Genomic DNA, 118,669 nt, shown 5'->3' on the forward strand with positions numbered 1-118,669 from the left:
TCCCAAACTAGGTTAATGTTATATAGGGTCCATCTGAGAAATCTTCTTGTATAATGTGTACACCATCAGAGAGACACTGAGCTGGTCTGAATAGGAGATTATATACCATCAAATCAGTTCAGTGTTAACATATGTCTTACATTTGTATGTATCATAATTATATCAGGTCAGGAAGTTCTCTGACAGACTGCAAGAGCCAAAGTCCCCAGAATTTCTTTTTCTTGCTTTAGAACTGTTGAGAACAGAAGGGGAAGAAACCTCAGGTCATGAACAATTTTTGGAAACTAAAATTGGTCTTTTTAAAAAAATTTTAAAGAAGGTGTGGCTTAAATCAACAACAAAGCATGCAAGTCATAAGAATAATGAAATTCAGTACATTAAAACTAATCACAAAGGTGAGAGAATGAAAACAAAATTAACAGAGCCTATGAGCAAGCACAACCAAGAAAAAATTACTACCCAGAATATACAGTGGGGAAAGGACAGTAACGGTCTTGGGAAAACTGGACCACTTCCTTATACCACACACAAAAATGAACTCAAAATGGATTAAAGACTTGGAGGTAAGACATGAAACCATGTAACTCCTAGAAGAAAACATCCAGTAAGCTCCTTGACAAAGGTCATGGTGACGATTTTTTAAAAACCTGATACCAGCCTTGATCGGTTGGCTCAGCTGGTTGGGCATCATCCCACAAAGCAAAAGGTCGCCAGTTCAATTCCCAGTCAGGGTACTTGCCTGGTTGCAGGTTCCATCCTCAGTCGGGGCACGTACAAGAGGCAACCAAGCTGTTTCTCTCCTTCCTTCTCCCTCCCTCCCCCTCTGTCTAAAAATGAATGAATGAATGAATGAATGAATGAAATCTTTAAAAAAACCCAGAAACTTTAAGAATATTAAAAAATCTGACACCAAAAACAAAAGCAAAAATAAACAAGAGGGACTACACAAGACTAAAATGATTCTGCATCCATCAGTAAAATGAAAAGGCAACCTACTGGATGGGAGGAAAGACTTGCCATCCTATCTGATTACGGGGCGAATACCCAAAACATACAAAACAAATTCACACAACTAAATGGCAAACCAACCTGATGCAGAAATGGGCATTGCCCTGACTGCTCTAGCTCAGTGGGTGGGGCACATCATCCCACAAACCAGAAGAAAAGGGCTACAGGTACACAAACAGATGCTCTATGTCATTAATGACCAGGGAAAGGACAAGAAAAACTACTTCACACCTGTCAGAATGGCTATCATCCAAACACAGAAAATAACAGGTGTTGGTGAGAATGCGGAGAAAAGAACAGGGTTGGAAGGAATGTAATTTGGTGCGGCTGCTGTGGCAAACAGTGGAGGGGCCTCAAAAAGCTGAAGACAGAAGCACCATATTGTCCAGCAGTTCCACTTCTGGGTGTTTATCAGGAAAGAAAACAGTAACTCAGGCAGCTGCGCTCCCAAGACCACCGCAGCACTGTTTACGACAGCCCAGACGCGGAACCAGCCTAAGTCCGTCAGCACATGAACACACAGGCAGGTGTGCCTGTACCGTGGGAAATTCTTAGCCATAAAACAGAAAAGGAAGAAGTCTCGCCATTTCCAACAACACGGATGGACCTCAAGGACATTATGCCAGGTGAAGTAACTCAGAGAAAGACCAATACTATATAATCTTTTAACACATGGAATCTAAAAAAAAGTTAAAAAAATAAGCTCACAGATACACACTGATGGTTCAGGGAGGGGGGAAATAACGGGCGAACTGTTTCTGGCCTCTTTTTTCATTTCAAGAAAATGAATTTTAAAATCTGATATACACAGGTGCTTCAGGGCATAAAAGTATTAACTCCTCCTCCCTCACTTGAATGGGCATTACTATGGAATGTTTCACCACGTGGAGACCTTCCAAGTGTTACAGAATGTAGAGTCCTTGAAGATGATCCCAGAATTCTGACATCACATCTACAGTGATTGGAAGATAAATTTCATCTACTTTACTGTGTTTCTACTAACAGGAACAAGTGCAACTATCGAATAAACGAGGTGGTAAAGAACCAAACTATTAAAATAGAAGAAAATGCCCATAAATTTGCCCATATACACTTTCCATATATAATACAATATATGAGAACTTTGTGTATAAACTCAACTCTAACTTTGCCTTCACCATCTCTGAGTTCACTGAATGGTCCAATAACTTCACTTAATCTCTACAGATTTCCAAAATAGGACTCTTTTTTCACTGAGGTCTTTGACAACCTGTTATTCCTAACATCCTAAGACCTTTTTTTTTTTTAACGTAGCATTAAAACTTAAGAAAAGAATGCCATCAGTCTGAAACTTCTGCAACTTTAGCTGGATAAAGAACTAAAATTACTAACACTGGTCGAAGTCTACCTTTTAACGCTTAGCCAACCCAGCAGAAAAGAGAAGCATGACAATGTGTGTGATGGTATCATCTCATCTTCTCCACCATCTTAAAAATGCCCCACCTCAGAAGAGGAGTATCACACTTCACCAAGAATGATTTCTGCGAAAAGGCGCGCGTCTCTGTCTCCAGCGTAATATTTGAAAGGCTCTCACTTCTTATTGTTTCAGCTCAACTCATGTTTGCAAATGGCATCACAGTCACTTCTAACATTAAACACTGCAAACTAATGATCCCAGGATTACAATATTTAATTAGTCATGTAGGCTCTTTTTATATGAAAATGCCAAGCAACACAAAAGATCGAGAAGGTGAAAAGGAAAGAAAAAGATTCTTCATTTGGGATGTATGGGGAGGAGCCAAAGCCAACCCTATATTTGAAATTTCTTGCTATGTGCAAGATTAAAGGGAACTCCATAAAGGTTAATGTTAAATACTGTCTTAAGATTCCTAATTTTGAACATAAACATGCAGGGGAAGTAAACATTTGAAGTTACATTTATTAATGTTTTATTATACATACTGTATTCTATTAGGACTGAGGAAGAGGAATGCCCCACTCAAGTAACAAACTTGCCATCTTTTACAAAATTTAATTAGTAACTGACAATATTAGAGTTAGGACTTAATTCCTGAGAATCTGAACATGATTAAGTTTCCCGTGAATTTGCAACAAATGCTCACACTAATTTTAAATTACGGTATGTCTGAAAAGATGAAAATATTAACATTTACATGTTAGGAAGGAAAACCGTCATCCACATGCGTGTGTTCACTTGGGTGTGAAACACTCAGCCCTGTTTCTCAGCACTTTGATAACAGTTAATTATGCTTCATCTTTTCAGAGATTTCAAGTACGTGAACTTACTATAATTTATCCAGACTACAGTGACATTATTTTGAACTAAAGGCAAAAAAATAACCTATCAGTTTCTTCTCATTGTAGGTATCCATGCAGTCAGCACGAGAACCCTAGCTAATATCGACTGAAAAATAAATGACATGTGGGGATAAGGAACAGACATCTATCTGATTCCCTTCTACTGACATTTTCTATTCCTTTTAAAGGAGATGACCGTAGGGAAGTTAGAGAAAACAGAAAAGCAGTACTTTGCTATGAAATGGTGACATTTGATATAACCTAATGCAAGATCATTAATATAAACACAAATAATGAAAACATAAATTATTAATTATGCAGCATGCTTTAGGGCCATTTCTACAGTTAGAATGAATTACAAATATTAAATGCCTTTAATTCATCATTTTCCATAATTTGGCAGGTCATGTTTACATAATTAAAAAAAAAAGTTTCCTACCTATTCCGTTTCTTCTGACTTTTAACAATGAAAGCATTTGTGTTGGGCTAGGAAAATGACCCTGATTGTAACCAATGAACACAGTCAGGGCATTGTATACCTGTTTCAAAATGTGGAAATCAAACAACATTGTTACAATTACTTTCAGGATCTACCAAAGAGATGTTTAATAGGCAAGTGCAATGGAAAATTAAATATTTTCCAAAATACTGTTAGTATTACATGTAAGGTTTTAAACTTTCTTGTTTTCACTGTAAAGGTATCATTGTGTTATATTAAAAGATTATAGGCCACAATGAACCATTTAACTATTAAGAAACATAAAGCTTTACAAAAATAAATCTAGTGCCTTGCTGGGAGCTAAATGTACTCAAAATCTTTCTATACTTTTTAAAGCAGTAAATGATTTACTTTATTAAAACTTTATTGTCTCACAGTGGTAATTTTTTAAGAACCTGCACAGTGTTTTTAATCTGATGTCTTAGATTATACTTGGTCTAAAGAAAAAGTTTGCCCAAACCATCACCAAGATTTCAATTCAACTTAATGAAGAAGAAACCTGAGTTTGGACGTAAAAATCAGAATTCATTCAATTTTCTCTGACATCATACATAGTGTCTTCAACCAAAAGTGAAGCTTCAAGCAGGACTCTATGGCTTATCTGAATTTTATTCCATTTTGTGTATTAAGTAAATTTTAAATTTAAAGCCGATGCAGAGGTCCAATGTTCTCCAAGCAATATAAACTGGTTACAAAACGTCACCAAAGACACCAGCAGCTCGAGAGTCACATGAAGTCAACGATGAATCAGCTTATACTGGGCGGAAAGAGTACGTAACACATTTGTGCCTCATCTCTAGTATCAAAACATCCTCATATATTCCTTTTATAAGAATATTGATGTGCATGATTCATGAATTTCGGGCTAAATTCCTTTTGTTTAAACATGTATTTACTGGCTGTACACAGTATATGCATTGAATGTGCAGTGACTGGACAAATACGGGTCAAAGACCCATGCAAATAAAATTCTAAATATTCACGTAGATGACAAGAAATCTGAGGTGGCAGTTGAGGAATTTGAATTGGCCCTTTTAGAACTTCACTTCCTAGGCACATGTTAGTCTGAAGTCCAGGCAAAAATCCAACTTTAAAATCTCATTCTCAACCTTTGGAAAAGTGGAGCCTCTGGAAGAAGAACGGACTCATCTTTAGAGCATCGCCTTACAGAGTTCCAGCAGTCAGACACTCCCCAGAGAAGCGGCCCGGGAAACACTTCGCGAGCTCACTAACATCCGTGTCACCAGCAGCAGTCAAGCCTCATTCTGGGGGCTGCACGCGGGCACCGCGCACCGGCGGGATCACTTGACAATACGATCTGTGGACACGGTGCCGTTGGACAGGTCTCCATTGCTCATTTTAGTCTCTTCTGCAAGTGCAAGTGAAAATAACAATGGACAGATTTATGTTTATTTTTAAAACCTGAAGTAAATTAAAATTGAGAAGAGCTGCATGGCTAAATTTCAAACTAAATATTGCAAATGTTACAGTTCGAACTGGCTCTCAGAGGGATGCAGGCTTGTGAGAGATCAGAACAGCATCTGGGGGAGAGGCCCCGTTCACCAGGCCCGTCTGAAGGCAAGTTCCCCGCAGCCAAAGGAGGAACCCCTATCACAGTGTGGGGCACTACGGAGAGGAACACGCTACAAATCCACATAGAAAGTTGTCCAGAATGAGTAACTTTTCATTTGAATCTATACTTTATATTTAAAAGCAACTTATGATGATTGTGATGAAATGAATTCCTGACTTTTGTGCAAAATGTCACATGCATGTATTTCTTTGTAATAGAGAAAACTATTTGACTAACATATTCAGCAAACTTTGCCTTCGTTCCTGAGCAACCTTTAGCTAAAATAAGAGTCCTAAAACAGAGGGATAATCCAGGCATATGAGTGATGTACATCAACCAGAAAGAACCCTAGAGTTCCTTAAAAACAAGTCCAGCCCTGACTGGTATGACTCAGTGGACAGAATGCCAGCCTGTGAACCAAGAGGTTGCTAGTTTGATTCCCAGTCAGGGCACATGCCTGGGTTGCAAGCCAGGTCCCCAGTTGGGAGCACACGAGAGGCAACCAACTGATTGTATCTCTCACATGTTTCTCTCCCTCTCTTTCTCCTTTCCTTCCCCTCTCTCTAAAAATAACAACAAATAAAACCAGCCCAAATCACACTGTTCCACTGAGAATGAAAGGTTTGTTTGTTTTGTGTTAATGCTTTAAGTGGGCCTTCAAATAAATTAAGGACTGGAGACAAGGTTCTGGCATTACAAAAAGCCTGAACAGAACCTATGCAATAACTGCGTTATTTCATAATGTAGATTAAACTGACTAAATCCTTCCAAATGGCTTTGCCAAACATTACCTTAGCTCTGAAAATGAAGCGAAACATAGTATCAACATATTTTTATTTAAAAATACCGAGTATCTTCTAGGTAACAGCCTGAAGTGATTTTTCAAGCACACAATTATTATTTACCCAATCTGGACTCAAAAATGTCTGTATATGCTCCTTACCAGTTAGTAATAGTCAATTTATGGGAGTAAGTTGTTGATAAAAGTGGTCTATCCAATTAAATCACCTCTCCAATGTAAAAAATTTGACAAAATTAATAAGTCACTTATGAAATATAAGTTTTGTTTTGATTTTTGAAATACAAGATAAAACGAAAAAGAGCACACACAAAAACTTTCAACTCAGTTGCTACACCTATTTTTGTGCTTCCGAGCAAAGAGGAAAACCTAAGTTACATCATGTCCACAACAGAAAAAAAGAAACATCCATTTCTGAGGGAAGACAGCTGTCACTACACGTGACACCTGAGAGAAATGCATCATGGCAGAGTCTGTAAGTACGACACACTGAGCAATGTTCTTGAACATTAAGAAATACATGAATACCTTCCCTCCATCCCACACATAACACAGTGGACAGAATCCTCTCCTAACTGACTCGTTCGCTGACAGCACTGCCGGCCACTCTGGCTGCATGACACGCTACCTGTCCAAGGCCTGGCCACAGAGGAGAGAGGGAGGCTGCTCCTGCGTCACTAAGTGGCTCCCGCTATTTTACGTCTTCTTAATCACCTGTCCATCTCATTCGGTCAATGTCTAGTCTGCAGCAGCTCTGAATTAAGCAATATTTAGTGTTCCTCCTCTAAACAGTCCATTTTCGTATGATACAGGGTGAGGGGTGAAAAAAACCCCACTGAGCTTGTTACTTTATTTAAATTTAAGAGAAGACGGATGAAACTGAATAATGAGTTACCCCAGAATGAACTATATATACTATGCCACTTTCTTTTCAGTTTCACAAATAATCCACGTAGGCTTTATTTTGTTAAAAGACATGTCTAGTCTATTCTTTTTCAAAAGGACAGGGAGGCTGGAAGTCTGACCAGACAGAACGGGGAACTAGTGTCTACCACTAAGGAAGACTTACTGGTCTCTCCAAACTTTAGCCATTCACTGACCTTCCTTCTCTTTCTTTTCTTGGTTTTCTTCAGCTGCAGTCTTGTCAGCTCTGAAGAAGATTCTTGCACTGCTCAGTGAGAAGTACAGCAATTCGAATTCCTAAGTGAATAAAAAATATTTAAAATAAAAGCTGAAAATACTTATATCAAAATACAATTATATTTAATGTCTTTTTTCATAATTTCTAAAAAGCTCCAGTGGAAATCATAAGTACAGAAACTGAAGGAAGTAACCCATGCAGTTTTTGTTTTGTTTTAAAGGTGAGATTTTCTTCTTTATTTTTAGAGAGAGGGGGAAGGGAGAGAGAAAGAGAGAAACACCAATGTGTACTTGACTCCCATGTGCCCCCCACTGCGGACCCAGCATGCAACCCAGGCAGATGCCCTGACTGGAAGTGAACTGATGACCCTTTGCTTTGAAGGCCCACACCCAACCCACTGAGCTGCACCAGCCACGGCCCTGTCCAGTTTTAAAGATCTGATCAAATGGTTTCCAAATACCATTCATTTTAAAATATACTCTAATCACCTCTACTCATCTTGTTAAAATGGGAGTTTTCATGAGATTTCAGATATCAGAAAGTTTATTAACGATATTAAGTATAACAGGATATTAAGAAGTAATGGACAACCTAGGTGCCCGTCAGTAAATGAATGGATCAAAAAATTATGGTACATATACACAATGGAATTCTATGCAGCAGAGAGAAAGAAGGAGCTCCTACCCTTTGCAACAGCTTGGATGGAACTGGAAAGCATTATGCTGAGTGAAATAAACCAGGCGGTGAAAGACAAGTATCATATGATCTCACCTTTAACAGGAAGCTAAACAACAAAACAAACAAGCAAGCAAAATAAAAACAATGACACTGAAACAGAGAACAGGGAGACAGTGACCAGAGGGGAGAGGGGAGGGAATTTCAGGGGAAAAAGGGGAAGGATTTACAGGAACTAGTATAAAGGACACATGGACAACTAAGGGAGGTAGAAATGGGAGGGAGGTGGGGGCACAGGGGTGTGGGCTGGGATGGGAGCAAAAGACAGAATACTGTAGTTGAAAAATAATTAAATTTTAAAAAATTTTTCTAAAAAGAATCTCTCACACACAAAAAAAGAAGTAATGGATATCAAAAAGTCAAAGCAGATTTAACTATGACTCTCTAACCTGTAGATAGACATCCAATCGCTTCTGGGTAAGATTCATGGTTTGCAGTAGTTTTTCATCTTGACTAGCTGACTGCACATTCTGTTGCTTAGCAACTGCTCTTATCTCCTTCAGGTACTTCTCTCTAACAGACTGGAACCAGTGAAGAGAGTCAAATTCCTGGTACTGATCCAAAAGCTTTAGAATGTAGGCCACACCTGCAGTCATTAGCAGAACCAAAGCAAAATGAAGTGAGTATGTAAGTTGTATTCTACTCCACCTGTAACTCCTAGCTAGTCATTTTGAATTAGTTCTCTTTTAAATTACATCTTATAGCATAAATAAGTGTAATGGTGTGACTTAATTACACCTTAAAAAAAACAACGATGTGAAAGTATAAAGAATGAGAAGTCAAGAAAGAAGAAGAAACGGCATGGCTGTGAACGTCGCCTGGAGATAACAGGGCTGTGAGGGCGGGGCAAAGTGCCACAGCTGCCCAGAGAACAAGGAAGGGAGCCACAGGGGACCAGGAAAACTGAGTACAAGATGCTAAGACTGGGAAACAAAGCCTGTTAGGTCCAGCATCACTAAGTGATTAGCAATACTAAGGGGGCATGAATGACAGCTACAAATTAGGAAAGACAAGTATCACTCAGATAACCCAGCAAAAAAAAAAAAAGTAAACACTTTTTTTTGCTCATGAAAAACAAATCAACACAGAACACTCTCTCTCTCTAAAATTCCATTATAAGGTGAATGTAAAACTAATGGAAAAACAATTCCATTAAGCTTACCCATGGCGAAGCCATCATCAGTAAAAGCGGCTCCGATTTTATTTTTTTTATTCAATTTCTCCTTGCAACTAATGGAATGCTCTACAAAGTTGAGGGTCTAAAAAGATATAACAATGTATTAGAGAAACCATGCTAACTAATCTTCAGAACTTAGTTCCTAAAACAGAGATTATGATAATTATAACCAGGACCTCTTCCAGGCTCCTGTCCTTTTGGTCTGAAACAGTTGCTTCACATAAAGAGATTCTTGGAGAGGTCACAACCTGCACAAGTGTTTCTCTGAGTGACTCTTTTCCCCACGTTCCTACATAGGAGCCCTCCCCACCTCAATCATTACTTATCCCAAGACCAGTGCCTTTACAGTCATAAAATACCAAGCACATTTTACACCTGAGGACTATGAGGCTTAGGTGTGGATAACTTGCCCAAACTCAGACTCTATCTAAGTGAAAGTTGGATTCAAAAAAGCAGGCCTGCCTACCTCGAAGTGCAAGCACTTTAAAGCATGGCAATCCTTACTTTCACCTACCCAATTCATTCTAAAATACCATTATCACATTCTTGGTTAAAAAGTATTAGTAGTCATTTGCATAAATGAACGCCCCCAAAAGCACTCCCTTAAAGTTCAGCTCCTCCAATACCTTCTCTAATCACATTATTTATTCAGCAAAGAGTTACTGATGCTTACTATTTTAAGTAATTATGGTAAAAAAAGATAAATACCATCAGAGAGTTCACATCTACAACAACACTCTCGGCAGTGACAAACATGCTACACGCCTGCACTGTCCAGTGCCATAAGTCACTAGCCACACAGGACCAAAGAGCACTTGAAATGTGCACAACTGAGGAACTGGCTTTTTTACTTCATAAAATTTCAATTAATTTAAATGTAAGTAGCCACTGGTACCTACATACAGTAGCACAGCTCTAAAGGGGTAGAGACTTGTTTAAAACTTAATGAGCCCTGACTGGTATAGCTCAGTTCGCTGGACATCATCCTGTAAAGCAGAACGTCACCAGTGCAATTCCCGGTGGGGAAACTGAGCCCATGCCTGGGTTGCAGCTTCAGCCCCTGGTCAGGGTGCATATGAAAGGGTTAGAAACTATCTATGTTTCCTTCTCACAGGGATGATTCTCTCCCTCTCCTTCTTCCTCCCTCTCCTCTCTCTAAAAATAAATAAAATCTTTATAAAAAATTTTTTAAAAAGCAACTTCACATAGAAACCTTTAGGGAAAAATTACTCTGTTAGTACACAGAAGGTCCCGCGCAAATGACGCCCCTTTTTTCTTCCAAAATCCTTCACCACAAAGTCATAAGCATGTAATTCTGTGACATAACAATATCACACTCAAGCACACCATGTGACATGTCAGGTGAAAAGTCCAAATTAAAACTATAAATTATTATGTCCATATTATTACCCTACGAACCACACTCAAGCAGGTGTTACTCCGGCCAGGCCCTGTACTTCCCTAATCTCTTAACTCCATTTTCTCCACTGTAACAATTATTTTTATAATGTAACTTTGGGTAACGAGTTATTCTGGAAGGAAACTACAGAATTAGAGCAGAATACCTGCTATACTAGAATGAGGAAGCACTGAAAATTAGCCAGTTGTATTTCCTACTGAATGGAGAAGTTGTCCTCTAACACAACACTCTGAAGAGATGTGTTAGAAACCACTTCATGATGCGATGAAAGTTAGTCTACATTAATCACTTAAAATGATTATGTGGTACACTTCAGCCCCAAAATGATATCCATATAACAGTGTACACTCAAAGAATTTAAATCACACTAGGTTTCTGTGCAGTTATTAACAAATAAGAGCCTATCTTAACTACAAGTTTCATTCTGCATAGCTAATAAGTGAGAAGTTCTAGGCCAAATTCATTGAGCTCACATTCAATTTTATCTCCAACCAGAAAGCAGTAATACAGTCCGTGTGCATTCCCTACTGCAGAGAAACTGGGTCTATTTATTAACACTTTTAAAAATTCATTTTGGATACTAAAAATACTCACCAGAGGGGGAACAATGATGTAGAAATTTCGGAGATGTATATTCTTTGGCCTTCGAAATTCTGGTGCAAAAACATCTACGAGCATCTTGAAATACTCTGTGCCTTCAGCAGAATTTCGTGTGTGATCACTGAGGACTGAATCCAAATGCCTACAATGCAAAAACTTATTTACTTGCTATGCAAAAGTGTGAAACGTTGTAAGACATTTCTGAGTAAACTTTATTGGAGTTCAGAATAAACTGATTTTCTTACTGACAGAAGCTGAGCAGCACTGTTTAATTAAACTTACCCCCTAAATATAGTATGTGGGTCATCTTGGCACTTAAAATAGTGTTTTGAGATTTGTATTTCTTCTTCCCACAAGAAGTCCTGCAGAATTCCATTTCATTTCAATAGAGTCCTCCTCACCTGAACTCTTTTCACTAATGCTTGTCTACACCTCCTTCCCTCAACTGAAACCTTGTTCTTTTTCAAGACCTTAACCCCATTCGGCCTCCGCAAATATCGGCTGCTTGTTTTCCTGCATCCCCTCTCCCTCATGTAGAGCTACCACCACTTTCTATCATTCCCCAACCACCAGAAGGTAGAGCTCTCCTTTGAGACTCACATTAACCCAACTGTGCCCAACTACTTAACAACTTCCTCCTGCAGGCAGGCATCTACTAACCTGTTAACCACTGCCCTACATTAATTCGCCTCGGACTGTGAACCTGCTCCAGTCCTCGTCCTTCTGAAGAGCTCTCTCTCCATTCAGATCAATTCGTTATTATAAACCCACCAGCCCTTGACCTCGCATGCTGTGAACTTTCCTGCACATGATGTTAGTCAGCCATTCCACCCAAATCTGGAGAGCTTAAAAAGTAATATCCTACTCTCTGCTGAACTGCTTCAAAATATTTTTAAAAGGTCATTAATTTTGAAATGAATGATATCACTTAGTAAGGGGTAAAATGGTCTGATTTTCTTTTTTGATATGCAAGTCACAAATTTGTTCAATCATTTTAGGGCATGTGACTTCAAACAGCTTATTAACTGTCCATGGCTTCTTTAATCTGGCAAAGAAGTAAGCTTCACAACACAGTATTTGTGTTGGGGCTTCATTCTCATAAAAATGCCTAGATGCATTTTCTAGAATATTTTCTTTTTGTATTCAAAAAAATTTTGAGCCTATCAAAAAGTTAAAATATAGTATAATGAACACTTGCATGCCTTTCAACTAGCTCACCATACATTTATTTCCTTTTATTCCTGAAATAAAAGTTGCTCAGCCCATAAACAGCTTAGCATGAATTTATTAAGAACTAAGACATTGGGGCGGGGGCACGTGGAGGGGAGCTGGGATGGGAGTAAAAGACATAAAACTGTACTTGAACAATTAAAAAAATTTTTTAAAAACTAAAACACTCTCCTATAAAGCTATAATACATTATTACACCTAAAAAATACAGTAATACGTACATGTTCAAATTTTCCCAATCATCCCTCAAATGTCCTTCCTACTGTCCTTGCTCTTTTTTTCCTCATCTAGGATGTGACTAGGGTCACCCACTGTATTTGGTCATCAGGTCTCTGTAGTCTCTGATCTAAAATAGTCTCCTTGCCTTTTTTGCCTTTCATGACATGTGACATTTCTAAAGAGTTGAGACCAGGTGTTCATTCAGTAGAATGACCAACATTCTAAATGTCTCCAATGGTTTCCTCACATAAGTTCAGAAAAAACACTTCTGGCAAGAACGTAACTCAGGTACTTGCTATCACACATCAAAGGCCACAGGATGTCGGCACGTCCTGTTACTGGTGATGTTACGTTTGATCACTTAGTTAAGGTGAACTATACCAATCTCTCCACTGTAAGCATAGTTTTCCTTTACTATTAGTAAGCAATGTACGTGATAATTTTTTGATGAAATACTCTATTCTCCAAAAATATTCTAGAATTCATCAATGACTTTTGTCTGATTTCAAGTATGATAGTCATGACCGCAAAACAGTAATGTTTCCCCCTGAAATTTTCTCATCCCTCCCTTATTCAGCAGCTACTGTCCTTCTGTACAAAAGGAAATTTTCCCTCTGCTCCTCCAACCTTTATCATCACTATGATTCATGGTTTCATTTTTTTCAATGTATTACTATATTTTATAAATGCATTATGATCGATCTCTACCATTATCCTTTCTGAAATTCAAACGGTTTCCACTTTGTCCGGAGGTGCCCTTTCATGTCTGACTCAATAAACTGTTACATCACTTATAAAACTCAGTTTCCTAAAGTATTTCTCAATTCTGCAAGCCTCTCTCAAGTTTTAAATTGTGTTCCAAAGTCAATACTGACTCAAGTCTATCCATCTGCAAAGTCCAGTAAGATGCCATTAGCTATGTAAATTTAAATGAAATACAACGTAAAACTCAGTTCCCTCATAGACTTAGCCCTCGTTCAACGGCGACCCTCGGCAGTCCCAGACGGTGCTGCTCTAGGTCACCCGAAATGAGTACCGGTGTTCTAGAGCCGTGTTAGCAAACAGAAATAGCAAAAAAGTAAAAAGGGGCAGGTGAGATGAATTTTACTGATGAGATACCTGGCATTTACTTTCCACTAAAGCCCCAAGACTAGTTATGTGCTTCACATTTTAGCGTATTTCAGCTTGGACGAGCTACATTTCAGGAGTTTAACAGCCTCGTGCTGCTACTGGCTATCACATTAAACATCATGTTATGAAAGATCTTTTTAGTAAAGTTGGAAAGATCTCAGAATACTGTAGTCTTAAAAATATGTATTTCACAAACTGAGACCATAACTTGTATAATAAAAACAGTGACACGGAAGTTTATATATTACCCTCTAGTCAATTTTTTAAATTTTATTTTTTAAATTTTCAAATACTTCTTTTTTACTGTTGTTCAAGTACAGTTGTCTCCATTTTCCCTCCACCAGTCCCCCTGCCCCAGCCATCCCCCCTCCCTCCCCTGGTTCTACCCCCACTTTGGTTTTGTCCACGTGTCTTTTATAGTTGTGTCTGAAATCCCTTCCTTCTTTTCCCATTATCCCCTCCCACTTCCTCTCTGGTTACTATCAGTTTGTTTTTAATTTCAATGTCTCTGGTTTTATATAAACATATACTTCATAAATCTCCAAATTGAGATTATTCTAAAATTAAATTACCTTGCTGCTTTTAATGTTTCTTCTCCAAGACCTTCTTCTTTTACTAGTTCTTCAAAATTTATAATATCTTCAAGATCAGGCACAAACCTACATAAAATTCAGGAAGGAATTTATTATGGCAAAATAAATATGTGCAACTAAAAATAAATACATATATGTACATAAAAATGGTACTACGGGACTCTAAATTTTTCAACTACATATTGAAAATGTTGCATTTCAGTTTTATTACTAATATAACCACTTCAGATCCAAAATTAAATTTTATATATGAATAATCAAATTTTAATCCTTAAAATCATATAATCTTTAGAACCATTTGCAAACTGTACTGATAAAATAAATTAACTATAACTTTAGAAGAAAAAAAGACTTTCAAGTCTGTCATATTTTAAGAAAAAATTTTAACTAGTAGAATTAATATTTTCTTCCATTTTTATATCAAAATGCAATACATCAACAAGGGAAAAAACCTCTACAATCTTAGAATACATTCACATGACATAAACATTTTAAATGGAGTAAACAGAGCAAATGAAGTTTGCATCCATACCTAATGGCATTGCTGCTACAGTGAAGGCCACCAGATCTTATCATTCGGACATAGCCCATAGCATTACCTTAAAAAATCACACACACAAAATCAGGTACTTATAGAAATAACTCTGAACTCTAATAATCAGGAATGTAGTTATATGTAGCAATTACAAGGTGTCCACTCCTTAGAACCAGAAGATTCTGCTGTATTTTATTTCAGTTCTCGCTCCAAAAAAAACCCCATATATTTGTGCCCTTAAAAGATAATTTATATACTTATATATGTATACATTAAACTATTTAAAATAACTGTAACTCACTTGATAAGCCAAATTAAATACTAGCAATAAAATTTTTTACTATATCAGTAATTTCGTCACTCTCATATCGAGACTCAGTGTCTTTCTGTCTCTCTCTCTCTCTCTCTCTCTCTCTCACACACACACACACACACACACACACCTGAAAGTACTACCAGAAAACCTTATTTGATGCTTCCCAAATTTATGTTTCTATCATCAACTGCTCCTCTAAGCTTTTTAATCCAATGCCTATACCTCACACGGCTAAGAAGAATTTTTAAGTTAACATGTTCATGTCAAACTCAAGATCTTCACCCCCTAATTACATTTTGTTTCCCAGAAACTGACAATTCCATCCTTCCAGTTTCTCATACCAAATATCCTTCAGTCATTCTTGATGCCTTTCTTCTTCTTACATTTTATACCTAATCAATGGGCAAATTATTCGGCTCTGCCTTCAAAATGTAGCTGGTACCCAACCACCTTCCACCACCTGCACAGCTACCACCCCATCCCAAACCACCGCCACTCCTGCCTAGACCGCCACAGTGTGCCAGTGGCCTTGTGACCTCCCTACTACCACTGTCAGCAATGTCACTCCCCACCCCCACCAATCTTTTATTTACATACCAGTAAGTGGTTCTTTTAAAACTAAGTTGGAGCACGATGCTTTTCTGAAAACTCTACAGTGGCTTCCCATCTCACAATAAAATCCAAAGTGACATCCTAATATAGCCTTCTATGACCTTGACCCTTGATACTGTTCTGCTATCATGGTCCACCACTCACTAACTCCATTCCAGCTCCTATTTCCCAAAAATACTGAACAGTCTCAGGGCTTTTGCACGTCCTGTCATCTCTGTCTGGTACTCTTTCCCTCCATGTGCATACAGCTTATTCCTTTGAGTTATTTAAGTCCCTGTTCAAATGTCACCTCCTTAGAGCCTTCCCTGAACATCGCCAAACAGCACCCCCAGGCCCCACCACACCTCATTACCCAGCACTTGTCACTGACACCTCTTTGTTTGTGCCTCCCCAACCAGAATCAAATGCAAGTGCAAATCCATGACACAGCTTTTGTTTTCACTGTTCCGACCCGAGAGCCAACACGCCCTAACACGTAGTAGGAATTCAATATATAAAGCACAACTGAATTTAAATTACTCAGGAGAAAGAACAGAGAAAAAGGTAAGAAGTAAAAATTTCACAGTCGCTGTGATATGTGCTTTACACACACTAAATCATCTTCAAAATACATTATCACTAAACCTACTTTAAGGCCTATTCCAATATGAGAGATGACTCTAAATTGTTTCAATATACATCTTAGAAAAATCAAATATCTGGTTTTTGTTTTCCTCCAAATTGTCAGACAAATATCTAGCTGATCAAAATGTGCTAATGAGAGGCAAGTAAGTATTGAATAGTGGTTAAGAGCACATCTCAGAAGCCATACTACTTCGGTTCAAATCAGGATTCTGCCACTTTTTAGACATAAGACCTCGGTCAAGTTATAAACCTTGTATGTCAGGCTCCTCATCTGTTAAATTAAGGAAGCAGAGATTTTATTGTTATATATATATCACCAACACTTAGAAACATTTCTTGTCCTCAGTACATATCTATGGAGTAAATTAACAGAAATAATACTTCATAGCACTGAGTTCTATATTAGAACGCATAAGCACTCAGAACAAACTGGCACAAAGGAAATGCTCAATAAATGTTAGTGATGGCTGTTATTTCAGGAGTCAGGATATTAGATAAAGAACTTCCCCTTTTGCTCCCAGCTTTGAGATTCCTTACTCCTTTTCTCAAGATACTAAAAAGAATCAAAACACATTACAGTGTTTTAAGCACAGGTAAAGAATTTGTATTTTTTTAAGAAAATAAATAAAATGCAGGAATAAAATGAAAAGTATAATTAATATTCCCCAACCATGGAGTGCATCTTGGTGACAACTGAGGTGACACTGACATTATTATTTTTTGTTTATTAGGAGGAAAATGACTAGCATACTAACCTCATGAGTTAATCATTTCATAGGAGAAAAATTACATTTAAAAAAACATGAAAACATGAGAGTAAATAACAGTACAGGCAATAATCACATGGGAAAAACACTCTGGCATTGGTATGTGAATAACTGAAATTTTCTGCAACAGTGATCTAGAAAAAAAGCCCATAATCTGAGGCCCATGGACCACCTTAAAATACCTGAGCTGCGGTGTATTACATGCAAGACTGTGCGTGCATATGGCATTGTTCTGGGGGAATAAATCCAGAATTTTCACCAGACTCTCAAAAAGGGTTACAACTATTGTTCCGTAAGTTTATATAATATATGTGAAAAACTCAAATAAGTATGAAATTTTATCGGCCCATGGTTAGTTCTAAACGCAGTTCTTGTTTCCAAATATAATGTAACACATTTCAGAAGACAAGTCTTACAGGTAAGGCAAAAAGACAATTCAAGAAATCATAAGTAAATGTGAAATGGTGTGGCACAGAAGAATTACAACACTTAACATTCATCTTTAAATTCATATGCACCTCCTACTGGTTAACTTTTCACATATTCTCTATCTTTGTATTTAGGCTGTGACCTCTCTTAGAATCCTGAATGATGCCTTACACAGAGTAGGCACACAATGAACAGTGATCAGTTGACTACTGTCATGAGTGTGGTCTTTGAGATGAGTTAGATATTGTAATACATATGTTTATTTTGTGTCCTCACCCAAGGACGTGCTTATTGATTTTAAATAGAGAAGGGAGGGAGGGAGAAAGAGGGAAAGAAACGTTGACGTGAGAGAGAAACATCTGTTGGTTGCCTTTTGTACACGCCCCAACCAGAGACTAAACCCACAAACAAGGTATGTACCCTGACCAGGAATGGAACCCACAACCCTTTAGTCTATGGGATGACACTCCAACCAACTGAGCCACACTGGCTAGAGCTAAATATATTTTTAATGGAAGGATTTTATTTAACATATTATTAGTCCACAATCTATCAATTATTTCTGCACCAATAGTGTAATCACACTTGAAAAACTTTTGGTAAGAAAAGTTCTCTAGCAGAATAAAACTGAACTCAGACACTCACATATTAAGTTATTTGTATGAGATATTTAATATATGAGCTAGATTCTTGAGATCTGTACTTTATTTCCCAACAGTTTGATAATAACTTACCAATCTGGCTGATGAGTTGCCTAAACTGATCAAGGTAGCTTTGTCCTTCTGGGGTTATTCCAAGTTTTCTGATGCCTCGATTAAATTTTTCTGCTCTTTCAAAAGGATACTAGAGAGATAATTTAAAGACTACCTTTATTAATAGAGACCCCTAGCGTATAAAATGCCTACCAAATCAACCATACTAATACCACTCTCCTTTCAAATTTTGCATTTCCATTGCGCTTAAGGAAAAAAAAACCACTCAAATCTAATAATAAAAAATGCAAAATAGAAACTACCAATATTTAAGGTCAGTATAAAATTTTAAATTTTTTGAGAATAATGATCAATGCCACCAAACTTAAGTTTCCCACCACCATTATCAGTCTCCCAACACCCAACCCTCTATGGGACAGATAAAAGAAACCAATTCCTCCTGGAAACATTTGTTCAGAGATATGTGACCACATTTCTGTGGGCTGAATAGGTATTAGGAGCTTATATAAATATACTTCTTCCCAAATAACACACATTGGTTAAACTAAAATTTCTAGTAACCATCACCAATAAAATTTTTCAAGTCTTAGGTCATTAAAAGACTCAGGATATGACTCATTTTTATAAATAATAACAGCATGGTTGTCCTGGCTGGTGTAGCTAGCTCAGTGGACTCAGCATGGGCTCTGAACCAAAGGGTCGCCAGTTCGACTTCTAGTGAGGACACATGCCTGGGTTGCAGGCCAGGTCCCCAGTAGGGGGTGCACAAGAGGCAACCACACATTGATGTTTCCCTCTTTCTCCCTCCCTTCCCCTCTCTCTAAAAAGAAATAAAATCTTTTAAAAAAACCAAAGCAATAGCATGGTTAATTTATTTCTCTGAACACTAGTAATTTCTGTTCCAATAAAAGAGACAGTTAATACAATTCTCTACTGATAACTATAATCTGTAATTTTATTATTTTACCAAAAAGCAGTATTTTTCTGCTCTGACACTGGAGAAAACTACCAACTAGTATAAAAGAGAGTTGAAACTAAGTGATGCTTAAGAGTAATTAAAATAGTTCTGGGTGTAGCAAACCAAACATATCACCTATTTAAGGCTGCTGGTTCTCTATCCAAGTGGCTAAATGCCTCTACACTGTTACCAATTACTGTACAATTCTTCACCTCACTACGAGAAAACTCAGCCTGGAGGGTGAAAACAAAACAGCATTTCTATAAATTAAATTACAGGATGGGATGTTAAGTGGTACATTATATATATTTTTAAGATTTTTATTTATTTATTATTTTTAGAGAGGGGAAGGCAGGGAGAACAAGAGGGAAGAAACATCAATGTGTGGTTGCCTCTTAAGTATCTCCTACTGGACACCTGACCTGCAACCCAGGTGTGTGCCCTGATGGGGAATCAAACCTGTGACCCTTTGGTTCACAGGTCGGCACTCAATCCACTGAGCCCCACCAGCCAGGGCTGGTACAGTACTTTAGAGTGCTTGGAAATACATTTCAGAATTTTAAATACTTATATTGTTTGCCCTAAAAATTTCTCTTCAAGGAACCTGTCTTTCAAAAATAGTCTCCAAATACACAGAGATAAATGTATAAGGATATTACTATAGCACTGGTTATAACAATGAAAAAATCAGGAAAAAAACCCTAATATTCATCAGGAGGAGAAAGTTACATAAGTTTCGGTATACATCTTTACATCAACTCTTAAAAAGAGTAAGGTGGATTTCTATGTACTGACATGTAGTAAACACACTGCCAAACAGTAGGTATAGTACTACTCTACTTTTGTTAACCACTGCTATACACAGGAGTTAAACTGAACTACCTTAAAAATATTATGTAAAATACCTTATGATCATTTTGGTCCTTGATTTCCCTGAAAAACCGAATATCTTTAATCAATCTGGATTTGATATGTTCATCATACATAAACTGGCTAAATATATAGAACTTCTTTTTCAAGAACTGGTAGGTGAAATTAACCTATAAAATTGGAAAAAAATATAAAAATTAGTCAATATTACTTAATAATATTATAAAGTCTGGTTTATATGAAACTTTATAAACTCTAGTATTTATAAAGTCTAATTCACATTGGACCTGAAATATTTAGATAAATGAAATTTTTTATTGCCCAACTCTACAGAACTTTCTATAAACTCCCCTTAAATACTTTTACTATGAAAGGGAAAGAAAAACAGAAAATACTTTCATAGTAGGACTAAGAACTGTAGTAAGAATCACAAAACCAGATTCAACACTCTAGTCTTTAAGTTATATACCATAGTCAGAAGTTTCTACATTTCTCCATCTATAAGATGGAGAAATGACTAGTATCCATGTCCAGAACGATACTAAAGTAAGAAATGCAGTGCTCTATTCACTCTCCTTAAGGAAGACTGGTAAGCATTCAACTATTTATCGATAAATATTCTGAGGACCTGGTACCTGCAAGGCAATGTGCCTGCCCTCATGCTAGACATTGTCCTCATCATGAAGTTGAGAGTCTAACAGGAGTGGCATTTTAAACAAGTATGTTAAAGAAGTTAGTAAATCTCAATTGCAGTAATTTCTAAACTGAGATGTGTGGGTGCTTTGAGAATGAATAACAAAAGGCCCCAATATTGAGTAAAAAACTATAAAAAAGTATGATTTAAGCTAAGATTAAAGTCAAAATGTTATGATTAATTCTTACCTACGGATGGAAGCCCTGTACTAAATTCCATTCCCACCATTCTCAAATACTACCAATTGTTTCAGCAAATGTAAGCCATTTTTAACAGTCTTCATTTACCCAATTATAGAAAAACAGGTGCTTTTTCAGAACTTCTCCTGTGGCTAAAACGCTGCCTTTTTCTTGATCACGTCAGTAGTAGCGGTCTTAGTAGAAGCAGTCTCTTCTCTATCCTTCACACCCTTAGCGATGGTCACTGTGCCAGCCCCTGATCTTACTCTTCTATGCTAACTCAATCATCATCAGACTTCATTTTCATTAATGCAGTTAAGTGATTAACAACTGCATCTCCTGCCAGACTATGATTATGAGAGTAGGAACTGTCTGTTTTTCTCACCCCAAACCCAGCACAGAGCCTTACATATAAAACAGGTGCAAATAAATAAATAAATAAAACAGGTGCATATGCATTTGTTACATAAATATTTGCTAGATAAGGCAGAGTTTATTTATCCTTAAACTTTCAGACATGACCTTTACATGGATGACTCAATTTAAATTTGAATCTCTTTTCTGTCTCATTTCCATATTGGTAACCACTAACACGGAGCTCTGACTGCATCACTTATGAACTCAAATACTTCAATGGCTCCCCCACTGTACACGACAAAGGTTCCTATGTAACTGTGCAGTTACATGACTTCTCCCCATTCCCTTACTCTCAAATGTGCTTCATAACATTCTACCGTCTAAGCACTCCCATTCTTTTTCCCTCAAGGAGAAATTAAGTATGCCCTGAAAACCAGGGAAATTCAAAGAGCTCTCTTCTTCCACAGAAGGAAAAACAGCATACAAGTTAAAGTGATTTCTTCAAGTGATTGATGCTGAAATCTAAGATTCAAAATACTTTTAGTACACTGCTGTTTATATGGATTTCAAATAATTATTAAGCCCCCCCAAAAGAGCCTGAGTGATGCTAAATAAACTGTTACCAATGATTCATTTTCAAAAGGAACTTTCAGAGACTATGAAACAATCCATACAGATATATATGTGTATTTATGCTGATGCTCTCAACTGTCTATGCCGTTTTTATAACGATGGCCCTGAAACAGTAAGATATCTGAAAGTGCCTTTTGTATCACAGAGCTTCCCTCACAACCAACATGATTTTTGTGCCAGACATTTTAACTATACCAACCAGAAAAATGGAAATTCCAATATAAAATAAAGATACTGGCATATATTGACCAGAATATTCATGACAAAACTACTTTCCAAAATACCAAATTAAACAGGGGTCCATTACCCACCCAAACCCCTAAAAAAGATTCTTACTGTTGTATTCATGATTCCTGTGCCATGTGTTCGAATTGAATTAGCAATATGCCGAATATTAATAGTATTCAAATGTTTGTTATTGCTGGTTCGTTCAATAAAAATCTGCAATGAAACAAATTTATGCTTAAATAACAACATAATCTAACACAATCACTGATCAGTTATCCAAAGAATTTTAGAATCTATTTCATTAATAATAATTAGAAAGTCATTTAAGAAGATAATACAATTAAAAAATAAGGTATCTTTAAACAATTTTTTTCTTTGTTTTACCAATTTTAACTATTGAGATCAGTGCTTGCCCTGGCTGGTGTGGCTCAGTGGACAGAGCACCAGCCTGAGAACCAAAGTGTCACTGGTTCAATTCCCAATGAGGTCATATTCCTGGGTTGTGGGCCAGGTCCCCAGTAGGGGACGCACAAGAGGCAACCATACATTAAGGTTTCTCTCCCTCTTTCTCCCTCCCTTTCCCTATCTCTAAAAAAGTAAACTCTTTTAAAAAAAGAATCAATTCTTTACCCCTCAGCCTTCCTACTATATAGCCACCCACATCATAAAAATAAAATTTCTAAAACCCACTCACCTGATTGTTCAGATTATAGAGGTATCGAGACACAAATATATGAATATTTCTCATGATTTCCAAAACATCCAGACCCTGCAAAACAATCCACATAGCTCTTTCATTTAAGGTAGTTAGACTTGTACCAGTATAGTGACTTACTGTTTACATTATGCTTCCTAATATTTATTTTAAAAAACAGCTACAGGAGAATCCTGACCAAATGTTAAAAGAGGCTTCTAACATGTGCAATCATGGGCTGCTAGTTATCTTACCTCTTTTGTAAACACAGAAACAGGTAAGTTTAAATATTCAAAGGTCTATGACACATAATCAGCTCCCTACCATTCTTGAGAATAGCTCTGTCTTCCCGGGGATTTTCTTTATATTTTTCATAAAGTAAACTAATGGCCCAATTCTGAAAGATAGGGTATGTGGTAATATTTATAAAATACACACTATTTTTCAGGCACTGTACAAGGTTCATTATAAGTAATTCTCAAAAAGTAAGATATTATTCTAAATTTTACATCTGAAGAAAACAAAGCTAAGGAGTTCTCCAGAAACTAGAAAGAGACAGAAGCCAGGGGTCAGAAGCCAGGTCAAACAGCTGGGGAGAGGCAGAAGCCTGGGATTTCTGAAAGTCTAATTCCAAATCCTTATACTTCTTTTAATTATACTAGGCCGTGTTTAATGACTCCTTCATTAACAATGATGAAGGACCTGCCCTGGCTGGTGTGGTTCAGTGGACTAAGTGCTGGCCTGTGAACCAAAAGGTCACCAGTTTGATTCATAGTCAGGGCACATGCCCAGGTTGCAGGCTACGTCTCCAGTTGGGGGCATCAGAGAGGGAACTAGTTAATGTAAGTATCTCTTACTCTTTCTCCCTCCCTCTCTCTAAAAATAAATACTTAAAAAAAAAGAATGATGAAGAATCTGTCAGTCTTCGGTTATTACTGTAATACCTAGTGATATCACATAAACCGTTCTACTGCCCATTTGATAAAATTTTCATTATAACTCTTCTCATATTCCAAGTTAAAACTTGGTTTACTCGTTCTTTCCCATTAGTCTGTACACTCACAAGCTGAGACTGTTTCTATTTATTTTTGTAACCCTAAACATAATTCAGTGCCTACCAGGTTTTCAGTAAACATTATTTTGTAACCCTAAACATAATTCAGTGCCTACCAGGTTTTCAGTAAATATTATTTTGTAACCCTAAACATAATTCAGTGCCTACCAGGTTTTCAGTAAATATTAAACACATAAATAAATGAATGAAAAAATATACATGCTAATCCCAGAAATAGTTCCTATATATAGTAGGATGAGGGGAAAACTGTGATTTTTAAATTCTGGAACTGAATGTTCTGCTTTGTTTTACTGATAAATATTATCTGGATTATCTTAGAAAGAATTACAGGCAAATTAACTGAAAACAAACTTCTGTACTCATGAGATAGTACCACACTGTCAAACAGCTCACTGAATTAGCGAAGTTAAATGCTTCTCTACACTTCTCATTCAAAACAAATACATTTAGAAGTACATAAATCTAAGCATTTTCCCTGAGATATTGAAGTTTATATATTATGTCCAGGTTTAAAACCCTTAACTGTGTGATCTTTATTAAACATGTTACAATTCTGCAGAAATCACCTGGCTACCCTAATGTTCCTGAAAAGCTGTATAAAAACCTATGTGTACAGGCACACCTCGTTTTACTGCACTTTGTACATACTGTGTATTTTACAAACTAAAGTTTGCGGCAACCTTGCATCAACCAAGTCTACCAGCGCCATTTTTCCAACAAGCTCATATAAGAGTTAGCATATATTAGCAATATTTTTAAAGTAAGGTATGTACATTGCTTTGTCAACATGTTATTGCATACTTAGTAAATTACTGTGCAGTATACACATAAGGTTTTTTTAATTTATTGATTTTAGAGGGGGTGGGGAGAAAGACATCAATTTGCTACTCCACTTAATGACACACTCATTGGTTGATTCTTGTTATGTCCTGACTGGGGATCAAATCTGCAACCTTGGCATATCAGGAGGATGCTCTGATCAACTGAGCTACCTGGCCAGGACACAACTTTTATATGCACTGGGAAACCAAAAAATCTTGCTTTATTTCGATATTCACTTTTATTGCAATGGTCCGGAACCAAATCTGCGTATCTCCAAGATTTGCCTGTAATTCAACTATTCAACAAAAGATGAAGCATAAAAACAGGAAGCCTGTGATAATTTCTTTCATAAAGCAAATTAGGGCTCTAGTCAGGTAGCTCAGCTGGTTACAGCATCATCTCAATACGCCAAGGCTGAAGGTTTGATCCCTGGTCAAGGTGCATACAAGAATGAACCAATGAAAGCATAAATAAGTAGGACAAATCAGTTTCTCTTTCTCTCCCCCTCTCTTGCTCTGGTTCCCTTCCTCTCTCTCTAAAATCAATACACTAAAAAAAATTTTTTTAAAGAAAGCAAATTCACACCATATAATTTTTTGTTCTTGTCTAGTATGAGATCTTAAAAAATAAACATGTAATAATAAAGTTTAAAAAAAGACTTCTGAAAGAAATACTGTTATTATGCTACAAATGGACTAAGCTGGAAATGCTTCGTACCATACCTGTTCCAAGGTCTGACTAGGAAGATGGGCCTCTGTCATAACCAATCCATAACGCTGAGTAGCTAAATTTCTCATTTCACTGTAAGTGGCCCAGTCATGAAGAGCTACTGTTGTAAGATTGTAGAAAGTCTTGTCTAGGTAGTGAGTTACATAAGCTAAAAGAAAAGTAAATTAAAAACTGTCTGAGTTAGGAAAAGACAGAAAAGAGAAATAAGACTAAAAAGGCAGCAACTTTGAATATTACACTTTTTTCTAAATAATGTACTAGGAAAATACAAGTAAATAAACAAAAAGGAGTCAAAGAATAAATGGACTGAAAAAGGGATTGTGGCAGAAAGGCTCTTCCTTCCCACCTGGCAGCAGCCAGCAGGTAAGCCAAGATGGGCACCTACAAGTACATCCTGGAGCTACGGAGAAAAAATCAGTTCGATGCGACGTGCTTCTTTCTCAGGGTGCGCTGCTGGCAGCACCACGGGCTCTCCGCCCCCACTGGCCTATGAAGCACGCAGACCGGGATACAAGGCCAAGCAAGGTTATGACATATATCGGATTCATGTGTGCTGTGGTGGCTGCAAACGCCCTGTTCCTAAGGGTGTGACCTACCACAAACCTGGCCATCATGGTATCAACAAGCTCAAGTTTGCCCAAAGCCTTCAGTCTGTTGTTGAGGAGCGAGCTGGATGCCACCCCTGTGGTCAAAATTCCACGTACAAATCCCTTGAGGTTATCCTCATTGACCCATTCCATAAGGCTATCAGAAGGAAGCCTGACACCCAATGAATCACCAAGCCAGTCCACAAGCACAGGGAGATGCGAGGGCTGACACCTGCAGGCAGCAAGAGCCGTGGCCTTGAAAAGGGTCACAGTCCCACCACACAGTTGGTGGCTCTCACCGCACAGCTTGGAGAAGGCACAATGTTCTCCAGCTCCACTGTTACTGTTAATATAAGTAATGTTTGTAAAATTCTTCCGTAATAAATACTTTAGGTAAATTAAAAAAATAATAAATGGGCTAAAAGTAAAAAGGATAAGCTCAAAGTTTCATTTTTGTTATTTGTTCTTTTATAGTTAGTAGGACAAAAAGATATATGACTTTCAGAAGAAAAGCAGAACACTCACCTCGAATGTCAATGAAACGATTGAAAAACCGAATTGGGTTCAGAGAGAAAAACAGGGCCAGGTCTTTCATGCCAACTTTGAAAGGGTTCCTGTCGTCCAGCTTCAAGTGAGTGTGCACAGAAAGTCGCAGATCCTTCTCTATTTCTTTGCACAACTTGTCCAGCAAATGCTATTCACAAAAGAATACCGTAATTTTTCCAAATGATATTTCAATTGTACTGCTCCGCTAGGGGTCAGTGCTTTAACCATTAGTTTTATAATCCATGAAATGATGAAAAATTTATCAAGTTGGTTTAAGAGTCTAAATACTCAGGTAAAATATTATTTTTATTGGGAAACTGATTATTACTTTGCTCCCCATTTTAAACCAATGATTTTTCTGACCAGGAAGAGTTAGATTTAACTCAAAGCTTTTTTCATTAATACTTTAACACTCTTGAGAGAAAATTAAAAGCTAATGCCTGATGGCTTTAATACATGAAATACAAATATATACTAAAAAGCACAAAATTTATGGGAACAAGCAACATGCAAGAGAGGAAATGTTTTAAAAGCTTCCTTGTAAAAATCACTGAAGTCACAAAATTCATTAGCTAAAGGTAATGAAGTTCTTCATCTTTTCTGGTCTACCATGGAGTTATAAACACTGGCAAGACATGTATTTAATCTTCTAAATGAGAATATTTTATATAAAAATTATATTAAAATTTCCATAATTTTATCAAACCCAAATAAGGTTTATATTGAGGTTGAGTCATTTTTAATTCCTCCCTCTAAATAAAAATATCATTAGGTAGAAATTTAATTTTAAAGATATCAATGTTTATAATACTTTATTCAAACGAGGAGATGTACTATATAGTATCTGAATTATTGCTGTTACACAAGTAAATCTTTCAAAAATATAATTGCCTCCTCTTAGTCAGTAGCTCTCCAAATGAATTTAGTAAAATAATGGTAGTTGTCTTAACCGTATTATTATTGGTAGCATTCAATATTCCAACCAATTTTGCATTTGTATTCTTCTAAGAAACAAAAACTTAAATCTAAATATACTGTTTACTAAAGTAAAATAAAATTCCAAATTCCTACTCTGGATTTTTACATAAAAAATTAGGGACTAAAGACCAACTTAACACAATAGTGATACTATAACTAAAAATCATCTCTTTCTTCTAGACAGCAGTTTATTAAAAATTTTAAATATGTAAAAGCCTACTTCAATCAAAAGTTTTTCCAGCCCTGGCTGGGTGGCTCAGTTGGTTGGAGCACTGTCCCATGCACCAAAAAGGCTGCAGGTTCAATTCCCAGTCAGGGCACATACCTTGGTTGCAAGAAAAATCCCCAGTCAGGAAGCAACTGATTGATGTTTCTGTCTCATATCAATATTTCTTTCTCTCTCTCTTAAAAAAAAATCAATAAACATATCCTTGTGTGAGGATTAAAAAGTAAATAATAGCTCTGACTGGTGTGGCTCACTGGACTGAGTGCCAGCCTGTGAACCAAAGGGTCGCTGGTTCAATTCCCAGTCAGGGTATATGCCTGGATTGCAGGCCAGTTCCCCAGTAGTGGGTGTGCGAGAGGCAACCACAAATTGAGGTTTTTCTTCCTTTATCCCTTCCCTCCCCTCTCTCTAAAAATAAAATCTTAAAAAGTTTTCCCAAATACTGCATTTGAAATACATGTTTTAAGTTTTTCAGTCTCAAATGGGGTATTACCTCATTTAAAATTTCCATGATCTCCTTGTCGTAGCAATCCAGAAGTATTTCGTAGGACTCTAAGTGTCTTGCATGCATCATAGCAGGTACACAGTCACGCAGAGCACTGAACATATACTAAGAAAAACATCAGAATGTACACGAATTTATAAAAACCAGATTTCTAGTGTAAATTAATATCAGAGTTTAATTATCTGTCTTGAAAGACATCAATCTGAAAGCCATTTTTTTTTTACATATAACTGTCTTCCTTTCCTAAATAAGAGTAGTTGGGTTTTCTAATGGACATATTTTAACACACACACATGAAATCAAATTTAGTTATTCTTTCCTATGTTGAGCATTTGACTGCACTCACTTCTATATAGAAAGATCTGAATACTACACACCTCACTGACAAGTGAGACAACTGTGACGTACACTGAAATCAAGGAAATGAGAGTGATAAGGAGTCAGAGGGAAAGAGTTAAATGTATTAATATTCACTATTAGTCTATGCTGTATTATTGAGTATGTATAGCATTGTGTAAACCAGCATTAGCAGTTAAATAATCTATCTTAAAATTAGTTTGGACAGTGATTCAAAGAATGATGGGCTTATTCTTTACTTACATGTAATCTGGCTGCATCAACGGCATTTTCATATACATCATCTAAATAAATTGGGAAGACAGCTCGATGCCAGTATAAAAAACAGCAGTTACATTGTGCTTGAACTCTACAATGTAAAGGAGTAATCAGTGGTATCAAAATTGAAGTATCTCTCCCCCACCCAAAAAATAATCTCTTACTCATTTTTGCATTCCTGACATCACTTAACCCAAAATTAGTATGGAAAAGCCACAAAATAAATATTTCAAATTGAACAAAGGCAACAAAATATTCTAATATCTGATATTTTCAAAATTCTGCACGTGTGCTTTACTTTTAAAGCACACACAAAAAACTAACTTTTAAACAGAGGAATTTAAAATAAGTTTAGTTCAGTATCACCTGATATGTCTACACTTACAATACCTGCATCGCATGCACACTTCTACCTGTCTCGAAACTGAAAAGCAAAGTCTTTTAAAATATTGTGACAAAAAAGTTACACTTAATCTGTCTACTCTTTGCCAAGTGACTATTTCATACCTTACAGCGTAACAAATTGATCATTAAATATCTCTTAAAGAAGACCATTTAACTATTTCTCCCAAGGACAGAATGTTAAATGCCACTAACTACAAGATATCTCAGCTTCTCAGAACAAAAACATTGTTGTAAATATGAGCATTAAATGGAAACTGTGCTGTAACCTTAATTTGGCTAGGAATTAAAATTCAGAAGATTCATTTTTCCATTAAGAAACTTGCTGCTTACTCTTTAATTAAAAAATAGATAGCGCCGGCTGGTGCGGCTCAGTGCATTGAGCACTGGCCTGCAAACCAGAGGGTCATGGGTTTGATTCCCAGTCAGGGCAATGCTGGGGTTGCAGGCTGGGTCCCCAGTGGGTGCGCATGAGAGGCAGCCACACGTTGATGTTTCTCTCCCTCTCTTCCTCCCTACCCTGCCCTCAAAAAATACATTTAAATCTTTTTAAAAATTCAAAAAATAAATAAAGCCACAAAGAGCTACAAAAGGTAAGCCTTCCAAAAACTACTTCATCTTAGTGCCTGGCTACCAACAAAGGATGGCTGTCCGTCACAAACAGATGAAGCCTTATGAGAAAGCAACAACTTCAAATGTCAGCTGGAGCTACCCATCACAAAAACCACAAGGCACATAAGGGTCTGCCAGATGCTCTCAGGGCTACATCATATTGGCCCGTGTGACTTCCAGCAGCTGGAAGCAAAGTTAAAGACATATGACCCCTAGCCACAGTCCCATTCTGGGCATGCTAAAAGAATCACGGAGAGGAACCAGTGGTGTACTGAGGTGACATTTCTTCTCTTGTTATGCTAAAAAGAAAATCGATGTTTCCATTAGCCCTGCCTTTTGAGTATCATTACACATCCCTACTTACCTTTCTCTAAGTTCACTGATAAGATCCAGCTTTTTCATGACTACCTGAAGTGGAAAGAGTTCTTCATCTTTAAATGTTTTCTATCATGGAAGGAAAGAAAGGGCAGAGAAGTTGCAGTCAAAGTAAGAACAGATTTCTTGGATCAGTAAGAAGGGAACTATGGCATCTTGGATGTCATTTTTATCACATAACTAATAGCAACACACTTACCAACTGTGTGCCAACACTGAGCGCCAAAGAAACAATAAGGCGCCTTTGCCTCGTGCTTGGTCCATTTAGAGTGTTTTCAGCCAAAACTAGAGCAGAAAGCACATCAAGACGCTGTTCGCTATATTTTTTGTCAGAAATGACTCTTTTCTTAAAGATAAGAGAAAAACAGTCCACATTAGTTTTATTTGAGGCAATAACAAGAGACTCAGAAGAAAATCTCTTCAATGATCTTCTGCAAGATTTACTTGAGAGAGCTTCTACAATCCCTTCCCTGCTGAGCTTCTGCTGATACTGTTGTGTGATGTACTCCTGCACCGCTACCGTTTAGCACGGTCGGGGCAGCCCATCTGCACCAGGCCTACTGTAAAATCTCCGTTATTAATCTAGTAAGGAAATCATTCCTTTAAAAATGACACTTATATTTTAAAACTGCACATAGTGTCACTTTAAACACATTAATATCTTATTTGTTTTAAATTCAGAGAAAGAGGGCTCTAAGTAAAAATCACAAAATACCATGGAGATAAATGACCAAGAATATGATGTTTGAGGGAATGCAGTAAACTGGCTGAACTAGAACACACATATAAAGCAAAATAACAAACTAAAAAGATAATTATGCTGAGTACACGGTAAGTTTCATACCTTGGCCACAGAAATAGAATTCAGAGCCTGGTGCTGAAGGTACTGTGTGATATGTGACACCGAGTCAGCCACAACCACGCTTCTCCTGTAGAACATATGCTCTATTGCCTAAAAAGGGTCAGAAGTAATTTTGTAAAAATCAACATAAAACTTTTAGGCAAATATTACAGAATATTTTTATTACCTTGAGCGAGGTACTTGTGCAAAGAACTTGTAAATGCGGTGCAAGAAGTACTACCATAAAGGATAAGAATGGTAAATTCAAATGTAATAAAATTAAAAAGCCAATATAAAGAAAGGCAAGCCAATGTATGAAAAATATCTGCCACACACAAGGGATGAGTAGTTAGAATACGAAAAACCCCAAATGAAAGAAAGATTTTTTTAAAGGCAAATAATCCAACAGAAAACTGAACAAAAGACATGAACAAATTTTAAACAAAAGAAACAGTTAAATGTTGAAAAAATGCTATCATTAATAATCAGAAAAATGAACATTAAAAATCACAATCAAAACCATTTATACCCACTAGTTTGCCTAATAATACCAATACTGGCCAGCAGGTGAACAATGGGAAGTCAATTACATTGTGGGAGGCACGTGGACTGATATGACTGCTTTGGAAAACAATTCGGCATCATCTTGGAAAGCTGAACACGTATGTAAAAGTAACAGCAACCCACTCATACACAACACCTCAGAAAAACTCTGGCACTAGCACACCAAGAAACATACGCGAGCAAGGCAACACTGTTTACAACAGCAAAGACTGGAAACCCCAAGATTCATCACCAGGAAGGCTGCACAGCTACCAAAAGGAAGGAACTAGAGCTATTCAGCCCAACATAGAGAAATTCAAACACAAAATTCTGAATACGTAAATAAGTCAAAGAACACATGAAGTATTACTCCATTAGTATAAAGTTCAAAAACATATATAAACAATGAATGGTTTATAGACCCAAACTTATGTGATAAGCCAAAAAGAAAAACAAGAGAACGATAAGCATAAAATGCAGGATAACAGATTCCTGAGGGGGCAGGAAAAGATGTGAATGAGGGGGTGAGACAGGGAGCTTTGAAAATACAGGTAATATTCTTCTATTTCTTAATTGGGATAGTGGGTTTTTGAGGGTTTACTATCTTTTCAAATTATTCTGACATATTTGATATACATGTACCTACACATGCATACACACACACATGTACTTTTTATATTTCTTAAAAATAAAATATAGCTGATAATACATGTTAAAGAAAAAGACTAAAAATCTAGAGGCACAATTTTTTTAAAAATCTATTTCCAAAGGAAATCTAAAAGCTAACAGCAGAAATTTGCTAGCAAATCATAAATTTCCATTTTTTTAAAGATTTTATTTATTTTCATTTAGAGAGAAGGGGAAGGGAGGGAAAGAAACATTGATCAGTGCCTCCCACACACCCACGATGAGGAAGTAGCCTGCAATGCAGGCCTGTGCTCTGACCAGGAATCGAACCAGCGACCTTTTGGTTCAGTGTAGTGCTCAACCCACTGAGCCACAGCAGCCAGGGCCTTAATTTCGATTTTTAAAAAAAGTTAAAAGGCTCTCCTGCTTAGAGGGGCTTTTTTGTTTATTTATATAGAATGTGCTAAGAAATATTTTATATTTCCAGATGTTACACTCTGGTTCTTAATTTATTTGTCCACTCCTGCAAGTAGCTCACTCATTCATATCACAAGATTACAGCACTTTAAGTTACTACACACACACACACACACACACACACACACACACACACACACATACATACATATATGGCATCATGTTGACTATCCTCATATGTATTTGAAAACCACAAATAGCCAATGGTACAAGGATATAATTTTTTTTAAGTCATACAATGTGTTTAAAACGTCCATGAGTAAATCTTTACTAATACTTATTAGGCTAAACTTTTCATTTTCCTTCTTTTATGTCCCATTACATGTTAACTTTTAATATAGTTTAAATATATTAGCCATTCATAAAATGTTAACGTAAATTTCTTTCAATGCCTAGTTCCTTTATTCCGCTGAAATATGAGTACATTTTCGCATAATTTTTTATTCTCATATCATCTGAAAGTCAAACCTTAAAAGATCGTCTTAATTTAAGCCTGGGTCACTTCTAAATTATAGTGGCAAGGTAAGATCATCTAAAACCTACCTTGAGAAGTTCAACAAGCCTGCATAATGCCTTAACTGATGTTTTGGTCATTGGCTTTTGCATGGACATGTAGAGATTCATTGTGGTTTTAATAATGGTACTAATACTATACGCATATAAGAAGCCCTAGAAAAAGAAAATAAAACAATGATTAAAATTACAAGAAAATATTTAATTTCTTCACAATTTCAATCTCTGTGTGATAATTATTCCATAACCCCCCAATAACTAGTGTTTCCAAAGTTCATTTTAAAGTCATCTCTTACAATACTGAAATATTCTCCCTCACACAATGTTATGTACATTGTGGTTAAGTTTCAAAGCAGCCCTTAAAAGTTTTTTAACCTAGCACATTCCAGAAGTTTAGTACTGCTGAAATATTGTTTATAATCACATTAAACAATCCTTACATTAAAAAAAACACACTTCAGAAAAATTATCTGAGTGCCAGAAAGATATCTATTCATTTGTATCTTATCTGCCAAGCAAGAAGATAGGCAGAAGTTAAAGACTCCTATGTGTCTACAGCTTAAGACAAGAACTGAGGACTGTACGGAAGTGGGAGCTCAAAAATGAGGATGAAGAGAGCTGCTCTCGGGCCAGGACCTAAACACAAATGTATTCTCGGTTCCGAGCCAATCCCCCTTCGCTTTCACCTAGGCCAGTGCACAATCCACCGGCTACCACGTTCCCTGCCCACGGTGGTGCTCATCAGACTTTCTCTCCTTCCAGCCCAGTAAGAACAGATTCTCTCCTACCCTTCTATTCGTGAAGGAAGCACACAGGTCTTAGGAGGTTAAAAAAAAAAAGTGCATATTATAAACCCAGGGAAACATTAGGGAATAAGAAAACAGGACAAATAATAGTCCCTCTCAAATATTTTTTTGATTTAGACCCAAAGAAGTTACAGAAACATGAAGACAATGATGGAGGCTTGCAGAGTTTATAGAGGACTGAGATAGATACAGTCACAGGTTATGAATGAAGCTAAACTACATTACTGTGCACACATGCAAGGAGCTGGGGCAGAAGCTACGTGTGAGTCGTCCTCAACCTCTGGTCCTGCCCCACCACGTGTGAGAGACCCGTGCCCTCCCATCAGTGACATCCCACCAGTGACATCAGCTCACTGAAGGAGTGACACTCGGTGGGGCGGGAACTTCTCTAAACCTGTCATAGCTCTGTGGTAAAGAGATGTGCTAAATTAAGAAATGAAAGGGCAGCAACACCAGAAAGTGGGCAACAAGACCAACGCTCGCGGTATGCACGCAGGACAGAGCCACGGTCTTACCCCGCCCGCTGCAGGACTGTCGCGCCAGACTCTGCCGCAGTGCACTGCGGCACCGGGGCAGGTTACAGAGCAGAACCGGAACAGCAGAAGTGCAACTCAAAGGCAGGCAGAAAGCGGGCGACTCTTTTGGGGGAAAAAGATACAGAACTCACGGGCCGATAGCACACCATTCCCAGACAGATGGTCAATGATTTATGATGGATGTACATGAAGGATGTACAGAGCATTTTAAAGATCTAAATTTGGAGGAGGGGGCAGCTGGGGTCTGCTTGTTAACAGCAGAATAAATGATCTGGACCAACCTTTCCACTGAAAACAACTAGAAAATCTGGGTAAAACATTTTTAAAAATCTCTTGGAAGGCATTTTAAACTGTGAAGAAAATAAGGAAATGTATATTCCTTATGGCCAATCTCTGGGAGAAGACAGAAACTGGGAGAAGTGAGCCTGACATGTGAGGCTGCTTTCCCTCCCACAAGAGGAGAATAAAGGCAGAAAACAAGCTTATCTTTCAACCTTTAATTCGAAGGGAAAGGGAATTAAAGTAAGGGTTCATGGTCCATAAGGAGAAAAATGGGAGTCCAGGTAAACACAAGGCTCTGGCTTGGGTTCCTAAAAAACTACCCCTACAAAGTAGAGGGGAACTAGAAAAAACCAGCCATCAGAGGATTTAGGTCCCACTTCAATCATCTCCGTGTACAACTGGGTTGAGATAACCCGTGTTACAAGTTGTCCAAGACTAGATGTGTACCAGAAGAAAGACAAAAAGTTTCTGGAAGAATAAAAATAGTATCCAGATCCTCAAATTATATCTACAATTTCTCATATATAATGTGTCACACCATACGAAATAACCAGCCATACAAAAAGATGGCATATCCAAAAATGAGATAAACAATAGCTAACAGAAATACCCAGATATTGAAATTATTAGACAAGAGCTTCAAATAATTATGCCAAATATGTTGAAGGAAATAAAACAAAACTACTTCAGAAGAGAACTGGAAAGAAGTAAAGAAAGAAACATAAAATAATTAAAATTAACATGGAAAAAAATTACAAAAAGAACAGAACAGTCCTTGAAGAATTAATGGCTGAGATTTTTCCACAAGCTCTACAAATCATAAGCAGCACAAACACAAAGAAAATTTTACCTGGGTGCATCAAAGTAATTTTGCTAAAAACCAAAAATTAATCTTGTAAGTAATTAAGGAAAGACACATAGCGAAAAAGCAACAAAACTGACAGCTGGCTTCTCAACAAAAACAAAGGAAGCCAGAAGGCAATAAAACAGTAGCTTTAAAAGCTGGGGGATGATGGGAGAGGAATCCTACCAAACTGGAATTCTGTAGATAGCAAAACGACCTTCGAAAATAAAGTTAACATTATGCCAAGTGAAGTAAGTCAGTAAGAGGAAGACAAATACCATATGATTTCACTCATATGTGGCATCAAATGAACAAACTAAACAAAGAAAATGGGGAAAGACTCACAGACAGAAAGCAGGATGACAGCTAGAGGGGAAGGGGTTATGGGGGACTGAGCAGGAAGGAAAAAGGACTCGTGGACATGGTGTGGTGACTGCTAGAGGGAGGCGGGTACAAGGGGAATGAATGAACAGTAATGGGAAAAATGCAATAAAGATTAAAGCAAAAAAAGAAGTTAAAATAAAGACACATTCAGACAAAAAAAACTGTGATAACTCATCAATGAAGTCATTTTAAATGAAATACTAACAGGTATTCCATAAAAAGAAGGATGGAGAAATATAGGAAGGAAGAAAAGCAATAGTAAAAATGTGGGTAAATCTAAATGAACGCTGACTATAAGAACAGCAGCAGCCACAATGATACCTTGTGATGTTTAAACTGTATAAACAGTACACAGCAGCAGCACAGAGAGAGGGGGACAAAGAGAACAAAAGCGATTTAAAGATCCTTACGCTGTCTGGGAAGTAGTAAAACTAATGTACATTGGAGTTGAATGAGTAAATCATGCAACCTCTACAGTAAACCGCTAAAAAAAAACCAGTACTCAAATTCAAATGACAGGGAAAAAAAAAGAGAAGAAAAGCGACCTAGAATAAGTGAGGCAACTAGTAAGGTGGTAGTTTTAAATCCAAATACATCAGTAATAACATATATAGAAAACAGTTTAAGGAAAAAATTAAGATCATCAGACTGGGGGGAAACCTATGTTGCTTATAAAAGATACACATTCAATTTCAGGAGCCACACAGGTTTTAAGTCAAAGGATCCAAAAAGACATACAATGTAAACCTTAACTAGAAAACTAAGATAGCTATGTTATAACCATACAAAACAGATCTACCACGAAAGAAAGAAGGGATACTTCATAACGCAATTCACTAGGCAGATAAAACAATCCTTAATGTTATGCACTTAGTACCAAAACACATAAAACGAAAACTGACAGAGCTACAAGGATAAACAGACAAATCCACACTAACAGTGAGGGAGTCTAACCCAGTTCTCTCAGTAACGGTGCGCTGTGCAGACAAACTCATTTAGAAACACAACCTAGTTAACATCTACAGAACACTACAACCAACAAGTACAAATTACACATCCTTTTCAAGTGTCTGTGAAATGTTTACCAAAGCTACCATAGGATGGGCCATAATGCAAATCTCAACAAATTTCAAAATACTGAAATTACTGCTAAAATCAATAATAAAAAGATAACTAGGTAATCCTCATATTTAGAAAATAATAAATCTCTTTCCAAATAAGCCACAGATCAAAGAAATCAAAATAAAAATTTTTAAATATTTTCAACTAAATAAAGTACAATGAAAATGCAATATATCAAAACATATGGCATACAGCAAAAATGATCACGCTTTGAGGACAATGTAGGGATTTAAATGCATACATTAGAAGACCTAAGTTAATCAATTACAAATAATAAATGTTACACAAATCCAAATGTAACCTAATCAATTTCAATTTTATAGACAAAAAACTTATCCTGCCCTTTCCAGTTTTTTGGAGTGTACCTTCTGTGCATCAGATTAACAAAGAAATGACAGCCAAAATATTCTAAGAGGATGCAACTACCTGTATAAAAACACTGCATCTATTGGTGAGGTCTTCAGCAAATTTATCCATTCTCTGCTCCTTAGATAAAATAGATTCCATTTTCATCATCCATGAGCTCACAAAGACGTAGTAAGACTGTACATCTCTAACAAAGGAAAATATTGGGGTTATTAAGCACAGAAAAGAAAATGTACTTCCATTTCTTCGTATTGGTTAGGATAAAATATTTCCTTGCAGCAGCCACTTCTTCTTACTGGTATTGAAAATACAGACATTGTATATACACATATAATTTATTCATTCAACAAATATTTACTGAATGCCTAAATAAGGCAAGCACTGTTTCTCAGTACTGAGAACAAAAATCAGCAGTAAAGAAAACAGACAAAAATCTCCACCCCCATGAAGGTTACATTCTGGAACGGGGAGCTTTCCAGTATAAGAAATCAATAACTAAACTTTCTAAGATGTCAAATGATATGGGGTAAAAAAAATACAGCAGGGAAAAAGAACAGAGACTGGGAAGGTTGGTACAATTTTAAATACAGTGATCAAAGCAGGCTCACGTGAAAACGTGATTCTGAGCAAGATCTAAAGATGAACGAGTAATCCATACAAATATGTAAGAGAAGAAAATTCTAGTGAAGCAGCAAATGTAAAACGTGTTAAAACAGAACATATGTCTGGCACATTCCAGTAATACCAAAAAACTGAGTGGAGTCCAGACAGCAGGGGTAAAAGAAAGGAAAAGGAGATCAGGGAGGTATACGGATGGGGGACTGGGAGAGAGGAAGAGTGGAGAGCGATGGGGGACTCGGAGAGGGGACTTCCGTGGAAACTTCCCAGAGGACGTGAGCGGAGTGACCTGATCCAACACTGAAGAGGATCAGCACACTTTGGCTGATATGCTGAAGTAAACTATAAGGAGAATAATGGTGAAAGGAAACCACTTAGGATGCTGCTGTGACAATGCAGAAGAAAGGGGACAACAGCTCGAGCCACAGTGGGAAAGTGGAAGTGGTGAGAATTTGAAAAGCCAGTGTTTACTGAATGCTAACCATATGCCAGCCACTGTTCTATGCACTTTACACAAATCAGCTAGTTCAATCCTCACATTAACTTTATGAGGTAGGTATTATGATCTCCATTTCAGAGTAGACAAAACTGATGCACAGAAGTTACGTGCTGAATTTCATATAACTAATAAGCAACTCAGCAAGCCAAGATTAAACCCCCAATCTAGGAAGCTTTCCCACCCTGGAAAGACTTAACATAATTACATTCATGTTGAATTCAAACATGAAAGCATTCTGCATCTCAAATCACTCAAGACAGGAACTTTTAGCCCACATGCTGTTTAAAACTATACTTTTTTAAAAACTCAGGTGAGCAAAAAATGGACAATTCTCCTTTGCGGGATCTGACTTTACCAACTCTTTTTTAAAAACTATCTACAATTATGAGCAGGTAGAGAAATGACCCATCACTGCTGACGAGAAACAGCTAAAGGACAGTAAGTACATCGAGGCAAGAGATTGAAGAGACTCACTTAATTAAGAGTAAAATCCCACAGAGGTTGTTTAGCCAGCCATACTGCCAAGCAATCTGGTCATCTCAAGAACTCAGTCTAAAGAAGGATTACACCAAAATTTATAATAAATGTGTTTTAAGGAGCTGAAACCCTACCATCTACTGTGAGAAAAATGGTTTCTGCTGAGCCAGAATTCCATCAGACAAAAGACACCAATATTGTACTTTTTTTGGCTTCACCTCCAATGGTGCTCAAGTGTATTATGTGACTTGTGGATAATGCGATTTAAAAGTTTGGGACAAAGAGAAAGAGCACTAGGGCAATGCCTCCACTTTTGAGGACACTGTGATCAGGACCCAGCAGGGATACCACACACAGGAGAGGACAGACTGTGAGTGAGGACTAAAGGAAGAGGCCTAGACTGTGGGGCCTTCCCTAACAGCAACCATGTCGACAGCATTATAAAGAAGGCTAACACACAATCAAGAGTATTCACTCAGTATTGGTCCACAGCATGCAGGATAAGGCAGACTCTGTCTGTCACTCCGACCATCACTCCTATACAGACACCAGATGATCTTGTCTCCTATAAATATACACAAATAAAACTGCTTCAAGTTTTAAAAAGCAAGTTAACTGACAAAAAGAGTAAAAAAATGGCCAATGTCAGACAGTCAGCTTCATTATAAAACACAAACAGGAAAAAAATAAATCTCCTGTCCCAACATAAACCACTAAACGGTGTCAACACCTGTAAGTCAATTCAGGGTTTCAAACAAAGGTTCACACCTCTGTCCTCTAACAGCAGTTTCCCAGCATCAAAATCATTGTGAATGAAAAGCAAAATGCAGCAACCTACAAAGCCGGAACCCCAGTAAGAGACGGCCAGTGCACCTGGCCAGCCGGGGTCTAGTGTACAGTGTGGGGCAGGGGACCTGTCCCCGCCACTCCTTCCTCACTTACACAATGGACTCTGAACTGGGGCAGCCCTGAGTCCACCCTCAACTTTTTCTAAAATGTCAGACATGCTGATGACAACATCCCCCCGTCCCGGGTTTCACTACAGTGGAATTTCTATGGCAGAAGTGCAAGGACACTGAAAATCTGTGCAGTTCCACAGCACTGCGTATCTTCAGAACCAAAATTTAGAAACATAAAATTTTACCGTGTGGGATCTCTGAAAGTCGACTTATTCAACCTTCTCCCCAACAAGACTCACTTCGCACAGCACGCTGGACTGACGATCATCTACATCCTGCCCACGCAGCACACAGTACCTACTGCTCAGAGCAGCCCACACAAGGCTGCCGGAGGCTCGAGAGTAGAACTGGCATGGGTTTGCACACCCTCTGGGTACCGAGCTGTGTAACCTGGCAAGACCCATTTCTCTAAGCCTCATTTTTCTATCACAAATGGGACAAAAATAGTGCTGTTGAGAAACAGTTTACAGGTTATGCTCTAGACTTAGACTGCCATGCTCCGCCATCTACTCATTGGTTAAATTTGGTAAGTTTAATCTTTCTGTACTTCAGTTTTCTCATCTATAAAACGGCAGTAACAACCGTATCTACCTCATCATTTTCTGATGACTAAACAAGATAATATACATGAAATTCCTGGAATAGTTGCTGGCTTATCAAAAGTATTGAATAGATATTATTGATAGTGTTTACTTCCCACATATGAAGACTGTTACAGGTTTTATACCAGGCATTGTGTTTAAAGCCTTTATTAGCATAATGCCCACTAAATAGTTAAGAGCTCGATCATGTTCAAAACTATCTGTCATTTTCATCTTTTAGTTCTGGCCTAACATTTTAAAGCTAAAGAGATCAAATCTGTTCCCTCCATAACCTGAATGCCCCTCAGATACGTAAAGACACCTGCCACATGTTCCCCAGATTTCTCTTTTAAAGGCCAAACTATACAGAGACTCTTCAATGAGCCTTTAAGGCACATGGTTCTCGGGTCTTCACACATCCTGTTCAGCTTCACCTAGGGATGCTACAGTTTGTGATCTGCTTATTGTACAATACAACATGGTACCATGGAACACCAACTCCTATCTGACCAATAAGAATTCAATGAAACTACCAATTCCTGTGGTCCAGATATTGTAACTACTACTTTGCATAAGCTGGATATAGTTGTTAATGTAATCTAAGTATGTACTGGCATTTTTAGCAACTGGGTCATACTGTTAAAGAATATTAAGCCTCTGATGATTAAAACATCCAGATCTTTTTTAAATTACTGCTATTAACCATGATCCCAGTCTCCACATCTTACTGAATTCATCTTGTCAACCTAAATCCAAACTTATGCCTTTATCTCCTCTCAACTCCCTAAAGTATTAGGGAGCTCTGAAATCCCTACTGTAAGCAGTCCTGCCTGAACTGAGTTGTCATCTTCCACTGACTTTAATCACAGACTTTGGGAGAATAATGCTTTAGGTAGGGGTGTCCAACATTTTGGCATCTCTGGGTCACACTGGAAGAAGAGTTATCTTGGGCAACACATTAAACAAACAAACACTAACAAAAACTGATGAACAAAAAAAGCATTTTAAGTAAACTCACGATTTTGTGTTGGGCCGCGTTCACAGCCATCCCAGGCCACATGCGACCCGCAAACCACAGGTTGCACACCCCTGCTTAGGGGAGATCCTGCATTTGACAAGATTCTTCCCCCACTGTGTAGCAGTGGCCCCATTTCCCCTCAATAGTCAAGATCAACAGAAGGTGGGCAAACATGCCTACTATCCTTCAGTATGTCACAGAGAAAAACTGTGTCAGTACAGGGCCAAGGGCCACGTCCTGTGTCACTTAGAACCTTCATCAGGTCCACACGTGATTTTAGCACTGCACTCAAGTAAAGATGTGCAGCAACTTAACTGTCGATGCTAGGTGATGAGAACACTGGAGCTCTTTATAACATTTTCTCTATTTTCTGTACATTTGCAAATTTACCACGTAAGAGTTAAAAAATCAGAGGTCAATATCAGAAGAAACTAAAAGCATTCTTTTAAGGAAAATTAAGGTACAGGTGGTAATTATTTTTCCCTTTAAACCTTTAGTTTTTAACTTTTTAAATATGTATCTACATTAGTTTCCTAAAAAAGAAGAGAAGTACATAAAATTAAAGTCAACTCCTCCAAAAATCAACATTGAACCATGGACACAAAATGTTTTAATGACATCCACTGTAGACTTCACTTTTAACAAAAACTACTTAATGCATCTGATAAAAAGTATATATGTGTGTGTGCACATACACATACATGTGAATATACATGTATATATATATGTACGTAAATACACACACACACATATCTCCAAAAAGTGTTAAATTTGCCTAAATCTTAAATGGAGTATAAGCTTAAAACCAAAATGAAAACTCCCAGAAAATAAATTTCCTAGAGAATGCCCAACCTTTTCCCTGATTAGAAGTAAGTATGTTTGATTTTATAATTCAAATGTGTAAGCTTTGAAAATATAAAATATCCAAATATTTTCATTACAGGTACTTCTTAAACCTACTTGGTAAGTGATTGAGCTTTCTGCTGTAGGAAAGTATCTCTGTGTATTTTAATGGCTTGAAGACTTTTTCTATCTAGAAGTTTGGCAGCTGCTGGTATTTTCTGGATCAAAAAATTATCAGGAAACCAAATAATATTAGCAGTTAGAGTGATGGCTGGTACCTGAAACAGTAACCATAGGAAGAAACAAATCATTAAATGAAGGCTAAACAGTAAGTTGTTTAACAGTTCTACAGTACATAATTGAAGACAATTTATTTCAAGGAAACTAATCACAAAAAAATACTTATTTATATACTAGGAGACAAATTATCTTACTGTGGCACAGTTAAGGCATTCCTACGTCGGGTATAGAGTATGGCAATAACTTCATCCTGCCTAAGTATTAAATAATACAACACATGCACACACTCTCAGGGATTTTAAGATGAATAAATATACACAAAAGAATCAAATGGAAATCCTTATGACCTTCACTTTTACTTTGTATTAGCATTCAGAAAAAATTTAAAAACAAATACCAAAGATGGCTGGGTTCTCATGGTCACATATCACTTGATTCTTCAGACAAACTAAATTTTCAACTTTTTAAAATCCTTATACAAGGACATTTTTTTTCATTGCTTTTAGAGAGAAAGAAAGAAAGAGTGAGGGAACCATCAATGTGTGAGAGAAACATTGACTGGTTGCCTCCTGTACTTGCCCAGACCTACAACCACACACACCTGGACCAGGAATAAGACCAACAAACCCCGGCGTGTGCCCTGGCCAGGACCTGCACCCACAGCCCTTCGGTGATTGGACGATGCTCCTACCAACTGAGCCCCGTTGGCCAGGACGAAATTTACAATTTTTAAATAGGTGCCACATCATGGAAATAGGAAAAATGTAAAAAAATTTCTTAAATTTTTTTCTATTTCAATAATAAGTGGCAACAGGAGGAAGGGAAGACAGAAAAGTAGTACTAGAAAGTTAATGTGTAGAAACAAAATCTGGAAAACCACCACTAATACATATTTATATTATGTAGAATTATAAGGTATTTTCATGTACTATATTACTTATTTCTAGAATGCTAGAGGCTTTTTTAATGACTAAATTTTTGTAATTATTACAAAAATTATTTTTTGTAAGCAGAAATAGAATACATTTTAACATATTCACTTTTATCCAAAATCTTTGTCATCTACTCAAATTGAAAAAAGTAAAAATTACAAGTTCTTACCTTCTTACAAATGTCCAATAAGGACTTATAAAACTTTTTATCAATAGTTCGAAAAATTTGAAAGTGTAGTACAAAGAGACCACAAATCCCAACATACTTGTCTCTCTGGTCAATTTCAGAAGGCTCTCCTTAAAAAATGATAACATGAGAGAAAAACAAAACACATATATTTAAAATTCTACTTTCAAGAAAATGCAAACTTTATAAACAAAAGCCAAAGAATGCACTATACATTACCAAGTCTGGCTTCTACATTTGCAAAAATTGAGCGAATACTATGTGCAAATTCTTCTGCAAAAGTGCTATTTTTTGACACAGATATACCTCCATTAAGAGAATCAAACTGCTGCTCTATACAGGCCTAGAAAGGAAACATTTAAAGCGAAATTTAACTCTCAATAACAATCTATTAAACAAATTTAAATATAGTGTGTGATGAACAGCTACATTCATCATTTTAATTTTACTAGCACTGAAGTTCACGTTTTTACCTTGATCTACTATTTAAATCCTTTTGAATGGAAACTTTACATGTACTTTTATATTTGAGTACCAGTTATGTAAAATAAAACTAAATCAAAAATCTGTAATTCAATATGAAGAGATATACTCGGTGATGTATAAAAGACCTTTCTGTTACTTTGTACTCCTAAAAGTAGAGTTTATTTTTTCTGTTTATAATTACTTTCCTACCACTTTATTACAGCATGTGCAGAAAAGTCTCCTGGAAAAACAATTAATGACAAAAAAAATTACCTTCTAAATCTAATGGATTAGAGTTAAATTGTTTTAAACAAGAGTTTGGATGAATCTGTTAAAACTGTGGTCATGTAAAATATAAACTAAAGGTAACCTTGAAGCAGATGTTACATGGACTGTAACGCAACTTCTGGTAGATACTACCCACAGCACTGCTGTTCAACAGAATCACAGAATCATGAACAGAATTTTCTGTGATGATGGAAATGTTCTACTTCTGCATTATCTGATGTGATGGCGGACCACAAACAGTATCTGGCTATTTTTCCTCCAAGCCTTACTGAGATGCTATTGACAAAACACATGTAAGTTTAAGGTGTACAGTGTGATAACTAGATTACATGTGGCTATTAAGCACTTGAAATGCTGTCAGCGTGGCAGAGGAAGTACACTTTTTATTTTAATTAATTTAAATTTAAATAGCCACATGTGATTAGAAGCTATCTGGACTGTGCAGATCCAAATCATATTCTCCGAGCCTTGGAAGAATTAAACAGACTTTTAAAAGGTAGTTTCAGAAACCTAAATCTAGAGGTTAACAACAAACACAGTGCTTAACACAACGACTTAGACCTTATTCCTTGAAGAGCTTTACTTTTTTATACTAAAGAAAAAAAAATCCTCACCCCCAAATACAACTAGTACACTAATTTTGTTTGCTATTAGATGCTGAAATAGTTACATATTAGTAGACTAACAATACTTTAAGACAAAGCACTTTTAAAGAAAAACATATTCAACAGTATGCTAGTATGCTACAGAAGTGTCCTACTATAATTCTGAACATAAGCCCATTCATTATACACTGATACAGCTCTCGTACCTGAAATATCATTCCATCAAGTAACTGCCCTTCTAGCTTCAGCAAGAACTTTTCAAATGGCTTTAGTTTTTCTTCCTGAATTCCAAATTTTGAAGGATTGTGATGGACAGATTTCAGTAACCTTGTGGAAGATTATAAGACCACAAATTTTTTTAATTAAAAATTTTCCCAGAAATCAAAATTTCCTATTTGTATTTCTTGTTAGGCTCTACACATTGAAAAATCTGAACAAAAATGAAAAACCTAATACATTTAATTTTTCTAATCATTCCTTTTTACATCATCTTAAATTCAAATACTTGATGTTCTCTAGTTATCAGACATTTTGTAAACTTCTAGATTGTATAAAATAAAATGTGTTGACTTAAAAAAAAGTCTTGGACTATACAATGAAATAAAATTAAACTCAGGAAAAACCAGTGTCCTTTGAATAGAATCCAAGGAAAAAATAAATCAGAGCCCTAAGGTAGTCCAGAATGAGGATGCTTTACACAAGCGTATCATACTCTTAAACAAACCCACCTGAAATTAAAGAGCGGTTGTATCTACATAGAAACATCCGAAATGAGAGTCTTCTAAATACATACTTCCAAGTCTTTTAAAGGACTTGAAGTATTTATATTTGTTTACTTTTTACCAAAACAAAGAGAATATTTCAACTGGCTCACCTTTTATACATAGTCCAGTGGTCTTTTAATGTGATATGATTATCAATAATCTCATCCAGGGTTAGCAAAACTGTCAGCAGCTCTCCCAAGTGCTCATACATAGTCTGTCAAAAAACCTTTAATGATTACCATTTCATCACTAGTTAGAAGTTAAGCTTCATGTGAATTTTTAAAGTGAAACACATTTTAGCTAATTACTGAATTAGTTAAAAAGTAGGTAAATCAGTTTATTAAGCCACAAATGAAACTACTAATCCTCAGATGGAATTAGCTTCAATAGAGAAACACTTTGCCCAATACTTCGTCCTTAACTGTGATACTACAGATTTGTTTCTCTCTCCAAAGAGACCACCCGGAGAATCTGCACTGGGCCACTACTGGGAGAAACTAAGTTACACTGCCGGTGGGCCAGTGATGTCGCATCAGCTTCACAAATGAAAGAGAACAGATTCAAAACACAATCCTTTAAAACTCTTGCTATAATTGTTGCACTCCCCAATCATACAAACTCCAAAGTAAAATCAAGTAAAAATTAGTTTTATAGACCAAGTTAAATTACTTTTACCTGAAAATGAACTCCAGTTGTCTCAATAATTTTGGGTGCACCTCTATAATAAAAAAAATACCCAAGTTAAAAAAATGTATCCTTTTTTTGTCAGAGTTCACTTTTATTTTAAGGAGAACGCATAGCAGCAGGAGCTCTTGGGGTTTTAATATGAATTTATCTTTATCTCAGCTTTAGTCTATAAAATTTAAGAGATCCCAGGAATTATTCCCATGTTCCACTTTCCCAAGAAGGGAACTAACTCACACATACAGAGTCGGGACCACCCCTGCCTCTACCCAACTCAGTGGCTAGGGATATGACAATATGCGGTCCACGTACAGCCTTAGCCATTTAATACTAAAGGATCTAGCTTGGGAGGAAGGGCGAGGAATAACAAACTGATATTCATTTCCTCCTAAACTATTAGGATTTCCCAATTCCCAACTAGAATCTTTGTTATCCTACCCAAACTACTTCTGAGTTGTCATCCCTACGGAAAAACAGTGCATACCAGCTAGGATTACACCAAAATCAAAAGCCCCCAAATAATTTAATTTTACCTCCTAGAGATTCAATTTATTCAAAAGTAATTTAAAAATAGTACTTATATATCAAAGCACATATATTCTACAAGATAGAATATTTTAAAATTAAACACACAATCCAATAAATTTCATCTTCCTGAGACAAGGGTGTGGTGGTAGGGATTTACACACTCGGGACTGAATCGCACACCAGGCACCGCCGAGGCTGGGGGAGCTGTGCTCTTTCCCTTGTGCCACGAGGGAGTTTCCGTGAAAGGACAGAACATAAATACCTGACTGAGGGGTAAACATGAGAATGAGGAACAGTGAGCACTGGCTTTCAGTTTATAAAGGAGAGTAAGGATGTAGCGTGGTATGTGAGAACAAAAATGAATGGATTAGTGAAAACAGTACCTATGGAATCCTGACAAAGCAATTCCTCTGGGCCTCAGTCATCTCTTCCCATAACTGAGAATCCCTAGTCATATACCTCAACAAAGTTATTGTCCAGTTTCATTAAATACAGCCACGCACCTCTTAACCGCAGGGATACGGTCTAAGAAATGCGTCCTTAGGGGACTTCATCATTGTGTAAACATCACACAGTACACTTACACAAACCTAGATGGTACAGCCTACAATACACCTAGGCTGTAAGTTACAGCTTATTTCTCAACAAGGGAGGAAAAATAAATTTCCCTCTACCCCCTGGGCTCTTGGCTGAGACATCCCTATAGTAAGAGAGATTTTATTTTAGTACAGGGTGAGAGACACTCTTAAAATTGAAGATTTCCCTTACAAATGTAAATGTCTTTTTACAAAGAGTAACTTCTACTTGGTTTTCAGAGCTTCTCCCCTTGTCTGCTGTTTTTTAAATAATCTTTATGCCTAACAGACATATTTTAGTGTAGCAAATTCTGTTCTCCTACAGCTCCCAGGCTACAAACCTAGGACGTTACTATCCTGAATACTGTAGGCAACTGTAACACAGTGGTAAATATGTGTGTAATGCATTGTGCTACAACACAACTACAGCTATGTCACTAGGTGATAGGAATTTTTCAGCTCCATTATAATCTTATGGGACCACCATCATACATGTGGTCCATAAGTAACTGAAATGTCGTCATTCATCACATGACTATAGTAAGAGGGGAAATTTTCAAGTAAGGCTATTAATCATCCAAGATAAGTATTTTGTGATAGTAAGAATAGTAAGAACTCTAAAAATTTGATCCTTTTTCTTGAATTCAGGGCAGTAGTCCCCAAACCTGAAAGATTATTAGAATTACTCACAAAAAATTTTATGTCGATTCCCTAACCCCACTCCTAAAGATTCTGCAGTTTAAGAAAAATCTCATGTGATTCTAATGAGCCAGGGAACCTTCAATATAAAGGGAGGAAAGGAGTAAGAACAGAAAACATGGTATGTTAGGCTTTTTCTATGTAATCAAATTTCTTTATGATTATTGTCTACATTCTCATTCAGACAGATAATGGGTTCCTTCACCATGGTAGAAACTGTGACTCATTAACCTATCAATTCTTCATTAAACACATAAAATTTAAATAGAGTTTCAAATGCAGTTTGAAATAGCATGAGTGTTTAAAGAATGCTGAATAAGTGAATGAAAGAATGAATAAGTGAACAAACAAAAAACTATTTCAGGTAATTAGCTAGTTTTTGAAAAACATTTCCTGTATTTCTACTATAAAGGCAAAAATATTTCTAAAATCCATTACTTGTTACTGATATAGAGGGCAGCCAACTGATGGACTACATTCATCACCACTTCATAGCACCTCGTAACAAAACAAGACAGTTCCTGAAATGACAAGTTGGGTATATGTTACAAAGTTGCTTTTTAAATGTCACCATTTCTGACTGAATTTTAGGGTAATTAAGTTTAAACAAAAACAAAACAGTTTTCCAGTAAGAACTCCAGTTAACCTGCAGCCAACTTCAAGCATCCCTCAAGGAATCAATTCTTAACTCATCTCCAGCATCCCAAGGTCATTTCTACCTCTGCCCCCACGTTTCATTCATTCTTCTAATTTAAGTCTTATGTTTTACCGTGTAACTCCTGAATGCCAAAGACTGTCTCATTCCTTCTCTGAATACCCACTGCCTAGCACAGCAGCGAACCCTCAACTGCTTCTCAATAAATTTGTCCTATCAGACGAAGAAACGAACGAACATTTGAATGAATGAAGCAGCACAAAAGCTGCCAGTTTTAGAAAGTATGACAATGAAGGGAAAGGGCTCTCCGTAAATCACTCTCACATAACTTTACATGTTCACCTTTGACCTTATTTATAAATAGAACTGGCATAAGGCAAGTGAAATATTATCTTAGGAATATGTTTGAGATTAAATAACTAACTTGCATACACCATGTCCCACCACCTCCTTTTAAACCTAAAGAAACAGTTTATATCCTAACATACTGAAAACCTGATGAAACCTGTGCTGTTCTAAACTGTGCACTACAGAGGCAGGAACTTCTGCTGGTTTTGTGCGTGGCTATATCCCCAGCACCAAGAATGATGTGCAACATGTCTGTGTTCATAAAACACTTGTTGAATGTTTAAAAATGAAATTTTATGCAGCTCTCAGTGAAATACAAAAACAGGGTAACATTTTAAAAATGAAAATAATGCATTTCAATTTTACTTAAATAGCTCGTTTCAGATTTCTTATTAAATTTCTAAAAGTTTAATAAAAGCAGAGAAAAGAACAGAAAAACGGAAGACAAGCAGCACAAAGGAGGCAGAAACAACTCCAGATATATAACAGACTAACACAGAAACAGAACAAAGTAGCAAATTAAGAGACAAAGATTTTCAGACTGCATAAAAAATCAAAATCCAGGTAATGTGCAGTTTTAAAGAAACAAAGCACAGTGACACTGGAAGCTCAAAAGAATGAAGAGAGATAAATCAAGAAAATGTTCACTCAAACAGAGCTGGGGCAGTGACATTGATATCAGACAAAACAAACAAACTATTAGCAACACTACAGCTAATTACTATACATAATATATATTTATATAATTATATATTACATACATATCATCATAGCCTAAGAGGGTCACCATATAATGATAAAAGATCCAATTTATTAGAAATTACTAACAGTTCTAAACCTGTATGCACCAAATAAAATATCTTCAAAATTAAAAATGTAAAATTTAGTAAAACTAGGGGGAGAAACTGACACAATGCTGGGACCCTACAAATTACGTTACTTAAGACTCCTGCCCAGCAGGCTTCCTGTCAGGTTCTGCCAACAAGTGGCACTGAAAGGAGACTAGAGGGCAGGAAAAACATCCTCTTTCTTCCGGTTTTTATCAAGGCAATCCGGGCAGACGGCTCCAGCCCCCGCTCCTTCCACCACCACGGAGCCGAGCCAACCTTGCGCTGCCGTCTCAGAGGTACCAGCAGCAGCCAGGCAGCCCTGCTCCCTGGGAGGTGTAAGCGCTAATTCCAGGCGCCTGCTCCTCCCAGCCCCCACATCCTGGCCCCCCAACCGCTTCCCCTTCCCCCCCAGGTGGAGAGGAGGTATCTGCTTCCTCTGGATCACCTCATCTGTTCTCTTTTCACCCAGTGCTCTACCTTGTATGTAACCAACTACCTGTATTAAAACCTCCTCTTTTGAAGCATCTTGTGTGAATGGTTTTCTGCACTGGACCCTGACTGACCCATACCATAATAGAGGGTAATTTAAACAAAATGCTCTCAAATTAGGTCAAGTAGACCAATAAAAAGTACCAACGAATGATACAAAAGATCTCGACGATATATGAGCATGCTTGATTCAATGAAACAATCCCATTTTGTACCCAACAATCAGAAGGCAGGTAGAATCATGGGTATTTTTACCTCATCTCCAGTTTCTGCTTTTGTCATATTGTATAAGCAATGCTTTTATAATGGAGAGGTGAGAAAGCAAAGTTATTTCATTGTTTTGAAAAAATTAAACCATAAGATCTAGAATAACTAAAACTTGGCAGTGAGCCCCGACCGGTGTGGCTCAGTCGGTTGGGCATCATCCCACAAAGTGAAAGGTCACCGGTTTGGTTCCTGGTCATAGCACATGCCTGGGTTGCGGGCCTGGTCCCTGGTCAAAGTATGTGGTAGAGGCAACCAATCGATGTTTCTCTCCCTCTCTTTCTTCTTCCCTTCCCCTCTCTAAGAATAAATAAACAAAATCTTTTAAAAATAAATAAAACAGAACTTTGTAGTGATGAAAAGCGTATCTAAGTTGAAACATGTGGTTAGAAGCATCAAGTGTATGTGCTTTCAATACCTCATCACTGCTCATATAACAGCTTAATCGCCCCTATTAACAACTTTTTCCTGAAATAAATTATCCTTTCCTACATAGTATAAAGTTTAAATTATTTTAGAAGATACAGTGGTAAATTGTCCATAAATGAAACTATACAAAGAAACTTATTTTGATCTTTACTTCCCTAAAAACACTATGAAAATCCTTTGGGAATTACGATCTTCCTAATTATATAATCCAATGCCAACCACGTGTCTTACCCTCACAGTACAAATTTTTAGCATTTGAAGGTTTCAGAAGTTTCTAATTATCTGTAATTCGCTAAAACTTTTCAAAGAAAAACCTCAATAAAAAGTAAAAATCAATTACCTGTAAGAATGAAATAAATCTCCCCATTTGTATTTGGCAATCACCCTCCACCATGCTAGAATCTGTGGCTTTAAAGGCAAAATGAAGAATTTTATTTCAATTAGTTTTACATAAACTAGATCAATACCAAAAAATAAAAATGGTATTTATTCATTAGTACATCTTCTAATCTGCATAGTATTAACAGAATTTTTACACTGAAATAAAAAAGAAAATCTTTCATTACCCAATTGAAAGTAACCATCTGTTTTCCTATTTAATAAATTCAAGGAAAATTCTCATCTAGCTACAATGCTTTATAATTTATAAAAATATCACAAATAAGCTTTAGAGAAATTGCTGCTGCTTCATCACTCAGGTTTTTTTCCACCTGTCTACCAAACAAACCAAACAACAAAAAATCTGAATGCTTTTCTCACACTAATACGTACGGTAATCCTAGAATTGTCTGTTAACTTTTTGTTCATTTCAATATCAAAAAGACATCCCAACATTATAGTGTGAAATTTTAAAACTTACCTCCTTCTCCATAAAACAAGAGACCGTTATAAAATTTAGTTTCAGCCTGTTTTAAAAAAATTAAAATAACTTTACAAGGTGCTCTTTTGTTTTTAAGTTCCTAGGTTCTCTTAGTCATCCACATTCAGTAATAAGCAGAGGACATCACTTATAAAGCAATTCACTTAAATTCAGAAGCTGCTTATAATTCAGATAAACTTATCTTTAGAGTATCAAAAATTTTACTGACAGTCAGTGGCATTTCTTGATTTCTCTAATCTTCCCTTTGTCTTCTCTGAGCACTCTACTGCACACCCTCCCATAGTTCATGGGAGACAGAAAGCAAACACATAGTACCAAAAACAGAGAGGAAAAATGAGTTACCAACTTCCGTCAGAGTTTTGATTGCTCACAGGCAAGGAAGCACAAAATATATTAAAAAGCCAAAGCTTTTTTAAAATATCAGTTATATCTAGAAAGCAAGTATATACGGCAAGTAACACGGACTTTGAACGTACGCAGACCTCAACTCCAACTGTTATACCAGTAAACTGCTGGGCAAGTGACGCCTCTTTAAACCTCACTGTCCTCACCCACTCCTCACACAACTCCCTGGGCTGCTGTAAGTGTTATCAACTTACAGTTGGTCAGTATGGGGTTGGGTACAGAGTATCCTGTCGTTACTATTACTATTTAAATAAATAATTCACTTAGCATCCAATAAATATTCATGTACAATGTACACATACAAGCACACAGTTCCTTTTAAATCATGTTTTTAAAATCTTAAGAATACAAATAATAAAAAATACAAATAATTACCTCATATTTTAATTTCTTAATTTCACAACAAAGTGCAGCATAAACTGTGATGACTTTGTTTAAGACCTAGTTTCACGAGTAAAAACATAAAAGAAAAATAAATTATAGTAGGCAATTAAAGCATTTTAAAAACAGATTTTTAGGTTTAGGAATCTGTACCTTGTTTTCAGTCTTTATGAGTTCCAAAAGCGAAGACTGTTCATAAGGCAAAAGCTATATAAACAAGAAAAAGAATATTTCTTTTTAATTTGAAGAGAACCACTGAAATCTTAAACACACAAATGGAGACTTGTTCTATATTTAAACTTGTGTTAGACCCAATACTCAGCACTAGCACCATACCAAATAGGGAATGACTACTACTGGGTATGGGATTGCTTTTTGGGTTGGTAAAAAGGTTCTAAAATTGGCTCTGGTGCTGGTTACACTGTTCTGTGAATACACTACAAACCAAGGCATTGAATGATGTGTGAACTGTATCTCAAGAAAGCCTGTTATTTTAAGACAGTACATGACTTAGTACATAATAGATGCTCAATAAATGTTAAGTGGTAATAGGCTATAGTTTTGAAGATAAAACAAGACAGAACTACCTCGAAATGAAACAGAGGAGTGACCTATTTTATACATTATAAAATTACTACTGCCCTGGCCGGTGTGGCTCAGATGGGTGTCATCCCACAAACCAAAAGGTCTTGGGTTTGATTCCTGGTCAGAGCACGTGCCTGGGTTGTGGGTCTCATCCCCAGCCGGGGGCACGTGAGGAAGGCAACCTGTCCATGTTTCTCTCTCACATCAATGATTCTATCCCTCTCTTTCTCCCTCCCTTCCCCCTCTAGAATTTAAAAAAAAAAACATATGTTTAATTACTACCACATTTAGATTCCCTAAATATCATAAAGGAGCTTTTAAAAATGACAAAAATATCCTGTATCTTGATTGGGATATGAGTTACATGGGTATACGTGTTTGGCAAAACTCACTGAAAAGTACATTTTAAATACATGTACATAAAATAACCTCACCTGAATATTCTATTCCAACCCTCGTCATTTTCTTGATGGGGAAAAAAAAGGCTAGCTCAGAGTTGGAATCTGTCACTCTTGACATTTAAAAGGCTTTGAGTTTGTGTCATTCTTTAAAAACACAAAAACACCTGTATGACTTAGAGAAAAGGAAATTAATAATTTTTCTCCATGTTTCTTTTAATTCTCTAGATACCAAATAATATGTTTCATTTTTAATAATTATGTTTTCAAGATATAGTGTGTCCTAAAAATGTATGCGTAAGTTAAAAAAATCAAACCTTTAATGCTATAGGATCAAGATTGAAATCCCAAACGTCTCCAATGGAATCATCCAGCGCATCCTCAATTCTTCTCAACTGAGACGTATACTCCTCAAGAAATTTCCCGTAATTCTTAAGCTGAACTTCAGCATGAATTTCTAACGGTAAATGTTAAAACAGTACGTGAGAAGTACAAAAATGACAGGACATTTATTTCAAATAATCTCAAAAGTCACAGCAACATAGATACTAAGCATTGTTAAAGGTATCATTCTGGAACAGCTTAACTTCTTACAAATAAATTTTCAAAGTTTAACAATAATTCAGCTTTCAAAATTTCCCAGATAATTTTAAAAACAGATGCTGCCATATACAGAGATATATATCATCTTGAAACTAACTAAAGTATTATGAAAAAGTCACTATCCCATTGACCTCATTATCTAGGGCTTTTAAACTTAAAATAATTCCTTAAACAACTCAATGTTCTAATTCTGTATTTTAGTTATAAACAACAGTTATGACAAAATAACCTGAATCAAGTGCAAAAATTGGTGCTGTCATACAAGCAAAATTTAAAAGCATAATTCTTAATTCTAAGCACAGTAAACTTTAAAAATACACCAATATATTGGTTTTGAAATGCATTTAGACCTGTTTCATCATAATGAATATTATTCACGTAACGGCCCAAATTTATCAAGATATTTTGTTTTATTCTACTAGCATAATAGAGTTGGAAAGGTCAGTAAAGAACACTAAGTTCAGAATACTGGGCTTATATTTACAGAACTTACATACTAACAGATTCTAAAGAGTCACTGGAATAACTGAACAATAAAGGTATATACATCAATATTAATGAAAGTAAGTGTTCTACCCTATACATAAGAATTTATTGCTTATTACAACGGCAGCAAATTTCCCCTGGCCAGGTAGCTCTGTTGGTTACAGCACCGTTCCAATACACCTAGGTCGCAGGTTCAATGCTCATCAGGGCACAGATAAGAATCAACCAATGAATGTATAATAAATAAAACAACACAAATCTCTCTCCCTGTCCCTCAAATCAATAAATAAAAATGTTTTTTAAAAGGCAGCAAATTCAACCCCAACTCAGTTTTTTATTAATGTAAATAATCTCATCCAACTTCTATCTTACTAATAAAGGTTTCTTCCCTCAAATTAGCAATGCAAAGCAAACTCGAAGTATCTTCTGATTCATAAAGACCTAGCTCCCCATTCTCCCTTATTTTATAACTAATGCACTGAATCAGGTGGACCAACTTAGTTCACTAAGGTTCCCATCTCATTATAGCATTAACCTAGGCAATTTTGAAAAACAATTAGTCTAGATATGATCCACAGCCCAAAAATTAATGAAAGTCAGGCAGAGAGATAAAGAGTCTTTTCCCCACAGCTTAAATTAAAAACTGTGTAAATTTCTCAAAATCCCAAATACACATCTAATTCTCAGTTACGTGGGAAATTACCACAGCTGTATTTAACCAGAAAATGAGTTCTTAATGACAAAACTACAAAAACATGCCAATAAATTATTCACTGAGCTTGGGAATTCACAAAGTAGCAGGCAAAAGAAAACCTGTAACATGGTTAAAGCTCCTTGTTGGTAATATAAGGAATAGCTATAATACTACTAAAAGTTAGAAAGACGTGAAAGAATTACATGGTAATTCTTCAAGCGTGAAATTCCAAAAACCTATTTACACGGTCATCTCTTCCAACAGACTGCATACTTTGTTGTATCTTTGTATCCCTAATACCTAGCACAGGGCCTGGTACACAGAAAGTGTCTTGAGTAAATCTGATCATTTGACTCTGAGGTGAACTGTTTCCAAATCCAATAACATATTTTTACTCCACTTTTTTGAAGATGAAGGTAAAGATTCCACCTTAGACGTTACAGTTCATTACTTAAGGGAAGTGGGCAGAGGTAGAAGAGGTTGTAGGGGGACAAACGGTGATGGGAGAAGACTTGGGGTTGTGACCACAACACAATATATATATACAAATGATGTGTTATAGAATTGTATACCTGAAACCCATATAACTTTAGTAACCAATGTCACCCCAATAAATTCAAAAGCAAAAGGGGTAGAAAAAAATTCATTACTTATTCCAAAAGGGGAAATAGAGAAACTTTGTAACAGTAAATACAGAATCCTCTTGCCCCAAAGTTAAAAGATTTTATCATCGCCAAGATTGCTTTCTTTAATGCTGCATGAAAGCTAATATCTTGTGGAACGTTTGGTGAAAAACTACAAACCATCCTGAGTTAAACTCAGGCTTTTTTGAGAGACTAATAAAATTTAATTCAATTTAAGTACACATGAATCTTTCATTAAAATTAAGCAAAATTCACACGTAATTTTTTTTAATTACATTCACCTTTTGGAAAAACTGCATTAAAAAGCAAACTCACAAGCACTATGTCCCAATACCTCTTATATTATTTATTCAGATTAATATCACCAAAGATAAGAAACAGATTGCCAACGTGTAGTAATCTCAAGTAGAGTCTCACTAAAATAATTAGTTTGGCTTCTAAATTTTGCTGCGTGGAACTGAATTTATTAGCTTTTGGGAGGGTTAGACTTCTAAGTTAAATCAGACAATTCGATTTTCTGAAGCAAACTTTGAAGCAGATTTGCTGTAATTTGTGAAACCTTTCCAGTTGCAATGGAAACAGCATGACATCCCTTTTATCTAATGTAAATACAAGGCATAGTAGGAGATAAATTAGCATTCACGTGTTTATTTTTACCAGGGAAAGAGTTGTAGTTCGCTCTAGTCTATGGTTACAAGTGTGTACAAGAAAAAACACTCGAACTTCCAAAAAAAGTTGCTTTGGGGAGGAAATCAAGAAAAACAGGAAACCGAAACAGGAACCCGGACCTCAGCCTCTTCTCAAAGCGAACGCTCCGAGGACCTGGCGAAAGCCCCGGAGACCCAGGGCCAGCCTCCGCTCCCCGGGCTGCAGGGCCTCCCCGGACCCGCCCCGCCCGCGTCCCCGGACTGCAGAAGGTGGACGCCGCTCCCCCACGGCCACGCGGGCTCCCCGGGACAGTCACCGCCCCCAAACCCAAGCCCAGACCCTCCTCTTCTGGGAACCCTAACCCCGAACACGACGCTAGAGAGCGCTTCCCTCTCACATCCCAAAAGGCAGAACCTGCCCCAAATCGGAGGGCTGCGCAGCAACCACGACGCAGAGCCCGCTCGCAGGAGCGCCGCCAGGGCTGAGGCCCACGCGAGAGCGACCCCACGCAGCCCTTGTCCTGCAGCTCTCTTACTCTGCGAGCCGTCGTCAACACGGTCAAACTCCCAGTCCGGGGACAGTGTCTCCACCGCCATCACCTTGGCGCCTCGCAGTCACAGCACCAAGCAACCTGGATGACTGACAACAGCGGCCTCGCCCCAGCGGCTGTCAAAGCACGTGACTTCCGGCTCTAGCCCCGCCCCCGCGGGCAAGGGTCAGCAGAGTTTAAAACCACTGCGGGCCGGGGCCGTGGGGGCCGCTGGGAAAGCGAGTCCTCTGCAGTGGCCAGGGAAGGGTGCCTTGGCGGCGGCAGTCATCTGGGTGTCGTCCTGTTTTTATTTGGGCACTTCTCGTCTCATGCCACACCTGTACCTTCAATTTCGCCTCGCAGTCTCCAGGCCATATTTAATACCTGTGGAGTTGCTCTCGGAAAGGCAAAATTGACGGGATTGGGGCTTCACGGGAAGGCGTGGTCCTGGAGGAAGTCACTCTCCTGGCGTTTCTTCCAAGATATGAGTATTCCCAACCCCCTCCCTGTCGCCCCCATCAGGGTGCTTGTTGCTTTCCTCCTGCACATCCTGTGCAAATTACTCTTGAGAAGAAACTGCTGTGCGAGAGGAAGAGCGTTGCGGGATTTTACTACTCTGCCTACTTTGCATTCGCCGCTCTCCACTCCCTCCTCTCAAAAAGGTTGGGGGTGGTGGGGAGAGAAAATACTTGTACCTGCTACCTGGCTTTTCCGTGGAGAAGAATCTGCGTTACCCAGTAACTCTACTAGCTATGTAACAATGTTCATTACTCCCTGGTTTTTAATAGATAGTAATGGGGAAAGATAGAAATGCCCATCAATAGGGAATATTTACAGAAGTTTAATGATCCGTACTATGAAATACTAGATAGCAGTTTAAAAAAATAGATTTATAGAGGCATGAAAATAATTGTTAATATCTACACCCAGTGTTTATTCAGGGCCTTCTCTGGTTGCTAAAAACTTTCAAAGACTTCTGTTGTCTGGTAAAGGAAATTATTAAGATACAGCCATACCTCGATATTCTTCAGCTTCAGAACTCATGAACCCCTGTTTTCGTGGCATTTGATGAGAAAAAATGTTTCAGCGCTCAGTGCTTACTCGGTACTCATGGGTTTCTGCACTCGTCACGAGGTCTGGAACGAATTAACCACAAGTACTAAGGTACCACTGTATTTTAACTGAGGAATCTATAGAGTACAGTTGGCAGATCTACAACTTGCTTTTGTAAATAAAGGTTTATCGGAACACAGTCATGCCCATTTATTTGCATATCGTCTGTGGCTGCTTCACAATACAATGGCAGAATGGAGTAGTTGCACCTGTGACCCAATGACCCACAAGCCTAAAATATTTACTATCTGGTACTCTACAAAAAAGTTTGCCAACCCTTCTTTCAACTTCAAAAGAGCAAAATAAACCAAAAGAAAAAGTCTTCATAAGTAATGGTCTACAAAGTGGGTTAAAATAACAATATAAAAAGTTGCAGCTACCTTAGAAAAATTTTACACTGATTATTAATATATCAAAGTAATTGACAAAGATACCTCGATATCCTTGTAAAGAGGCAATGGAGATGGCCTAATGTAGTCACGCAGACCCATTTGTAGTTAATAACTAGGAAAAGTACACAAAATATAATGAAAATAACTTTTCAAAGATCTGAAAAAGAATAAAAGCACACAGAAACCACAGGAAAACTTACTCAGCAATGGTAATAATTATGGGTTTGCGGCTTTTTTCCTGACAGTGTCCCTTACCCCTTCAAATCCAGGAGTAAAACACTGCAGTCTTGCTGGCTGGAGGTGGTAGCAAACTATGTTCAGGGCTGTTAAAAGAGAAAATGGAAATTTGTGGGGAAGAACCCTGACGCAAGGGACCCACCAAAGGGATGAGATCTAAAATCCGAGGATAAACTCTGCCCAAATTCCTGGCTGACCACTAAACTACACGCAGAAGGCCTGCTGAAAACAGCAGTTAGGAGTCTTTGAAATACAACTGCACTAGCTGAGAGCTGTTTGCTGCCTCTTTGACACATATTTTCCCTAACAGATGTGCACCTCAGGTAGCAAAAGCTGAAGCCCTGTGGGTTTACTTAGCAGAGAACAGAGTCTGGGCTAGCAGAGAAGCTTGACATTTAGAAGGAAAAACTGATAATCAAGAAAACCACTGCAAAGGGGCTGAACCCCCAAATATGAGTAAAAGCACCAAGTCTTCCAAACTTTTGGCGTCTCTGGACACAGTGGAAGAAGAGTTGTCTTGGGTCACAGGTTAAATATATTGCGACACACAATCACAAAAAAATCTCAATGTTTTAAGTAAATTTACGATTTTGTGTTGGGCCACATTCAGAACCGTTCTGGGCTACATGAGGCCTGTGGGCCACAGGTTGGACACCTGTGGAAGCAGAAATATAAGCTACTTCACTCTACAAGGTTTAAGTCCAAGCAAATTTACTTCTCTCTCAATCAAAACCCAAATAATTTTTCTTAAGAACACAGAATTCAGAGTGTCACTGAATTAGGATTTTTTTTTTGACAATGAGTGATAAAGTTTAACCCAAATCCGATAGAATAAAAGAAGAAATACATAAAATTATAATTATAGTTGGAAATTTTAACACTCCTCTCTCAGTATTTAACAAGTAGATAGAACATAGACTTCAATGATACTCTCAACCCACTTAATTAGTGTTTATAAGACATTTTACCCCAAAACGGTAAAATAGACACTTTTTTAAAGTATACAAGGAATACTCAGCAAGACAGACCATTTGCTAGACCGTACAACAAGTCTCAGTGAATTGAAATGTTATATCCTCAGACCACAATGGAATTATATTAGAAATCAATAACAGAAGAATCTCAAAATTGCTGGGATTCCCTAAAAATTAACATGAATTTAAGAGCATGATGCTGAAGGAAGAAAATCTGTCTAAAGAGTTACACACAGAGCCCTGGCTGGTGTAGCTCAGTGGATTGAGCGCGGGCCTGCTAACCAGACAGTTGCGGTTCGATTCCCAGTCAGGGCACATGCCTGGGTTGCAGGCCAGTTCCCTGCAGGCCAGTTCCCAGCAGGGGATGCACAAAAAGGCAACCATACATTGATGTTTCTCTCCATCTCTCCTTCCCTTCCCCTCTAAAGATAAATAAATAAAATATTTTTTAAAAAAAAAGAGTTACACACAGTGTGATTCCATTTATTTAAAATTCTTGAAGAGAGAAAACTGCAGAGATGGAGAACATTTCAGAGGTTATCAGGGTTCAGGGGTGATTGGTAGACACAACCACAAAGGGATAGGGCAATGCATTTGGGAGGGGGGAGTGGAGAGTGGAACTGCCCTGTGTCCCGACTGTGGTGTTGCTCATACAAATCTGTACGTTTGTTAAAAGTCAGAACTATATACCAAAATTTTTAATACATCAAGTGCCGGCATTGGCCTTCACATGCAATCAGTTTCAGGATTCAAGTGATGTCAAGTCTTGGATTTTCACTGTTTTTTTCCTGTCTCTTCACAGGTTTTGCTACATTCTTTAAGCCCAGGAGTGTCCAACATTTTGGCGTCTCTGGGCCACACTGGAAGAAGAAGAGTTGTCTTGGGCCACACATTAAATACACAAACACTAATGAAAACGGATGAGCCAAAAAAAAAAAAAAAAAAGGTTTTGAGTAAATTTACAATTTTGTGTTGGGCCACATTCATAGCCATCCTGGGCCACAGGCAGAAGTCCCAGAATTAAGTCTTGCTGGTCTTGTTTACAGTGCTCATACTATTGGACCAATCATTGTAACTGAGGGAGTGGGAGAAAGGCACCAGTTGGCTTTTTCTAGGTCATATGTTCCACCCCCGGATGCCAGGGTGAGGCGTTGGGGGAGATGCAACTTTATAGGAACCACAGTATCTAAGGTGGGGGGGAAGCAGATCCTTGAAAGATAGAGAACAGAGACCCAATTAATGTCATTTGTGCCAGCTAAGCTCAAGGACAGATGAGGTCAGGAACAAATAACAAACACCACATTAAAAGCCAGACGGACTCGAGACAAAAGTGAAACAGTATAGTATACCAAAGAATATTCCCACACCTCATTATGCACTCATTTTGACACATCAGCATATTAAAAATTCATCTGGAAAGCTGATGAGTATTCTGCTGAAACCCTCCCCTAATATTCTCATCCACAGGAAAAAGATAAAAAGCCCTCAGAACAAAGACCTCATGCAGGCCCACTCTGGACTGTGCCTATGCCCCTTCTCGGACAGGAACCTTTTATTTCCTCCTAAACTCTAAGGTTCCCAAGGAGACTTGAATATAGAGGAGCAGTGGGCAGCAGCAGCATGACCCAGGCTTGCCCCATGATCCTCTCTCCAGGGCCCCCCCCACACACCCCGTTTTCTCTGACTTCCTGGTGAGCTAACTACAGCCCTACCTTGGCTCATTCCTTTGCTATAAATTTTCTAGGGAGCCAAAGCAGCGTACCACCCAGGCTCTCTCCTGTCACTTCTTCTACCCTAAGTCCTTCCTTTGTTTCTCTGTCCCCAGCCTTAATAAACATACTATCAAAAATCACCTGGACGTATATTGTGACATCTTTCCCACACGAAGTCAAGCCAGCCTGAGCAGACCCACTCTGGGCTGGTGCCTGTCCAGTAACAAGGAGACTGGAAACAACCTAAGGATAGGTTAAGTAAGTGACACACATGACCCTTCACAGAGTGTGGGGCAGGTGTTAAAAATGAGGATACGGAACTTCAAATTTAAAAAATATATAATTATTTAGTCTTTTTTCATATTTACTGTAATTTCTGGTATATTTAAGCTTAAATCTAAAATTTTACTAATTTCCTTCTCCCCCCCACCTAATCCATGATCCTTTCTTTTCTTTCTTACCTTCTTTTGATTTTTTAAAATCATTCTATTATCTTGATAGTTTTACATTCTATTAACTTGGTAGTTATACATGGTATTGCTATTCTTTCAGTGGTTATACTAGAGATTATGATATGCATATGTGCATTCTTTTTTTTAAATAGGAACATTTTCTTTTTTTAAGATTTTTAAAATTTATTTAACTTTAGAGGGAAAGGGGAGGAGAGAAGGAGAGAAATATCAATGTGTGGTTGCCTCTCATGAGTCCCCTGCTGGGAACTGGCCTGCAACCCAGGCATGTGCCCTGACCGGGAATCAAACCACGATCGTGTGGTTCACAGGCCCGTGCTCAATCCACTGAGCTACACCAGCCAGGGCTCATGTGCATTCTTAATTTATTAAAGTCTAACCCCAGTTAGTAACTCTCATTTCTAAGACAATGCTATGGCCTTAGAACACTTTATGTCCACCTGCTCTCCCCAAAACTCAGATCTATTGTTGTCATGTATTTTAATTATATTTGAACTCTATAAAACATTATTATAATTGTTTTAGACAATATTAACTTAAATTTGCCCTCATATTTACCCTTTCTATTGTTCTTCTTTCCTTTATCACCGAAATTCCACCTGGGGTTATTTTCTTTCTATCTAATGACCTTTCCATTCCTCCACGCCCCCCTCCCAAATTTATTCAACAACTTTTTGTTGTTGTTTGTGTATTTTCCTATAGATATGTGTGTATCCACAAGATTTTATTATTATTATCAGTATTAATATAGCCAATGTTTACTCACATATTTGCCTCTTCTTCTCCTTTTTTGCCTTCATTCCTGCTTTTGCAGCCTTCCACGTGGATAATTTTCCTTCTGCTTGAAGGATGCTCTGAATATGTCCTTTATCATGTATCGGCCGATGACAAATTGTCTCAAGCTTTTGTTTCTAAAAATGACTTTATTTCATGGTCATTTCTCTGGATATACAAATATAGACTGACAGGGATTTTTTTTTAATTTGTGAAATTCTCTAATTGTAGCTGGTCTAACCTCCAATTATCAAGAGAACTACACTTTTGGTTCTTACAGAACCAAAAATCCTAGACATCACAGTTCATTATATTTGGGTGAACGTAAGCTCATTTTCTAGCTAGGAGTTGGAGTATAGAACTATGGAACCCCTCATTCAGGAAAAACCACACTCCTCACCCATGCCTCCCAGTTTACACAAATCAGAACATATAAAATTAATATCAATGTTTAGATGTCTTTTAAAAGCAATAAATCACCAAATACAGTCAGGGAAATGGGTTGAGTTGGGAAGGGGCAGTTCCCAAAGCAAAAATCTGGGTGTTTGCTGCAATTCTCCAAGCTTTAAGGATCATTCTTTTTCTCTCCTTCTTACCTTCTTATTTAGTCACTCATTTATTCTCTTTTAACAAGTATTTTTTAAGCTCTGCTTAGTAATAGATACTGTAAGTCCTTATAAATAAGCCTGTAAGGAGTTTCTGGTAGAGAAGATGACAGGCACATAAATACCACTAACAGATTGAAACATCTTTAAAGATACATAGACAAAAGTCCTTCCCAGTTCAGAAGAGTAAAAGATTACTGTATTTTGTCATGTATAATGCACACCTATGTTTTTGGCCCAAATTTCAGGTAAAAAAAATTTTAATTCAATTATTTATTTACACTTAGAAAAAAATGATGATCATATTCCAGGGTATTATTTTACATGTGGATATCATTATTGCTTTCTAGGGTTACACTGTTGATGCTTAAGCATAAATAAAACAATTAAAAACACATATAGATATGGAATTAGTCCTATCCATGTATAAGATGCATCCTTATTTTTCCCTTAAAAATTTGGGCAAAAGAGTGGACATTATACATGTCAAAATACGGTACTTTGAGGGGATGAGGAGATTAGGAGAATAAAATCAAGAAAATACTTCCAGCGGGAGGCGGTATTTGACTTAAACCTTTAAGAAGAGAAGTAATTTGGTCCTGCAGAGTTGGTGACAAGTGACAGATGACAAGCTCTTTTGGGAAGTGTTATCCAGAAAGGAATTGGCAAGTGCTGTGGCTAGTGCAAAACAGCAGTGAGAAATGCTAGATTGCACGTGGACTTGCAAGCCAGTCCTTGGAACTGTTTGAGGAAAGTGCTCAGCTACAGCATGTCTGAACGTTTCTTCCAGAAGGTGAAGGAAGAAGATATCTACCATCTATCACCTATCTATCTATCTGCGGATTCTGGGAAGCAGCTCTGTGCCAGGCCCTTTGCCAAGTGCTTTGTACACATTTCTCTCATTAAATCCTACAATCAGCCTATGAGGTAGATATCAGGATCCCTAGATAGTGACGGTGCCCCCTTAAATTTCGTAGCTCCATGCACACTGGCATGCTTGTTGCCTTCTCAAGAAGGGAGTTATAAGACATGACTTGAACTGCCAGATTGACCGCAAAGGCAGATCCCTATGTACCTCAGATTTGTAACTGGTAGAAGGTCCCACGGGCAGTAAGTATCTGGAACACTACTCTACCCCCACCCCCACCCAACTTTCATCACCTCTGGGCACCAGTGTGGCAACTGGTCTGAGTCCCAGCAGCTCCCGGCAGCTGGTGCACGCCCCGCCCAGTCGCACCAGATTGGCCGCCGAGCCCTGCCAGCTGGGGAGGGCGGGGCCCGCAGCTTGCCTGGACAGTCCACGGCAAGCGCGACCACCCGGGGCTCGGAAGCTGCAGGCCGCGACCAGGCTGAGCCGTTGGCCTGCCTCCCAAGCCTCCTCGCCGCCACGCCACCCTCCCGAGTGTTCCTTTCCAGAATGTTGCTGCGGGGCAGCCAGGCGCTCCGGCGTTTCTCCACCAGCCGGGTGAGTCCCGCTCTGGCTAGGGTCCCAGCTCTCACCCCGGGTAGTTAGTTACCAGACCCCTGGGCTGGAGCTCCGGGAGGCAAGGCTGGGGGTGAGCAGCAGTGGATGCTTAGACAGCTAAAAGTCAAGACAACGTTTTTAAAACTGGGAGACCGCAGAAGATAGCCTGGGAAGGGTCCCAGATGGGGCTTGGCAAGCGTGCCATTGTCTTCTATGGGGAAGGGGCCAAGGATGCGTCTTTTGAACATCTAAGGTCTGGCTGGAATTGGTGGACGGGATCGGTCACTTGGCAAGGGGATAGAGTGGGCTTCCTTTCTTTTTTGTTTCCATCGTGAGACCCCTAGCTACGAACTGGAGCCAATGCACAGGACTGAAGCCATCTGCTGCAGGAGAGTACGATCAAGTCAGCCGGGTCCTCCCGGGTGCCTGAGAGGTGCGATCGCTCCCCACTGACTTGCAGGACTCATTCAGAGAGTGCCACTTAGAGCTAGTGGCTGCAAGCTCATTATTCCTGAACTGCTGGCAGCAAGATTTCTAGGATTCCTAGAGGCTGCCAGAAGCAGCCACTCTGGAACGTTCTTAAACTGTACAGCAAGACCGGATCCTTGGCCCTGTCTAGGCCTTGAAATTGCATCAGCTCCTCCAGAAATGGAATGAAAGCAGACACGTTGCATGTGGCGCTGCCTTCAGTATTTTGGGGGCCTTGGGGGCGATGCCTCCCTGTATCTAAGCAGACTACAAGCAATTTAGGGAAGAAAAAAGCACCCACCCCATTTACAGTATCGCTTTATGGGAAGTGCATGTTTGCTGTGTTACGAAAGAATTTGCTTTATATTGAACTTCTCTGCCAAAACCACAATTGCATGTGGACACATTTAAATGAAAAAACAACAACAACAACAACAACTTGGAGGCTAGGAGAAGTCTTAAGTTGCACCAAGAACTGATCCAAAGCAGCATAAGTGGAAAAGCTTTCATCCCCCAGAAAACCCAAAATAATGCGAGTTCACTTTACCCCATGTAGTCAGTTGTTATTTGGGGAGAATTTGTCTTTTTAAAAGTAAGGAAAAAGAGACCTGCTCTGGTAGAGCTTTTGCTTGCTCTAAGAGGAGCACTGGACTCCTCCTTAGCTTTCTCCTGCCATGTGGCACGTGGGAATCTGGGTTGGATGTAAAGAAAGCAAGGGGCTTGCGCCAGCCTGTTCTATGGGCCTCCTCTGTCAACGGGCCTCCTCTGTCAACACCTTTCACTGAATTGTCTTTTTTTTTGTATAGCAGATGAAAGTCTTGAAGAATGAAAAGATTACAATAGTGGGGTTTACATAAGATTTGACGAGTGAAAGGTGAACATCCCAGGTGGCAAATAGCATAAACAAAACCAGTATGTAGGGAAGCACCAGGCATGGTGAAGGGTCAGCGGCCTGGGTCTGACCACACCCAGGAACGCACGTGGAATAGCTGTGATGCGTGGATGGGAAGAAGGAAGGTCCTTTAATGGCCAAAAGGAAGATATGGAATAAATGAAAAATGGGTTGTTTTTTGCTCCATAGAAAATGAGGATCCATCCTTTGGACTGTGTTCTATAAGAATTGTTCAACAATCAATCAAACATGGCTGGTGAGAATGTAAAATGTTATAGCCATTTTGGGAAACTGGCAGTTTTTTCTTTAATAAAGTTAAATATAAACCTATTTTATGACCCAGCAACTGCACTTTTATGTATTTACCCATGAAAACTTTGTTATTTTTTCTTTTTTTAATATATTTTATTGGTTATGCCATTACAGTTTTCCCATTTCCCCCCTTCATTCCTCTCCACCCTGTACACTTCTTCCCCACCATCCCCCCCCTTTAGTTCATGTCCATGTATCACACGTTCTTTAGCTTCTACATTTCCCATACTATCTTGCCCCCCCCTTTCTATTTTCTACCTACCATCTATGCTACTTATTCTCTGTACCTTCTCCTCCTCTTTCCCCCTCCCACTCCCCTGTTGCTAACCCTCCATGTGATCTCCATTTCTATGGTTCTGTTCCTGTTCTAGTTGTTTGCTTAGTTTGTTTTCTTTTCGTTTTAGGTTTGGTTGTTAGTAATTGTGAGTTTGCTGTCATTTTACTGTTCATATTTTTTATCTTCTTTTTCTTAGATAAATCCCTTTAACATTTCATATAATAAGGGCTTGGTGATGATGAACTCCTTTAACTTGACCTTATCTGAGAAGCACCTTATCTGCCCTTCCATTCTAAATGAAAGCTTTGCTGGATAGAGCAATCTTGGATGTAGATCTTCGGATTTCATGACTCCAAATACTTCTTTCCAGCCCCTTCTTGCCTGTAAGGTCTCTTTTGAGAAATCAGCTGACAGTCTGATGGGAGCTCCTTTGTAGGTGACTGTCCCCTGATCTCTTGCTGCTTCTAGGATTCTCTCCTTCATTTTAATCTTGGCTAATGTAGTTATGATGTTCCTTGGTGTGTTCCTTTTTGGGTCCAACTTCTTTGGGATTCTCTGAGCTTCCTGGACTTCCTGGAAGTCTATTACCTTTGCCAGATTGGGGAAGTTCTCCTTTATTTTTTGTTCAAATAAGTTTTCCACTTGTTGCTCTTCCTCTTCCCCTTCTGGTACCCCTATGATTTGGATGTTGGAATCTTTAAAGATGTCCAGGATGTTCCTAAGCCTCTCCTCATTGTTTCGAATTTTTTTTCTTCATTCTTTTCTCGTTGGATGTTTCTTTCTTTCTTCTGGTCCACTCCACTGATTTGAGTCCCAGCTTTCTTCCCATCACTATTGTTTCCCTGTGCATGTTGCTTCATTTCACTTAGTATAGCCTTCATTTTTCATCTAATTTGTGACTAAAATCAACCAGTTCTGTGAGCATCCTGATCACCAGTGTTTTGAACTGTGCATCTTAGTCACTTAGAAGTATTGGCTCTGGGGTTTTGAGCTATTCTTCTTCTTGAGCCATAATGTTTTGGTCTGTTTGCACCTGTTATGTATAAGGTGCAGAGCCTTAGGTGTTCACCAGGGCAGAGCAACCTAGGTCACTGAGTTGTGATGCTGAATGTGGGGGCGGGGTCAGAGAGGGAGCAATGGTGTTTGTTGGGCCTCTCCCAGCACCTCAACCCCCGAAAGTTTTTCCAGCCGGTGCTTTTAAGCTTTATTTAGGCTTTATTTCCCGGTGCTGGGGCCCTGGATTGCACGGTCTATCTCACTGATCACTCCTTCACCTGGCTCATCTGCATGCGAATATGTGATCGCGATCAGCCAGTTGCCCTGCACCCTCACTGGGTCCACCGGTTGCCACCCCACGCCTGGGATCTGCCAACCACTGCCTGCTTGCCTGGGTCAGTCTGGCTGAGTTTTCCTGTGGGGCCCCACTCCGCCAGCCACTGACTCCGCCTCTCTTACCCATCTGGCTGCATGGTTCGTTGTTGGACTTCCGTACAGTTCAGTTTTCTGTCTGTTTTGGTTGCATATTGTTACTAAATCTTTGTTGTCTTTAAACTTGGTCATGCAAGGAGGTACAGCATTTTCACCTATGCCTCCATCTTGGCTGGAAGTCACCCATGAAAACTGTTATTGGGCCCAAAAACACTCACACAAAAACCTATTTGTGAGTGTTTAAGAGGATTTGTCCCTAGTCGCCCAAAACTTGAAACACCTTCAGTGTCCCTCAGGTGGTGACAGGATAAACAAACCTTGGTGCTCCATCCGCCAATGGAGCCCTATCTGGGAAACAGAGAAGAAACACGGACTATCAATGCATGCAACAGGGAGGGAAGTCAGATACATATGCTAAGTGAGAAGACAGGCTCAAAGGGCTGCATATTATATGATTCCACTTATCTGACATTTTGGAACGAGTAAAATGGTATTAGACAAAAGATCAGTGGTTGTCAGGGGCTGGAGATGGGGGGAGGATTTGACTACAAAGGGGCATAAAGGGCTTTCGGGGGTGATGCACATGTTTTTTATCTTGATTGTGGTGGTGGTTACATAGCGGTGGGTTTGTCTAAACTGATGGAACTGTACACTAAAAAGGGCATATACTGTATGTAAATTATACTGTCATCTTGAAAAAAAGAAAAAAGCACACAGTGCTTTTTTTGGGTGTTAAAGCAGAATGGAAAAAAAAATCTCTCAGAATGGAGCAAAATCCAGAAGGAAAATTAATTTGTAACATTTCCTGATTAAACTGAATTTTCCATTCTCTGTTTTAAAGAAATGCACTTAGAAATAGTTCATGATTTCAGCTTAGTGATATGGCTGGATCTTTTAAAGTAGTGCAACTATATTGAAATAAAATGCTTTGTTGGTTACTCACTATCTTGCCTGGCTCACTGCTTCTTAATGTTTCCCCATAGTGGGGGTTATTTAACCCTTCTATTTAATTGGCAGTCTGTTATGTTGCTTCCTCTTCCATTGTCTGGGATAAGTCTGGCTGGTGGCTGTGGGTTTATAACTTGATTCTAGGGCTAGAAGTTACCCTATAAATCAGCTCAAGAGGTTGGACCTCCCTCTGCCTTTTGGAACTGGCTTTATACTCTAGTTCTAGCAACCACTTCCTTAACTTATTTCCTTATTGCCTGACCACTGCTTTGGTTTCTATTCTTTTTTTAAACCATATCAAATGATGTATTATATATTGAGCACTCTGTCTAATCTTGAAATAATAATAATAGCAGCACTTAATATATACCAGGCATGTGTTATAAATGCTTCACATATATACTCATTTAGTCTTTACAACATTTCAATGAGCTAGGTACTATTATTATGTCCAGCTTACAGTTAAGGTAACTGAGGCACAGAGATACAACTTTTTCAGAGTCTCACAGCCAAAAAGAATAAAACAAGAAGACTTCCAGCCAAGATGGAGGAGTAGGTAGACACACTGTGCCTCCTCGCACAACCAAAAGAAGAACAACAATTTAAAAACAAAAAACAACCAGGACTGACAGAAAATTGAACTGTATAGAAGTCTGACAACCAAGGAGTTAAAAAAGAAACATCCATTCAGACTGGTAGGATGGGTCCAGTAGGCACTGGGTTGGAGAGGGCTCACTGCAAGGCAGAGGCTGGAGGACAAGGGCAGGCAAGGCACTGGCTGGCTGGCAAGGCAGCAGTGGGCAGACCTGAAGAGGCGGCGGATTGCAGACTGGGTGCTCCCACATTCTCACAGATAAATGGAGCAAGACAGACCAAGCAACCCAGGGCCCCAGCAGGGGGAAATAAAGCCTCAAACCACCAACTGAAAACACCTGTGGGGCTTGAGGTGCAGGGAAAGACTCCCAGCCTCACAGGAGAGTTTGTTGGAGAGACCCACAGGGTCCTAGAATGTACACAAACCCACCCAACCAGGAATCAGCCCAAGAAGGGCCCAATTTGCTTGGGGGAAGTAGGGGAAGGGACTGAAAGTTGGCAGAGAGCAGAGCAAATGCCATTGTTCCCTCTCGAACCCTGCCTCCACATACAGCATCATAACCCAGCAACGTGGGTTGCCCTACCCTGGTAAACACCTAAGGCTCCACCCCTCACTACATAATAGGTGCAACAAAACCAAAACAAAAATGGCCCAAATGGAAGAACAGATCAAAGCTCCAGAAAAAAAATACAACTAAGCAATGAAGAGATAGGCAACCTATCACATGCACAGTTCAAAGCACTGGTAATCAGGATGCTCACAGATCTGGTTGAATTTGGTAACAAATTAGATGAAAAATGAAGGCTATGCTAAGTGAAATAAAGGAAAATGTACAGGGAACCAATAGTGATGGGAAGGAAACTGGGACTCAAATCAACAGTGCAGACCAGAAGGAATAAAGAAACATCCAATTAGAAAAGAAGTAAAGAGTTTTCTTTGAAGAAATAAAGAATTTTATTTCAATGAAGAAATAAGAATTTTAAAAAATGAGGAGAGGCTTAGGAACCTCCAGGACATCTTTAAACGTTTCAACATCTGAATCATAGGGGTACCAGAAGGGGAAGAGGAAGAGCAACAAGTGGAAAACTTATTTGAACAAAAAATAAAGGAGAAGTTCCCCAATCTGGCAAAAGTAATAGACTTCCAGGAAGTCCAGGAAGCTCAGAGAGTCCCAAAAAAATTGGACTCAAGGAGGAACGCACCAAGGAACATCATCATTGCAGTACCCAAGATTAAAGGGTAGAAGGATAGAATTCTAGAAGCAGCAAGAGAAAAAGAGAGTTACCTACAAATGAGTTCCCATTAGACTATCAGCTGATTTCTCAAAAGAGACCTTACAGGCAAGAAGGGGCTGGAAAGAAGTATTTGGAGTCATGAAATCCAAAGATCTACATTCAAGATTACTCTACCCAGCAAAGCTATCATTTAGAATGATAAAGTGCTTCTCAGATAACGTCAAGTTAAAGGAGTTCATCATCACCAAGCCCTTATTATATGAAATGTTAAAGGGATTTATCTAAGAAAAAGAAGATAAAAAATATGAACAGTAAAATGACAGCAAACTCACAATTATTAACAACCACACCTAAAACAAAAAGAAAACAAACTAAGCAAACAACTAGAACAGGAACAGAACCACAGAAATGGAGATCACATGGAGAGTTAGCAACAGGGGAGTGGGAGGAGGAGAAGGGGGGGAGAAGGTACAGAGAATAAGTAGCATAGACAGTAGGTAGAAAATAGATAGGGGGAGGGCAAGAATAGTATGGGAAATCTAGAAGCCAAATAACTTATATGTATGACCCATGGACATGAACTAAAGGGGAGGAATGTGGGTGGGAGGGGGTGTGCAGGGTGGAGAGGAGTGAAGGGGGGAAAATGAGACAATTGTAATAGCATAATCAATAAAATATATTTTAAAAAAGAATAAATAAATAGTCCTTGCTTTAAGGGAGTTCAGATTAGTGGGACAAATGGTTAAAATTGTGTTTAGGTAAAGAATGATAACACAATACACAAGTAAGGCAATACAAATGGAAAATAAAATATGAAAAGACACACAACCAAACTAGTAATCAGGGAAATGCAAATTAGAACAAAATATAATTTTTCACTCATCAGGTTGGAAAAAATCAGAGTTTGACAACATTGTGTGTTGACAGGGATAAGAAAACATTTCTATAAAATACTCTAGAAGCCAATTAAATACTATCCATTGAAATTTACCTTTTAAAATGAGGTGCAATTTCACTTATAGATATCTGAGAAAACTGTCCAACATGGGCACAGGAAGCATATACAAGTATATCCATTGCCATGGTATCTGTGTCAATGACATATTAAAAGCCAAAATGTCCCTCAATGGAGAAATGAGCAAATAAACTGTGACCTAGCTACACTATGGAGTACTGTGCAGTAATATTAAATAATGAATTATGTGTAGTGACAAGAAAAGTGAAGGGACATTACACATAATATGATTTCATTCGTATTATTTTGAAAGACACAAAATAGTATTTTATGGGTGTATTTCCACAGATGTAAATGCTGAGAAAGGTCTGTAGGGTGCATACTGAACTATACAATAGTAATTTCCTCTGTGATGGGGTGAGGAGACCTGAATTGGGTGTGGTGGTCGTGAGTGATTCCAGTTTTATCTGTGATCATTTCTTTGTATTAAAGAAAATTATGTGTATATGTTCTATGTGTAATTAAACTTAATTTTCAAATTCTGTGCAATTAGAATACTATAGGTAATTGCTATGACTGAAGTCCGGCCTCTGCAACAGGGACTAGGGTCCTTGTCTGGACTGGAGTCTGTTTCTCTCTGCACTCAAAGTCTTTGAAGTGGTCTCCGTCACTAGCCCCACCCACGTGCTCTTGCCATTCTCCAGGTGTCGGCCATCCCCACCTGGCCTTGCTTTGCTAACGGTCCCTGTGCTGCTATCCCTCTTAGAAAAATCTCTTACCCTTTTTAGGATGCAAAAAAGAAAAAATGTTGGCCAGATAGTGAAGAAGATCCTCATTAATATGTTCCTTGTATGATTATGCAATAAGAAAATCAAGTTACACAAGTTTGGCATTTATGGTGGTATCTTGAATCTTGTTTGAACCTTGCAGATTTACCTCTATGTAAAGTGTAATTTGTTGCTTCTGACTGTTAATATAAAAGTTTGTTATAATAAGGTAACAAAAGCTTCTACACTATTCCAAACTATATCCCGTGAAGGTACGTTATTAGATAAACTTTTATATTCTTTGTTTATCTACTCAATTCTCAAACACAAGGTGGGTGTCCACTGGAGGCTAGTTCCTGCCTCCTGTGAGTGGTCTATTAACATAGAAATAAGACTGTACCAGTCTCCTGCTTAAAGTAGTTCAATGGATATCATTGTCTTCACAATAAGGTCCAAATGATTTGACATAGACAAAGCCCTTCATTATAGGTCTCTTGCCTCTCCCTAGAGTGTAAATTGTTGTCATTTCCTGACTTCCAATACTGAATCCGCTTTGTTCACTCATTCCTTTGTAAATGCTGTTCCTTCTGCCTGGAGTTTCCCAAGCACCTCCCCAAATACCACCCTTCTCTTGGCCAACTCCCAAGATGAGTCATCTATGATTCAGTTAAGGAGTTTTCTTTGGGTGCCTTCTTGTTTGGGACCCAGAACTGTGATACCAGTATGTCCTTTACTTCTGTGTCTTCCCTACGAACTGATGAACTTCTGGGGACAGGGATCACATCTTTTTTCAAAGCAAAATGCCAACAGAGGCCAAACAGGTAAGGCAAATGAAGGACTTGAGCTGGATGGAGCGAAGACCACGCCCTGAGTAAAGGGCACCCACTGCTCAGCTCCAGCTGGCTGTTGCTGTGTGGAACATAGACCAGGGCTGGCAATCCTCCTTGTAAGGAGGAATCAGAAATTCAGTTTGCTAATGTGAATCCTCTTTATTCTTTTACCTATGCTCTGTGGGACCAAAGCAAAAACAAAAAACACACTAGCCTGAAATGCAACCTCCACCATACACCATGCCCCAAACACGGCAAATGCTCCAAACATGCCTGTTGAACACGTCTCATGCAGTGTCGGGCGTGGCCAGAGGTCCCAGGTGCTCGATGTTCCATTAAGTGTTAAGCACGTCTCTGTCTCAGGAAAACTTACTTTGTTTTATTTTTTTGTGGAAAGATCCTTCAAGTGATACTCAGTGTTCACAATTCTTAACATGGGTAGCTTTGGCCTCATTGTTTATGCCTTTCTCAGATGGTTCTAGTAGGGTAGCAGTGCTTCACAGAAGGGTTTTAGACTGGAGCAAACTCTTAACATGGTGCCTCGAAGTTTTCTACAAAACACTACAGGTTTTTTTAATTCTTATTATTTTTATTTTTTGTCCTTGGAGCATAATCAGAGTCCCTATTAACTTGCTTCTTGAAGAACTCCACCAGGGTGTGGATATCCTGGGAATAGAATTGCTTATTTACAAAGAAAAGCTCTGTTCCCTGCAAAAGGCTCTTCTAACGCAGAAGGGTATCTCCTGAGAGCCTGGAGATACTAGCCTGTCACCTAATGTTTCCACCCCTTGTAACCCCCCAGGGCAGAATCCCTTCTTGTAGCGGGCAGACACATACCCTCTGTAAGGCAGAGATTCTCAGGCTCTGGGTGTCTAGGAGTCAACGGAGAGCTTGTTTAAATGCAGCTTCCTGGGCCTGACCATCTGGCTCAGTAGATCGGGGTGGGGCCCAGGAATCCACATTTTTGAAAAATTATTTTTATCCTAATCCTAGGATATGCTTATTGATTTTAGAGAGAGGGAAAGGGATAGAGAAAGAGAAGAGAAACATCAATTGGTTGCCTTCCATATATGCTCTGACCTGGGACCAAACCCACAACCTAGGCATGTGCCCTGTCTGGGAATCAAACCTGCAACCTTTTGGTTTGTAGGATGATGCCCAACCAATTGAGCCACACCAGCCAGGGCAGGAATCCACAGTTTTAACATGCCTTGCCAGCAGATTCTCCGACACTGGCAGTCTTCAGATAATACTTGGAGAAAAAAGACTAAGGTGAAATAGCCCAGTCATGCTAACTCATCATTAACACACTTAAAATCTGAAAATTTCTCGTTAGAAACTCACCTTTGTGACTTCAGTTTTAGCACTAAACTCAGAAAGTGTTTCCAAAGACACTGACACCTTTTCCTGAAATGCTGACTTCCTGGAGGGGTGCTGAATCTGCATTTGAACTCCAACCCGTTGGATGACAAGCTGACATTTGAGTCAGCTCAGCCTCTTGGCTCCTGTGTTTTAACAGAAGTATTTTAGCTGTCTCAAAATATCTGGCATTGGCATTAGTATGAAGTAAAGCCAAATTTTGTAAGATAGCCAATATGTAAATTCTATTTCAAGCCACAGCATTAATTATAGGATTTGAAGACCGAATGTTTACAGAACACTCATATTTTTTGATGAGAAGAAATGAGATACTCACATGTTTTCTGTAGGCGAATTGTACTGTTGTTACAGAGTTAATTGGTTTGCTTGTGAGTATCTGTGATGCATTGGAGCTTGCTAGGCTCTTTTGGGATAGAAACTCCGCTGGCTCTGGGAAAGGATTTTTAAACTAAAACCTTAATTGTATAATTATCAGCTCAATTACAGGGAAAGTGTGAACCATACGCTTTTAAGTTCACACCTAAAAAGAGATGCTATCCCTCCCCTTAATAAAGGGGGAAATAGAAAAGTTACATTTCTTCATAATCAGATGTTCCCAGTGAGGGTTTACTAATTTAGAATCCCATTGTCGAGGAGGGAAAAAGTCTGTGTCTGAACCCTGTGGAAACACATTCTAACCCCGGGGAGCAAAAGGTGAAAAGAATTCTGGGAGCTGAGGTTGGTCTGTTGCCAACAGGGGAAGAGCCTGGGAAGTCATGACCCTCTGATTAGTGCCTTCTCTCCACTCTCCATCCTGCTTCTCGCCTGCTCACCTGATGGCTTTTCACCGCCCGCCAGTAAGCTCTGTGGAAAGGCCCCATTTGGGGAGAATTTACAGAAGGCATAATTGCATGAAGACAGTCCTTAAAAACCTTAACCCCATACTACTCTGATCTCTGTGGTGTTTATATTTCTTGATAATCACTGTAATTTTGTGCATCAGGATTAGTCTTCTAAAAAGCAGATGGAAGAGGTGGGTGATGAGAGCTCATTTTCATTATTTTATATTGAAGGGTGTACATGAGCTTTGGAGTCAGACAGACCTGGATTCAAATCCCAGCTGTCCTCCTTTCTGCCAGCATGACCTTGGGGCTATACTTGGCATTTCTAAGCCTTGGTTTCTCCACTTATGATATGAAAAGGGGGGATAATAACAGGATAGTTGTGTGGATCAAATTAAAGAAAATGATGTACAGGCCTAAATTTCTTATCTGAAGCATGTGGAGCCAAATGTGTTTTAGTTTTCAGAAACATTCACATTTAGTTAATATGATAAATAGATAGTTCATTGCATACACTTCGCAGTAGGGGCTGGGACAGTATCTGTAACCAAATACATTATTTTTTTCTGCAGTGAACCATATGAATATTCATATAATTTTATGAATATTATAAAGACTATGCATAGCAGTATGTCAGCTCAAGTCATTTTAAAGCCAAATTAGTTTGTGAAAAGTTACAAGAGACTTACAAGGACTATAAAGAATGTTTCATTAGATCCATCTATGTCTTGAGGTCAAATGAGTTGGATCCACTTACCCAGGATTTGGAACTCTGGGCTCAGTGTATGTTAGTAAAAATTTATTTTAGATCTTTGCACTTTTTGTCGTCCACAGGTCATCTTGAATGATTGATGATAAAAAAATGCTTATTATCCACATGTCCCCTATTCATGCTAACATCTGTCATCGTTAAATTATTTCACAGGTTTATTTCAAAAACAAGCTGAAGTTGGCCCTAATTGGTCAGAGCCTCTTTGGACAAGAAGTCTACAGCCGCCTCTGCAAAGAGGGCCATCGAGTGGTGGGGGTGTTCACAGTTCCGGACAAGGATGGCAAGGCTGACCCCCTGGGTGAGTGCGCCTTGGAACGACTGGATCAAAGACTCTGAAATAGCCTTTCCACTCTTCAGCCTGGAGTCCAACTCAGACCCCTTATTTCTCATTAGCATTTCTGTCCTTCCATTCATTTGCCACCGGCCCTGAAGACCCAGATGGCTTGCCTCCCTTCTGGGCTCTGCTCCGTCCACCGGACCTATTGAAGGCCTTGCCAGGCCAAGTCCATTGGCATGGTGGATAGAGAGTCACAAATTCTCCTTCTCTGTGGGCTCCAAGATGAAGGGACAGGTCCCTGTTGTATTAAGAGTTGCCCCACTTATCTCCGTGGTACCCATCAGGTCCATCAGAGGAATTTCCGGGTATGTGTTTTGCCTCAGGTACACTTGTGACTTTTCAAAGAGTAATATCTAATGCAGAGGTGCCAATAGAAATAAAGAGGAGGCCACAGCCAACCATAAATATTGGCATGAGGTCATTAAAGAATGCATTTATCTCAGAACAAATTGTAGCTGGGGCTGCTTGGTGATTAATGTGGGTAGAGAAGACAGCCATCCTCAGAGCAAACCTGCCGTGTGATTCGGATTCCTATGCTGTATAGTTATGTCAAGAAAGGGTGCAAGACGCAGAGATAAAAACAGTCTACAAATAATACAGGTCAGGAATAGGATTAGTGTCTAAAAATCTTGGCTTATGACTTGGATCTCCATGAATCACTGGTATGATGCAACATGTTGGTTGGAAAACAGTGTAACCATAACCCTAAAATCTTACTTTTTTTGTGTGTGTGGGGGGGGAGAAACAGCTCTAGAGTTTATCCTAATTCTTATTTCTGCCTTTAAAAATAATATATTTTAATATTATTTTTCAAGAGTCAAGGTAGGAAATAGTTGGGCCAAGAGCTCATATGCAACATGGAGTCAATGAATAGTGACGATTGGATGAAAAGAAGGAAAGGGAACCAAAACAAATGTAGGTAAAAAGCCTAAAATGCTTACTGATGGAAAATAAATATAGTCACTATTTTAGGGTATGGAGTTAGTAAAAATGGTATTTTATTATGGAAAAATGCGCTTGTGCTGTCTGCATCTTGGAGGGTGATTCCATGTCACACACAGGTGGGATGGAGTCATTCTGTTTGGAAGGGACATTTTCCTCTGGAGGGAGCCTCAGATCTGTCCCCGTTTGGCCTGATCCCCTCTGGCACATGTGCTTCAGCCTTGGTCTCTCTCCTCCCGAAACTTACATGATGGGTGAATTTGGGAAAAGGAACTAGACAGGCTCAGCTCAGCTCCTTTCTCCCTTTATCCTCTGGATGGATCTGCCTGTTCGGCAAGGAGAGTGAGTTCTTGTTTACAGTTTGCCCTGTGGTTAAAGGGACTCCCCTCAAGAAACAGGAATGAGAAGAAACTTGAGGTTTTCCAACTGTGCCGGAGGCTGAATATGCTTGATTTGGGTGGTGCTGTATTGGCACCTGGCTTCAAATCTAAAAAACATGAAAATATTCTTTAAGTGGCTGGATCAGTAACAGGGTACAGATGTTGACCAATGGAAAAAAAGCTTCAGTTAAAATCTCAAAATGTTATCTACCCACACATGTTTGAGGTCAAATGTTATACTTTAAATATATAGATAAAAATCATATTAGAAAAATGAATGGTTGAGGCGGACCCTGGCTTGTGGGGTCTGTGGTGTTATGGATGAGACGAGACAAATTCACATGGACTACTGAGTACTGTGGAGGAAAAGGGATAGCACGGCTATTCTCTCAAGGGAAGAGGGCCCAGACCCTTGCCTTGAGGAGCTTTTATTGCTTTTCTGGGCACATTACATGATGGTCCTCACTATACAGAGATTCACTTCAGGTGGTTACCTTTTACAGAAAACAAAGGAGAGGATGTCGCTAATCACATCACAGAAGAAGGATGTTTGTAAATGCAAGGGGAAAAGTGGTTGAACTGGTTATACTCATCCTTGGAAGTGTTGGCATAAATTTTAGAAAGTCACTTTAAAGATATGCAGTAAATGTTTTCTGCCTCAATTCAGGGTGAGGGAGTTTTAGCAAAAAGCAAGCCTCAAAGCAGCCGAGGTACAATGCAGGCCTGATTTCCCCATGGGAGAATCCAGACATGGGCGTGGGTCCTGTGTATCGGACCTCACTTTCCACTGGCCTTTCCAAGTGGTAGCTGGGCCCACGTCACACAGAACAGTCTCTTATAAATGGTTCCTGGTAAAACTGTAGCAGGTCGAATCCTGGTCAGAATCTAACTGGTTCTTCACCATGCTTTATTTGTAAATGTTTCACAGAGCTATAAAATTATAATGTGTAAACCCATAGCAATATAAAACAGATAGCTACAATTCTTTTTAATGAAAACAATCTTCTCTTTCATGCTCAGCTTTGGCTGCAGAGAAAAATGGGACTCCTGTGTTCAAGTTCCCTAGATGGAGAATCAAGGGCAAGACCATAAAGGAGGTGGCAGAGGCCTACAGATCTGTGGGTGCCGAGCTAAACGTGCTTCCTTTCTGCACGCAGTTCATCCCCATGGATGTCATTGACCGCCCAAAGCACGGCTCCATCATCTATCACCCGTCCATCCTCCCCAGGCACAGAGGGGCCTCTGCTATCAACTGGTGAGTTGGGTTTTTTTTTTAATAACTGAGAAGATGGGCTTATTTCTCTTGCAAATAATATTTCTGTTTTGTGCCTAGGTGATCAAGAAACTAGGTGTTCCTTGAGCAGTTGTGAGGTCCTGCATGATCGCTACTGTATGACCTCCCCTGAGAGTTAGAGGTTCTGAATGAGACAAAATAGCATTAGAATAGCCTGTAACTAGGTTACAAGAATTGATTGTAATTAGGCATTCAGCAAACAAAGGTTCTATGGTCAGACAACCTTGGTTTATGATGGATTTCTTCCCTACGGGACTTGTCAGAGCTTTTAATATGTATTTTACTGTTAGCATCATAATCTCTAGGAGGAAATGATTACAGTGTTCCCAAACTTATTTGACCATAGACCATTTTTTTGTTTTTGCTGTGTTTTGTCATGGAACATCTCAAGTACATTTCAGGAAACACTGAATTACCTGAAATTATCTTCTCTGTTGTCTGTCTTCCCTCATTCAACTTTAAGCTTCTGTATTTCCCAGTATCAAGAACAATGCCCGGGACACTTCAGGTGCCCGGTACCAGAGGCCTGCTGTGTCGTGCGTTGAGGGGGGCCTTCCCCACCCTCTTTCCCTTCTCTCCTTTACCTGCACATCTCCCAGACAGCACCCAGTGTCAGGTTATTGAATAGGCAGAAAATCTACACTTAGTTTAAGTGTGAAGAACATGTCATTGAATTTAAAATCTGATTACATAAATTGATTTCATTTTCTCTTTAAATAGTACTGTGGGGCATATCTTTGTACTTAAACTTGTATTTATTTTACATTGCTTCTACATGCAGAATCATGGGGTCAAAGCATATGGATATTTTCAAGGATCTTGATAACAATGCCAATTAATTTCTGAAAAGTGTGATTAATTGATTGATTGATTTAGGTCTGATTAATTGCTCAGAGAAGTAAAATGATTTAGATCATGAGCAAAGCGGATGTACCACTTCATGCTTGTGTATATCAACCTGTGCTGTGATATGTTTTTATATGTATTTGTCCACATACCCAGCTTATTGTATGTATTATAAGCTCCCACAAGGCCATCAATTTTATTTTAGGTTAAGTTTTATAGAGCCCAAAATACAAATAGTTAAAATAATCAACTATTTTTTACTACAATTTATGCAACCAATCTAAAGCTACTCCTAACTCTAAATGATGCTTATACTTGAATTACATTCCTTAAATCAATAATCAGTTCTCCTCTTCACATTGCAGTGAGCACCCTCAGTTTTATCTTCCAATACCTTATTCTGTCTAGTAGAAGGTCAAGTACCATGTAAGAGTTTGGACGCAGGTGGGCGAAATTACTTGAAAGCCGACATCAGGCAGTCAGTGGGTGGCAGAGATGATGGACGCCAATACCTCTTTGGGTAGACTATATGTCATTAGTGTGTGTTAACAAGACCATAGATATCTGGATGCATAGAATAGCAGCACCATTGAATGGGGCTTTTATGAGTGCTGACGTCTCCTGGCTCTACTATTAATTTCTCACAGTAGCTTCATTCACCATCAACTCTCCATCACAACTACCTTATACTTGATCACTAATGCATCATTTCATGATACAGTTAACCAACATTTTAAGGTGAAACTCTCTTTTCTTTACAGGACTCTAATTATGGGAGATAAGAAAGCTGGGTTTTCTGTGTTCTGGGCTGATGATGGTTTAGACACTGGATCCATCCTTCTTCAGAGGTCATGTGATGTCGACCCCAATGATACAGTGGACACACTTTATAATCGATTTCTTTTTCCTGAGGGAATCAAGGCCATGGTCAGTATATTTATGCCATCAAGAAGGATTTACTAAACCTTTAAAGTTTCGAAGATATTTTTCTTGTATTGAAAATTTGCTCATCTGAATTTTCACTAAAAATACAAGTCTGACAAACAAAATCAGATTTTGTATTTACTAGTAGGATGGTGTATTTAGGGCAGAAAGCTAAATTTTAAAATGTCTAGTATATGAAGCTGACTGGATCTTCTAGAGCAATGATCAAATGGATAAACTAGCGATCAAACTGCTTTTCCCAAGCACCTGAATCTCCAACCCTGTTTATAGTGACTAATTGTAAAGACGTATAGAGGATCTTAAGAAACTTTGCTATGTACCAATAATTTGGACTTTCTCCAAAAGTGTTTGAAATCAAAGTCTATGTAACAAGGTAAGATCTGGCATTGCTGTTTGTTCAGAGGTGCTCCGAGTAGAAATCTTGGAGCATGTACCGGTAAAATCTCAGAGCCACAGAGTAAAACTATATTAGCCTGTAAAAGTATTGAAGGACAATTTTAGTGTCATTTAATGCTTCCCAGAGTTTGACATGGCAGAAACGGCAACACAGAGGTGACAGGAGCAGCATGTGAAGCAGCAAGCAGCCTTTGGGTTCAGAGCAAGGAGAGCAATGTTTTGTTTGTCTCATTCAATGATTTAATGACCCCAAAGTTCTCATTCTACCACTTTTTTAGTGTGTGACAATAGGCAGGTCACCTTAGCCTCTTTAGCCTTGGTTTCCTTACCTATCAAATGCAGATAATACCACCTGATGGACAGTTGTGAAACTTAAATGGTATTTGTGTAAAGCGCCTGGCACATAGTAGGTGCTCAAAAATGATAGTTATAATCAAAATAGTATTATGTGTTTTCATTGGCATTTGCTCAAACCTGGTTCCTGTACCCAAGCCCAGATGATGTTATAGCGAGAAGCGGGTAGGATGGATGAGCTGCAAGCTGGCCCTTGCTCCCAGGTGGCTCCATTCACATGTTCTCGGGAAGGTTGGTCAGCAGCTGTGGTGCTCAGAGAGGAATCTGAGGAGTAGAGCTCACACAGGCCTCCCAGTGAAGGAGGGAGGCGCTCAACTCAAGCCAAACATGAACACAGCACAGAAGAGAATGCAACACACATTCCAGAGGCAATCAGACTCATGGGTAGATACTAACTTGTTAAAATTTCAGGTGTCCTGAGCTAGAAAGCAAGTTGAATTGCTTACATATAACAAGGCATCATTGACTACACTCATCATGATGAGCAGAAATAACCCATAATGACCTATTTTACAATCATACTCTTGAAATTTCCATGCGCTCATCAAAGGGAGGTTGAAATTTGTTTAAACAAGGAAGCACGTATGAGCTTGATATTGGCAGTAGACAGACTTGGATGCGGGTCTTTCTTCTGACACCTACGAGCTGTCTCTGCGATCTTGAGCTAGTTGCTCACCTTTTCTAATCCTCAATTTCCTCATGTGTGAGACAGAAATGATAACATCCACCTTGAAGGGTTGGTGTGATGTTGCAAGGAGTATGTCACATGAAGTAGCTTCCGCACTGCCTGGCACATAGATGGATCTGAAGAAATGATAGTTAGTTATTATCACAGTCTGGCTCTCTGGACAGAGTTATATGCGGTGATTCTGTAGAGCAGAAACTCCAGTTAAATGGATCGTGCCATTGCTGCCCATGGGGCTGTAACACAGGTAACATTCCTGGTTCTAGGTGGAAGCTGTTCAACTCATAGCCGATGGAAAAGCTCCTCGGATTCCCCAGCCAGAAGAGGGGGCAACATATGAAGGTATCCAGAAAAAGGAAAATGCTGAGGTATTTACACAAACTCAATAACACAGCTCAAAATTTGTGGCCCTTCACCTTTAAGTGGTTCTCAATGTCCCGTACTGTGGCCCAATGGTAGATCTCCAAGCCAGCTGGCCCCACCCTACCCACTTGTACTGGTGGAGAGAAACGTTTCCCTTGCCTTTGACATTGTCAGCATTAGGAGGTTCGGCGTGTGCTTTGTGCTTTCCTAGATTCCTTGGGATCAGTCTGCTGAAGTTTTACATAACTGGATCCGAGGCCATGATAAAGTCCCCGGAGCCTGGGCAGAGATCAATGGACAGGTGTGTTCTAAGGACCATTTTTTCCCATGTTACCACCATAAGAGGTATCACACATAAATCTAGGTTTTCTGTGGTCTTCCCTTGGTCATGAGGAAGGTCTGTGATTCTAGGTACATGTGACCTGTTACAAGGAAACACCCCCTTCTTTACTCAGCCACAGAGAGCATTTGGTGGGGCTGAGTGTCCATCCTCACTGTTCCAACGATGCCCTGCCTACCTCTGACGTAGCACTTCATCTATCGTGTCTCTTTATTTATCTACCCCTCCTCCTCGACTAAACCATGACTCTTTTAGTGGGTAAAGCCTTCAACTTGTTGTCCTGATGATCTCAGCACTTCAGCAGGGTTCTTAGTGCCGACGTGCCAATGAGGTGCCCACATGAGGTGCCAGTAAGAATATGTGGGATCAGTGAGGACCAAGGGAGGACATTTAGTGTCGTGGCAAAGAGTGTGGGATCTGAAGCCAGAATGTTTCAGTTAAAATTCTGACTCTGCCACCATTTGCTGTGTACCCTGGGGCAGGTTACTTAACCATTGGGTGCCTGTGTCCTCATTGTAAAATGGAACTAATAACAGCACCTCCTTTACAGGTTATGGGTCATGTGATCATTTAATGAGTTAGCACATGTTAATTCATGTAAGCACTTGGTCCCTGGCTTACGCCATTCGGTAAATGTTAACCATCACAGTGCTCAAGAACTGAGAGCTGACAGTCACAGAAGTATAATAACAAATCAGTTGGTGTCAAGTTCTCTTGGTTAGAGTCTAGATCCAGTCCTGTTTCCATGAACCGACCCGCAAAGCACCCTGAACTTCCCGTCCATACCCCCACTGTATTGGAATAGTCTGTTTCAGACTCCGCACCCACCCTCACTGACCACCCCCCACAACACCTCCACTCCCCTCAAAACCCCACCTTCAGCCTGCAGCATCTGTGAGAGCTTCTCATTCACCTTTGTATCAATGTGAATAAATGAGAAACGTATACTCACGTTGTCTGGATGTGGGGCATTTTGGGGGTTCTTCAGTGATACAGCTGCAGACCATCTCTTGCTTTGTGTCCTTTCTGCAGATGTTTGATATAGTCTCTCACATTGGGGTGTCTCGATTTTATTATAAATGGTAATTCCAGCTCTTCTGGAGTGAGTACAGCCTGTACATCCCCGTTCAGAGGTGCAACTTCCTCACTTTGCACTTGGGTTTGATTTCTTTATTAGGTGGTCACGTTCTATGGCTCGTCACTACTGCATAGCTCTGTGCCTCCTGGGGAACCGCTGGAAATTAAAGGTGCCAAGAAGCCTGGTGTTGTTACCAAAAACGGACTTGTGCTTTTTGGTAACGATGGAAAAGCAGTGAGTATTCAATATGGCCACCTATAAAAAATGCCTTTTTTGGGTTTCCTTCATAACCCAAGCTATGAAGGGACTATCTTTCACAAGGTAATCTGGCTTTGCAGTGGGATGGGGGGGCTCAAGGAAGGTATCTGTGCCCCTTTCTTCTCTGGGGTTGAGCTGGCTCCTTGTGCCTGGATAAGAACAAGGCTCCCGAAGATGGGCCCAGGGACATGCACAGTCTGCTTTGCGATACAGTAGAAAGAGGTTGGGATTTAATCAGGAAACAGGATGTGAATCCCTGCTCTGCCAGGTACTGGTCGTGGGCAGGATGCTTCTCCCCTTTGGGTCTCGGTTCTCCATTTACAAAGCAGAGAGAGTAATCCCATCTGTCTGCTTCCCACTGCCAGAGTCCGGGAGGATCCAAAGAGATGGATGTGGTCCTCATTAGATGCACCGTGCCTTTGCCTCTCCACCAGGAGCCCACCTACACCCCCCTGAGCTTGGGAGTGAGGGCTCTGGTGGGCTCTGGCCTCAGTGGGCTCTTGGGCACAGCTTCCCTGTGGAGAAAGCAAAGGCAATTTGCCACATTACAGACACTCTCTGCTGGCGTGCAGGACAGGTCAGTTATTAAGCTTGTAGGCTCCAGAGTCCAGCTAGTTCTGGGTTTGTAACCCCAGCTCTGTTACTTATTAGCTGTGTGGCATTGGGCACATTACTTAACCTCATTAACCTCATTTCCCCCTCAGTACAATGGGTGTAATAGTGGCACTTGCCTCCATCAAGATTTATGGGATTAAATTAGAGGCTTTAGCATGTACATACTTAGCACTGTGCAAGTTAGCATGAGTGTTCAGAGGATGGCAGTGGTGGTAGTTACAATAGGTTTTAGTCCAAATGCCTACGTCACATGTCAGTTCTTCAGGGGCTTATTATCCATTTTGAGATGTATCTATACAGATCTACACAGACTTAACTGTCTGTCTTCTTTCTGCTGCCATTATTTTTTTTAAGTTTTTAAAAAAGATTTTATTCATTTGCTTTTCAAGAGTGGGAAAGGGGGGAAGAGAGGGAGAGAAACATCAGTGGGTGAGAGATGCATTGATCAGTTGCCTTTCACATTCCCCCAACTGGAGACCTGGCCCACAACCCAGGCATGTGCCCTGACTAGGAATCGAACTGGCAACTTTTTGGTTCGCAGGCCAGGGCTCAATCCACTGAGCCACAAGAGCCAGGGCTCTGCTACCATTATTACAATACTGTTTCAGTCCTTTACACATAATGGTAAGTGCTCCTCATCCATATGTTTGCATTTGCCAAATAATCTGCTCCTTATATAACATGTATATATGACTTCTCCCACCATCTTCACTTTGGAATCGTCCGAATCCTCAATTATTTTTTCTTATTTTGTTGCCGTCTTGTAGTTGATGGTGAGAAATCTGCAGTTTGAGGATGGAAGGATGATCCCTGCCTCTCAGTACTTCTCGGCAGGTGAGACATCGGTGGTCGAACTCACAGCCGAAGAGGTGAAGGTGGCGGAGACCATCAAGGTGAGCATGTGATGTCCTTACTATTTCTCTTACCTTGAAAAGCTGAAGCAGTTTGTACCATCAGTACTCAAAGAAGCAGAGATAGAACTTTATTTCCCTTTTCTTGTATTAGCTACACTAAGAAACCATCCCCAACATTTACATGTAGACATATTTTTTTACTCACATAAATAACCCAAGGCGGTTTTAGGTCAACGTGGGGATGTGGGGTAAAGCTGGAACAAGAGGATTAGGAGTGGAGTCATCCAGGGACTTCGGCTCTGCTATCTTCAAGGTCACCCTGGGGGTCATCTCCATTCCAGACAGCCAAGAAGGGCAAAAGGGCACAGGGAACTGTGTGAGGGAAGTTTTCCAAGGACCAGGACTGGAAAGCAGGTCACTTCGCTCATATTCATTAGCTAGGTGACAGGGTTGGTTTTTTTTTATTTTTTTGGAATTTATTTATTCATTTTTAGAGAGGGGGGAAGGGAGAAAGAGAGGGAAAGAAACATCAAAATGAGAAAGAAACATCGATCAGTTATTTCTCATACACTTTCCAACCTGGAACTGAACCTGCAGACCAGGTATGTGCCATGACCAGGAATTGAACCTGCTACCTTTCGCTTTGTGGGTTGGTGATCAACCAACTGATCCCCACAGGTCGAGGCTCGGGAACAGTCTTATGGCTGCATCTAACTTGAGACGCCGAGAAACGTAGTCAAGCCATATGTCCAAAACGAAGAAGAAATAGGTTTGGTGAGGAGCTAGCCAGTCTCTGCCAGGGTCTACATGGAACGTCCCTCATGAAAGTTCCCCTCTTTGTGCAGGTCATCTGGGCTGGAATTTTAAGCAACGTCCCTGTTATTGAAGACTCAACAGACTTCTTCAAATCCGGAGCGAGCTCCATGGACGTTGTCAGGTAGAAACACCACCATATTCACTCATGCCCCTCCGCTAGGGATTCTGACCGTGACTTTGAAAATTACACCTAAATCCTTTATTCCAAATGCTACTACTTTATCCTACCTGTCTACTGTATTTCTTTTCACCTTTTTTGGTTGGTTTGTTTCCATGGTCAGACACATATAATTGTTCCCTCCTCTTGGTTGCTTACCAAGAGTTGTTTTTGTATCTCCTATATACTCAGAGAAGAAACCCTTCTAATTGTTTGTTTCCCTTAAAAACGTGTCTCCATATTTCTTAGCTGATTTTCCTCCAATATGACATTGGAATTGGGCTGTTCCAATCAGGTATTTCCTACATAGTCTGATCCAGAAGGATACCTGACCTTGATTACACTTCCCACTAAAATCTTTTTTTGTTGTTCCCCCAAAGTACCCAGTAAAAATATATCTAGAATGAGGAGTGTCAGGCTACTGGTGAGAATAAAAATCAGCCCTGTAGTCAGAACTTCTCTACAGAGGTTCACAGGAAATAGAAAAGGCCAGAGTCCTGGAAAGCCCCTCTATGGCGTGAAGAGTGAACCAGGATCCTAATCCTGGACAGTGTTGCACAGGTGATTTTTTTCTTTGATACTCTGGCCATTCACTAAGTAAACACAGTAAAGAATTTTACTCCTTTTGGCCCTGGCTGGTGTGGCTCAGTGGACTGAGTGCCAGCCTGCAAACCAAAGGGTCACCAGTTTGATTCCCGGTCAGGACAGATGCCTGGGTTGTGAGCCACGTCCCCAGTAGGGGGTGCCTGAGAGGCAACCACACATTGATGTTTCTCCCCCCCTCTTTCTCCCTCCCTTCCCCTCTCTCTAAAATTGAATAAAATATTTTTTAAAATTTTTTTAAAGAATGTTACTCCTCTTGACAATCTTTCATATCCACAAAGTGAGTGTTCTTGATGAATATTCTATTTATTCTCTCATTTATTTAACAAAGTCTATTGAACACTTGCTGCATATCAGGAACAGTGTTTTGCACCGGGGACACAGTCTGCAGCAGCAGGGGTGTCTTTGTTTATGAAACTTTTTTATTTCAAGAATCAAATACAATCATCTCAAGAGCAAATATCATTATCAAAAGTCAAGAGTTTTGGTTCCTCTAAAAAAAATAAGTAAAGTAAATTTTAAAACAGTTTCGGTTCCTCAAATTACAGATTTCTCAGCTATGACTCACGACTGCCCAGAAACTTCTAACTTGCTCAACTAAAGATTTCAATATTGTACTGTTAGTACTATTTGTTTGCCAGCAAGCTACTCATCCATTCCTACTGATGCAGGATCATCCGTTTCCCGTTCGAGTGTCTGACTTACCATAATCATCTTATTTTACACTCCCAAGGTACCTAGTCTCTTTTAGGGAATAAGTGACTGAACACTATGGCAGGCTTTTCTATACTGCATCTAGTACACCAGTGCTATTCAAGAAATGTCAAATAACAGCTTTAATTTGAAAAAATTAAAATAATTTAATTTTTAGTCCAGTGAAAAAAGTCGAAGAATTAGAAAAGACTTCAAAAATTATATTGACCTATGGTTCTAATTAGCATCTATATTAGCTATGTAATACAAACAAATGTCTGTGTGTCTTACACGTAACATAGAGAAAATATTCTAAAATATGACTTGTATTTCTCATAATCTTTACAGTTAGGAAATTTCCTTTTTTAAAAAAATTGAATTGATTTTATTAGACCCTATTATCTTGCTTCTATTACAAGTGATTTAAATGTTTTTGCCTTGATATCTTTTCTTTTTAGGCATGTAGAAAGTTTTAAAAAATGCCACTGTCCTTCAAGACAGCTCTTTAATCTTTTCTCCCAGTCTTACCAATTTCTTTGGTTATCATAGAAGAGCTCACAGGAAGTAAATAAGCAGGCGACATAAGTCTTACTTCAAAGCAAAATATAATACTCCTTTAAGAAATGCAAGACACATGAGCTGGTTCTCATTTTCAGGCTGGTTGAAGAGATCAGACAGAAGTGTGGTGGGCTTCAGTTACAGAATGAAGATGTCTATATGGCCACCAAGTTTGCGGACTTCATCCAAAAAGTCGTGAGGAAACTGAGAGGAGAAGATCAGGAAGCAGAGCTAGTGGTGGATTATGTAAGTCTATGGTGTTTAAAATCTAAACCGTTTAAATCAGGGGTCCCCAACCCCCAGGCCACGCGGCAGGCCGGGAGCAGGCGGAGCTTCAGCTGTGTTTACAGCTGCTCCCCATCTCTCGAGTTGTCGCCTGAGCTCCGCCTCCCGTCAGATGGGTGGTGGGACTAGATTCTCATAGGACCACAAACCCTACTGTGACCCCGGCATGTGAGGGATTTGGGTTGCGTGCTCCTTATGAGAACCTGAGGCCTGACGACTGAGGCGGAGCTGAGACAGCGATGCTAGTGCTGGGGAGCAGCTACAAATACAGACTGTCACCCCCGATGGGACCATCTAGTTGCAGAAAAAAAAGCTCCAGGCTCCCACTGATTCTGAATTATGATGAGTTGCATAACTATTTCATTATGTACTATACTGTAATAATAATAGAAATAAAGTACACAATAAATGCAATGCAGTTGAGTCATCCCGAAATCATCCCTGCCTTCCCCCTTCCCCCCTGGTCTGTGGGAATATTATCTCCCATGAAACCAGTCCCTGGTGCCAAAAAGGTTGGAGACTGCTGATTTAAATCCCTATACCATAAACAAATACTGTCTTTTATCCACTTGTTTTTACACTTATAACTTTTAAAAAATAACAGTTGTGTAGCCCTGGCTGATGTGACTCAGTGAATTGAGTGCAGGCCTGTGAACCAAAGGGTCACCAGTTTGATTCACAGTCAGGGCACATGCCTAGGTTACAGGAAAGGCCCCCAGTAGGGGGCACATGAGAGGCAACCACACATTGATGTGTTCCTCTCTCCTTCGCTTCCCTTCTCTCTAAAAATAAATAAATAAAATCTTTTAAAAACCCCAACAGTTGTGTTGAGGCATAATTCAGATAGCATAAAATTCACCTTTATACAGTGTAGAATTCAGTGGTGTTTGGTATATTCAATTATGCAACCATCACCATCTGAGTACGGAAATTTTCATCACCCCCAGACAAAATCCTGCATCTACTGGCAATATTGTCTGCTCTCCTCCCCTGGCCTCTGGCCCCTGAAAACTAGTAATTTACTTCCTGTGTCTGTGTTTGCCTATCTAGATATTTCACATAAATGGAATTATAAATATGTGGCCCTTTGCCTCTGGCTTCTTTCACTTAGCATAATGCGTTCAAAGTTCATCCTTGTTGTACAGTACACTAACACTTCATCCCTTTATCTGGCCAAGTAATATTCCACTGTGTGAACACACTGTATTTTGTTTATCCACTCCTCAGTTCATATGCATTTGGTTTTTTCCTACATTTTGGCTATTATAAATTATATGGCTATGAAAATTCATGTATAAGGTTTTTGTGTGACCCTATTCCCTCAATTCTCATGGGTATGTATTAAGTAGAATTAATGAGTCATATGGTAACTCTATGTTTGACTTTCTGAGGAACTACCAAACTCTTTTCCAGAGAAACGACATCATTTTACAAACCCACTGGCAGTGTAGCAAGATTCAGTTCTCCAGGTCCTCACCAGTACTGGCTACTGTCTGTCTTTTCTGTTATAGCTGCCATCATGGGTATTTCATTATGTATTTCGCTTCCATTGTCCTAATGACTCGTGATAAGTGTCTTTTTCACGTGCTTATTGGCCATTCGTGTATCTTCTTTAAAGAAATGTCTATTCAAATCTTTGGCCCATTTTTAAATTGAGATATTTGTCTTTTTAATTTTGAATTGAAGAGGCCTTTCTATATTTGGGATACTAGACCCTTTCAGATATATGACTTATAAATAATTTTTCCCATTCCATGGGCATTCTTTTTATGTTTTTGATAGTGCCCTTTGACACACAAAAGTTAAAAAATTTAATTAAGTCTAATTTATCTGTTTCTAGATGACTTGTCTCATGTTTTTTTTGCTTCTCTAATCTGCCTTTACTGATTTCTTTTGTACTAAGTTGACATTGTCTAGTACACCAGTTTAATCCTTTATTGTTATTTTGACTGTGTATTTTTGGTTATTTTTTAGTGGTTGCCTTGAGGATTACAATGAACATTTCTGCTGAAGACGTTTTAATTCAGATTAATACCAATTTAATACCGATAGTATAGAAAAGCTTTGCTGTAATATAGCTCCGCTCCCTCCCCCATCATCTCTGCTACTATTGGCATACAAATTACATCTTTATATATTATAAGTTCACCAGCATAGTTTTATAATTATTGCTTTATGCAGTTGTCTTTTACATTTATTCTGACTTTTGTACGTACCTTCATCATTGCTCATTTTTTCTTCACGTAGATTTAAGTCACTGTCTAGTGTCCTATCATTTCAGACTGAAGGACACCTTTTAGTACTTTAAACAAAAATTTTTTAAAGATTTTTACTTATTTATCTTTAGAGGGGAAGGGAAGGAGAGAGGGAGAGAAATATCAATGTGTGGTTGCCTTTCTTGCATCTCTTGCTGGGAACTGGCCTCGCAACCCAGGCATGTGCCCTGACTGGGAATCAAACCACAATCCTCTGGTTCACAGCCCCAGGCTCAATCCACTGAGCTATACCAGCCAGGGCACCTTTTAATACTTTTTGAAGGGCGGTGTACTAGCAATAAATTCTCTCAGTTTTTGCTAATTTGGGAATGACTTAATTTCTTTGTTTTTGGAGGATATTTTTGCTATAAATTATGTTTTTGGTTGACAGTCTTTTTCTTTCAGCTCTTTGAATATGTCATCTAATTGCCTTTTGGTTTCTACAGTTTCTGGAACTAAGTCATCTGTTAATTTTATTGAGGATTTCTTTTATGTGATATGTTCCTTCTCTCTTTCAATTTTCAAGATTCTTTCTTTATCTTTTGAACATTTTATTATAATGCATCAAGAATAGATTTCTTCGAGTTTATACTATGTGGAGTTGTTGAGTTTCTTAAATGTGCATATTATTATTTTCCATGAAATCTGGGATATTTTCAGACATTATTTCTTCAAATATTATTTCTGCCCCTTTTACCTTCTCCTCTCCTTCTGGGACTCCCATGATGCACGTGTTGGGACATTTTTTATGGTGTCCCATGGGCCTCTGAGGCTCTGTTCATTTTTCTTTATTCTTTTTCCTTTCTGTTTTTTAGACTGGATATCTCTATTGACCTATTGTCTAGTTTTATTTTCTTTTTTGAAATTTTTATTTATTGATATGAGAGAGAAAGAGAGAGAGAGATCAACTTGTAGTTCCACTTATGCATGCATTCATTGGTTGCTTCTTCTGTGTGCCCTGACCAGGGATTGAACCTTCAGCCTTGGTATGTTGGGACAACGTTCTACCCAGCTCAGCCACCCAGCCAAGACCTGTTATCTAATTTTCTAATTCTTTCTTCTGCTGGCTTGACTCTACTGTTGAGCGCCTTTAGTGAATTTTTAAATTTCAGTTATTGCAATTTTCAACTCCAAAATTTCTATTTGGTTCTTTTTAAAAAAATCTTAGCTCTTTACTGATAGTCCTTATTTGGTAAGACATCATTCATTAGCCTTCCTTCAATTTTTTAAAAATATCATTTTCTTTAACACTTTGAACATATTTTTAGAAGCTTGTTTAAAATTTTGTCTAATAAATGCAATATTTCATTTTCTACAAGGCCGGTTTTCATTGACTGCTCCCCCACCCACCTCTGCCATGTATGGGCCTTTCTTTCCTGTTTCTGCATATCTTATCATCTTTTGTTGAAAACTAGCCATTTTAAATAATAAAGTGGCCACTCTGGAAATCAGCTCCCTCCCCCCAAACCCTGACACACACACATTGTCACAGAGATTGTTGTCCTTGCTGGTGGTGGTTGTTGTTGCTTTTTCAGTGGTTTGTCATTTTTTTTGGACTAATCCTGTAAAGCCTGTGGTCTGTTGCTTGTCACCAGTGAAGTCTCTACTCAGTTAACTTCATAATCAGCTAATGATTGGACATAGATTTCTTTCAATTTCCTTAACCAATAAGTCTTCAAGCCTCACCTGAGGGACTCTGTGTGTAGGAGTATAGCTGTAAGGCTCCAGCAGGTGGTTCGCAACTCTGCCTGTCTTTACATACTTCCTGCTTGCACAGGATATCAGGTCAGCTATAGGTAAAAGATGAGGGCTTTCTCAGGTCTTTCCTGGTCACATATTACTGTCCTTCCAGGAATGTGTCAGAATGTCTTAAAGCTTCCTATGGATATCTCATGCCTGTTTTTCCTTTTACGTTCTTTGACCACCCATCTGTTAGCTTCATTTGGTGTTGCTGCCTCGGGCAGCTGCCATGTTAAGCAATTGCCACTGATTATTTTGGACAAATGCCCTGGGCACAAGGCTGTTCATGCACAGTGAGCTCTAAGTCAAGTCAAATAAAGACAGGCCCTGAGAATGAAGCTGTTTAGGGAGCTTCTGGGCTAAATAGTAATAACTCTCTGAGGATGAAGCTTTTGGAGAGTTCCAGACCCATTTCCCCCTCCAGTGGCCAATAGGCTGCTGATTTTCACGCTACCACAGTTGCAAGGATATTGGTTTTCAAGTCACTGCAGAGCTGTCAAGAAAGAGATGGGACTAGAGAAACTTAACATGCCACACAAATCACTGTTCTTAGAAAAATTCAGCTGTTTTTTTTTTTTAGTAAATAGATTTTTACAAGCCTTTGATTTCTTTCCTGAGTTCTGAGAAAAATAAGTTTGACCATATTTTCTAATGTTCTCAATGCTTTTATAAAGGAGCGGATTTTCAGAGGTCTCTAACTATTCCAAAAGTACTTCTTATCATTTTTAAAAAAATAAAAGTTACGTTGCCTTGGCTGGTGTAGCTCAGTGGATTGAGTGTTGGCCTGTGAACCGAAGCGTCATCAGTTCGATTCCCAGTCAGGGCACATGCCTGGGTTGTGGGCCAGGTGCCCAGTTGGGGGTGCGCAAGAGGCAACTACCTGATCAATGTTTCTCTCACAGATCATTGATTCTCTTCCTTTCTTTCTCTCTCTGTATCCCCCTCTCTAAAAATAAATAAATAAAATCTTTAAAATAAATCTTCCCTATATGTTAAAAAATACATACATAAAACTTAGGTAAATTTGGAAAACAGTTCAGCATCATCTGGTTAAGGACATTGATTTTGGACTCAGACTAACCTGGGTTTAAATTCAAGTACTAGCTGTTTGACCTTCTCTAAGCTTCAGTTTCCTCGGATGTGAAATGGGACAATGATAAAACCCACCTGATGGGATTGTTGAGAGAATGCAATGTAAATATAATGCATGTAAAACACTTAGCATAGTCCCTGAACGATCACTTTAGAAAACTGGACTACGTGCAAGGACCGAAGACATTGATTCAGATGACGTTTCCTTCAGGATATCCTACATAAACACAATGTAGGCAACACATACGAAGAGAGAGGAAATGAAAATGGGGAAGAACATAAGAAGAAAACTCAAAATGGCAGCCGCGTAAAAGGAAACTTACTGATAAAGGCAATTTCTTGGCTTTACATGGAAGCAGTGGCTGAACTCCACACATGTTGCCACTAGATGGTGGTGTTTCCATCATCTGGAGGTCTTTTGACTTCTTTCATCAGTTGTCCAGAAGAAAATCACGTCTTTGTAAAGGCCCAGCCTCCAGAGCCTCAGTCTTCACAGATGCCGACCTCCTGCCTCAGAAGCCAACCTGCACATCCTGAGGCCCAGATCTTGTATCTGCTTCTGAACAGCAGGAATTCAAATCCTATTGACTTCACTTCTCTTTCTGCATTAGTGACAAGTTCCTTTTTGTTCCTTTTTTTCTGTTGTTGTACCATTTTCACCCCACCACACCCCTCATGCCCCACCCATCCCCACCTCCCTCCCTTGACTCTACCTCCTTCATATGTCCTTTATACATGTTCCTTGATGGCCATATTATCCCCTATTATCCTTCTCCCCACTTCTCTCTGGTTACTGTCAGTTTGTTCTTTATTTCAACGTCTCTGGTCGTATTTTGCTTGCTTGTTTGTTTTGTTGATTAGGTCCCACTTATAGGTGAGATCATATGGTATTTGTCTTTCACCACCTGGCTTATTTCACTTAGAGTATGCTCTCCAGTTCCATCCAAGCTGTTGTAAAGGGTAGGAGCTCCTTCTTTCTTTCTTCTGCTTAGTATTCCATTGTGTAAATGCACCACCATTTTTTGATCCACTCATTTACTGATGGGCACTTATGGGCATAAGAACAGATACACAGACCAATGGAACAGAATAGAGAGCCCAAAAATAAACTCAAGTCTCTATGGTCAATTAATATTCAACAAAGGGGGAAGAAGCATAAAATGGAGTAAAAATAGCCTCTTCAACAAATGCTGTTGGGAGATCTGGACAGCTACATGCAAAAAAGTGAACCAGCTTCTTTATTGCTTATTCAGTATCAAACGGATAAGCACAGAAATCCATTGAATCCATTAACATAATTCTCTCTTCCAGGTTTCAAAGGAGGTCAACGAAATGACAGTAAAAATGCCCTATCAGTGTTTCATAAACGGACAGTTCACAGATGCTGAGGATGGAAAGACTTATGACACTATCAACCCAACAGACGGCTCTGTGAGTAACGGCCCAGTGAGCACGGTGACCAGAGGTCATTGAGATTTGGTTTATAGCACAGTGGTAAAACAGACAGTCTCAAGAATTACTTTATTCTCTCACTCTGCCTCCGAGCACTCGATACAAATGTGCTTCATGCATTCCTTTCGGCCACTCAATTCTGGTACTGGCTGTTAACTATAGTAACCGACTTCAGAGAATGCATATGTATGGCAAATTTAGACAGGTATGTGTACACATCAGAGGCACGCCTACACATAAAAGCTGTATGTGGGGGGAAATTTGCAAGCCCATGAAAAGAAACTCAGCTTCCCTAGACACTGGAGGAAATCGGTCCAGTTTTCCTAAATGTGTCTTTCCATAATGCAGCATGAGACAAGAAGCACCAAATTTCAGGCTTATAATTTTCACGTTGAAATAATTCCTCTTTGTTTGTTACCAGAGGTATTGGTTTTCCATCATAAAATTCTCTGGATTTATAATGTAATGTTAAGTCTAAGGAGCATATTCATGTATCTTGCTATAAAATCAACTTTAACCTATTTCTACTCACCTTTAAATAGACAATATGCAAAGTATCCTATGCGTCTCTGGTGGATGTTGATAAAGCGGTAGCAGCAGCCAAAGATGCCTTTGAGAATGGGGAGTGGGGAAGAATGAACGCGCGAGAAAGAGGAAGGTTGATGTACAGGTCAGTTTCCCTAAAACGCAAGTCTGTGAACTTTGATATTGACTAACATTGCCAAGGTTTAAAATACTTCTTCAAAACATTCTAATACATACCTATTATAGAAACTGTCTTCTGTTACTTACATCATATGAAATTTCATATAAATGAGTTCCTGACTTGTATTATTGCTTGTATCAGTCAAAGTCCCAGTAAGAAATGAAGTGGTTTTTTAAAAAGATTTTATTTATTTATTTTTAGAGAAAGGGGAAGAGAGGGAGAGGAACATCAATGTGTGAGAGATACATCGATCGGTTACCTCTCACACACCTTGAACTGGGGACCTGGCCTGCAACCCAGGCATGTGCCCTGACTGGGAATTGAACCAGTGACTTTTTGGTTTGTAGGCCCACACTCAATCCACCGAGTCACACCAGCCAGGGTGGAAATGAAGTTCAATAAATGACTATTTACCAAGATGTGGGCAAGATCAAAAGGGAAAATGAAGTTCCCAGGGTTAGCAACAGGGAGCAGCTACCATTACTCAAAGGTCCAAAGGGGCAGAGGAAGAGGCTGTTATAACATCTGGCAAAGTCTAAAGCTATAGGAGACGACCATGCTATGGTGGCTTTTGGTTGGGGTGGGGGACACAGCAGCATCTCAACCCCAGCCCATCTGTGAGGCAGCCGGGGGTTCAGATCCCCAACCAATTTGCTTCTCACTCAGGGGTCTTCTGGGGACGCCACCCACCGGCCTGTCAGTGGCCCAGCCCAGTGAAAGGGCAGGGAAGCCAGGGGACGAAGTCTATGAAGGTCATTTTCCCAGTGACAGAGCAGGACAGAGAGTGAAAAACAGCAACAAATGGAGACTATGCAGCACCCTGTTGTTTTCAAAGACAAATCCTAAATCTCCTTTAAGTGGAGGAAACAAGCAAGGAAGGAGAAGACTAAGGCCTGGAAAGCGTATTACACATTTGATAACTGAGTGTGTCAAGAAAAATTCAATTCTATCATAAATTAAGTTTTCTCCTAACTGCAGCCAAATAACTGACCTTGGGCAAAAGATCTCTTAGAGCAGGATCTGGAGGAAACACTGGGGTGGGGGGATTTCACGCCGGGCTTTGGAACGGTCCAAAGACGGCAGCTCAGAGAACTACGAAAGGAAAACATGTAGCAAAGGTGAGAAAAAAGATGAATTTTGACCCTTTCATAGTCATTACATCGTCCTGCACTTGTCTTCCCACAGGAACTGGACACCAAACAGAAATCTGTCGTGGTGTGTGTCGTTCATTTTGTCTGTTTGTATCACGTCCTCTTCAGCCAGTGGTCGGCGCGGAGGTATTTCTGCACCGGCCACAGATTCTCCCAGGCTGGGGGCCGCGCTCCAGCATCTCCCCGTATACTCGAGGGCTATCCGCATGCGCACTGTTTCCTGACATTGATCTCCGCGGACAGCCTCCATCACTCTCCTATTTCTCACCCACTTAGGAGGTGAATCGTGCAGGCTTCCAACTCCTCTGCTTCTCTCGAAACTCTTGAAACAAATTGTTTACAACTTTATTTGTTTAATGTCTGTCTTCCCATATTCTCCATGACACAGTCCATTCGTGTTCACCTCTGAATTCTCTGCCCTTAGCACGGTGCCCTGTAGACAGAGGGGCTGAATTAATATTTGTTGGGTGGATTTCTCTCACTGACCACACAGACTTGCAGACCTGCTGGAAGAGAACCAAGAAGAGCTGGCAACCATTGAAGCCCTCGATTCAGGCGCCGTCTACACCTTGGCTCTGAAGACTCACATTGGAATGTCTGTGCAAACATTCAGGTATTTTGCTGGCTGGTGCGACAAAATCCAGGTAGGTGCATGTGTGGTTTGTCTCCATGCAGATCATTCCAAAAGGGAAAGGGTCGAACATTTACTGGTTTTTAAAGACACTGTGTCGGAGCCTCCCCTTATGTAGCAGGTTTTCTCACCTAATCCTCACAGTGGTCATCTGAGACCTACCATCTCTTATTACAGGTGAGGAAATGGAGGCTTGAAGACAGTGAATGAATTACAATGGGGTCATTCACTGAATGGTAATATAGTAAACCACAGAGCTAGGATTTGAACTCCAGGTTTTTCTGAATTAAAGTCCAGTGATATGGTTTGTACTTTAACTGTAATTTCTCCTGAGGGCATCTAATCTGCTGGACGTACAGGGAGAAGCCGGGTACCATGGAGGGATTGCAAACTCAAATGCCTACAGAGGTCAGAGAGCGAACACAGATGGGCTAAGCAGTCTGGGTGTAAGAAAAAAAGTTAAGACATGAGTACAATATGTATTTCATTTATAGTAAAAGACTATAAAAAATAAATGGCACACGTATGATGACAAATGGCAACCATACTTGCCCTTGGCATTGGGGCTGCAAAAGGGAAAGGTCAAACTTACATTAAACAACAGAATTCATGCCACTCACAGACTCATGATAATCACTGCAGTGCCAGCCATCATGGCCACATTCCCAGCATTGAGTAAAAAGGAAATGCAGAAGGGGAGAAACATAAAAGGAATTTAAAAAGCATTCCCACCCCTCCCTTCCAATGCCTTGGGTGGCTGCCCAGACCCTCCTGGAGCTTACAGATAATATCACAGAAGGTATATGCCTTATATTATGTTTCCAGTCCCAAGCACATCTGGCCCCAAGGGTTCTGGATAAGAGAGTGTACAATTATGTGTTTGAGTAACAACAATAATATTTTACGTGGCAAACAAATATATAGCTTCACTAAGGATTACTATTATGATTCAGTTGTGGTTGAGTTTGCCTACATATACGAGAGAAGCCAACTTAAGAAGTTTGTTTTTATCTCAATTTCAAGGAGTCTGAAGGCAGGCCATCAGGTCTAGTATGTGAGATGAAGTTTCTCTCTCTCTCTCTCTGCCAGGCCAGCTTAGTACCATGTGATCTGTACTCTTGAGGCTGTCTCATGGTCTCATGATAATCACTGCGGTGCCAGCCATTTCAGCAACATTCTGAGCAGAGAGAAGGAAAAAGTGGGAGTGGGGGAGAGGGTAAAAGGCACTGGTTGGAGCCGAGTCATTCCCCTCCCAATGCCTTGTGCTTACATCTTCCACTGACCCTTCCTATCTGCTATGAAAACTGGGAGACGGCTTTTTTTATCTGGGCATATTGCCATCCCCTCCATTAAAGGTAGAGTTTCTGTTATTAAGGACAGAGGAGAGAATGAATATTGAGCAGGCAATTAACATTCTCTGCCATGCTAAGAAATTGGACTGGAGGTGAATAAATCAAAAGTATTTTTATTCTCCAGTGATTCAGTTCTTTCAATAAAGAAGTAGCTCCTTTCTTGGTGTGGATATTATTTCTTATAAACTGAACGCCACCATTTCATATCAGGTAGGAAAAACAAGAGGCAGAACATTCTTTGAGATTAAAGAAAAAAATTAAACTGCCTATAATATCCTCAAATCTCTAACCTATTTTGAGCAGATTAAATTCACTCATTTCAAAGATGGATCCATTTCCTCTTATACACTCCTGTTGCCTCTCATTGGCACCTCGCCCAAGACCCAGCCCTGCAACTCAGGCATGTGCTCTGACTGGGAATCAAACCAGCAACCTTGTGCTTTATGGACTGATGCCCAGCCCACTGAGCCACACTGATCAGGGCCAACCTTTTTGCTTTTTAGGGTTCTACAATTCCCATCAACCAGGCCCGTCCAAATCGCAATCTGACCTTCACCAAGAAGGAACCACTTGGGTAAGACAAGGGAAGCATCTCTGAGTGACTTGTGTTAGTCTGAGACAACTAAGGATGTCGTCTTTCTTCCTCGCAGTGTCTGTGCCATTATCATCCCCTGGAACTACCCACTGATGATGCTGGCTTGGAAGAGCGCTGCCTGTTTGGCAGCAGGCAACACCTTAGTGCTCAAGCCAGCGCAGGTAAGACACGAGGGAGGGGCCGGGTGCAACCTCTCCTCCTCCTCTCCAATTCACTTAAAATCAGAGACATACATGCTTTGCACTGTTTTGCCGCTTTGCTGTAAGTCTGAAATTATGTGAAAAAGAAAAGAAAAAACTCTAGTGCAGCCATAGAGGAAAAGTTGGGTATTTGATCTAAAGGACAGGACGAAGTCTGAAGGTCATTGCTGTCTGCTTCTGCTCAGGTCACGCCCTTGAGTGCTTTGAAGTTCGCAGAGCTCTCTGTTAAAGCAGGTTTTCCAAAGGGGGTAATCAACATCATCCCAGGCTCAGGTATGGACCTGCTTCACCACGGTTAATGAATGGTACAGGGGCAGCTGAGGGGCTGTTTTCCCACTCCAGACAGTCCTGAATTGTAACTACGCATTAAAACTAAAGACAGTCTACCGAACAGTTAACTTAAGGATATACTTCCATGCACTAAAGTCTTAAAATGGAAATGTTACGGTGCCTGAGTAGGGCGGGAGGGACGGAAATTGTATGGCAGTGCAAAACTACCCTGAGGTGGCCTGTTTCAATTTTTAAAGCCTATTTTGGAAGATTAAGAAAAAAAAAAACAAGCTTACCCATCTTTTAGGGAGGATGGGAGTTGCATAAAAGATATTTAGAATTTTGTCAGTTTATAATTAATACAGAAAAAGTAAAACCAAGATTTCAATGAGAGCTTAGCAATCTCCCTCAAGGAATTCAAAGATGCCCTGGCCATCAGAACTTGACCCGTATTTGAAATTGTGTTTGATTCCCTGACTCTACAGGAGGCGTGGCCGGACAACGCCTTTCTGAACACCCCGATGTCCGCAAACTTGGCTTCACTGGTTCCACTCCTATAGGCAAACAGATCATGAAGAGGTATTCATTTGAATATGTAGATTTACTGCAGACCCTGTCAAACCAGGTTTTGGGTTTAGCTTTTGCTTCTTTGAATAGGGGCTTGTGGAGGGAGAAAAATCACATCAGATTTAGACGAGAAATCTCCTACTTATCACTACAGGGTATTGAAGTGTTTGAATATAATAAAACCCTTTCCAAAGTGTAAAGCCCACCATCAATTAAAATAGAGCCATGTTGAGATTCCTACACCCCACTGGTGAGTTTAACAACCCAGCACAAACATTTGCTGTGCTAACTCTGTGACCAGAACTGTGTTTTGGAGCATAAGGAAGAACCCAAAAAGACACGTCGATGACAAATGTGGGTTTTGAATAAAATGAATTTCTAAAAAGCTGTAACAGTACTTTTTAGAAAGTTACAGGTACTTTAAATGTCCAAAAGCAGGCAGTGGTTAAAGTATGTCAACATAAAGGAATACTGTGCGGTCGTGTCCACGGGGCATTTTAATAACATTGAAAAGTGTTGTTAAAATGGTAAGTGGAAAAGAAAATAAGGTGTAAAACTGTATATATTGGGCGATTCCCAACTATGTTAAATAAGGCACAGGCTGTGGTTGGATACAGACCAGAAATAACTACATCGAAATGATAAAAACAATGGTTAGCGAGCCATGGAATTGTGGGTTTCTTCTCTTTGTGCATTTCTTTAAATTTAAAAAAATGTTTTAAATGATGCTTTTGTCAGAAAAGGACAGTAAGCCATTACTTACAAAAATCTGTATTTTCCCCCAGTGTTCCAGTAATCTGGTTTGAGGCTAAATTCTTTGCCAGGCCTTTATATAACCAAGCTTCTTATACCTAAAAAAATCTCAGTTTACCTATGAGGATCTCTTATCATTTACCACAGAATTTAAAACAAAACTTTTTTATCACGGAAAATATCTAATATAGACAATGCACGCAGAATAGCATAACAAATCCTCATGTGCCCACCACCTAGTTTCAACAATTTTCACCATTCTACCACTCATACTTTGTTTTTGTATAACTTTCTGAGTATTTCTAAGGCTCAATTGTTTTCTTTTTGTTTAAACAAAAGATTTTATTCATTTATTATTTTTTTAGAGAGAGGGGAAGGGAGAGGGAGAGAAACCTCAGTGTACGTTTGCTTCTCATTTGCCCCTCACTGGGGACCTGACCTGCAATCAGGCATGTGCTCTGACCAGTAATCAAACTGGCAACCCTTTGGTTTGCAGGCTGGAACTCAATCCACTGAGCCACACCAGCCAGGGCTCAATTATGTTTTCTATATCAAGTGGCAATTATGGTAAGGAGAGAGACAGACAGAAAGGCAGAGGGGGAGACTAAATGTTCATTTCCCATTTATTTTTCTCTAGTTGTGCTGTGAGCAACTTGAAGAAAGTTTCCCTTGAACTTGGTGGCAAATCCCCGCTTATAATATTCAATGACTGTGAACTTGACAAAGCTGTGCGAATGGTAAGAGTATGTCGCATCCAACTAAATAGGTGCCTACTTCTAAAACGTATTGCAATAAAATAAAACAAAAAAAAAAAACAAACAAAAAAGACATCTTACCTCCTTGCTCATTAGAAATCTTAAAGTGAGAGTCAGTCTTATCTAGTCATATATAGAAATTATCCTCTTTGGGCTTAGATTTAAGAGTACTCAGAACACTTAGTTTTTTTTAAATAACGTCTTTATAATTTGTCTCATTAAGGTGTTTTTAAACCTTGGAAGTCGGGGAGTCTTTCCAACATTTATGATTTATACAAACTGACATAGAGATCTCAAAAGCAAAATTTGGATTTATAGAACAATCTAGGTTTTCTTGCAACACAAAATTTGTGTTTGGTGGCATGTCCTTACTTTGACACACTTTTTTAAAGTGCTCATGGGCCAAAACGGGGAGAGGACCAACCCCCCTGAAAGCACACTAGGTCAAAACGGAGTAGTTCCTGCCGCTCTCATCACTGAGCAGGCCGGGGGATCTTGCTTTTCTGCAACCTCTCCTGCTGCCTGCTGCCTTCCGGTAGCATCAGAGTCTCAGCACCTGCACTTTTCTGACAAACCCAACTTCCCAAGTGACCTTAACAATCCCTTCTCCTCTGCTGCCCAAGGGCATGGGAGCTGTGTTTTTCAACAAAGGAGAGAACTGCATTGCGGCAGGGCGGCTGTTTGTGGAAGAATCCATCCACGATGAATTCGTGACCAGAGTGGTAAGCCTCCTCCTGCACACTGGCTCCCTCAGTCCGGCAGGAATTGCTCCGACTTGAAAAGCACTTCTGAGACTTGGTGAATTTTAGGTGTGATAATAGTCCTGTGGTTCTATTTTAAAAAAACAACAACACAGTCCTTATCGTTGAGAGCTACTTTTTGACATATTTATAGGTTCAATTATACGATGTCTAGACTTGGCTTCCCTCCTGCTCTCCGGGAGGGGAGGAACTGAGTCGGGGAGTACATTGGCCATGAATCGGTCATTGTTGAAGTTGGGTGATGGGTATATGGAGTTTTATTATATTATTTGTCTACTTTTATATGTGTTTATAATTTTTCATAGTAAAAAGTTATAGGTCTGTGTAAAAAAAACCCTTAAGAGCTGTTGTGGTTATAGCTTGCTCTGCATTTATGGTATATTAAACCCTGACACCGCAGGCTTTTCTAAGCCCCTACATTGGAATTGACTACACACTGCCAGATCCTTACAAATCCTCACTGTATAGTTAACAGGACAGATATCATTTCCTCCACTAAGATAGATGAGAGACAGACAAACAGACAGACAGATACCTCCTATAGATTGGTCACGATTCTATAAATATGGTACTAAAAGCTATTTACAGAGCTATTAAGATGAATTCCATGACTAAAATAAACCCTAAACTATGCTATATCATTACGATGGTAATAGTAATTATGAGTTGTTTATATTGGAAAAACAAGCACCCAGCGTTTTTTCAGAGGCAGTTCCCTCACCACCGCCACCCCCCAGCCCGCCCCAAGAGGCAAACATTCTTTCTTTATGAGAGTAAAGAACAAGGAAGTCAGAGGGAGAGGCAGGCGGTGGGCAGTGGCTGTCTCCTAAATAGCCATGTAATTCAATTCTGTGCCTCCGTAAAACAGTTACAGGACCACGTGTCGTGGGTTCTCACAACTCTAACCTGTTGAATTCAAATGCTGAGACCAACAATGTTGAAGATTTACTGTATCAATTTTGTACTCATGAGACATATTCATTCAGTTGTTCAACAGGTACTTTTCTGAGGGATTATTGCCAGGCCTACGTTCAAATTCATGGGCCTGTGGGGTCAGGGTTACTCCCATTCTTTCTTCTTACTAGACTGGGACTTCACATGTGAAAATGCAGAAATAGGTTAAGATAACTGAGATGAACAAGAAGTGATTACGAAGACATGTCCGTGATGAACATTGTTCAATAAAGATGGTTTCTCATCAGAACATTCTAGCAATTTCTCTGGCATGGCTGTGCCATGAGAATATCCCCAGGGCAGTCTATCACACTGAGGACAGGAAAATATATAACAGCGTGGCCACTAGAAATTCTTTTGTCATGAAGAGGAAAAGCACGCTGTCTTAACAAAAATCCCAGAACATTGGATTTGCTGTTATCACAGATTAACATTCAGGATAATTTTCAAATAGCATCTGTAGTTTATGTCCTGTTAGAATCAGTGGTAAAGAGTGGAGGCTTTCAAGTCAGAAAACTACAATATTGGGTGGTTGTGCCCTGGGTCAAGTCGCCTCTCTAAGCCTCCGTTTCTTCGTCTGTAAGATGGAAATAATAAAGTCCATCTCTAGTGCTGCTTTGAAGACTAAATGACCACACATCTTTCGACAGCTTAGTGTAACACCCACCATGCAGTAGAAGCTCGGTCCAGGGCGTCCATTATTCTTATTAATAGTCTACTGTGTTTTGTGAACTGGGTAACATACAGGTGGAGGAAATTAAAAAGATGAAAATTGGTGACCCGCTTGATAGATCTACTGACCACGGGCCCCAAAACCATAAGGCCCATCTGGAGAAGCTTCTGCAGTACTGTGAAGCGGGAGTGAAGGAGGGCGCCACCCTGGTGTACGGGGGACGGCAAGTTCCGAGGCCAGGTAAGACCACCTCCAGGGGTACTGGGCTGGCCGAACAGTCCATATGGTTTTGTGCGTAAAATAAAAGACACGTATTTTATTTCCACCAGTAACTTTGTTGATTCGGATATTTTGAGTATGTTGGCTAACTCCTGCTGTTCAAGCTTCCAGTGGGTAGAGGCCAGGGGCATTGCTAAACATCTCCCAGTGCATAAGACGGCCCCACAGCAAAGAATTATTTGGCCACAATGTCAACAGGACCAAGAAACTTTACAAACCAGTTTTGACATGTTCCATCAGCCATAAAACCTCTGTACCTTCACTGCCCAAATCTTTTTTTTGGTATTTTGATTGCATTTTTACCTTTCTTGAAATAGTGAAGCATAATACACCAAAAATGTTGTGTATTTTCTTCTATCTTCAATATTAAAATGGCTGCACAGAAATTCACCAATTTTGATAACTTTTTTTAAATGCACACTGATATGACAGCCATCACAATCCAATCTAACAAAATTGTTTCAAATGAAGTGAAAGACAACTGAGCACCACTAGAGCCATCATAGGGAAAAATGTGATGGACTTCCTGACCAAGTCAGTGTAAGGGGCGCCTGGCTTCTTAAATTGGACCAGATGGTAACAATCTTTACAGCAACACCAGCTTGCCTCGAAAGCAGAAGAATCAATTTCTAGATCCTGCTTGGCCACTAATAAGCTGTGGTACCTTGGACAACACAATTTCTCTGAGCCTCCCATGTAAAATGGGATAAAATGTGCATACACTGTTTTCCTAGGCTGTGAAAATCCAATCGCAGAATAGATAAGACAGGCCCTTAGCTGCACTGTAAACAGGTGTACCAGATAACTGTGTTACTCAGGGGCCGCTGGTCTTTCTTTCTGGCACTGAGAGATTTAATCTTAGCCAGCATAGCATGGAAAGATTCGTTCCTCTTGTCTAAACTAGTACCTATTACTGAGATAGTGAGTGGCTCGTTGTCATGATACCAAAAAGGAGAAAAAGACAAACAACTACAAAAACTCAGTTTTGACTCCTGTAGGTGAATTGTGCACCAATACCATACTCTGAAAATTGGTAATTAGAAGGGGAAAAAAATCAACACTTACTCTGTGTTTCTGTATGAACTGAATTTCTGGATAACTGAGTAGCTGATAAAGGAGACTTCTTTTCCCACCCACAGAGGAATCCCTGCTAACTAATCTAGGGGGAAAAAAATGACAGAATAGAAAAAATCACCAGTTTGCAATCCCCACTTGAATGAAATAATTGATTCAGGCAATGATCATCAGGGAGGCTAAATGAGGAGGTAAAAAGTTGATGGGGGCCTGAGTATTTGTAAGGTGCCACAGCGTCGCCCCCCCAGATTGCTTGCCAGTCACAAGAAGAAAAGCACAGTGTTACAATGGAGGGTCAGGTTGCCACCACTCAGAACCCCTTAGAACCACTCAGCACCAAATGGCATCAGCGAGAGCAGGACAACTGGATGTAAGGTGTCTCCTGTGGGATGCAAAGGGTAACACACAGCATCGTCTGCAGTGTTCCTGCCAAAAGTGTTTAAACGGAACCTAATCATGCCTTTAGGTCAATTTTCCATTTGCAGGGGATAGAAGAACACATTAAATATCATGCCAAAGAATCAATGTCAAATCTAAAAATGCAAGATATGAGGTCTGTCCAGGAGGTACCAGCCACGTACTATGAAAAATGGAGACATTTATTGAAGATACAATATACAAAAAACATTGTACACAGGACAGTGACACCTCAGTCCCCTTCAAAGCAGGCACCTTGGGGCCTCACCCAGTTCTCCCAGGTGCCATCAGCTGCCCCATCACATTTTCCTCAGTCTCACTGATGGTCTGAAATCTCTCCCCTTTCAAAGGTGATTTTAGTTTTTTGAAAAGCCCAAAGTCGAAGGGCACAAAATCTGGGCTCAGTCACATGGGTGATTTGATGTTTCGCCAAAAAAACTCCATACGAGACAGTGGGCATATTGTTGTGATGAAGCTGCCATATCACCAGTTGCCCACAGCTGCGGCCGTCTGAATCATCTGAATAGTTTCTGCAGAGGAATGTTCAAGCTTAATGTAAAATTTGATGCAGATTCATTGCTCTACTCACTCTGTCATTTTGAATGTGACAGCCACACAGTACACATGGTCACTCAATGGTGTCTACCACCCCCACTGACTAGTACAGTGAAGTTGTCATTGTTCACACATGTGCATTCTAGTCCACTCTTTTTGGCTGCCAGGTGACATCGATGTTGCACTTTCTCATTATCTTAACAATAGTTGGACTTTTTTGGACAGACCTCATATTGTACAGGACAAGTGATTCAGTCTGTTTAACACACTGATGGCATGAAAAATAAAGGGCAGGGATAAGGGGGAAACATTCTAGATTAAAGGATATTTAAAGCTCTGGCTGGGTAGCTCAGTTAGTTAGAACATTATCCTGATACAACAAGGTTGTGGGTTCAATCTCTGGTCATAGCACATAAAAGAAGCAACCAATGAATAACACATAAATGAGTGGAACAAATCAATGTTTCTCTCTCTCTCTAAAAAATAAATAAATAGGTATCAAAAAATAAGAATATAGTAATTAAGACAGTTTAGTATCTGTTTAGAGATAAGTAAATTAAATGGCAAAAATGGTGAACTTTGAAGAAGATTCATAAATATATGGAAGCTTAACTTATGACAGAACTGGCTTTGAATACGAGCGGGGAAAACATGGGGAATTTAATAGTGCTGCCAGGACAATTGACTTTGAGAAAAATGAAATGTTGAAAAGCTGTATACTAAAAATATGTGAATTTCAACCTCACACTGCACACACACACAGATAATAAATAGAGATATAGATAACACTTAAGAGATCTAACAACCAAATGTAATGTGTAGAACTTAAATCCTGAATCGAACCCATCAGCTGTTACAAGGTCATTCTAGACAATCAGAAATTAAAGTATAATTAAGAATCAGGAATTACCATAAATTTGTTAGGTGTGATCATGTATTGTGGCATGTATGAACATGTCCTTATTTTTCCAGATTTGTGCAGAAATACTTTCAGAGGTCAAAGTTGTAATCGCTGGAATTTTCTTTAAAATATTTCAGCATGGAAGAATAACTCAAATATAGCAAAACATGAACAAATGTTTGTTTTACTATTCATGGTACTATTTTCTCCACTTTTACATATATTTGAAAATTTCGTAATAAATATCTAAGAACCATAGGAAAATGAAGGTCTTCTTGGCTTTACTGACCCAGAAGAAAAAGTGTAATGTCATTAAATGAGAACTGCGTTGAAAATTACCCTATCATTGATGTTCATTTCCTCCGTTTTTCAAATAGGCTTTTTTATGGCACCGACTGTCTTCACAGATGTGGAAGACCACATGTACCTTGCCAAAGAAGAATCCTTTGGGCCTATTATGGTCATTTCTAAATTCCAAAATGGGTATGTTCTTCAGGCACAGTTTAATGAGTTTTGACTGGATAAGTCTTTTCCCTTCTGCCATTGAGCTACATAAAGAGGGTAAAATCAGTGAACATGTCATTCTCTACCATAAGAATAGTTCACTTAAATAATTAGAAGAGAGGACTAATTAATGTAGATTGAAATGTATTTTTGCTTCTTAGCTTAAAATAATGGTAGCATGGGATTTTAGGTGACTAAATTTTAGTTTTTGTACAGTCAATATTTGAAATGTCTCTGGAACAAGATAAATAACTGAGAATAGCAGAACTAGTTTTTGCATTTATATTCCTAGGAAAGCAGCATCTGCGAAATCTGGTTTTCTCTAAGAAAGAGTGTTTGCTGCCTTCCTAGGGGATTATGGCCCCCCAAAGCCTAATACTCAACTTTTTATAGAAACATCCACGATCACTGTGCAATCAACTGTAAATGATATACTGGTTTGTTACAGCACAAAAAACTTTCCAAAGTAGTCATCATATCACAGAAGGCCATGTGGTAACTAAGTTCATATAAGAATATTTAATACAATAGACTCATGGTATACTATACAAAATTCTTCTGAATTCTAGCTTCAGTTTTCCTTCCACCAATGATAAGGCAGAAAAAAAAACCCCAGACTATAGACCTCAGAAGATCTTCTTGGCTCTTAATAGACATATGGTAAGAGATCTGGGGGGACTTGAAGCTATAGTGAGTGAACGTTGACAAACTGATTCAAGGATGCGCTGTTACTCTCATTTCCTCATTCTAAATTCCCCCATAAGGTAGGTAGGCTTTGTGTTAAACTCACAGATAGTAGGAGCCCTGTTTTGGAGATATAAACCTAGATAAGTCATTCCTGTCCTCAAGGAGCCTACCATCTAATGGGGGAGAAAACAAGGATATGGGCAGTTAGTCACAGGAGGCCAAGGGCAGACCGTGCAGTGAGGAGCCTCCGTACTCTGAGCCCACACCTGACTCACTCTGTCCCTCTGTTTATTTGTAAAACTGAGTTATTAATAGTATCTACTATTTTTGGATCGTTCTAAGGATTAAGTTTGCTATTGGTATGTTGTCATTGTTATGCCTGTTATTATTCTAGAAGTAGGCAAGAGATACTATGAAACTGTCATCTCAGTAGTCCTCAGGAGCACAGCATGAAGCCTTAGTCCAGTCTATAAATATTTGGGTCCCTACCATGTGCAATACAGGAAGGAGTGGGAGAGTTTTAGCAGAGCCTCAGTTCCCTCCAATTTAGATTCCAAATCTCTTGTGCGAGTTGGAAATTGTGTGTAATCAAGATTGAAAATACCTTTGGGAGGCTCCACCCTCAAGCCTGGGCTGTCTCTCAGAAAATTCTGCACAATTCATTTTTCTTCCAGTTTTGGGAAAGGTTCTGTCTCTTTGCCGGAGCACCAGATGAGATACTGGGCTTGCATCTACTGGCCCTACTGTAGGAAATCCATGCATTCCTGAGCATTAGGAAGACACTCAGAAAAGTGAGATGCTCACACTGTGACAGGCACTAGGAACTGGACACATACTGAGTCACAGGGCAGGGAAATCACCAGACTGAATTAAGGGATTGCTTTACTCTCCTTCTATTGAATTAGCATATTGACTGAATTCCCTCTCACTGCCAACTAAGTGTAAAGAGGAACACAGTGTTATCTCTGCCCTCAGGGAGCCTCCAGTCTAGCTGGGAGGGGAACCATAAGCACCTGAAGAGTTAATCCAAACCCCGAATTGGAGGAACACGTGCTTCCTGATTATAGCTGACTTTTACTGAGCAATTACCGTGTACTGGGCACTATTAGCTCTTAATCCTCACATCAATGAAGCAGGTGCTATTACTATCATTTGCATTTTCACAAGAATAAACAAAAGCATGGGAAGATGAAGTCATTTGCCCAGGGTCATCCAGGGGTCTGGCTGGGAGCCTTCCCATTTGCTTCTCCCACCTGCCACAACTGGGGCACTGGGGGGAGCTGAGGAGGCTTCAGGGTCAGGCTAGGCACCAAATGAGCCTTGAACTATGTGTAAAATCTGAGAATATATATAGAAGTGGGACTCAGGGGAGAGAAGGAGGAAGTCATAAAGGAGACCCAATAAAGAAGATTGAAAGGATGACTTTAGATCAGATTTTAAATGGTGTTGTATGATGTACGTGAAAAATGTGACATGGAGCTGTGATATTTCATCCGGAGGTTCTTTCGGTGTAAGTCTGGACAATCTCATTTATAAAAATGTAAGCAGGTTGGCAGTAATGTTTTCCTGCTTCTAACACCGAGGGGGAAAATACTAGAACATGAAACGAGAGTGTGGTGCGCTACGTTTAATGAAGTTTTTTATCTTCCTAAAAACATCCTGTAGGGACATCGATGGAGTGTTGCAGCGAGCAAATAATACAGAGTACGGTTTGGCCTCGGGGGTGTTCACAAGAGACATAAATAAAGCTATGTACGTGAGTGAAAAACTGGAGGCAGGAACCGTGTTTATTAACACGTACAACAAGACGGACGTGGCAGCCCCGTTCGGCGGCGTGAAACAGTCCGGCTTCGGAAAGGACTTAGGTACGCTCGGCTCTCCTCCTGCCTTTGCTTCCCCATCGCAGGGACGTCTGCCCTGGGTGTCCTGCAGCCCTCGTATATTCCGAGGAAGGGAACTTCCTACAAAAGCAGCTGGACTTGGGTTGACAGGGCACATGTTTCGAAATGTTAAATGTTGTTTTGACCACACAGAAAAGTGCACAAATTGTGTGGAAAAGTGTTCCTATGTAAAAGAAGATGAATGTTGAAAGGTAAAAGAACCTCTGACGATATCTTTTCGCTGAAATAGGTTTGGTTTACTTACCTGACATTCAGCATGAACTTGGTTTAGCGTTCACGAGACTAAGTGGAACCCAGACGGGAACAGTAGATTCCAGGCAGGAACCAGTGAGCTCGGAGAGTAAGTCTTGTCTCTGAGCTGCTTGGCCTTTCAGAGTCAGCGCTGCAGCCGGCAGGGTTTGCTGGGGGTCTGGGAACTCCGATTTCCGGTCTGTAGAAAGCTCCCAATGGAATGCACTGTGGGCGGGCACACCCCCACACTCCCAGCCGGAGCTCACTTTGAACACTAACCCAGGCCCCGTTCTCACCACTCCACCTGTGTGAGCACAGGCACTCTCACAGTGGCCCTGGGAGACAGCTGCCGTTCATTATCTTTGTTTAATGGATGAGGAAAAAGAGGGTTCAGAGAGGCTGGGTAACTTGCTCCAGGTCACACAGCACGCCCCTGGCAAGGAGAATCCAAGCCCAGCAAGCTGGCTGTGGAGCCCATGTTCTTAACTCCCCGCAGTCAGGTCTAGCCTGTCGTTTCAAAAACGGAAATATTTGTGATTTACTGAACTTATAGTCCACTAATGCAAGTTTGGTTAATTTAGGATATTTTTACATTTTCTCTTTCCCGATGACTTTAAGCAATGTATTTGCAGCAATAAAAGTAGCTCTCATTTTAAATTCCATGGACTTGAAGGTAAAGTCAGGGTTGTTTTTTTCACGTCTTTAATCTGGCTCTCATGCCTGCATCCAAAACACAGTGGGAGATCTTCTTAGAGAAATTACTGTTATAAAATGAGGCAACTGGGCCCCACTTGTCTTTTGATAGAGTATAATGCACCAGCTTCAGGTTTCTGTTTTATTATAAAACAGGAGAATTTGCCTAATAGCTTTTTCTTTTCCCAATTTTAAACTCCCTTAGCCCAGTGATTCCCAGTTGCACATCGGATTAGAATCAACGGGGAGTTTCAGAAAATAAAAATACAGAGATGCTGACTTAATTGCTCTGAGGTGTGACCTGGATCGGGGTTTTAATAGCTCCCCAAGGTGATTCCAATTTAAGGTTTACAACCCTGGGTTTGGCTCAGCTGTCAGTGTCTCATCCTCATTAGCGTGGCCCGTGGCATCCACGCCCCGTAACTGCCACAGAAGTGGATGGTTGTACTGGCTCAGAATAGATACAGAAATTTTCTCTTTGGCCTGGATATGGCTTTCTCTGTTTTTAAGATACTATGTAAATCAGGAAAACTGCATTTTCCTTATCTTTAAAATATAATTAGTACTGAAGACTGTAGGCAGTTATAACACAGTGGTGTTTGTGTATCTGAACATATAGAAACATAGAAAAGGTACAGTAAAAATGTGGTTGTGGAAGATAAGGGTGGTTCACCTGTGCAGGGCACTGACCGTGAATGGAGCCTGCAGGACAGGCAGCTGCTCTGGGTGCGTCAGTGAGTGAGCGGTGAGTGAGTGCGAAGGGCCAGGACAGTTCCGTACACTACACTCTGGAAGCACTGTGCTCTTAGGCCACGCTGCATCCATAAAACAACACAAGACTGAACAAGTACAAGAAAAATTGATGCAATCAAGACACACAGGATATGCTCAGTGAAATAAGCCAGTCAGAGAAAGACAAATACCATATGATTTCACTGATATGTGGAATCCAAAGAACAATATAAACGAACCAACAAAACAGAAACACTCAGATGCAGAGATGCAGAGGGTTCCCAGAGGGGAGGGGCGCTGGGGACCTGGGGGAGGCAGATGATGGGACTGAGAAGCACAGATTGGTGGTTACAAACTAGCTACAGGGATGTAAAGTACAGCATAGGGAATAGAGTCAATAATATGGAAATAACTATGGATGGTGCCAGGTGGGTACTGGAAATATAGGAGGGAAAACTTTATAAAGTATATGCTTGTTTAACCACTAAGCTGTCCACCTGAAACTAATACAAAATAATACTGAATATACACTGTAAGTGAACAAATTTTTACCTTTGAAAAAGGAGAGGGACAGTAAACACGAGAGGCATAATTGCGGAGCCTCTGCCGGATGTAATCGCATCAGAAGCTGCAGCTTCACAGCATCATCAGGTGAGCACTTGAACTTTAAAGGCTGGTGAGCACTGGTCTCAGCCACATTCTCCTTGAGAGACCCAGACATACACACCTGCATCCGAAAGTCTGGTGACATCACACCCACCTACGAACGTCATCCATCAACAGTCTTTCTCTTCCCCAGGTGAGGAGGCGCTAAACGAATACCTCAAAACCAAGACGGTGACGCTGGAATATTAGAGCATTGCCAGGATCAGGTGCGACAGCATGGCAGACAGCGCGATGCCTAATTCTCCACCCACGTGAGAAGCCCGGGTGTGCGGAAGAAGGATGTCTCAGCCACGAGCCAGAGATTATACACAGGGACCGTGGGGACAGGCCACATGTCTAAGCACATACACATGTGCCTGAGCCATGCACCGTCTGTACCTTAAAACAACCTCCTCTTGTCGGTTTTTGTCTATGTCGTACATCACACATACTTCTACAATGCCGAGCCGGCTCCCCCCCTCCCAAAACTAATCCGGTCACGGCTGTTCATCTTGAAAATGTCAATATCATGCAGTTATAGTCCCAGAGTACACTTTTTAGAAACTTATACAGGTTTTAACCTCTAAACCATACATTTGGGTTATTGGAAAGATTTTCTAGAATTTTGCCTTTGAGCAATAGTATTTGCTGTAAGGAATGTAAAAGAAGTTCCTTCTTCCTGTTTGGAAATAAGATATATCTTTGTGCCTTTGATGTTCTATTTTTCAGCCCACTGTGAGGGCGACCGACCCACAAACCGTTCTTGAATACTTGCTTGGTACGAGGGGACATGTTTTCTCCTGAGGAGTATTTGAAATTTAACCACATGAGCTCCAGTCCCAAACAGTTTATATTCCAGTCAGAGCAACTGACTTCTATTACTCCTCATTTTATTATTTTTTAATTATTTTCTTCCCATCCCAGCCCCCCCAACCCCCTGCCCCCAGATTATTCCTCATTTTAAAGTAAAAATGTCTACAATGTCATTGGCCTTGAAGAAGCCTGGGAATAGCTGTCACTTTGAAGACTCAGCAGCTCACAATCAGGGGACCGTAGGAAATCAATAATCAATAAGCAACGACAACAAAATCACAAGCAGAAAATACGCAAAAGGAAGGGTGCCAGGTGACCCTGGCGTGGTCAAACAGAGTGAACTTGTCTGCAAGCATTTCCATTACATCACAGCTCGTTTACCATCAACGGCACTCGGCACGGCGGCGATTCTCAGTTGGAATGAACATGCTCTGGGTTCACATTTGAATAAAGTGACAAAGGCCTTATTATAAAGGGACCACTTTTAAACGCAGTGTTTGAACTGATGTCATGTGATTTAAAATATCACTTAACCAAATATTTTAATGATAGACGAAATGGCAAACAAAAGCATGCCCCTTCTAGACTAATCCTACCTTCCAATGTTCATCTCCGTTGGAATGTTTTTAATCTTCAGGCCATGAACCTCTTTGAGAATCTGATAAAAATGGAACCCCTCTGTTCCAGTTCTCCTCCCCGAATTCATTGCACACAATCCTGCAAACAGCTTCATGGGGTTCACGGACCTCCTGAAACCCACGTTTGGGCCTCGGATGAAAAACTCCTTTTTCCACAGTAATTTCTAAAGTTCTTACCAGCTGGAGTTTTGAAATCAAACTGGATCAGAATCAAAGGCTTCATGGAATTCATAAAATTACCACTAAATTTCATTTGGAACCTAATGATCCACAGCCTACCAGGTGATTTAATTAACACACCAAGTGATTTAATTATCACTGTTCCTTCAGATCACAGGCTGTTTTGCTGGAGGGTAAATCTGCTCCTTACTGAACTGGGGAGGTGTGGCCTCCTCAGCAGTCTGACATTCCTTTTAATTCCATCTCCCCTCACCTCTGCCTCAGCTCCCCCCTTTGGCTCACACACCCTCCCTGACCTTTCTACCCCCAACGTGATCCAAGTGTCTCTCCTCTGTGCTCCAACCTGTCTGGAGCATAGAGTTTACCACTTGGTGCTAAAGTTATTTGCCTTCCTAACCGGATAGGAGCACCCAGTCCTCACTCCGGGATCAGCATTCTGTCAGTAATAACAACCATGGTCGTTTACGATGGCCTCCTGTGTGCTAAACCAATGTTCTTAAATGTTATGTCATTTACTATGCGCGACATCTGGAAAAATGAATAAACAGGTGCTTGTCTTACTACTTCCACTTCTGCCAAGCCATTATTGTCTCTTATCTCACTTATTGCTGGTCTCCCAACTAATCTTCCTGATTCCTCCCTGTGGTTCTGCTCAAAGCTCCAGTCAGGGGGTGCCACGCTTTTGCTTTAAACCTTCTGATGGCCTCCATTCTGCTTAGAATGAAGGCCAGTGTACTTCCCGTGACCTGTGAAGTCTTACTGGTCTGGCTCCCAGCTCCCTCTGACCTGTCTCCTCTTCCACTTCCCTCTCACTCTCTCTAGCCTTCCAGGTCGCCTCCATGTCCTCAAACACACCAGACATGCTCCTACCTCAGGGCCTTTGCACTTACTGCTTCTGCTTCCCAGTGGTGTGCTGGTAAACATTTAACGAGTAGCTCTCTAGGGGAAAAATTCATAGTATTTGCTGATTTCTGTCTACAAGTGCTCTCATCAAGGCTGATTTCAACTTACCGATTTGATCTCGCCAAACACCAAGCTGGGAGGAGGTGGGCACAATCAGAATGAGTGCAAGCCAGGCCAGCATGCTACTGCCTCTTCCTAAAACTTTCCCCAAACACCTCCTCCAGGCTGGCTGCCTTACTCTCCTCAAATAGCATGTTAGTAGGGATACATTCTCTGCCTACTCTTTCTAGAACCTATGTACCCACATTCACGCCTCATCTGCCTATTGTTCTTTATTCTCCTCATCCTGCATTATTTCCAGAGCATTTATCCCAACCCGGCATATGTGTATTTATCATCGATCTCTCCCCACTAGAATGTACGTTTCATGAACAGGTGCTTCTTTTGTTCAATGTTCTACCCCAGTGCCTCACATGTAGGTAGAGCGCAACAAATATTTGCTTTTAAGTGAGAGACGTTAAGTTACCTGCCCACAGTACAGAGCTGTTAAGTGGCAGAACAGGTTTCCCAGCAATGGAGCTGGGGGTCTGAACCAAGCTGGCATGGCTTTTAGTGCCCATGCCTAAATTGGGGACTGGGGAGCGAAGGGTAGATGCACACGCTAAACGTAAGAACTAAGCAGCATGGACACTATCTGCATGGACATTATCTGTGGAGGTGGGTAGAGACGGGATGAGGAACCAAGTCTGGTTCCCCCACACCGCCCCTCCAAGAAAATAACAACTGTTAAGGGACAGCTGGACTAGAAGGTTATCAGACACAAGACATGATGGATAGGGTGCATTATTATTATTACTACTTTGCAAATAATACCCAAGTGAATTTTTAAATGATCGACTAACACCTAATAGTGTGAAAGCACATAAAGCAGGAAGGCAAAACTCGACCATAAATTCTCCGCACAGAAATAACCATAGATGTTGTGAGAATGTTCCAGACTTTTCCTAAGCCCATACTTTTTTTTTATAGAATCGGTGTAAGTGCATGCGACTGTGTTCCCTGCTTTTTCCACTAATGGTCTATACGTATCTTCCTGTCAATAAACATTCCTCTGCACATGCTCAGTGGTCCAACTGGCTCTCTCTAGTTGGATATTTGGGTTTGCTTTTTTACTACTTTAAACATTGCAATAAATCTTAGAGAAAATTTATGAACAAAGCCATACTTATGTAATTGGGTAAATTCCTAGAAGTGGAATTCCTGAGTCAAAAGATTTAGGAATCTTACAGATTTTCCCAAGTTCTTGCCAGCAT

The 118,669-nt window shown here is 39.5% G+C and overlaps 2 protein-coding genes across 4 annotated transcripts; one reads left to right on the top strand and one right to left on the bottom strand.

Moving 5' to 3' along the window:
* Nucleotides 1-2,906: 2,906 nt before the first annotated feature.
* On the bottom strand, nucleotides 2,907-58,209 carry WASHC4 (WASH complex subunit 4). Of its 3 annotated transcripts, none has more exons than XM_037160181.2 (33): nucleotides 58,082-58,209; nucleotides 54,789-54,928; nucleotides 53,642-53,695; nucleotides 53,483-53,548; nucleotides 52,682-52,727; nucleotides 52,163-52,230; nucleotides 49,246-49,328; nucleotides 46,997-47,039; nucleotides 46,432-46,535; nucleotides 45,764-45,884; nucleotides 44,419-44,542; nucleotides 44,182-44,309; nucleotides 42,958-43,118; nucleotides 37,906-38,032; nucleotides 33,536-33,661; nucleotides 31,349-31,456; nucleotides 30,704-30,850; nucleotides 30,494-30,573; nucleotides 29,101-29,206; nucleotides 28,489-28,605; nucleotides 26,771-26,939; nucleotides 25,652-25,806; nucleotides 23,033-23,107; nucleotides 22,447-22,551; nucleotides 20,283-20,417; nucleotides 18,441-18,549; nucleotides 14,956-15,022; nucleotides 14,403-14,489; nucleotides 11,245-11,392; nucleotides 9,216-9,312; nucleotides 8,443-8,639; nucleotides 7,278-7,377; nucleotides 2,907-5,174 (listed from the first exon to the last, which is right to left on the bottom strand). In XM_037160181.2, exons 1-33 carry the CDS (start codon nucleotides 58,140-58,142, stop codon nucleotides 5,107-5,109), a joined length of 3,522 nt encoding a protein of 1,173 aa, XP_037016076.2. In that variant the 5' UTR covers nucleotides 58,143-58,209; the 3' UTR covers nucleotides 2,907-5,106. The 3 variants fall into 3 exon arrangements, with proteins under 3 accessions (XP_037016076.2, XP_053517465.1, XP_037016077.2); XM_037160182.2 differs by having other exon boundaries at nucleotides 5,087-5,174; nucleotides 7,247-7,377; XM_053661490.1 differs by lacking the exons at nucleotides 52,163-52,230; nucleotides 52,682-52,727; nucleotides 53,483-53,548; ... (1 more) ...; nucleotides 54,789-54,928; nucleotides 58,082-58,209 and adding an exon at nucleotides 51,603-51,670.
* A 7,423-nt stretch (nucleotides 58,210-65,632) lies between these two features.
* Nucleotides 65,633-117,253, top strand: ALDH1L2 (aldehyde dehydrogenase 1 family member L2). Its single transcript, XM_037160592.2, has 23 exons — nucleotides 65,633-65,817; nucleotides 77,651-77,795; nucleotides 80,177-80,411; nucleotides 82,058-82,223; nucleotides 83,943-84,044; nucleotides 84,251-84,340; nucleotides 85,557-85,691; nucleotides 87,098-87,223; nucleotides 88,030-88,121; nucleotides 90,110-90,257; nucleotides 96,695-96,814; nucleotides 97,378-97,505; nucleotides 99,186-99,336; nucleotides 101,179-101,249; nucleotides 101,326-101,431; nucleotides 101,656-101,743; nucleotides 102,226-102,319; nucleotides 103,698-103,797; nucleotides 104,439-104,537; nucleotides 106,278-106,443; nucleotides 109,807-109,912; nucleotides 112,286-112,485; nucleotides 114,977-117,253. The coding sequence occupies exons 1-23, from the start codon at nucleotides 65,770-65,772 to the stop codon at nucleotides 115,030-115,032; spliced, it is 2,772 nt and encodes a 923-aa protein (XP_037016487.2). The 5' UTR covers nucleotides 65,633-65,769; the 3' UTR covers nucleotides 115,033-117,253.
* The last annotated feature ends 1,416 nt before the right edge of the window (nucleotides 117,254-118,669 follow it).

This window comes from Artibeus jamaicensis, unplaced genomic scaffold (assembly GCF_021234435.1).
Source record: "Artibeus jamaicensis isolate MK-2021 breed Jamaican fruit bat unplaced genomic scaffold, CSHL_Jam_final contig_233, whole genome shotgun sequence".
Classification (NCBI taxonomy): domain Eukaryota; kingdom Metazoa; phylum Chordata; class Mammalia; order Chiroptera; family Phyllostomidae; genus Artibeus; species Artibeus jamaicensis.

Coding starts and splice junctions, on each gene's coding strand:
- WASHC4 (XM_037160181.2), bottom strand. CDS start 58,142: ATGGCGGTGGAGACACTGTCCCCGGACTGGGAGTTTGACCGTGTTGAC. Junction 28,606..29,100: donor TTGATGCAGCCAGATTACAT/GTAAGTAAAGAA, acceptor TGTTTTTCTTAG/TATATGTTCAGTGCTCTGCG. Junction 8,640..9,215: donor TGATGATGGCTTCGCCATGG/GTAAGCTTAATG, acceptor TAATGACTGCAG/GTGTGGCCTACATTCTAAAG.
- ALDH1L2 (XM_037160592.2), top strand. CDS start 65,770: ATGTTGCTGCGGGGCAGCCAGGCGCTCCGGCGTTTCTCCACCAGCCGG. Junction 87,224..88,029: donor AGGTGGCGGAGACCATCAAG/GTGAGCATGTGA, acceptor CTCTTTGTGCAG/GTCATCTGGGCTGGAATTTT. Junction 90,258..96,694: donor CAGAGCTAGTGGTGGATTAT/GTAAGTCTATGG, acceptor TCTCTCTTCCAG/GTTTCAAAGGAGGTCAACGA.